This window comes from Myotis nattereri (genome assembly GCF_964212035.1).
Source record: "Myotis nattereri genome assembly, chromosome: 16".
NCBI lineage: Eukaryota > Metazoa > Chordata > Mammalia > Chiroptera > Vespertilionidae > Myotis > Myotis nattereri.
The window spans coordinates 43,551,520-43,695,698 of NC_138091.1; the positions used below are offsets into that span (position 1 = coordinate 43,551,520).

A 144,179-nucleotide genomic window follows, 5' to 3' on the forward strand; every position below is an offset into this window, starting at 1 on the left:
TTTTACACACACACACACACACACACACACACACACACACAAACACACACACAGTATTAACATAAAATGCAAAATTTGCCTGAACATAAGATTCAGTTGTCATTTTAGTTTGCTGAGGGTCACTTTGAGCTAAGAATGTATATCCAGGGGCCTGTTCACTACCGGTAGGATTAGCATGGTGAGAGTTTTTCTTTAAAATGTTTTTTTTTTAAAAAAATTGATTTGAGAAAGGAAGGAGGATAGAGAGATAGAAACATTGATTGGCTGCCTCCTGCACATCCCCTACTGGGGATCGAGCCTACAACTCGGGCATGTGCCCTGAGAGGGAATCGGGAATCGACCTAGTGACCTCTTGGTTCAAGGGTCGACACTCAACTATAGCACATCTGCCAGGCCTGGTGAGAGCTTGAGAGGCACTGTCCTGACGTTAAGCCTCATGTGGCTCTGGTTCAGCTGAGGACACCAGACAGCTGAGGTGCAAGCTCAGGCTCTAAGGGGGCAGGTGTGTGTGTCCACCCACAGCATCTGAGGCCCAGACACTGAGTGGGACCGAAAAGGCAAAGACCCAAACCTGCCTACTCTGCCTTGTCCATCACAGCCGAGGACCCTACACTAGCTTCCAGAGGCTCTTCAGCCATATACCCTGGAACCTCTGACCATAAGTGGAGAGTGAATGAAACAAGGGAGGGAAAGCCAGAGGCTAGACTTGAACATCATCCCCCATCACCTGCGTCGTGGGGGTGAGGGTGAGTGGAGTTGTCTCAGTCCTAGGGCGTTGGGACCCACGTCTGCCTGGGTCTCGTGAGCCTCTGAATCAGCTTTGCCCTTGCTGGCAGCATTAAGGATGGTGGGGCAAAAGCTAATTGAGAAGCTGAGATGGCAAGTTTGGAGTGAACTTGGAAACTTCAAGAAACATCCTGGTTACTAACAACATATCTGGGGGCTGGTTGGGTTTCTAGGATTAGTGTTCAGGAGGTAGAAATGGGTAACAACGGGGGAGGTGTGATCTTCCCCAAGTGCCACACCAGGTATTAAAATAAACAGGCTCTTGGTCCTGGAGCTGAGGGTGGCAGAGAATAGAAATCTGGGTTCCAGCACCATCAGAAAAAGCATCAATGCATGAGGTGGGAGTAGGACGGCTCAAACCTGGGAGTCCTCAGCTGTCTCTGGCCTCAGAAACAGCGTCCCTGAGCTCCCAGTATTTTGTAGTTGCCACTTAGTGGGCAGAGAAGGATCGTAACATATCAGTATCTTGGGGGCTTAGCAAGATTGGCCGTTGGCCTGGTGGCTCAGTGCAGAGGGAGGAGGGGGCCTATAAGGAGGACGCTGTGGTGCAGTGGTAAGGACACGGAGCTGGAAGACGTGACTCTACTGCATCTCATGAAAAATGAACATAATGCTCAATTCAGGGGATGGTCAGGTATCATGAGCATAGAAGTGCTTTTACCGTTTTCAACTGCCACAAACACTGAGCATCACCAGAAGAGGAAGCAGACCAACAGCGTGAGTCTCTCTGGCCCCGAGAGCATGGGGACTTCCGTAAAATGCAGTTTCCCCCGGCCCCCACCCCAGCCTGGCAGACCTATGAAAGCTCTCAGGTGATGTAGAAATGTGCACCCAAGAGTTTAGAGCCTCTGCCCTAAGGATTCTCTGGGCCCCCGCTGACATGCTTAGCTGGTGCACCCAATTAGATCTCAGTAAGGCCCATCCATTTCATCTTTGACCTGAACCTCAACAAAGACCACCCTGACCCCACTCCTCCCTTATTACATTTCTGTAATAAGAAATGTTATTCTTATTACCATCGGGGCTAACTGCCGCCCAGCAATACAGTCAGCCAAAAAGCTCCCAGCTGCCAAAGGAAGTTCGCTCATGGTGCTTGGATCCAAGTAATAAAAGCAGTTTATTCTGAGCACCTAAGTGCCGAGCACTGACTGTGCTCACCTACAGGAACTGGATTGGTGGGGAGGTTCAGGAACTAGTCCAAGGGCATCTCAGTGTTGGATCCCTCTGCCTCTTTCCTCCACTCCAGACTGTGGGAGATTTCAGAACCTGGGGTGGGTCCTCTATCTGGGTACCACCTGGGTCACATGTCCCCAGGAACACATGCAGGTGACCTGAACTCCGTGGGAAGTTTGCTTTCCAGCAGCATTAATTCTATTCCCTCGGGGACACGCAGTCCGATCCAGGTCTGAAAGCCTTTTATAAATGGAGGGATTAGGAAATGTCCTGAGTAATAGGAAACTGATGAGCTGTGCTGTGCTCCTTCTGCCCATGGGACCGTCTGCCCACAGCCCAGCAAGGGAGCTGCCAGGGAAGACAGATTGGCTCCTTCTGATCACTCCCTGCTTGAGGCGAGATGCCCGTGGCGGTGATAGTGGTCTGGGCTTGGTACAGGAGCCCCTGGGATTTCTCCTCAGGCCAATCTTGATTTGTCTAGCTAAATCCCCGGAGGCAGCCAAAGAAAAGTTCTAATAGTGTGGTTATCGGCACCCATCCCTCCCCTGGCCAGCTGTGTTTTGTCCTGAATATCAGTTCTGAGAACAAAGTACATACACCAAATACTTCATTTTGTGTAAATGAAGAGTTTATTGAGGAAGACACAAGGTCAAGCTTCCCCCAACCCCCACCCTCCCCGAGAACAGATCCCAACAACAAGAGAATGATAAGCATTCTTAGGGTGACACCCCTCCCCCCTCCCCATTTCTCTCCAGAGTCCCAAGCTTCACAACACAGACACACTGAACAGGCTCGGGCAGGACAGACACTCAGGGAATCTCTGACCAGCAAGAGTTCTGGCTGTGTGTGTGCTTCCCTTGCCCTTTGTATGACACCAGCTGACGTGACAAAGACATACTGAGGCAGAGGAGAGGGAACGCAGGGCAATCTCCATTCCATTTCCCTAATTGGGCCGAGCTTGAAAAAGGCCAAAAGGGAAGCTGCGGTGGAGGCAATAGGTTCTGTCTCTTGGGGAGAGAGTCCTTTTCTGTGGAGCAGAACCCTCCCTAGGTGCTGGGGGAGCTCAGAAGGCAGCCTCCCCAAGGAGCTGAGTTCAGATTGGCTCAGTGACGTCAGCTGAGAACAGCAGTTGTTCCGGTCACTGCTGGGGAGGCTGCGAGAAGCCTAGTTTCAGGGGCGGAGGAACATAGCCTGATACAAAATTGTTTTGTCTGCTTACCCTGGCACACTCCTCCTTTGGAACTACAATTTGCTTTGAGAAGAGAATACAGTATTTGTAGTGTGAACTTTTACTGCTTGTATCCAACAAACTCTATGAATGATTTCCCAACCAGGGAACTTGATCAACCTGTTTTTCCCACCCACACACCACCAACCCATCCACCTCCCACACACAACCCTGTGTTACTTCTCTGTGCCCGAGGGGTGGTAGGCGCAGGAAATAATTCCTTTCCCCACCCCAGCAAGTTTTCTCTTGGAGATCCTCAAGGTTTAAGAAACTGCTTTGGGAGACCTACTCCCCCAAGCTTTGTAAATGGTCTAAATCGGGGTCATTTCAGACATGGCAGGACGGGGGCTGGGGGACAGTTTCTGCTCTTGTTTTTGTGTTGTTGTTTTTTTTAAAATATATTTTTATTGATTTCAGAGAGGAAGGGAGTGGGAGAGATAGAAACATCCATGATGATAGAGAATCATTGATTGGCTGCCTCCTGCACACCCCTCTACTGGGGATCCTGCAGCCGCCACCCTGACCGCAACCCTGACCAGGAATCGAACCATGACCTCCTGGTTCATAGGTCAATGCTCAACCACTGAGCCACACCAGCTGGGCTTTGCTCTTGTTTTCTCTACGTTTCCTCCACTGGGACTCACTCGTAGGTCTGAGTCCAATATCATGTCTCTGATTTAAGTAGGGGCAGCTGAGAAACAGTCTTGGTCGTGGACTCTGAATACTGAGTGCCAGGCAACACAAGTGCCCACAGATGAAACGGTGTGAACACTGCTAAACAGGCTGGTGTTTTGGGTTGCCTCTTGCATGCACCCCAACCAGGGTCAGAGAACCTGCAACTAAGGCATTCACTGACAAATCACACCCGGTGTGTTAATAAGTACGGGGATGTCACATCTCCCTATCTTTTGGGAGATGACAAGAACTGCTTAACCCTCTGAGATGATCTCAATTGCCTGGGAGCCTAAAGAACACGACTCAAGAGCAAATCAGAGAGCTGCAGGGACCAAGGGAATCTGTGACATCTTTAAGCTTACCCCATCTCTGCACCCACGCTGGGGGCCTCAAGAATTTCGGCTTCAGGAGCCTATGGGAAACATTAGCTACTCCTTCATTCTGGTATCTGGATTTACCTTCAAGTGACTGAAAAGATACTTTGCTGCCACCTGATGCCAATGAATGAAGTGCCAAAACCAGTGTGGAATATGAAAAAAGCCATAAAGAAGCAGGCACAGAGAAGGCAAGAAAAAGGCATTGAGGAGAAAAACACTGAGACACCAATGCAGTGAAAACAACACTGATGGGGATTTAGGAGACCCAGTCCCCCAGCTCTGCTACTGAACAGCTCAAAGGCCTCAGGCAATAATACCCCCTTTGCCTTTTACTGTTTCCTTTTTTAGAAAAACAGCATTGGCTAAGTTATTAATTAAAGTCTGTTTCAACTCTAAAACTATGACTTTCGGTTCTGAAATGGACCTGAGAATTAAACCAAATACAGGACAGGGGGTGGGGGAAAGGCATTTTGGTTCCTGTTTCCCATCTCTACTCAGATTCCTTATTAGTGTCATTAATGGGTCAGAGCAGGGAAAGGAATGTAGTAAGTTCTAATTTCTATCAGCCTTGGTACCGACAGGCCCTATTCCTGCACCTAAAACAGCACTCATGGAAGACCACTATTCCCAACTGCAGAGCAATCAAATGAGAGGATAATACAGGGCAGGGGGAATCACAAAGAAAAGGAGCTTGGAAAGGAAAAAAACGTGAAAATCCAAATGACTAGGGGCAAGGCTGCCATAGATGAGAAAACCCCTCACAGGGTGGGCAAGTAGCTGTGTCTTCCTCCAGGACTGCGGGAATGACGGCCAGCTGTTTTTACACTTTGTAGCAATGATTACACTGCTCCCTCCATTTCTCTTATGTACAAAAATATAAAACAATAAAGTGCAGCTTACGTTTCAGTGACACTTTTCCTTGCTTTAATATTTTTTGTCTTTTTCTGCTTTTGAAATGAACTCTCAATTACAAAATATCAAACTACGCTAAAAAAAGCCAGCCATTGGCCCAGTATGGAGAAGCCCACAAGTAAGGACAGACAGAGCAGCAGGAGGCAAAGGTGGGAAGGGATTGAAGCAGTGGTTACAGAGTTCACAGAAAGCTAACACTATCCGACAGGTTGCGGCCTAATTTAGCACAGGTTAGACTAGTCACTACCTGGTGGGTGGCCTCAGTGTATTTAGGTTCAGCTTCTACACGGCAAAACAATTTCTTCTAGTTAAGAGTTCTTGGATTGCACCGATCACAGGGTGGCCGGAGGGCACCAGAGCAGTCTATTAGTTTTTCAAAATGCTGTCGTAGACCTGATAGATGTACTGAGAGACTTCAGGAGCTCTACACTTCAGCGACAGCTGTTGGGAGGGAAAGGAGAAGAAAGATTAGCATGGAGATCGGCATTGACTCGAAAGGCAGCCAACTAGTCAGGTTAAGAAACTCTTTCTGATACAGTGGGAGAGGAGATCTATCACTGAGTAGTCAGAGAGATCCTGTTTGAGGTACTGCCCTATGGGTTTCAGAATTTTAATTTAATCAATGTCAGGTTATGCTGTGTTTCCACCTACATTTTATGTGGGTCTATGAGGTTAGGAAATATTCCATACTAAAAACATCCAAGTCTCTGACTATAGAGGCACAGCTGCTCCAATGCTTTGCTAAGCATCATCGAGATTATTCCCAAATGAAAAGGGAAGGGCTAAAGCCTTAACTTGCTGGTGGTCATTTCAGCTGTCTGCCTCTGTTTCTCAGTCCAACAGGGATGCTTATCTCAGTACAGGAGGATGTACAATCAAGTAAAATAAAAGTATAAGCTAGCTAAGTCCAAGGTACTAGTGCTTTCTGTATTATATTGAGGAGAGCACACACTGTCATGAAGAGAAAATTAATTATCACAAAACAGACATTTACTCAGTAACCAGACAGCAATTCACGCCAACAACTTAATCTTATTTTCTGCCTTTTTTAGAAGGCAAATCAGACACTTCTGATACTATTCTACTTCTCTAGCACCACCTCTTCTAGCCTAACAATTACCAAATAAAAATGAAAATATTAAAAGATTTCAATGTTGAACACTGAAATTTTCACTTCATTGGTCAGCAAGTCCAAAATTTAAATCCAGACTGAGACTCAATTGTATTAGATTAGGCAAAATATTAGCACTACAACAGTGGAAGCATGCAAATTGCATTTAGAACCAGAAAATTTCATATTTGCTTTTTGAACTGCTAATACCATTGCTCTTATTATGTCTTTAATGATATGTCATTTTGCCTCTTTTTTTTTGTTTTGTTAATCCTCACCCGAGGATATTTTTCTACTGATTTTTAGAGAGTGGAAGAGAGAGGGAAAGACAGAAACATTGATGTGAGAGAAACACATTGATTGGTTGCCTCTTGCATGCACCCCGAACAGGGCCAGAGAACCTACAACCAAGGTACATGCCCTTGACCAGAATTGAACCCGGGACCCTTTGGTCTGCAGGCCAATGCTCTATCCACTGAGCCAAACTGGCTAGGGCCATTTTGCCTCTTTATTAATAAGACTAGAGGCCTGATGCACAAAATCTGTGCAAGAGTAGGCCTTCGCAGTCCCGGCCCTTACAACCCCTCGCAGCCCGGAAGGTTGTCTGGAAGGTTGTTGCAGTGTTCAGCCGTTCGGTTGATTTGCACAATATGTTTTTATTATTATAGATATTTTTGATTTCAGATAGGATGGGAGAGGGGAAGAGAGACAAGGAGAGAGGGGGAAGGAGAGAGGGGGAAGGAGAGAGCGAGAGAAACATGAATATGAAATAGAAACATCATGCCCTGGCTGGTTTGGCTCAGTAGATAGAACATCAGCCTGCAGATTGAAAGGTCCCAGGTTCGATTCCGGTCAAGGGCATGTACCTTGGTTGCGGGCACATCCCCAGTGGGAGGTGTGTAGGAGGCAGCTGATCGATGTTTCTCTCTCATCATGTTTCTAACTCTCTATCTCTCTCCCTTCCTCTCTGTAAAAAATCAATAAAATATATTAAAAAAGAAAAGAAAAGAAATAGAAACATCAAAAGGCTGCCTCCCATACATATTCCAACTGGGGATCGAATCTGCAACCTAGGTATGTGTCCTGACCAGGAATTGAACGTGCAAACTTTTGGTTTATGGAATGATGCTCCAACCAACTGAGCCACCTGGCCAGGACATTAAAAAAACAAGAAAAAAAACCTTTGTAATGAAATACAGTAAGGATTGGGGTGGGGGAATAATTTATCATTCTCTCAGAAGAGTAAGGGACTATCAGTTCTCACGCATTGGTACTGGGCTCAACCAGACAGATTTTTTTCCTCCTAAATTGGTAGCTGAGATCAGATCAATAGTACAATGGGTGTTTAGGGTGATGAGGGGAAGGAAATGGATCCGAAAGATTTTGAAGTCTGGAACACATTTAGGGGAATGGATTAGTCCCGTGTCAGACTGTAAAGAAAAATTTAGATGGTTTTGTGGGCAGTAGGAACCTAGTCACCAGATGGATAGAAAATAGGAAAGGGGACAAGGAAACATTAACAAACTTATTATATACAAATACAGGGGAGGCAGAGAGGTGGTAGTGGGTATAAATGGGCACACCTTGGGGATAGGGTCTCACGGGACTCTTTCTTACTACTACATGTGAATCAACAATAATCTCAAAATGAAAAATTTAAAAATATATAGGGTAGGAAATGTCCTTCAACAGGTGAACAGATAAACTGTTGTATATCTATATAGTGGATTACGACTTCGTCTAAAAAAGAACAACCTATTGATACATGCAACAATTTAGGTGGATATCATGGGTATTGTGCTAAGTGAAAAAAAAAATAGTCTCAAAATGTTACATGTTATATGAATTTAATGGAGGACTACATATCAGTGGTTTCCAGGGGTTAGGGCAGGCATGAGAGTCTAAATATAACGAGGCAGCAAGAGGGAGTCTTTGTTACGATGGAACAGTTCTGGGTTCTGACTGTAGTGGTAGTTATACAAATCTATACATGTGATAAGATTTCATAGTATTGTACACTACACAACAGAGTACTAGAAAGACTCATCTGTGGTCTTGTTAGTATTATTTTATCAATATCATTTCCATTTGAAAATGCACAATGGAAATGTAAGATGTTATCAATGGGGAAGCTGGGTGAAAGACACATGGGAACTCTATGTACCATTTAAAAAACTTTTTGCAATTCAAATTATTTCAAATGAAGAAGTTAAACTTAAAAAAATTTTTTTTATTGATTTCAGAAAGGAAGGGAGGGGGAGAAATAGAAACATCAATGATGAGAGAGAATCATCAACAGGCTGCCCGCTGTATGCGCCCCCACTGGGGATTGAGCCCGAAACCTGGGCATGTGCCCTTGACTGGAATCAAACCCTGGACCCTTCAGTCCACAGGCCAATGCTCTATCCAATGAGCCAAATCAGCTAGGGCGTTACTAATCATTCTTAACTTTCGTTTCCTGAGATAACCATGCTTCTTTGACCCAGCTGAGATGAAAAATAAAAGGATGGACAAAAACACATGAACTGCTGGTGGAGAAGGTAGGTGGGAAGAGAGTACACTTTATGAGGAAACCCCAAAGTTTCCCAGCTCACAAATGCTTGGGCAATAATATGACTTGATAGGACTCAGCAGCTCACACACATGCTCACCAAGGGAGGGAACTAGGGGGAAAAACACCAAGAATTTTCAGTTCTGGATGGTACTATGACCTTGATGCATACTAGTGAAAACAGAGTTGACTATTAAAAATTAAGGAATGCGATCACAGACTTTTATCAGCTAAATGGCTAAAAGGCTCCCTTAATCTACTAATTAGCTTCTTCAGAGTTATTCGATATTGAGTCTTATTCTCTTCTATCGCTTTCCCGTCCCCTCCTTTAAAACAGCCTACAGAAACCTCAAACCAACAAAAGAATAAAACATGTTTCCCATCCCAAGTTGTTTTTACCTTTACTTTGCAAAATGCAGATGACAAACAACATCCTATTGGGAGATCACATTTGAGAATAGCAAACAAATGCCCAGTGTCTAGGGTATAAATCTTTGTTGTTTAACAAAGGAATGTGCTCCTGTCCTAAAAGCACTGTCAGAATTTAAATTTTAATCCATTGTAGCACTGAAGGAAGTTTTCTAAACTAACGTTCCCTTTAGGCTGCCAAAAATGTGTTCCATTTTGCCTTACCTTTCATAAAAGTATTTCAGGATGAATAACGCTAAAAAAAAAAAAAGTCTCAGGTGTTCACGACTCCGATATTATTAGGTTGTGAACTCCAAAAGCAGGAAAGAAGGCCTCCTTGAAATGAGCTATGTTAACAATCCTCCTGGCGGCTTGTTATGGGGCCACATACACAGACAGGCTAGGTATATATTAATTGAGACTGAAAAAGTTGCCCTGTTTTGTAAGCAACTCTATATATTTTAGGGAAAGTGAGGCACTCTTGCTGCAGAGCCACCATGCCTGTGCCGATAGGGCAGCCACTGTAAAGAGGTCTTCCAACGAGGCAGCGGAGGACTTCTTTATTGACTACTTGTTCTGACATACGGGGTCTGAAGCACCTCTTCCAGGTCTTTCCAGGGTGCTAAGAAAAAATGAAAGGGCTCTTACCTCCCTCCTTGAACCCATCTCACCCATTCCGAGAAGGGCCTTACCGTATAATTGGGGTTTCCAGGCTGGATACGTAGCTCAGCCAAGATCCAAATGCCATTAGTGAGCTTCAGAGATTGGTACAGCATGTCCTGCCCTTCCACATTCCTCTTGGCAATAGTATAAACGTTGTTGTTTTGCAACTTGCTGGAAACAGTGTCTAGAAACACAGATTCAAAATATCAAGCAAATGCTTACTAACTCTCTTCTGACATCCTAATGGCCACATGTGCTGAAATCCCAACAAGTACCATTTCATGCGCACATTTCAGAAAGCCCTTCTCCCATAATAGCAAAGGGTGAGGAAGAGGCTCTTGAAGTGCCTATCACATTCCAGGACAGAAAACAGGACAAGGGGCAACTAAGTATTAGTATAAGAAATACCTGAGGAGATACGGTAGGCCAAAGAGGTTGGTATTAACTGGTGCTAGACAGGTAAAAATGGTCTGAAGAGGACAAAGACAGAAATGGGTGTATGAGTGTGCCAGGGCGACTCCTGTGTTGGTATTCATGTTTGGAACGCTGGGCCCAGAGTCACAGGAGACGCAGACTGACGATCAAATCCACAACACTACTTCCTAGTCACTACTACTTCACTGTGAGCCCCTCTGGCCTCAATGGCCAGAATCAGAAAACAGCAGAGTTGCAGAAATCCTGCAAGTCAAATTTGTTAACATGGACGTTTACATTTTGTTTTGTTTTTTAAAGCAGGCAAATGATTCCTAAAGCTTGTAGGGAATACCATGACTTCAAATTAATAATGAAACAAACTATCTCAATAAAAGACTTTGAGAAATACTGAAATTGTACAAAGATGATTATTACAAGGCCCCGTAACCTCAGCTGCTGTTGCTCGTTACAGATTGGAGGCCCTTAGTCACCAATCCAGGTAACAACAGAATGGGGCCTTCCTTGTGACCACAGCATCAAAGAGACATGACATTTTAGAATTAAAGGTCATTTCTCTCTTCTTGTTTTCTTACTGCTAATATGGAAGATGTTGCAGCATCAAAGAGAAACTTTAATAGAGATTATGAACACTGCTTCTTGGTTGACAGTTGATTATGTTCATTTCTGATGAGAATTTAATTTACTCATGCCAATTTCAGGAACTAACTTCTTTCCATATAAAAATCTGTCATATTCTATTGTGCTCTCTAGGAAAAGGTTGCCAGGACAGACAGTCTTTATGCTCTCCTAGACAGGAAGCTCTCTGAGCACAGGGATCCTGAAGTTTTTCATCACTGTGCTTCCCACAGTACCTGGGACGCAATGGATACCTGCCATCCATACCTGTGAATAGGCCTCTGACTCAGGTGTTGGTGATGCCGATATGTATATAGCATCATAATCATTAAAAAACCATCTTGCCCTGACATCTTTCTCCCACGGTCAAACCAGTGAAAGCTCAGGGGAGGAGGCACTAAAGTCCATTCATTAAACATTTTCACTACACCCAGTTATTACTTAACTTTTCCCCTTTTAATTCCAAAGGTTTTCACTAGCACCAAGCAGAGTGGTTAAGAACTGGCTCTCTTTGAGGAGCTAGAATGTGTATCTTAGGTTAGTTATTAGTTATATGTAATACTGTTGGAGAAGGGGGCCTCAATATGCTTTTTAACTCACCTCTGAGGGACCAGGCAGTTCTGACTGTCACCTTGGTTCTCACATTGAAGGATTCCTGCAGCCTAGACTGGGTTACTAGGCAATGTCACAAGTTGGAGTGTGGCTTATACCTTTTGACAGGGCTGTCTTTAAAACATGGGGGCTTGCTTTAAGTTGTAAAGCCATTCCTAACTTTCAAGCTCTTGACCATTTCCAAGGAAGTGGAAACACACTCGGTAGAATCCTTTATTGAAGAGCCACCTTGTTGCGTAGGTACAAATATGTTCTAGACCAGCCGTGGGCAAACTATGGCCTGCGGGCCGGATCCGGCCCGTTTGAAATGAATAAAACTAAAAAAAAAAAAAAAAAGACCGTACCCTTTTATGTAATGGTGTTTACTTTGAATTTATATTAGTTCACACAAACACTCCATCCATGCTTTTGTTCTGGCCCTCCGGTCCAGTTTAAGAAACCATTGTGGCCCTCGAGTCAAAAAGTTTGCCCACCCCTGTTCTAGACAATGTATACAACAGGGCCCAGATTCCTAAAGACATTTCATGATTTACCACCTCTGTAAGAGATGATAGGCTAAGAAGCAGAAGCATACAAATACACATACACACTCACCCCTTCTAGAATTAGAAAACATGGCCATCAGCCAGGCAGAGTAAGCAAGTTGAATGGATGTAACTATAATACATTTGGAAGCATTCTGGCCAGGAACCTGGCTCTGCTCCTCCTGAATGGCTGTGGCATTATTTCTATCGAAATACTGAATGGAGGGCGTGTTCAATAACTTAAGACTATGTGTGAGTCAATTTTTTTTTTAAATATTTTTTATTGATTAAGATATTACATATGTGTACCCTCTACCCCCCCTCTCCCCGCTCACCCCCTCACCCCCCCGTTGTCCGTGTCCATTGGTTAGGCCTATATGCTTGCATATAAGTCCTTTGGTTGATCTTTCCCCCTTGCCCCCACCCTCCCCTACCTTCCCTCCAAGGCCCGACAGTCCAATCAATGCCTCTCCGTCTCTGGATCAGTCCTTGTTCATCAGTTTATGTTGTTCATTATATTCCACAAATAAGTGAGATCTTGTGGTATTTATCCGCTCTCCAGTTCCATCCATGCTGTGGCAAATGGTAAGAGTTCCTTTTTCTTCTTCCTCTTCTTAAAGAATACCTTTCAGCTTTTCATATAATGCTGGTTTGGTGGTGATGAACTCCTTTAGCTTATTCTTATCCGTGAAGCTCTTTATCTGACCTTCCATTCTGAATGATAGCTTTGCTGGATAAAGTAATCTTGGTTGCAGGTTCTTGCTATTCATCTCTTTGAATATTTCTTGCCACTCTCTTCTGGCCTGCATGGTTTCTGTTGAGAAATCAGCTGACAGTCGGATGGGTACTCCCTTGTAGGTAACTGACTGTCTTTCTCTTGCTGTTTTTAAGATTCTCTCTTTATCTTTTGCTCTTGGCATTTTAATTATGTTGTGTCTTGGTGTGGTCCTCTTTGGATTCCTTTTGTTTGGGGTTCTCTGCGCTTCCTGGACTTGTAAGTCCATTTCTTTCACCAGGTGGGGGAAGTTTTCTGTCATTATTTCTTCAAAAAGGTTTTCAATATCTTGGTCTCTCTCATCTTCTGGCACCCCTATAATTCTGATGTTGGTACGCTTGAAGTTGTCCCAGAGGTTCCTTACACTATCTTCATATTTTTTGAATCTCTTTTCTTTTTTCTTTTTCGGTTGGGTATTTTTTGTTTCTTTGCATTTCAAATCTTTGACTTGATTCTTGGGATCCTCTTGTCTGCTGTTGGAGCTCTGTAAAGTATTCTTTATTTCAGTCAGTGTATGCATAATTTCTAATTGGTCCTTTTTCATGACCTCCATGGTCTCACCATACTCCTTGAGGGATTCATTAAATTTATCGGCGGTTTCCATAAAATTCTTGACAAACCTTATAAACGTGGCCTTGAACTCTATATCCAGTCGTCTGGCCTCCTCCGTTTCTGCCAATTGTGACCTGTTTCTTTGTCTCCGCATTTTGGCTGCTTCCCTGTGTTGATAGAGTGGCCTGCGCGCCAGGTGTCCTGTAGGGCCCAGTAGCTCAGCCTCCCCAGTTACCTGGGGTGGACACTCTTGGTGCACTCTTGGTGCCTCGCTTGTTGTAGGATCACTGGGAGGAATTGACCTCCAGGCCAATTGGCTGTGGGAAGCAGCTGTGTCTGAAGTGGGAGAATGGACCCCCTCTGACCACTGGGTACAGTGGCTCCTGGATCTAAGGAGGTGCTAATTCAGCCCCTGCCTGAGGCCACACAGCCGGCCACGAAGAGGCTCAGCTGTGAAGCAATGCAAGCCGCTGCAGGGCCTTGGGCCTTCTCTTGGAAGTTCCGGGTCTGGCTGGCCCGGCTGCAGTTAGGTAATTATCAGGTTGCAAAGTTCTGGGGCATTCACATGCAAAAGCCTCTGCGCAGCCCGGGTGGGGCGGGGTCTCAGGGAGTCAAAGGGCATAGAAAGAAGCAATGGCTGATTCTCTGCGCCCGGAGTCGCGCGTCTCAGTGTCCCGGCAATGGCTGCAAGCACCTCCAAGGGAAATCTGCCCCCAAGTTCGCCCGCTGCCGCCTGAGAGAGCAGCCTCTCCCCGTATGAGACCTGGGTCCCCAGAGACTTCCCGGAACCGGAGATCAGAGCAGCCGGGAGCTTGTGATTCAAAAAGACAGCCGCGTCCTCAGGTGCCACCCCCTTTACGTGCGCGCGAGCCACCGCGTACCTCTGCACTCAGCCTCCGCAGCTCCTCTGGCTCTCAGCGTGCTTTTCTTTTCTTCTAGTTGTAGAAATTACACTCAGCCAGACTTCCTGTTGTTTTGGACGATGTTTGCTCCGTCCTTTGGGCTAATTTTCAATTGTTGTGGGAGGTGACTATTTCCCGGTGTTTATCTATGCCGCCATCTTAGTTTCTCCGTGAGTCAATTTTTATGAATCTTAGATACTAGGTTTGAGCTTGAGGATGTATAGATGGCAGGATAATCAGACTCTACTAAATATACCTATTAAAAATGGCAACGAAAGCCAGTATGATAAGGCTTCCCAGCCAGACTGGGATAGACTTCCTGAGAAGGTATCAGGTATTTTTCACACACCCGAACTCTTGGGAAACAAGATGGAATCTTACAGTTCTGAAACTTTGAGAATAAGAAATAATGTTAAGACACTGAGTTGTGCCCCAAAGAGTAAAAAAAAGATGGTCAAATATAATTACACAGCTGACCCCTGAACAACATAGGCTTGAAATGCCTGGTCCACTTAGAAGTGGGTTTTTCAATTGACCCAAGCAGTTCAAATCCGAGTGTTCACGGGTCAAGTGGTGGTTGGAAATTGTGTATGTGGAGGGCTGACTTAAGTTATCTGCAAACTTTTGACTGCATGGTGGTCAGCGTCCCTAACTCTTGCACTGTTCAAGGGTCAACTGTACTTTCTTCAAAATGTGATTTCTTCTGGTTCATTTGGCTCTTTGGGTCTGGGGCCTAAAATCTTAGAAGGAATAGATGTGGACTCCCTTCCTTCATCTTCCTACTTTAGCTAAGTCACCTCTTCCAGCAGCAGTAAGAGTAAAAAGACAGTGCTTAGAGAGTGGGAAGAGGGGAATTTGCATTTGGCACTCACCTGTGGTATTCATTAGCAAGTTCAAAACCACTATTATTGCTGAAAATAACATTTTTTACCATTTGAGCAACCAAACTATATTTAAGTACTGGCTGGCAAAACATTCCCATTTATGAGATGTTACAGAGGATGGGGAGAACCACACCAAAATAAAGAAACAGAGCTCACCCTGGCCTAGCTCTCCTGCCAAAAAAATATGTCCCTCATGACAGTGCCTAACTAGTGACAAAATGGGTTTACAGTTGTGAGCACATGTAACACAGTTTATTCTTGTATTATTTATTAACTCAAGGCCTGGTGCACAAGTTCGTGCATGGGAGGGGTCCCTTGGCCTGGCCAATCTAAGCTTATCGGGGGGATGGTTGGCCAGGGGGAAGGACCCCGGGAGGTTGGCCAGCTGGCCTCCCCCCAGCTGGCAGGGGGTAGGGGCCGCGGGAGGCCAGCCAGTGTGTGTGTGTGGGGGGGAGGGGCCGTGGGAGGTTGGCTGTGGGAGCGCACTGACCACCAGGGTGCAGCTATTGTGTTGAGCATCTGCCCCCTGGTGGTCAGTGTGTGTCACAGCGACTGGTTGACAGGTCGTCCCAGTCATAACAGTCGCTTAAGGCTTTTTTATATATAGATTATTGTATTATTTTCCATATGAACAATTTTAAAACTACCTTTGCCTACCCCTGTATATACAACATGCCTCTGAGCTTTTCAGAGCATAATAAACATAAGAAAAAAAGGTTTGTAGACTGCTTGCCAGAAAGATTCCTTTCTAGATATGGCTAGAGATGCAACTACTTATTTACTTAAGACAGTGGTCCCAGACATATACTAACCCTGAATGCGGCTATAATGGTAAGCTACAAAACAGATTCATACAGATCTCTTGACACCAGTAGAGATGACTAGTACTAGAAAGCAGGAAGACCCATAAGTTAGTGCCTTTCTGATCTAGTATTTTCTAGTATTTATATAACTAGTGGCACCACAAGCATCCCTATCACATATGCCTTTCTATTAAGATCTGATTAATTATTAAGGCTTGGGAAGAGAGTTTCTTCTTTAGAAAGAAACGGAGGAACAAAAGTAAAAGCTCAATGCTAGGTTGGTAAGTCCTTTAAGCTTGTAACTTCCCCATAGCCCTCAGACTGTTACTGCCATCTGTCAAATGTCTACTCTGGCACAGAAAGCTATTTAAAGTGTTGGTGCTATTGTGATTAGGGCAGATCAGCTGGAAAGGATGGTATTTTTAGCTCTCAGCTAGACCCAGGGTGTTGAATCAGAAGGCACTAAACCTGGAAACATTCATGTTAATAGAGCTTCAAGAATGGAAGGAAGTGCAAAGGCCAGGGCACTCCAGACCTTGGGGTGGAAGCAGATGGAAAGTGAGAAAGGATTAGCTTCTTGAAAGACTAGCAGTGGTTTAGTGTGGGAAAATGATGGCTCGGGCTCCTGGAGAACACAGGCTGTTCTCCTTCTACTCCATGTGCTGTGCCACCATAGAGCTGTGTAACGCCGGAAAACCCATTCGCTTGCATTTGGAGCACCCAAGGCCAGGAGAAACTGGCATGGAGCCATGGCAGAACTGATCAGAACGGAATTGCTCCGAGAAACAGGTCCAGGCTACATCAGAGGACACAGCCCCACTGGGAGAAAGGCCAGATACCTCTTTGGCAAGATCACGAATGTACATCAAGGTACAAGAGTGCTCACGATTCCAATCTGGAAGCAGGGAGATCTTTTCTATTATTTTGGCAGGCCAGACTAAGTTATCCAAACTTCCTCCCCTCCCGTTTAAAGCATATTCCTTTCATACTGGATGTCAGAAACCAAATCTTTCCAATTAGTCTGGCCTTTCTCTGTGTCTATAGGCCAATGTTTCCCGGATCGTGTTCAAGGAACTCTTGTGTTCCAAAAAATGTTAACATTCTGTAATTTTAAATGCCAGTCAACAATGATCTAAATAGGTGTTCTCAGTGTAGGACTCCTCAGCTTTTAGTGTGCTAATGTGCAATAGCAACTTCTAAGACAGGAACATGGTGCACTGCATTTTTCAACTTTAATTGACCATAGGACCCGCCCCGCCCCCGCCCCCCCCACACCCCTTTAAAAGAACAAATGTTTTCAGGAGCATAATATACGAAATGTTGCCAAAGGACCAACTACCACAAGGGTAACTATAACGAAGGGCTTGGTCTTTTCCAAGCTGGGTACAGAGGCTGCTTCTCTTAACAGGATCCATGCTGGCTCTTAGCATTAGCAGCCAGCATGGACCTGACAAGCTTCCTGAAGCACCTGACGTCCTCCTGAAGAACAGCTTGTTGTACTGTGGAAAGTTGCCCAACCTCCTACACTCATCAAATGAGTTTTGTGGTGAACCTCACAGAGAGTGACAGGAAACACTGTCATCTACCTAGAACATGGTACAAAAAGCAGCTCAATTTGAGTATGGTTGTGTGTGTGTGCACGCGCGTGTGCACATGTGTGTACTAGTAACAACAAAAACTCTGGTTTTGTTGCATAAAGACATAACCAGTCATGGTGAGAAACCTAGACCAAGAATATATTAGAAAGAAGGCAAATATATGGTATACCTGAAGAAAATAAATTAACTAGTTATTACAATAAAAATTATAGAAGACTTATTTCCTCAAACACCTCTCCAAGGGCTCTGGAGAAACCTTGTCAGAAAAGATCTGTCTGAACAGAGCATGAATACATCATAGAGCCCAAAAAAAACTAAAATTAAAAAGAAAAATTTGGAGCGAGAAGACAGTTTTTTCCTCTCTGTACCTGCCATACTGCCTCTTTCAGTACTATGCTCTAGCTATAAGGGGATGGCAGCATAAGAAAAACACTTATGAGAACCGGCAACATATGGGGAATGAAATGAGGGGTAAATGAAGAAAAAGGAGGTATGGACCAAGCACCAAGGATAACTTTTATTTAAACTTAACCTTGTATTAACATAAAAAAGAGACTGGACAAAGGCAGGACTCTGAAGAGCTTAGTGCTCCTTCCACTCTTGAGGAACACTTCAGTGAATCAAAGCCCTAGGGACTGACAGCTGCTATTGTTTCTCCTCTTGTGTTACCTCTATTATGCTAATAAAAATAACTACAAAAGGGTCTGGGGTTTTTTAATGGCGATTAAAGAGGTTAGTATCATGATAAATGCTGATACAAGGCAAGAAAGAAAAAGGTTACCAACTAGTCTTTAATCACCTATGATGTATTCTTATTTAATAACAAACACAAGATTCTAAGTAAGGATATCAGAGTCACTTTTCCTTCCATAGTGAAGGTAGATAATAAAGGAAAAATAGTCCTTTTAATTCTAGGAAGAGTATACATCCTTAAATGCCATTTCAATTATTCGATGGCTTAAAGGATGTTCAAATAATATGACTAACACATGTTCAACTACTGAACTGCGAAGATGGAACCATCCTAGCTTGTTTCTTAAATCTGTTGGCTTATAGTAATCTAGTATCTACATCAAAACATCCCAGGTTTTTAAAGAGAAGTTTGCAAAGTAATATATATCTACCATATAACCACTAGAAACAAGGTAGGTATAAAAAGAAGAGGTAAATAAAGACAAAAAATTAAATGTAGTCATTACTCACCAGCATTTAAATGACATTCCTTAATCTGAAACTGAAGTTCATTTTCATTGGGAATATCCTTCCATGTTGCAAGAAAGACCTGGCGCTCTGCATGGGGAAGCAGAGGGAAAGGAAGGATGTGCACAATCTGTCAATATTCTGATTTCTGATGACTTGCACCATTTCTCCTTTGGAGTGCTGGCTCTTGCAATAGCAATACAGCCAGGGGTAGCCTGGGCCTGGAGCCAATTTTTGGCCAATCAGAGATGCTATACTCCAAGTCAATTAATTCCGCATCAGTAGTACTAAGATACATTGGAAGAGCTTACATGTAGGGTTTAGTTTTGGCTCTACTGTTTTTCCTATTTGGTAACTTTGGGTAAATTTGTAATCTTTCTGATCCTTAATTTCACCATATGTCTGTCTTGCTTACCCAAAGAGGACTGTAAGAACCAAGTCAATTAAGTGCCAATACAATTTAATATGTACCAATATATACTAGTTTTATTAGATGGTGCTTTTATAAGTAAGGGAAGAGAGAAATGTCAAGAACCACATGAGTAATATTAGTGGTTTATTACAAATTACTATAATTATAATGAAAAAGTGTGAAATAGTGAGAGAATTACCAAAACGTGACAGAGAAACCAGTGAGCAAATGCTGGAAAAATGGCACCAACAAACTTGCTCAATGCAGGATTGCCACAAACTTCCAAATGCAGTATCTGTGAAGTGAGGTAAAATGAGGTATGCCTGTACTCTGTATGCTGGGGTGACGGGGTTACTCAGAAAAATGGCATTGTAATTTAGAGACCAACAGCAAAACAAGACCACCGTGACTCAGGCGAATACATAATTAGCAATTATTAGAGCTTTAGAATAGCCTTACCCACCCCATTTTTTCAAACTTCAAAATAACTTGTACTGCCCTAACCGGTTTGGCTCAGTGGATAGAGTGTCGGCCTGCGGACTGAAAGGTCCCAGGTTCGATTCCGGTCAAGGGCATGTATCTTGATTGCGGGCACATCCCCAGTAGGGAGGTGTGCAGGAAGCAGCTGATCGATGTTTCTCTCTCATGGATATTTCTAACTCTATTCTTCTCCCTTCCTCTCTGTAAAAAATCAATAAAATATATTAAAAAAAAATAACTTGTACTTTTGGGCTATGCTCTGCCTAACATTCAGAGGAAGGGCAAAGGTATAGTTGCCAGGACAGGAGGACATACTCACCCATTTTGCCATCTTCTACAAAAAGCACATTGAGTGGGATGAGGCAGCTGAAGTAGAAGACATCAATATTGTTTTTCACAGCTACCTGCCAGGAAAGAACAAGGGAAAATTAGAACACAGAAAAGAACATTTATGTGTCTTGAAATATATCACCCTATTTCTTTTCTCCTTTAGATAGAGCAGGACCCCTCAAATCAAGACACACCAGCCCATACATTGCAAAGCATATCCTTACTCATTGCACTGTCAGAGTGAGTACTGGGACAACCTGCAACACCACTTCTCTCTAGGAGGAGCTCCAGGGGGAATGAATTCAAGGCACAAGTTCCATACCCAGAATTCTATTCAATTATTCCTTTGTTTCTATGGTTATTAACAGTAGTTGCTGTTACCACCTACCTATTAATGATATAATTTCTAATACTCATTGTACCATCCCAAAGTAGTTGTCACTCCCTTTTCATTTTACAGATGAGGAACTGAGGTTCAGAAAGATCCAGGGTCACACTGCTAGTACACAGAAGGACCAGCCTCAAATGCAATTTGTATGACCCTAAAACCTGATCCCCCCCCCGCCAAAATAAGTGGTCATACTGCCCCTTATCTTTTTTTAGATGTTGGTTTTAAAGTTGTTTCTTTTATAAAATCTTATTTCCTAAGTATTATGGTTGGAAAAGCTTGTGGGTCAAATACTGGTACAACAGATGACTATAAGAAGAAAAGCCTTTGGCCCTGGCCCAGTGGCTTAGTTGATTGGAGCATCGTCCTATACACCAAAAGGTTGCGGGTTCCATCTCTGGTTGGGGCACATATGGTAGGCAACTGATTGGTGTGTTTTTTCTTTCCCCTCCCTCCCTCCCTCTCTCCTTCCCCTCAAATTAATAAATATATCCTCAGGTGAGGATTTAAAAAAAAGAAAAAGCCTTTGAGCAAGCAAAGAAATGAGTTTTCTTTTCACAATACAAGCTTCCATGGCCCTTTCAATTCAGAGCATGCTGTTTATATTTTTTAAAAAGTTAGTATTTTTATTCAGGGGCAACACTGGTTGGCGTAAACATTCAGAAACAGGCAGCTTCCAGTGAGGCAGATTATAAGAACCATACACTGTAAGAAGGGAGAAGAGGAGGAGAATTGCTTTAAACCACCACTTTCCACTGGTTTCTGTCATTAGTGACTTTCCTAGTTATGCTCTTGGCACTGCAGGAAAACATTTCTCTGGGCAAGTTTTATAATCAGTAACCATGCCCATTTCTCTTTAATTTTGCTCTAAGAAAATAAAGAGTGGGGGGAGTGCCTATCTAGCACCACTATATCCCCACCCCCAGCACTTCTTTGTGGGGACAAATGCCCACACTTCAACAGCATATCTACTCTTCATCAAACTTTGGCTATGAGCTCCAAATACCCTCTTTCCAAAGACTTACTATCTTCCCAACCTTAAATAGTACCTTTATTTTCTCCTCCATAGTTTGGTTATGTCTACTTGACAGTCTTTCTGTTCTCTCTCCCAGAAGAATTCATCAATTACTTTTCTTGTAACTTGTGTGTGTCTTTTTTCCAAGAAAAACGATTTTAAATATGATAATGCTACATGCAATAAACACCAATTATTCAAGAAAAATGATCTTACATACATATAATATTATAAGCAATAAACATTAATATTTCAAGAATAAAAGGATTTTAAGTATAATATTACCAAAACTGTACTAACATAGCATATCACAAAAGTTGTAGGAAATATTAAAAGTCTGCAAATAGGGGGAGAACCAAGATGGCGGCATAGGTTAACGCCGGAGTTTGCTGCTTTGAACAACTACTTCAAAAGTAAAACCAAAAAACGGAAGGGACATCACCCAGAACCACAGGAATGCTGGCTGAGTGGAAGTCCTACAACTAGGAGGAAAGAGAAACGCATACGGACACTCAGAGGAGGCGCAGTGCTGAAGTCAAATTCTGAGGTGCGGAGTGCGCGGAGCGGGCTGGCGGCGGAGGGCACGGTTGGCGTTTTCAATCGGGAGGGAGTCGCAGACTCTGAGCTCCAGATCCGGGCGAGTCTTTAGGGACCCAGACTCAAACGGGAGAAGCGGGACTGTCTGGCTTCGGTCAGAGCGAGTGCAGCTTTCTCTCCGAGCTTTGCAGCGGGTGCTGGGACTCAGAGAGGCAGAGCCCCTGGGGACAGGACTGAGAGCCGCCATAACTGTTCTCTCCGGCCCACCCTATTGATCCTGTGCGACCCGCCCCGCCCAAGCCCTGCACAGAGGCATTTGCCGGACAGCCTCAGGCAAACGCCAGATTAGCACCTCCCTAGAGGACAGAAGTTCTCTCACTGCTGACACAGCTGATTCTCATAGCCACTTGGCCTGGAGGTCAAACCCTCCCTGGTATTAGCTACAATCAAGATTTAACTATAAAACCACAAACAAAGACCACTAGGGGGTGCACCAAGGAAGCATAACAAAATGCGGAGACAAAGAAACAGGACAAAATTGTCAATGGAAGATATAGAGTTCAGAACCACACTTTTAAGGTCTCTCAAGAACTGTTTAGAAGCCGCCGATAAACTTAATGAGATCTACAAGAAAACTAATGAGACCCTCGATCTTATATTGGGGAACCACCTAGAAATTAAGCATACACGGACTGAAATAACGAATATTATACAGACTCCCGACAGCAGACCAGAGGAGCGCAAGAATCAAGTCAATGATTTGGAATGCGAGGAAGCAAAAAACACCCAACCGGAAAAGCAAAATGAAAAAAGAATCCAAAAATGCGAGGATAGTGGAAGGAGCCTCTGGGACAGCTTCAAGCGTACCAACATCAGAATTATAGGGGTGCCAGAAGATGAGAGAGACCAAGATATTGAAAACCTATTTGAAGAAATAATGACAGAAAACTTCCCCCACCTGGTGAAAGAAATGGACTTACAGGTCCAAGAAGCGCGGAGAACCCCAAACAAAAGGAATCCAAAGAGGACCACACCAAGACACATCATCATTAAAATGCCAAGAGCAAAAGATAAAGAGAGAATCTTAAAAACAGCAAGAGAAAGAAACTCAGTTACCTACAAGGGAATACCCATACGACTGTCAGCTGATTTCTCAACAGAAACTTTGCAGGCCAGAAGGGAGTGGCAAGAAATATTCAAAGTGATGAATACCAACAACCTACAACCAAGATTACTTTATCCAGCAAAGCTATCATTCAGAACTGAAGGTCAGATAAAGAGCTTCACAGATAAGGAAAAGCTAAAGGAGTTCATCACCACCAAACCAGGATTATATGAAATGCTGAAAGGTATCCTTTAAGAAGAGGAAGAGGAAGAAAAAGGTAAAGATACAAATTATTAACAACAAATATGCATCTATCAACAAGTGAATCTAAGAATCAAGTGAATAAATAATCTGATGAACAGAATGAACTGGTGATTATAATAGAATCAGGGACATAGAAAGGGAATGGGCTGACTATTCTTGGGGGGGAAAGGGGTGTGGGAGATGCGGGAAGAGACTGGACAAAAGTCGTGCACCTATGGATGAGGACAGTGGGTGGGGAGTGAGGGCGGAGGGTGGGGCGGGAACTGGGAGGAGGGGAGTTGGGGGGGGGAAAGAGGAACAAATGTAATAATCTGAACAATAAAGATTTAATTAAAAGAAAAAAAAATAAAAGTCTGCAAATAACAGGAGTAACTGTGTTTTTAACCTTTCAATTACCAACCTCCTAGGAGTGATCTATATCACATAATCTGATGCCCAAAATGCTGGAACAGCAGGATTCTCAAAAAGTTAGAGAATGGTGAATATAAGTGGGGAAACTAACCTTAGGAAAAGAGGGACTTTTGACATTTTAGAGGTGCTAGAGTACCACTTCAAAAGATTTATACCAGCATGGGCCTCTGGGACAGAGGCATTGTCTAATTAATATTTAGTTAGTACTGAGAGAAGGAGAACTCATTTCAAATAAGGGCACCAAGAGGATAGGGGAGTGCCAGCTCTATAAAGGACATTTAGAGGTGAAAACTGGGGTGGTGTAATGTGGTTACATGAAGGTCTTATGTGAAATGCAAAGTGATTATCTACTATTATCTTTGAATATAAAGCAGTCATATTTCACAATGTGCCATTCATTCATTTATTAATGTTTACTATGTCCTAACCATTTGATATATAAAGAATACAGAAAAGATAATCCTTGTCCTCCAAGGAATAATACTGGTGATACTTAACCAAAAACTTAAATATCTTGTTGTGAGGGAATCCATATTCCAATTGGAGCTCTTTAGCAATGAAACGGACATGAAAAGCTCCTCTAGGTTAGGTTAGCAGTGCTAAACCATTATGCTTGCGGACGCTTTTAATACATAGACGTAGGCCATGGACCCTTTTCTGAAAAATGTGCGTGCAACATTTGACATACAATTTCAGGGTTCCTGGACTTCTGTTCTACATAATTCTGAGAAGCTGGGAAAAGCAGAAACAATGGAAACAGTGGTTCAGAACATGAACTTGGGAACCAGATCAGACGTGATTTCAAATTCTGACTCGTTACTGGTTGTGTGATTTTGGGCTAGTAGTACCCACTCAGTTTCCTGTCTGTAGAATGGAGATAACAACAGTACTGAATGCATGGGTTATTATAAGATAATGAGTTAATATTTGCAAAGCACTTAGAATGGTGCCTTAAAATAAGTATTATAACAAGTGTTTGTTAAGGAAAAATTCCCGGTCTTCCGTTTTACCGTTTTTACTCGGAATTTTTCATAATTAAGGACGATCATATTAGACTTACTGGAAATCTTACACATGCTCAAATGTAGCACTACTATTATGCAAAGAGGTCGGAAGAAATAAAAAGGCTTATTAGCAAACCGTTAGCTTAATGCCTCTTCTTGCTACTGTGCCCTTGGTAAAATATCATCTTTTGACAAGATCAACTGCACACAGATCCCTCTTTGGGAGGAAGTGTTTCAGCTCTTTTCCATTGGTTTTTCAAAATCTGCACTTTGCAGCTCTCAAACTTTTACTCTTGGCTAGAGACGCATTTCAAACTCACAGCTCTGTGCCTCTTTACCTGTTGTTCTTTCTACTTAATAAAGTCTTCTGAAGTTTTAGCTGTCTGGAAAATATGTAATCTTTTTTTTTAAATTTTTATTTATTGATTTAAGAGAGAAAGAGAGAGAGAGAGAGAGAGAGAGAGAGAGAGAGAGAGAGATTTGTTGTATCACTTACTTATGCATTCATTGGTTGATTATTGTATATGCCCTGACCAGGGATTGAACCCATAACCTGGGACTGTGGTCGGCAAACCGCGGCTCGCGAGCCACATGCGGCTCTTTGGCCCCTTGAGTGCGACTCTTCCACAACATACCACGTGCAGGTGCGCACGTACAGTGCAATTGAAAATTTGTGGCCCATGCGCAGAAGTCGGTATTTTGTGGAAGAGCCACAGTCAAGGGGCCAAAGAGCCACATGTGGCTCATGAGCCACAGTTTGCCGAGCCGCAGTTTGCCAACCACTGATCTGGGATGATGCTTTGAAACAACTGAGCTACCTGGCCAGGGCTCTGTGTAATCTTAAGAGTCAGTTCAAGCTGAGATTTCTCAGGCTAGCTCTTACCCTTCCCCGTATAGTTCCAGTGCATGCACTTCCACTGCAGCATACAGCTGGTTTAGTACTAACTTTACACCCGCCTCACCCTGAACACAATGAGCTCCTCGAGTGCAGGGGCTCTCATTTTTCACTAGCACACTAGTGGCTCAATGAATATCTGTCGCCTGAAATTAAGGTGAAGATGTTGAGCAAATGGAATTAAATACTCATTTCTCATCCTTTTTTTCTACCTCTACATCATTTATGTGCATAACATAATCCCAACATCTCTCGCATTACATAAATTGATACTGAATGAAGCAGGGATGGGGTGATATGTGGGCTCTTTTAGTTTCAAACCACTCAGCTAAAATAACATCTATATGCTTAGGAAGAATAACATATGTATTCACGAAGAATACTAGATTCTCCAAGGATATGCCAATCACTCCTCAGGAGTTAAGGCATAAAAGACTCAAGGGAACACAGAATGAAGCCAGTTTGATTCCAATCCAGATGGCAGTTACTTTTAAAGAGAACTAAGTCAACCTTAAAGAGTATGATATTGATTGCTTTGGAAGTAGGAGGGAGATCCTTTTTTTTTTTTTTTTTAAATTAACTATCCTAACAGGTATAACCCAGACAAGTTGGGGAACTATTTTCCAAGAGCTTTAATACATCAGTACCTACTTTGTCTATTAGATATCAATTATCACGTATATATCCAACTGCCTACTTGGTATGTTTACTTAGATAGTATTTCAAATGAACATGTCCAAAATAAATTCCTGCTCTCTCCTCCTCGTCCTTAAAATAACCTGCTGTCCTTCCAAACTCAGGAAATGGAATACTGCAAAGCCTTTTAATGGTCTCCCAGCTTGTGTACTTGCCTTCCCCACTCCGTACACCTACCTTCCTCAGTCTATTCTTGACACAGCAGCCAGAGTAAACTTAAAATGTAGGTCAGCTCACAAATACTTCTCTGCTCAAACCTCCAATGACTTCCAATCTCACTCAGAATAAAAATTAAAGTTACAATTGCTTATAACCTAATGCCTATTACGTCTGGTTGTATGTGCTACGACTCTTCTCATGCTCGCTCCATGTCAGCCACAGGAGCCTGTTGTTGAGCTCCTTGCACATGCCAGGCACACTCCTCTCTCATGGCTTTTTGCATTTGCTGTTCCTTTGTCTGGCATTCTCTTCCTTCAGTAATATGCACGGCTCATTCCTAGCCTCCTTTAGGTTTTTACTTTTATCAAATACTAGAGGCCTGGTGCATGAATTCGTGCACCAGTGGGGTCCTTTGGCCTGGCCTGCGGGATTGGGCCGAAACCGGCTCTCCGACATCCCCCGAGGGGTCCCAGATTGTGAGAGGGCACAGGCCAGGCTGAGGGACCCCACCAGTGCATGATCGGGGCCAGGGAGGGATGTAGGAAGTTGGCCAGCCAGGGAGGGACTGCGGGAGGGCTCCACCCCAGCAGCAAGCTAGCCTACTGGTTGGATCATCTGCCCCCACTGGTGGTCAGTGCACATCATAGCGAGTGGTTGAGCGGCCTTAGCATATCATTAGCATATTACACTTTGGTTGAATGGCCGACTGGATGACCAGACACTTAACATATTAGGCTTTTATTATACTAGTATAGGATTATCTTTTCAGGTAGCTCTTGCATGACCAAATACTTATAAAATTACACCACTCAATCTCCAATTCTAGGACTCCCCACTTCAATTTGCTTTATTTTTCTCCATTGCTCTCATCTGACATACTATTTTACTAATTTGTTGGTTTACTGCCTGTCCCCATGCCTCGTGTCCCACCTCCAGTAGAATATGAGTTCCATAAGGAAGAGATTTCTGCCTCTTGTTCACTCTGTATTCTCAGTTTCTAGAACAGGAACTGGCACTCATATTGAGTAGAAGTACACAATATAAATAATGATTGTAAAATATACTATTCAAAGTTCTGAACAAACATTTAGGTTTAGTCAAGATATAAACTTGTTCTAAAGTTTCCAAAAGAACAGCACTTCTCAAGTTTTTTCTAGTCTCTGTCCCTTAACAGAAGAGGGAAGCATGGACATTCATACTGGGGTGGAGGTAGGAAGAAGGGTCAGGATTAGAAGTATACTACTAAGTAGCCCATCATAAAAACAAAATTTCTTTGCAGTTGCATGCTATTCCATAATGCATCTATATATGTTAATATAAAAATGTATTTCTCCTTTACTTTTTAGTAAAACTGATGCTCCAGAAAAATCTGTCACGTGTATTCTTCAGTTTCAAGTACCTCCTTAGCAGTGCATTTTTAAAAACTATGGGTCATGCCCCAGCTTGGGCTGGAGCATCCTCCCGTACACCAAAAAGCTTCAGGTTCGATCCCAAGTTGGGGCATATACGTAGGTTGTAGGTTTGATCCCCGGTCAGGGTGCATATGGGAGGCAACCAATTGATGTTTCTCTCTCTCTTTCTCCCTGTTCCCTTCGCTCTAAAAGCAATTAAGCATTGATCTATGAACCAGGAGGTCATGGTTTGATTCCTGGTCAGGGCACATGCCGGGATTGTAGGCTTGATCCCATGTGGGGCATTGCAGGAAGCAGCTGATGAATGATTCTCTCTCATCATTGATGTTCTATCTCCCCCTGCCTCTCCCTTCCTCTTTGAAATTAATAAGAAATACTTTAAAAATAAAAGCAATAAACACATCTTTGGGTGAGGATTAAAAATCAATAACAACTGTGGGTCACAACCAAATGGTGGTTCTTAAAATTAATTTAGTGGTCTGGAACTGGCATCAAAAAGAGAATAGAAAATATCATAGTGTATTTCATGAAGAGTAAGTAATGTTTCCTGAAAGTGTTTCAGTTTTATGTATGTATTGTGTGTGTATATATATTATGTAAAATGTATTTTTTACTGTTAAGTTGTAGTCAGTAAGTATAAAACCCATTAATACTCATACACCAAATTAAAAGCAAGTAGTGAAGAAATGGGTTCAATGAGCTAAGGGACAGAATGCACACCTGAGCTTCTACTTTGAGGATGCCTACAGCAGATCACACAGATGGTACCAAGGAGCAGATTACCTAATACTCTGTTCCTTGTTGGTCACGTGCAACATGTGGCCATAACAATATTAACTTGCCTCACATGGACATCAATAGGAAGAGCAAAGAGAAATGATTCTGAGGCACTCGGAAAACACAAAAGGAAGCTATAAATGCTTAAGGATAATAATGATTTTTAAAAGTTACTTTCAGTGGCTGCTGTGGAAAGAGCAGCCTGTCAGCTTCAACCTGTAACCAGCAATTAGTTTCTTTCCATAGTATAGGAAGCCTGCTGCAGTAGCTGCAGCCTCTTTATGGTGGCACAGCTGGAGACGAACAGGCTAAATTAATATTCTAACCTTGTTCCAGTGTACTCAAAAGTACTATAAAAAGGTACTAGATGAACTCAGTCTGAACTCTGGCAAATGCAGCCTCTCACCACAGATAACCACAGGAAGCACAGCCCCAAGAAAAACCAAGGCAAGTGGCACACAGCTCACCTTTGAGAGTATATCATCTACCCTTCCATGATGTCACTTGTGACCTTTCCAAGTCTCTGAAGAATATTTTTTCTTTTATTCCTGCTCTCTACTTAGCTTTTGGAAGGATTATTTACAGGCTGGTCCAACCTAAAACCAGGCAGTGACGCTGACCATCTCCATTTCTCTGAGAAATGATGATTCTAATGGGTTTCCAGCTCCACGCCAACTAGTCAATAGATCCTAGGGGCATGGCTCTGAGGGACAGGTTTTTAATGACACTGACTCCCAACTGTGTGATAAATGTCATCTGAGACTCAAGCAGACGTGGCTCTTTCTGCTAGCGGCTGGAGTTAAATCTACCTGTTCTATGTTTCTAGTCAATGCCAAAAAGACCTACCATCTTTAGGTTAAATATGGTCTCCCATTTCAAACCCATCTGAAGACCAGTGAGAAAGCCAGTGTGGTCAGAGTGGAGTAAGGGAGGGAGTAGCATGGCTAGATCTCACAGGGCTCTGTGGACCATTGTCAGGATTTTGGTTCTGCTTAGAAAAATATAAACACGAGCTCTTCCAGATTGGCGATGTAAATCTCAGTATAACACAGCGGTGGTGTGGCCTATGAGTACACAGCTGTCACAAACTCTGATAGGATATACCTATGTGGAGAGGGTCACTGGGAGCTGCGTGCCTCACAAGGAACCCAGGTCAAGGGAAGATAATGCTAAGATATATTGCATCTGTTCCTGCTCCAGGTAGTTTTCTTGTTTTTTAAAAAGTTTTCTATGTTAGGCAAAATATATCAGAAAGTTGCAGCAAATGTACATGTACTCTCTTTCTGCCTGTACAGAACCCACTTGCCATACTATACTGACCAATCTGGTTATAAACACCAAATTATCTCTTCCTCCAGAAGTCTACACAAAATTACTCTATAGTTTCAGTTGCTAGAAATAAACAGCAATATTTTCACAGGCCTTTCATTCTGCCTGACAAATTCCCCAAAACGTAAGGTCTTACCTTAAATAGGTTCTGCCAGACCTTAAGGTATCAATCTCTATTTTTTTCCCTTTAATGACAGCTTTGTGTACCTTGATAGGACTGGCTGATGTGCCCTTAGTTGCAGTTTTTGCACTTTAGAATACTATTTACATTAACAATATGAACTGTTTGCTGTGTAGGGCTTATTGGTAAACTTAAAATACACTCAATATATACTGTACTGAATCATAAAATGGTGAAGACAGAATTAGTAAACTACCAGTTAAAGTGATTAGCTATTCCACACCCCAATCTGGTATGTCTTGGGACAAAAGACCCAAGGAAACTCAATAGAAAAAACAGACCTCTGTAATAAGAATGAATGAACATCATTCATTTTAAAATCCTCGAGTAAAACTGATTTAGAACCTAATCTAGGTTCTAGACAATAAGGATACAGTCTTAGATTAGTTAACAGCAAGTCAGAAATCAAGTAGGTTCACAGGTGTGCCTACTGGACAGAAAAAGGGCATGTGGCAACCAAAATGATTAGGTACATGGCAGGACAATGTGCAGAGATGCGACAGAAATTACTGTTAGGAACCCAGCGCGAGCTATGGAACTAAGAAGTTCTATGCTTTCATATTTGGAGTACCTGACTTCCAAACTCCTTCAATGGTTCCTGAAAAGAAATGTTGCCACGAAACCAAGGAGCACCATCCATTTTCACACTTAAAAAAAAAAATTAATTAAATAATATGTTCCTTAGTTTCCAAACTGTAATTGATACTAAATACATTTACCAGTTTTACTTCTAATTGGTTTTTATTAAAATTAGAACAATAGACGGACATTTATTTGCAGTACATACAAATAAATGTCCTTCCATAAATTTAGGCTTTCCTGAAGTGGAATAAAAATGAAAAAAAATATTCAGATTGAGTATATTTTCATTATAGGCCCACTTGACTAATTTTCAGGCCCCATAAACCTTGATTCAGAAAGAAACTTGTCTATAAAACTCCAGCTGTAAAACGAGGATCTACAGATAGAATTTAAAGAATTTAAAGATATATTTCAGTTCAATATAAATGAATTCCTAACAGTTTTAGGAATATTAAATGGGCCATTTTAGGGTAATAAATCATTAGTATTCTTATAGATGTTGAGACTTAAATCACTGCTCATATACGGTAAATTCCATCAGAAATAGGGTTTGAAACAGACATTAAACCAGTGCATCCCAGTGGATAGAGCAGCGCCTTGTGCACCGAAGGGCCTCAGGTTCCATTCCTGGTCATGGGCACGTACTTCAGTTGCTGGTTTGCTTCCTCCCTGCCCTGTCGGGGCGCGTGCAGAAGGCAACCAGTTGATGTGTCCTCAGATTAACAACAAAAAAGTTATCTCTTCCAACCATGAGATTTAATATTCTTTTTTTTTTTTAAATATATTTTATTGATTTTTTACCGAGAAGAAGGGAGAGGGATAGAGAGTTAGAAACATCGATGAGAGAGAAACATCGATCAGCTGCCTCCTGCACACTCCCCACTGGGGATGTGCCCGCAACCCAGGTACATGTCCCTGACCGGAATCGAACCTGGGACCCTTGAGTTCGCAGGCTGATGCTCTATCCACTGAGCCAAACCGGTTAGGGTTAATATTCATTATGTTTGCATAAAGGCTCAAAGGTTTTCTCAAGTTTTACTTTCAAGATGTATGAGCCTCAATAACATAAAGCCTATGCATAATCCCTACATAAAAGTTTTGAATAAAGCAAAATTTTCCCTATCTCACTGAATATAATGCTACAGCAAAATATAAAAGTATACATATGTATGAGGGAAGGACATGGCTCTCAAGTGGGCTTCAATCCAGCTCTGGAAAATCCCAGTGAGTTCCCTTTAATTCCGACCTATAATGTATATTAAGGTTTTGGGAAGTCCCCTACTACATAAAGATCATATGGTTGAATCTACTTTCCAATTATTTATCAAGCCAGAAACACAAAACTGATGCCATTTTTCATCATCAACTCTCAACTTACTATCATAATATTAAGTTGGCTGGGATTTTTTATAGATGAAAACCCACAAATCACTTTTATTGCTATTAAAAGACACATTCGTAAAGAGTTTAAGAAGCAAGTTGAGTGCTAGTTATCCTATATAATAAATAGCTAATATGCTAATTAGGCCGAACAGCCGAACAACTGTCAGGATGAAGCTGGGGCTGCAAGGGCCAACCCCCTTGCACGAATGTCGTGCACCAGGCCTCTAGCATTAAGATAAAAGATATTGCCTAGTAGAATCTTGATATCTTGACAAGGATAAGGAGTGTTCTCAAAAACAACAACCAAGTAAGAAATGAAATATTCGTATATAAGATACTCTGTTTCTCAGGTGAGATTTAAAGGATATGTTTAAATGACACAAATAAACTGATAAAATTTGAAGTAGAAATCACAGAAAGTAATTTTCTCTTTTGCTTTCTTGGGTAAAAAAATGTTTTCATCTTTTATAACCAAAACTCCATCGCCTCCATTTGCTAATGGAATATTTCATGTTCTGTTCTGTCTTTAGGGGTTATTTTCAGCATTGGATCTACCTGTCTAATCTGGGGATCTCTTATAGTTCCCATAAGATCCACCACGTCAAGGACTCAACCACTAAGTGGCATGTGCTCCCATAAAAGCAATCTGAGTGCACAGTCCTCAACTGTGAATCTTGAAAGACCAAAGGAGGCTTTAATACTGAACTTGTTTGCCCTGCACAACAGTCAAGAAAAGTCAGCAGATGCCAAGCTGGTTTGCTTCATTTGATGGAAGCTCCTGAAAAAGTTTTCCATTTGGAAGCATTTACCAGTTTTTTCTGGTACAATAGCTAGCGCTGTGGGCTTTCTGAGTGTGAATGGACATATGTAAGACATGAAATATCAGGGACAGGCACCATCTGCAACTCATTTTCTCACAGGTTGGGACTGCAATGTAGGAGTAGCAAGGGACAGAATTTTCTCAGGACCATACACTGGCAAAAAACAAAAACACACACACACACAACACCCAACACCTTTTGGCTGACAAAGATCATAAGGATATGAATAAATAGGACTGTAAGATTGTGTCTTTTGTAGCTAGCATCTTCAGCACTTTCTGCCCTAGTCATTCAAAGGTTAAATAAATACAACTGATGAAATACTGCTTTGTTTTAGAAGAGATATTCAAAGAAAAAAGCCGAGACATTATTTCTTTTCCCTAATATTATCCCCTTATTTACAACACTAATGTGGGGTTTAAAGATGATAGGTAGATAGACAGAAAGATAACAAAAACTATATGTAGGGAAGGACCAATACTTTTTCTTTTTTTAAATATACTGGCTTCAGGTGTACAGCTTAGTGATTAGGCAATCATATGCTTTACATAGTGTCCCCCTCCATATTTCCAACATTTCAAGTGGCACCAATACATAGTTATCACAACTGATTGTATTCCCCATTCTTCACTAATCTCCCCGTGACTATTTTGTAGCTACAAATTTGTGCTTGCTAGTCCCTTCATTTCTTTCACCCAGTGTCCCAACACCGCCTCCCCTCTGACAACCACCAGTTCTCTCTCTGAATCTGAGCCTGTTTCAAATTTTTTCATTTATTTTGTTCTTTAGATTTCATAAATAAGTGAAATCATTTGTCAGTCTCATAATACCCTATAAGTGAAAAATACCAATTCTTAATCCACAGATTCACCACTAACTAAAGCTCCTAATTGAAAATAATATAGATGGAAGAAAAGAATACATTTTTATGAAGGTGCTATCAGACTTTCAGATAAAAATAGTAGACTGAAAATCACATTAAAATTTTTTCTCCTGGAAAAAATTCTGGCATAATTAAAGGAAAAAAAATTAAAGACATCTATAATAATAAAAGCGTAATATGCAAATCGATCAAACGGCTGAACAGCGGAACAACCATCTGGACAACCATGCTATGACACCCACTGGCGCCAGGCCAGCCAAGGCAGGTGTGATGCGATTGGTCAGGGCCCATCCATTGCCCCATGATCGCCCTGCAGAGGGAGGCCCAGGCCACCGACTGGCGGGCTGCCCCAGGTTGGTGGGGCCTCCCTCCGCTGGGGCGATCCATCACGGAGCCCTGGTTGGGTGGGCAGGGCCTACCTCTTTGGGACGATCCATCACAGGGCTCCCAGACTGTGAGAGGGCACAGGCCGGGATGAGGGACCACCCCTCCCGCCCACCCGAGTGCACGAATTTCATGCACAGGGCCTCTAGTAAATTAATAAAGATAGGGAAGAAAAAAATTACAACAGTAATAAAATGTTGTAACTGTAAAATAAATTAACAGTAACACCACAGAATTCTCAAAGGGTTAAGACTGATAGCACCTCTGAATCTGTATGAGGAAAGGGGATGTTAAAGGAAAGAGGATTAAGATGCTGTGAGAGTACTAGATCCCTACCACCATTCTAAGGTACCTTAGCCCTTCAGCCCCTACATAAAACTAAAGATTGATAATTTTTAAAAAAATTATATTTTTATTGATTTCAGAGAGGAAGGGAGGCAGAGAGAGAGATAGAAACATCAATGATGAGAGAGAATCATTGATTGGCTGCCTCCTGCACACCCCCTACTAGGGTTTGAGCCCACAACATGGGCATATGCCCTTAACTGGAATTGAACCCATGACCCTTCAGTCCGCAGGCCAACATTCTATCCACTGAGCAAAACCAGCTAGGTGTAAAGATTAATTCTTTTACAGATGATTCAATAGATGATACTTTGAAGGGGATGCCAGGTATGAATGAGGGGTGGTTGATTAAGTGAATTTATGCATGCTGAATGCTACTCTTCAGCCCTCTTTCCCAACTTAGCCCCTAGAAGACTGACAGAAAGCTTTTAGTAGACAAGAGAATCAAATTGGAAGAAATAAGCTAACCTAAAAATAAAGTACTGCATAGAGGATTCCAACTGCCCTCAGTGATGAGCTGGGGATCCTGTCCTGGGTCTTATGGTTTAGAAGGCCACACACTAATCCTCCTCTGGCCTCCCTGTAACCCATGGATAAAGGAATGCACAAGGCCAAAGAGACTTTCCAGCTAGAACACAAGAATTTTCTAGATAGACAGCAATAATACTGTTTCCAAGGCCTTCTTCAGATACTTCTACTGGTCATTTTTCTTATGGGTCTATAAGCATACCCTTAGGCCCAAGGGATGGCCAAAGAGAGTAAGAGGGATAAAGGAGGAGTAGGCTCCAGGTTCTCCAGTTGTCATCTGGAGTGAACAAATGAGGAACTCTAGCAAAGACCCAGATGGAAATCCTAGAACTGAAAAGTATAATATCGGAAATAAAAATTATACTGAATGGATCTAATAGAAGGTTGTAGTCTATAGAACAAAGCCAGTATACTTGAAGATACATCAACAGGAATTACCCAAACTGAAGAACAAAAAGAATAGCCTCAGTGACCCGACAAACAATATCAAGTGATCTAACATATGTGTAATTGGAATTATGGAAGGAGTAGAGAGATACTGGGCAGGAAAAAAATTGAAGAAATAATGAGAAGGAGGATAGTCAAGATGGCAGTGTAGGTAACCACGGTACTCGCAGCCTTCCACAACTACATCAAAATTACAACTAAACCACAGAACAATTATCATTTAGAACTGCCTGAAATCTGGCTGAATGGAAGTCCTACAACTAGAGAAGTAAAGAAAGCACATTTGAGACTGGTAGGAGGGGTGGAGGTATGGAATGGGTTGGCCTGACATCCACCTGTGGTATTTTTTTAATTGGAAGGTATATCTTGGCTGCAAAGGTTCCCCATGAGGAGAAAGGGGTCCCAGCCCCACACCAGATGCCTCAGCCCAGGGTTCCAATGTTAGGAAGAGAAGTCCCCATAACTTACTTAGGCCTGTAAACATCAGTAGGGTTTGCGGATGAATGACATGGAAGCTGCTGGAGACCCAGGCAGTTCCTCTTAAAGGGCTGGTGCATAGACTTACTTGGATTCACTTTCTCTGAACTCCAGTGCTGGAGCAACAACTTGAAAGGATCTAGGGACCTATGGAGAGGATCTAAATTGTGTGGCATCAGGGCAAGAGCTGGGGGGCAGCTTTCTCCCAGAAAAAAGTGCTGGCAGTGGCCACTATTCCTTTGCTGAGACCTCCCTGCCACAGTGCTGACAGGCAGTGACCATATCTGAGTCTCCATCAACCTGGCTTACACTATTTGCCCTGCTCTGGTGACTATCTGAGACCCTGCCCCACCCAATTTGCAGCCCCATTCAAGCTGTTTGCAGTGGCTTTTCCATATGAATGGCCTGTTCTGGCTCAGGCTTCAGACTTTTTGTGTAATAATTATAACTTGGATTCACAAGGCTTTTTTTTTTTAAACAACCAACATCAGTACAGTAGAAAAAACTTCATAGATTCCAATCTCTATTAAGTATTTGTGTCTCTAAGTATAATCTATTTTACATTTTAAGAGGAAACAGTGTCTTTTTAACCTTTCAATAGTGTTTCAAACAGATTATAAGCCAACAAGTAGTCTGATGAACATTTTAAAGAAAAGTGTTTTTACTGTCATATTAAAGTTCTGGAAGCTGGGTTTGATTTGCTTGTCCTATATAAAGATATCAAATTAGGCTAAATAGCTAAATCACACACTGCATTCAAAATATCATTTCCTCAACCTCCAGATATCCCTCCTCTTTCTCCACGATTTTATAGTCTGTAGTACTAAAAAAGTACTAACTTTTCCTACACGAGCTCTTCAATTTAAATATTATGCAAATATAATGTTTAAATGTCAATCAATCTTGATTTGGCTTTATCTGGATCTAGGATTTGATTTTTTTTGTTCATACTGGAATAAGGGGAGAATGGAAGTGAAATCTAAAGTTACCCACCTACCTTAAGCTAACCATTAGTTGCAACTTCCATCAGCAGACAGTAAATAGAGCTGCTAATAGTGGGAAAAAGTTTCTCTTTTTTCAAGTTTTTTGGTTATTTTCTCCACTGGGAAATCCCAATTAAAGAGAAAATAGCCATAATTATGACATTCCCTGAAAGAGGAGAATCCATGAGAAAAAGATGATCAGCAGTTGACTACAGATGGAATTATATTTCTTAGAGAAGTTGAGATGTTTTATTACATTCTACTTAGGTTGAACATGTTTAAGTTTGCTCGTTATAAAGACAGGTTTGTAAAAATGAAAACTTTTGAGGGAGGGGTTTGGACTAAGATTCAAAGTCTATTATGAAGGCTGCTACTTGGGAAGTTCATTTCATTGAATCTTAAATGAAAATGCAAATAGGAAAATAAACTGACATTCATTTATTTACTGTTTCTTTTTTAAGAGCAGAAAATTTGCCCTGGTTTCTGTGACCCAGATTCCATTTCTTATTTCTAAAGTAAAGCATTTTGCACTCATGCTGACTGTCCTCAAATATTAGGCTAGAGGCTCTCTGGGCCAACAGGAGGTTAGATCTCAATAAAAAGAAAGCAGATGTAGATTTGGGTTAGTTACTTTGGGATTCTATGTTGGAAAAGCCCCTTAACACTTTACTTTCATCATAGTAATATCCAATTCCATCTGTACAGTAATCCTTGTTTTATTCTTCTAGTGTGAGCAACCTTATATTGTGACTCACCCACCTTCATTCTAAATCATTATACCCTTTGCTGAAGAAGAGGCAGTCAACGATTGCAGCAACAAGGTAGTTAATGAACTGGCAAACAAGCTTGTTTTGTCGCTATTTAAACTACTGAGAAACATTAGTTTTTAACTTCAAGTAATTTTACTGTTGATGTCTCACCACCAGTAGTAGTATCTCACATTGGTATTTCCAGAAGAGTAAGCAATGGAATCCTACCTGTCTTGACTGGAAAGTGGAAGGTTGGTATTTTTCTTTAGTAATTTTAAACATATTGTATAGCCCTAACCGGTTTGGCTCAGTGGATAGAGCGTCAGCCTGCGGACCAAGAGGTCCCAGGCTCGATTCCGGTCAAGGGCATGTACCTTGGTTGCGGGCACATCCCCAGTAGGAGGTGTGCAGGAGGCAGCTGATTTTACCCCAACATATTTTATAGTCTCAGACTATTCTATCATTTCAAGTTCTTGGTAGGATGGGAATACCAATCCTCTTTGCTGTGTCTTCAGATTATCCTTCACAAGGCATCTTTTTAGGCTGGCCTTTGAATGATAGTGGCGCAAGATGACAGCCACCATGGGCTGAGACAAATTTTTTTTTGTTAATCCTCACGCGAGGACATTTTTCATTGATTTTTTTTCAGAGAGACTGAAAGGGAAGGGGAGAGACAGAGAGAAACATCTATGTGAGAGGAACACATCGATTAGTTGCCTCACACACACACACCCCAACTGGAGCCGGGACTGAGCCTGCAACCCTTCAGTCTATGGGTTGACTCTCTAACCACTGAGCAAAACTGGCTAGGGCAGCTCATATAATTTATAAAAACCAAATATATAGCCTTAAAATAGAATATGGACCTAAATATCAAGAAGCACCCCCTCCCTTTGTAAGTTTGTAACAAAAATTAACATGGATGGAGTTAATAGTTCTAATGGGTAGTGGACCCAAGAGCCATTTGAGCGCTAGCAAAACGGCAGAGTTCAGATAGCATAAAAGTTGCCCTGTAGTAGCTTTGGTGTCTAATGATGTCTAAAGAAAATATGATATTCCCTCAGCCACCTGAAGGAAAGTGTTATAACAATTAATCAAAAAGAAAAACCAGATGTCCTTCCCCAACCCATTCAGTTTCCATAGTAGTAAGTTTTCTAGATACATCTTGTACATCTCAAAGTACTGGAAAGGAAGCTCCCATTCAAAGGCAATTTATCTTAAGATACAGTAAATGACACTAATGTTTTGTCCATTTGAAATAAGTTGTGCTATAACAACACAACAATAACAACAGAAAACAACCCCAACTTCCAGGGCTTTTATCTCTATTAATACCCATTCAGGGCTGCTATAGTTTCAGGTCATAAGCTTACTACTCTGCCTTCACATTGTTTGAGCCCCAGAAAGCTTATATTTCAAAAAGAAATTCAAAGTAGATGAAAATGGAATAAAACTCTAAATAAGGACTTAAACATTCTAAAAACTACAATGTTTTCAAGATTAAGAGGCTCTTGTAGACTTGATAAAGTTCTGAACTCCTCTAAGATTCTACTACACTTACCATAGATATGTGTTAACAACAGATATTTAAATCCAGATAACTAACTATACATGGTTGTGTGTTTAATAACCTCCACACGATTCTCTATTGAAATCTTTTTTTAAAATATATTTACTGATTTCAGAGAGGAAGGGAGAGAGAGATAGCAACATCAATGATGAGAGAGAATCATTGATTGGCTGCCTCTGGCACGCCCCCTACTGGAGAGCAAGCCTGCAACCCGGGCATGTGCCCTTGATAGGTATCAAACACAGGACTTTTGAGTCTGCAGGCCGATGCTCTATCCACTGAGCCAAACTAGCTAGGGTGAAATCTGTGTGTGTGTGTGTGTGTGTGTGTGTGTGTGTATAAACAAAAGCCTAAGCGACTGTTATGACTGAACGACCGACCAGTCGCTATGAGGCGCACTGACCACCAGGGCACAGATGCTCAATGCAGGAGCTGTCCCCTGGCCGTCAGTGCACTCCCACAGCCAACCTCCCACAGCCAGCCAACCTCCCGGGGTCCTTCCCCGTGGCCAGCCAACTTCCCCCATCCCTCCTCCTGGCCAACCTCCCGCGGTCCCTGCCCCCTGGCCAGCAGGCCCCAATTGGCCTGGCCCCGATTGGGACTGGGCGAGATGGCCCCAATCAGCCCCGATTGCCGGCCAGACCTAGGAACCCTATCCGTGCAGTAATTTCATGCACCAGGCCTCTAGTTTTTATATAAATGACACTCAAATTTGCTATGTAAGTTTTAAAAACAAAAGGTTTGTAAAAACGATCTTTAAAAGTTTCTAAATGTCTGAGTAAAAGAATAATTTTCCATGTCAATGCATGACTTTTTTTTTTAATGCATGACTTTTAAAAAATAAATAAAACTCTTCACCACAGAGTTATTACAAATCTGATTCCATGACCAAATCTAATGTAAATTATATACATACACACATAATAAAATAAAATTGTCAAGGTATCAACTTGTACCCTGAGTGAAGTAAAACTCGAACCTGTAGGTTATTCAGAGGTTCCATCTTCATGACTGGACCCAAGGTGTTGAGAGGCAGGGAGACATCAATGCTCTGATTTGGCATCAGTGGTGTATGGATGGCCAGGGGAGTGCTGGGGATGACGCCAAAGCTAGGAGAGAGGATGAAGAAATTCTAGAAGTTACTCAGGAGGCAGGATTTAGCTGCATCATTGGGTTTCAATGGCTTTTTACTCCATTTGAAGGAACATAATTTTTTACAATATTAAATGAAGGCATAGTAAGACCCAAGATGGTCAAATCTAATTTACTATAACACTGGTTACAATATAACTTCTGTTTTCTATTAAATGATTTTGAGTAAGGATAAACAGTCATAAGGACAGAATTACTTTGCTAGTGCTCTGACTCTGAAAGTTTCTTATGTCAGTAAGTTGTTACTGACAAATTAAATTTATTTTAGGGGTCCAATTACTACTTCGCTAGACACAAGTTTGAATATCTTGTATTTATGAATAAACAGACCTGCCATCAAAGTCTAACAGCCAGTTTTCTGAGTCACAATGAATAAAAATCCGTGATGTCTCAGAACTGTAGGACATCAACATTTTATGTCTTCATGTTCTCCTTATTAAAGCAGAGAATTCATGCTAAAAGCAGACTGTCAGCTTATATTTAATTATTCAACTAACCGGGTACACTGACTGTCTTCTATATTTTTTTACATCAACCAAAGTCCATTTATCCCCACTGAAATGTGAGCTTTGGACACACATTGGCTTGGTTTACTACTCTAATCTCAGTACCTTGAAATGTCTGGCACACAGATGCTAAACAATTATTTGTTGAATGAGTAAATGGATTTAAATTAAAAATATTTTTTAAAATAAAATGTTTTGGTAAAAACATTCTAGTCCTAGAATCCTTTAAGAAGGCATTAAGGTCTGGTGTCCTTGTTCTACAGGGATGAGTTTCCCAGCAAAATTCCCTAGGGCCTTCAGAGTTGAAGCCGACAACCAATAGATGCACAACAGCCAGCATTCCCTCTACATCTAGCATTTGCCAACATGAGAATTTCCCCCCATCGTTAATGGAACACTCTCTTGTTGGACACAAGGTACACATGAATCTAGCTGGGGACTCTTATTTCTTACCTATTCTTGTTAAACTGGATTGCAAAGTCTGTCATATGCTGCAGAGCTTTGTTGGTGAAGTTCATTTCCATATAGATGTGCCCCTGACGATGAGTAAATGTTCCAGAAATCTCCAAGCCTTTGGCCTTTACTGCAGGCAGCCAGACCTGAAACACAGTATAGAGTTCAATGGAATGAGGTAAGATTTATCTCAATGCTATTTTTTTAAAATATATTTTATTGATTTTTTACAGAGAGGAAGGGAGAGAGATAGAGAGTTAGAAACATCGATGAGAGAGAAACATCAATCAGCTATCTCCTGCACATCTCCTACTGGGAACGTGCCCGCAACCCAGGTACATGCCCTTGACCGGAATCAAACCTGGGACCCTTCAGTCCGCAAGCCAACGCTCTATCCACTGAGCCAAACCGGTTTCGGCATCAATGCTATTTTTTTAAAATAAAGATGAAATTTCACTTCCTTAGATAATTACGGTGATTTTGTTAGTAGCTTTGTGAAAGGCTTGAAAGGGAAGACATTGAATCTACTAATGAAAATGCATGTTTATAATCTTTGAAGGCTTTTTTATCATTACCAAAACTTTCAAGGGCAAGGACTATGTCTTATATATACTTTTAATTCTTGCTATAGTTTCCAGTAAACAGTAAGAACTCAGATGTTGCTTAAATAATCTGAATACCTATTTTCTTTATATAATTCATTCATTACCTACCTCTGGCCCCCAAACTACTGTAAAGGTAGTTTCCCTTTTTGAATTTCTATGTGAGCATGACATAAGTAAAGCTGAGACTAAAAGAACACCAATGACAAAAACCTAAATCAGAACTCTATAAAGGTACACCAAATTTGAACAAGCACTCCAGAATCCATATGTAGTATCAATGGAAAGGAGGAATGTAAGGAATGATAAATAAAAATATTATTTCTCTATACAGTATTTTCCCCCTGTGGTATATCAAATTTATACCAGATTGACTTCAGTGTCGACAAACTAGACAATATTTAACAAAACTCACTTAGTAATGCCAATTTTAACTCTGATTATAAAAATGGTTATAGTACTTCCTATTGCTAAGTTTAAGGACATCTTTCATCTTTTTCTTAAACTGTACAAAACAAGGGCCCAAACCTTGAATTTATTATCAGTGGAAGTAACACAAATGATAGAAACTAAGTAATTTGGGTCACGTCCTTAAGAGTGTTGCTTTGCCTTGCTGGTGTGGCTCAGTGGTTGAGCGCCAACATATGAACCAGGAGAAGGTCACGGTTCGATTCTCGGTCAGGGCACATGCCTGGTTTGTGGGCTTATTACCCAGTAAAGGGTGTGCAGGAGGCAGCTGATCAATGATTCTCCCATCATTGATGTTTCTATCTTTCCTTCTCCCTTCTTCTCTGAAATCAATAAGAAGAAAACTATATATATATATATATATATATATATATATATATATATATATATATATGTAAATAAAAAGAAAGTGTTGTTTTACTTACAGCCTTAGGAGCCACATATCCACCATGTACCATGCCTATCCCCGTAGAGAGTTCAAATAGATCATTCAGACCACTGCTGACCACAGCAGGAGTAGGTGAAGGAGCAAAGGTTGCAGGCACTGATGATGGAATGAAGGATTGTCCCACCTGCAAAGAAAAAAAGGGGAGGGGAGCGGATCAAGAAGAACAGATTAATAGCCCTTACAATGTTTCTACATATTTTCTACATACTGATAAATCAATAAGAATACACCATAATCAAAATATTATTAGGAGTTGAATTAGTATATTCTTTGTCCTTTTAATCATCGTTGATAAGATAAACACTAGGTTCTATCAAGAGAAAGTAATCAGTAGGATTAGAAACACAGTGACCAAGATTTTTTATTTGTTTCCAATTTTAGCTTCCATGATTCTGTGCAAAAGGCCTCTAAGTACCCTATAGGAGAAAAGTTTGTTTCTACAGAAAGAAGGAGAAGCATCCAACTTAGACAGCAGATCCATTCCCACTGGGTCCAGCAAGTCTTATTCTCCCTTTTAGGCATAAATATCTAGTAGGAAACTCTCCTGTGGGAGGAGGATATTCCCATCCCCAGAACTAACTTACAAGGAGAGTCTCACTCTCAGCCCAACTGACTCTGTTAAGTATTTTAAGATGACACCAGAGAATAAAGGTATTAGCCAGTCGAGATGGGAGGTTCCATTTAGCTCTCTAACGTCAGGAAAACAAAGACTGTGTAAATACTAGAGCACCAATCCCTAAAGATGCCCCTCGACCACGTGACGTATGACCCCAAAGATTCCAGGTCTCCCTCTGCTCCTCGCTATTCTGCATACACTGCTATACAAGTTTTGGTGCAGTGCTAGTAGTGGTGGCTGGTCTGAGAATGTGTGCATAGGAAAGGCATCAAACAGGGCAGCGCATCCCATGGTAAAAAAAAAAAAATGGATGGCACTTACTGCCGGACTTCCTCCAATGCCCCCGCCAAGGTCACTGCCAAGCTGAAAGAGAGAAAGGAGAGAGAGAAGAGAGAGGTAGAGTTCATTTAACTAAGTACTAGATGCCCATACAGAATCTGTAAATTGCTCTACCAAGTTTCTGGAATACGTGCTCTTCAGTTGTGTCCCAAAGCTGAAAGAATTTCTAGACTGCAGAGAAATATGTCCTAGCAGTGGTCGGCAAACCGCGGCGCATGAGCCACACGCGGCTCTTTGGTCCCTTGAGTGTGGTTCTTCCACAAAATACCGGCTCTTCCACAAAATACCGACTTCTGTGCATGGGCCACGAAGTTTCAATCGCACTGTACGTGCGCGCCCGCACGTGGTATTTTGTGGAAGAGCCACACTCAAGGGGCCAAAGAGCCGCATGTGGCTCGTGAGCCGCGGTTTGCCGACCACGGTCCTAGGGGAACCAAGTAATGACAGTGATGGTGTGTAGGAGTTTTGAGAAAACTTGGAAAGAAGATGGAGCTGGGACATCTCTGAGATGTTTCAGATCCAATCTTTCCACAGGGGTACATAGGCACAAACCCAAACAGAAATTTTAAAATCTGCTTATTTTAAAAAGCTCTACCTTCAAGCAGTAATATTTTTTAAAAATATATTTTAATTGATTTCAGAGAGGAAGGGAGAGGGAGAGAGAGATAGAAACATCAATGATGAGAGATTATCATTGATCGGCTGCCTCCGGCACGCCCCCTACTGGGGATCAAGCACGCAACCCGGGCATTTGTCCTTGATCGGAATTGAACCTGGTACCCTTTAGTCCGCAGGCTGACAGTCTTTCCACTGAGCCAAACCAGCCAGGGCCAAGCAGCAATATTTTGAAAAATACTTTATTTTTTCTTTGAAAGGAAATGTAAAGAAGGGAAAAAGAAAAGAAAAACTAAAATGAGCTTTGATCTACAAAACCTACTCCCCCTCCGAGAAGGTGGGAACCAAACCAGTACTGAGTTGCAATTTTAAGCTGCAAAAATTACAGGGGGAACAAGAGTGGTTTTTAGAGTTTAGAACTTTTCTAAAAAAAGAAAACAGCTGGGATAGGAAGATATCCTATTTCAGTGGTTCTCAACCTTGGCTGCACATTAGAATCACCTGGGAATCTTTTTAAAATCCTGATTTCTGGGCCTCATCCTCCGGAAATTCTGTTTCTTTGTTACTAATGTTGTGGCCCCACCCCATCACAAGGAAACAGAATTTCCGGAGGATGAGGCCCAGAAATCAGGATTTTAAAATGATTCCCAGGTGATTCTAATGTGCAGCCAAGGTTGAGAACCACTGTTCTATTTGGTGAGGAAGTGGGAAGGCAAATCTCTCTCACAGTCAATACTACTGAGAAATACTGTGATTTATTTGGCGATCATGTAAAATGCCGCTGACTATTGGAGAATTAGCTTAATTAAATTAGGCAGGTGGCAGGAAGATCATTCCGCATGGTCTCTGTCTCCGCCCTCCCTGCCCCTGCAGGGCTCTTACATAATTCACCCTGAGTCAGTCTTCCACAACAAAAGCATTAAAGAAGAACTGAAGCTGAGAATAGCTGTCATGAAAAAAAACAGAACACACATATATACACAATTAATGATGCTGTTTAAAAAGCAAAAAAAAACACACCCTTTTTTGCTATAGTTCCACATTTGCTTCCTCCTTAGTTCTCACTGTGCATCTAAAATTCCTCTTTCAATCACCAAAGGCTTGTGTCTGCTTTACAAAACAATATTCCCTTTATTGTCTATCATTCAGTGTAGAAACTTGGAAATCTTGGTACTGGGATTGTGCTAAAGAACAAAATTGCAGCCCTGGTTAGTTGCTCAGCGGTTAGAGCATCAGCCCACAGACTCAAGGGTCGTGGGTTCGATTACCAGTCAAGGGCAGTACCTTGGTTGCAGGTTGGATCCCTGACCCTGACTGGGGCTCCTGCAGAAGGCAACCAGCTGATGTCTGTCTGTCTGTTGATCTCTCTCTCCTCCCCTCTCCTCTCTCCCTTTCATTCTCTCTAAAAATCAATAGAAAAAAAAATCCTCAAATGAAAATTAAAAAAAAATTTTTTTTTCATTGGTCTTCAGGATTTGGGAAAGATTTATCTTCTCAATGTACAGATAAACAGAGTGGCCAAACTCTAAAACATAACCTATATTGAAAAATAGCAAGACCTCTGACAAAGTCTTATTTCCAACATGACAGAAAATAACCCCGGGCAAATGCTTCTAACTGGCATTAATAAGCATGTTCTGCTCTAAGCTACAGAGTACTCCAAACCTCTCCAGAATCTGATTAGACATGGAACAAAAATCACATGCATAAATAAGTAAAAATGTCATCATAAGTAACAGTTTGAATAACTGTAAAAGTATGAAAGAAAAAAAAGATACATCTGCTTTCTCCCTAGTTCTAGAATACACACACCTGCAGCATGACATCACAAAAGTATGAAATTACTTTTATTTAAGCAAATACTGATGTAATGTTTACTGGGATACAGGCACTACTAGAAATGTAAAGATATCAGGCAATGAAGGGAATACACAGAAGCATAAAACCCAGACTTTGCCCACTGGCAGGAGAAATAAAACACAAATGCAGAATATTAAGAGTAAAAAAGAGAAGTTCTGAAGGGAGAGCCTCCTTCTGGCTGAAGACAATAAAAAGAAGCTTCAAAAAGGTGGTAGTGTGGGATTACAAACAAAAATGGGAGGGTTATTTCTTGAATGGAATGAACAAAGTCTGAAAAACACATACACGAATAAAAGCAAGATCAAGGAGGAGTATGGTTCAATTAAACCGGAGCACAGGATAGCTATGGGGGGGAGTAGTGGGGGAAGGAAAATTGTAGAAAATAAGTCTGCAAAGGTAGGCTGATTATAAGATGTTTTTAGTTTTTAATTTTTCTTCATAAAAACCTGGAATTTCTTAGACTAAAATTCAAGCATTCTAAGAGTACTAATAACTACTTTGTGTTTCATTACTATGGCTTTTAGCTTTAGCTACACAATGGAACAACCCCATGTTGTTGTTTTTTGTTGTTGTTGTTTTGTGGGGGACAGAAATTTAAAAAATAGTGATGTCATGCCTGAGTCTCACCCCAGAGATGGTTTAATTGTTCTGGGTGTAGCCTGGGCATCAAATTTTGAAAAGCTTCCCTAGTGATTCTTATGTACAGACAAGGTTGAAAAACATTGCCTTAGAGAATTAACTATTATTTGAACTCAATTCATCTGTTCAGAGATGACTTTGAAGCTAACTAACTCTTAAATAAAAAGGAAGTTAGAACTTGAGTAGAAAGAAAAACCCTTCCTATGGACAGGGAGAATGTAAAATGTCTCAGTTGTCCTCATACTTTGATCTGGTTTTGTGACTTTCTGATATGGGTCAACTCCTTCCTTCTCCCTCCCACCACTGTCCTCCCTTCTGGTCAGGTTTACCATCCGAGCTTGAAAGAAATGGAATTCTTTAGAAGGACTTGGTTGGCATTCATTGGCAAGGAGAAAAAAAAAAAAAACACTGAAAGGAAAGAGCAGTTTTATCAAATATGCTGAATTCAAGAAAAGGCCTTGAGAAAAAGACCCTCACCAACAATGTTTAGGCCAAAAGAAATAAAGCCCAATTATAGCCCTTATTTTCTTAGCGATCAATCTTATTATCTCTGAGTATATGAACATTATCTTAGCTGGAAAAGATCTGAATATACTCTCCCCCTCCTCAGGCCGCTCGTCAATTTAATTTAAAACCAAGGAAGAAACTAAAAAGAAATCCCGATATTCATTTCTTTATGTTCAGTATAGCAGATACAATTCAGGTATAATCAAGAACTCTGATCTTACAAGAAAAGATCCAAGGACTATTAAAGACATGAGGCCGGAAATATAAAGGCTCACCTAACTATGCTATATGTCCAGAGAGCAAAGGGAAAGGAAAATTTCAGTATGTTTTCTAACTAGCAAAACTAAAGCTTTTTCAGCACTGTTCTTCTTGACTGAAAAAGATTCTAAAGAACGTTATTATCCTCCTCTCTGAAAATATGACAACGGTAATAGCATAGTGATGGCATGAGTGACTAATAGGGAGATGTCAGCAAGATGGGAGCCAATTATCCAGTGAGTGGCTTCTCTTATCTACTATGACAAGCTGAATGATGCAGATATTAATCAAGAAAGAAAATGAAAACTAGAAAGCTGAACAAAAGTGTTGTCATGTAGCCTGAACTAGCTATTAACCATTTCAGTGAGTTGCTACTTATCAGGTAGGGTACAAAATCAGGAAAACTAGGATTTGTAAAAATCCAGTGGTATCTGTTATCCAGTGAGCTGGTGAAAGCCAGGAATGAAAAGTGGTAGGTATGTAAGACATGGCTGTAATCTCAACCTGAGGTGTCCAGATTCTGTCTGTGTTTTAAGTGTCTCTCTGGAGCTGTCCACTTCCCATCATCCCCATATTGCCTTACTCAGACTATTTTCTCTACAAAGAAAATAATGTCGAGAACCAAGATGGCGGCATAGGTTAACGCCGGAGATTGCTGCCTTGAACAACCAAATCAAAACACACCTAAAAGACGGAACGGACATCATCCAGAACCACAGGAAGGCTGGCTGAGTGGAAATTCTACAACTAGGAGGAAAGAATATCATACCCAGACTCAGAGGAGGCACAGTGCTGAAGTGAAATACTCAGGTACGGAGTGCGCGCGGAGTGGGCTGGCGGCGGAGGGCGCGGTTGGTGCTTTCAATCGGGAGGGAGTCTCAGATTCTGAGCTCCAGATCCGGGCGAGTCTCTAGGGACCCAGACTCAAACAGGAGAAGCGGGACTGTCTGGCTTCAGTTGGAACTCGAAGGCAGCTTTCTCTCCGAGGTTTGCAGCGGTTGCTGGGACTCTGTGAGGCAGAGCCCCTAGGGACGGAACTGAGAGCAGCCATAACTGCTCTCTCCGGCCCACCCTGTTGATCCCGAGCCCGAGCGACCCACCAGCCCTGCCCAAGTCCTGCGCAGAGCCATTTGCCAGATAGCCTCAGGCAAAGGCTAGATTAGCACCTCCCTAGAGGACAGAAGTTTTCCCACTGCAGACACAGCTGATTCTCACAGCCAGCTGGCCTGAGGTCAAATCCCCCTAGTATTAACTACAACAATCAAGGCTTAACTACAGGAGGACTGCACACAAAGACCACTAGGGGGTGCACCAAGAAAGCATAAAAAATGCGGAGACAAAGAAACAGGACAAAACTGTCAGTGGAGGATATTCAGTTCAGAACCACACTTTTAAGGTCTCTCAAGAACTGTCTAGAAGTCACTGATAAACTTAATGAGATCCTCAAGAAATCTAATGAGACCCTCGATGTTATGATAAAGAACCAACTAGAAATTAAACATACACGGACTGAAATAACGAATATTATACAGACTCCCAACAGCAGACCAGAGGACCGCAAGAATCAAGGCAAAGATTTGAAATGCGAAGAAGCTAAAAACACCCAACCGGAAAAGCAAAATGAAAAAAGAATCCGAAAATACGAAGATAGTGTAAGGAGCCTCTGGGACAGCTTCAAGCTTACCAACATCAGAATTATAGGGGTGCCAGAAGATGAGAGAGAGCAAGATATTGAAAACCTATTTGAAGAAATAATGACAGAAAACTTCCCCTACCTGGGGAAAGAAATAGACTTACAAGTCCAGGAAGCGCAGAGAACCCCAAACAAAAGGAATCCAAAGAGGACCACACCAAGACACATCATAATTAAAATGCCAAGAGCAAAAGACAAAGAGAGAATCTTAAGAGCAGCAAGAGAAAGAAACTCAGTTACCTACAAGGGAGTACCCATACGACTGTCAGCTGATTTCTCAACAGAAACTTTGCAGGCCAGAAGGGAGTGGCAAGAAATATTCAAAGTGATGAATACCAAGAACCTACAACCAAGATTACTTTATCCAGCAAAGCTATCATTCAGAACTGAAGGTCAGATAAAGAGCTTCACAGATAAGGAAAAGCTAAAGGAGTTCATCACCACCAAACCAGTATTATATGAAATGCTGAAACGTATCCTTTAAGAAGAGGAAGAAGAAGAAAAAGGTAAAGATACAAATTATGAACAACAAACATGCATCTATCAACAAGTGAATCTAAGAATCAAGTGAATAAATAATCTGGTGATCATAATAGAATCAGGGACATAGAAAGCGAATGGACTGACTATTCTTGGGGGGGAAAGGGGTGTGGGAGATGCGGGAAGAGACTGGACAAAAATCGTGCACCTATGGATGAGGACAGTGGGTGGGGAGTGAGGGCGGATGGTGGGGCGGGAACTGGGAGGAGGGGAGTTATGGGGGGAAAAAAGAGGAACAAATGTAATAATCTGAACAATAAAGATTTAATTAAGAATTTAAAAAAAAAAAAAAGAAAGAAAGAAAATAATGTCACCTATAGGCCAAATAAATCAGAATGCAGGAAAATGAAGGACGGTGAGGTGCCAACTTCAGGAAAAGAGTATCTCAGCCCTGGCTGGTGTGGCTCAGTTGGTTGAGTGTTATCCCGAGCACCAAAAGGTCACTGGTTGGATTCCTGTGGTCAGGGCCCAGGCCCAGGTAACAGGTTTCATTCGTGCAGGAGGCAGCCAATTGATGTTTCTCTCTCAAAAACCAATAAAAAACAAAAAACATACTTACTTTAAAAAAAAAAAAAGAGTATTTCAAATGCTAAAAATTGAGAATTTTCCTAAAGTTCTGTAGCTGATAACCAAGTCCAAATGTTCTACCAGAGGTGTAGTTCCCTCAATCCCCAATCTAAATCATAGTAGTTGCAGTCATTAAACAGCATTTAGAATAGTACTGATATTCGGCCACTTTATTATGCCAGAAATAGTGCTGAACAGGGCTCAGTTTATGCTGAACGACACAACAACGTGTCCTTGCAATGCTAGTTTAGTAAGGGATGGAAACCTGTGACTTCATGGTGACCATAACAACTACGAGCTAACGGGATTCAGCATGAGGACATGCACACTGCAGCACAGCCAGGATGAGCCAAGAGTCGGAGCTGAGTTTGCACAGAGCTCTAGCTCATCCAGATCAAAAGGAAACCTTAGACCAATGGCAATATGTTACAATAGCAGAGCTACACGGACCTTCTAAAAGGGAACAAGTCTGCCCGACTCCAAGAAAAGAGAAAGAAATCTTTTATGAAAGTTTATCAACTGAACCTTGGCGGGTGTGGCTTAGTTGGTTGGAGCATCGTCCATAAACCAAAAGGTGGGGGGTTTGATCTCCCGTAAAGGCCTGGACTGGAAGCAACCGATCGATGTTTCTCTCTCAAATCTCTCTCATTGATGTTTCTTCCTTCCTTCCTTCCTTCCTTCCTTCCTTCCTTCCTTCCTTCCTTCCTTCCTTTCTCTCTCTCTCTCTCTCTTTCTCTCTCTCTCTCTCTCTTTTCATTCCTCTCTCTAAAATTCAATGAAAAAACAAAACACATATATCCTCAGCTGAGGATTAAAAAAAAATAAGTTTATCAACTGAGATGACCACTGAGCAGACACACACACACAAATTCCAAACTATATCACAACAAGCTGGATTAGCCCCTTTGAGATCATCTGACCAGTCCAAAGTACCTTCCTGCTTCTAAAACTGTGGAGCTGTCCAAGTATCTAAAGGCATTCTCTTAAGTAGAGGTGTAGATCTTAAGCTCAGATATTTCTTTGCTCCCATCTACAGTAATTTGCTACTTTCCAGAACTGATTTAACTGAAGGGAGTCTAAGGAATGCTTCAGGTTAGACAGCTTACTGACAGCTATGTTATTCAAACTCAGAATAGAATGATGTACAAACAGTATACAAAGAATCCAGCACAAACAATAAAACTTATACCAAAACCCTACTGGTGTCAAAAATATCAATTTGTATTTTTTCCTATTAGGGTTTTAGAGTTTAGAAGGCACAATTCATCTCCTAGGTGAAAGTATAATTTTCAGCTTTTGGGCTGCAAATTTTAATTTGATCTTCAAAAGGCTGTTCAAAAAAAGCATCATAAACTATAATCAAATTGTTGAAAGAATCTGTAACCATGCAAAAGCTATTCAACTAATGGCTGAGAACAGCCTTAATGTGAAATGGCATAACTGAATTTATATCATACAAAACTATCAGGATACTCAACTTTAAAGAAAAGAGGCTTATACAAGCAGAAAAGTAAGAGGGATGTAACAGATTACTTCTTGAGATGGAACAGAGAACAGAATGTGACAAAAAGTCCTTAGAATGGCCACTACCCGTTTCTTAAGTCAGACAATTTCACGTTGAATATGGTAAAAATCCCCAAGAGAAGCTCTACATCTCATTTTCCTTTGTAGTACTCACTACCTGACCATACAGGGTGAGGCAAAAGTACGTGAAATACAATTTATTCTTATGTTTTTTTTATTAGTTATCGTATTATTTTCCATATGAACAACTGTAAATCTACTTTTGCCGCACCCTGTATATTTGTCATCTGCCTGCCTCCCACTAGAATATAAGCTTGTAAGGACTCATCACAACTATAGTTGCAGTACATAGAATAGAGCCTGTCATAGGATATTTATTGAGTGAGTGAGTGAGTGTCCTACTAACCGTGTAAACAGGGCTATTGCAATACTATTTCTTAGGGAGAAATTTTTGAAATGAATCATTTTACTGGAGAAAATTATCACAAAATCAACAGAAGGCTGACAAATTGTTTCATCAACCGGTCTAAAGCATCATGTATGCATCAATCTTGCCAACACACATGAACAGAACCAATTGGGGAGGGGGATGACACCCCCAAACAAGGCCAAAGCCCCTTCTAGAGAGGAAACATATTGTCTGAGTAGTTTTGACAGCCAGTTTTCAGCAGAAGAATGTCCTGCACATCATTTATTTGCCCTGAAAGTACTAGTGCTTTATATCACAACTCATCGATGTGATTTTGTGGCTCTACTTAACAGAGAGTAAGATGAACAATCTTGTTCTTTTTGCTGCAAGACAGATATATAAACTTATCCAGTCCCTCTTTCTATGAATAAATATACTTCTACAGTCCTTCTTTAACTTTCATGTGCCTCCTAGTGGCATACTAACCCAAACTCATACACCCAGGGCACAGAGAGGCCTAGGGCAAACAAACCTTGTGTTTTATCTTAAACATTCACACTGCCTTAACACATCAGTATTTAGTCTATGTTTACATTACTTACCATCAAGTAAAACTGACATTGCAAGACAATGAGCCAAGTTTATTCTGCAGCTTCAGATGCACCCTACACTATTCTGTGTACTCCAGAGATTGTGTACCCCAGTTTGAGAAGGACCAAAGGTAAGTAAGATAGAGTCTATTCCAGAAGATGACAATAACAAATAAACTGGAACAATCACAGGATAGTAGAAAGGATATACTGATAAACTCTGATGTTTTGAAAAAGTTAAGTGTTCAAATCCCAACACTTAACACTTAACATTGCAGACCAGTAGTTTTATTGCTAGCTTTACCCAGTGGCCAGATAAGTTTCTATTAAACAAGTACAAAAAACCTTTTACATAAATGTTAAAGGCACGCTTTAAAATGAAATACCCATTGCATTTGAAGTTATTTATTTATTTATTTATTTATTATTTTTTTAAATATATTTTATTGATTTTTCACAGAGAGGAAGGGAGAGAGATAGAAAGTTAGAAACATCGATGAGAGAGAAACATCGATCAGCTGCCTCCTGCACATCTCCCACTGGGGATGTGCCCGCAACCCAGGTACATGCCCTTGACCGGAATCGAACCTGGGACCTGTCAGTCCGCAGGCCGACGCTCTATCCACTGAGCCAAACCGGTTTCGGCTGAAGTTATTTATTACATGTTCTTACAAGCTAATAATATCTTTTTAAAGTACGATACTTTGCAAAACACTGTGTAATACGAAGCAAGAATTCTCGTGACCCGTCCATAATGTGTTAAGACTTATTTGCATGCAAAATAGTATGGAATCTCCTCAAAAAAATAAAGATGGAACTGCCATTTGACCCAATAATCCCACTTCCAGTAATATAGCCTAAGACAGGGGTTGCCAACCGGTGGTCCGTGAGGTCCGAAAGGTTGGCGACTGCTGGCCCAAGACTCCTAAAATACCAATCAGAAAGAATGTATGCACCCTATGTTCATAGCAGCAAAATTTACTATAGCTAAGATCTGGAAACAGCACAAGTGCCCATCAGTAGATGAGTGGATACAAAAGCTGTGGTACATTTATACAATGGAATACTATGCAGCAGTAAAAAAGAAGAATCTCTTACCCTTTGAGATAGCATGGAGGGACCTGGAGAGTATATGCTAAGTGAGATAGGTCAATCAGAGAAAGACAAGTATCACATGATTGAACACACATGTGGAATCTAAGTAACAAAATAAACTGAAGAACAGAATGAACCCAGAGACATGGAAGCATGGAACAGAGTGCGGAATCTCGGAGAGAAGGCGGGGGAGGGGAGAACCAACCAAGGACCTTTTGCATGCATAAATGCATGGCCCACGGATACAGACAATGGGTCAGTGAGGGCCTGGGCGGGGGTGGGGGTGTGTGCTGGGCGGGGGGAGGGATCAATGGGGAAAAAAGGGGACATATGTAATACTTTCAACAATAAAGAATTATTAAAAAGAAAGAAAAATAAAAGACTTATTTGCTATGTTACCTCCAGTTTTCTATAAAATGAAGTTCAATACTAATTACTTTGCAGGGTTATTTTGAGGATAAGAAATGATAAAAGTTCTAACACAGGGACTGGCACAGACATAGACACTCAATAATTGGTAATTATTCTCTTGACTGCCAGAGACCAACCTTGACTAAATCCATGCACTAATAAAAAAAAATAAAAATTAGTGGTTATAGAAGTCACACTGAAGAATTTACCAGGCAAAAGTGGGCCACAATTTACAAACATCTCTCCACAACACTACCAACTCTAAAATAAGCTCTGAAATCGCTACAAATCTATTCCAGAGGAAGAAATATAAAAATGCAAAACTGGACCTGGCTGGTATTCTCAGTGGTTAGAGCATTGTCCTGTGCACCAGAGGGTCACAGGTTCAATTCCTGGTCATGGGCACATACCTGGGTTGCAGGTCCGATACCCACTCCCCCCTGGTTGGTGCATGTGAGAGGCAACCAATCTATGTGTCTTTGTCACATGGATGTTTCTCTCTCTCCCCCTCTCTTCCACTCTCTCTAAAAACCAATGGAAAAAATATCTTCATGTGAGAATTAACAAAAAAAGAAAAATAAGAAACAGAGGAGGTTTTGAAAAACATGCAGTGAAGTCAGGAAAAGGCAGTTTCTCCTCTATTCCACGCCATTCCAGCTAGGCACACTGAGAACACATTCCCCTGGCAGGAAACCCTTTGTCAGCATAAAGGGCTCTCTGGATAATGCTTCCTTTCCATTTTTGATGTACAATAGCACCATTTTTCTAAGTAGAATAATACACAGCACCTTGGATGAACAAAAGGTTATAATTTAGCCAAGGCCTCTGCTGACGTCTGAAAGTGAAGGCAGCAAATAATTGAGATGAAATGACTACTTTAGTGATCCTCCGAGATATCAGACTTATTCCACATGGTGATCTTTATTACATGTATGCAAGAATTATATACATGGGCATCGGGTCACCTCCCACACTACAAACCAGAAAGATATGCCCTGTGAAAAAATAACCTAGATGAGCAGTTTCTTATATTCAGTATCAGAGGCCTCAAAAGATACATACACAGCTTTTAAGTCACAGAACAAAAAAAACCCAAGTAACTACTTTTGCAAGCCTACATCTAAATAGTACACCATCATGCTCTACATACAGAACAGAGTAAGTTCCATTACCTGAATTCATTCTACATCAAGGCAACAGTTAAGTTTATACTAAAAGGAGGAGGAAATTATCTGTAGACTTCAAGCAAAAGAGAATATTGTAGTGCGCCCATTATCTGCAGGGGAATCCATTCCAAAATCCCCAACGGATGCCTGAAACAGCAGATAGTGCCAAACCCTATATATGCAATATTTTTTCCTATAATACATCTATGATAAAGTTTAATTTATAAATTAGGCACATTAAGACATTCACAATAACAATAAAGTAGAATAATTATAACAATATACTGTAATAAAAGTTACGTGAATGTAGTCTCTCTCCGATAACCAACCTGATCATTGAGATGGCTACTAAGAGACTAACACGTAGGTAGTATGGCTACACTGGACAAAGGAACAATTTGTATCTAGGTGGGATAGCATGAGATTTCATCACCTCTCAATATATAAAAAGCCAGCGACTGGAAGGCTGGAACGACCGGTCGCTATGACACCCACTGTGGCCAGCAAACCAACCCCATCAAGGGTAGGGCTGGCCAGCCACGGCCCCAACCCAGATCAGCCCCATGGGGGCGGGGCTGGTCGGCCAAATGCCTGTGGCCCCGTTCCCTGGCCCAGATTGGGCCCCAATTGGGGCCAGGTCGATCAGACCCCACCCATGCACAAATTTGTGCACTAGACCTCTAGTTATTCATAATAGTGCACAATTTAAAACTTAGGAATTGTTTATTAACAAAATTTTCTATTTAATATATTTGGACTACAGTTGACCACATGTAACTGCAACCATGAAAAATAAAAAAAACATTGATAAGGGGGACTAATGCATTTCCTGAATGACGATTCCAGAAAGTCAAACTCACTAAATCTCAAAATTTCACAAATGCAATAATGAAAGAGGGTGAACAGATCTAAAGGAAGGATCCCCAGGAAAGGAAAAGAGAAGAATAACATTATCTTCCAGTGAATATCAAGCTTTAAAACAAGAATAGAAAATGGGTAGCTAATCACCGCCCACCAACCCTAAAAAAAAAATACAAAAAAACCAACTCTTTTCAGTTTCTAATTATGGAAAGTAAACAAGGGTAAGAAAAGACCTTAGGACTGAGCAACTAAACCTAAATTGGTCAAATTCAACTTTTGGTCAACTTCTGATAGGTTGTATCACCTAAAGGCAAATCACAATGGAAAACTGTCCTGGGAGAAAGAACAAAGGTAAAGCCAGAGAGGTTTATTTTTATAGGAGGTGCCGAAGAGGATTACCAGAATATAATTCTGTGGAAATTACTGTCTTGGCTAAGAGATCAACTTTTAGTATTTTTACCTAACTCCATTTGAAATTTCATATGGCTCAATTTTCTCAACTTAGGCTGCAAAGTTAAAATAGCCTGGGTATCTTTTAAAAACATCAATGTTTAGGTCCTCCCAGAACTTTTGTTTAATTTGCTCTAGGGTTGGGCCCAAACACTGACAGTATTTTTCTTTTAAATATGGTACAAATTATGTAGCTAAAGTTGAGAACCACATGCTTGAAATCAAAGGTTAGTAGCTGCCATACTTCATCTGCAGCACACCACTGACCTCTATGGGTAAGGCTCTGTTATAGAACTAATGATAAAAACAGCAGCCACAGTCTAGAGCAGCGTTTGCCAATTGGTGGTCCGTGAGGTCCAAAAGGTTGGCAACCACTGGTCTAGAGGCCTTGTTAATAGCCTTTCTGAAATGAACACTGAGCTTATTATAACCCAGTGCCAGGCAACCACATAACTCTAATCCTGGCCATATTTTAAGTGGGGTCTGGGTCAAATTTTATCACTCCTAGCAACACTATTCTTCCTAGAGAATAAAAGACAGACCTTTAACAAAATAATTGCAAGGGTTTCTTGTCTTCCCTCAATTAATGTGGGGCATTACAAGAGCCAGAAATGTGTTTACTACTGAAGTTAAGAGAAAAAGGCACCTGGGTTTACCAACGGGTATAGCTCAAACAGCAAAATGAAGTGGTTCATAGTGGTTACAGATATTCTATGTCTTTACTACCCAACATGTGGTCCACAAACCTGGGAGCTTGTTAGAAACGCAGACTCGTAGGCCTCACCCAAGACCAACTAAATTAGAATTTGTCTTGGAGATCTCCAAGAGACTTATGTGCTCATTATAGTTTGAGAAGCACTGCTATGAGGCAACAATTCACTCAAGAAATGGTACTATGTATATAGATTAAGTGAAAAATGTTAAGGATTATTTTTCTCCTTAAATTAGGTCATTTGTTGCCGAAACCGGTTTGGCTCAGTGGATAGAGCGTCGGCCTGCGGACTGAAAGGTCCCAGGTTCGATTCCGGTCAAGGGCATGTACCTGGGTTGCGGGCACATCCCCAGCGGGAGATGTGCAGGAGGCAGCTGATCGATGTTTCTCTCTCATCGATGTTTCTAACTCTCTATCTCTCTCCCTTTCTCTCTGTAAAAAATCAATAAAATATATTAAAAAAAAAAAATTAGGTCATTTGCACAGGAACATTTTAAAAGTGGCAGTCTGGCCAAAACCGGTTTGGCTCAGTGGATAGAGCGTCGGCTTGCGGACTGAAGGGTCCCAGGTTCGATTCCGGTCAAGGGCATGTACCTGGGTTGCGGGCACATCCCCGGTGGGAGATGTGCGGGAGGCAGCTGATTCATGTTTCTCTCATCGATGTTTCTGACTATCTCTCTCCCTTCCTCTCTGTAAAAAATCAATAAAATAAAATAAAAATAAAAAAAATTGGCAGTCTGCCTGACCAGCGTGGCTCAGTGGTTGAGCGTCGACCTATGGTCACAGTTTGATTCCAGGTCAGGGCACATGCCTGGGTTGTGGGCTCGATCCCGTGTGGGGCGTGCAGGAGGCAGCCGATCAGTTTCTCCAATTTACTCCTCACCCTCTAATAGGATATTCTTTACAAAAAAAGAAAAAAGGCCCTAATCGGTTTGGCTCAGTGGATAGAGCGTCGGCCCGTGGACTGAAGGGTCCCAGGTTCGATTCCGGCCAAGGACATGTACCTTGGTTGCGGGCACATCCCCAGTAGGGGGTGTGCAGGAGGCAGCTGATCAATGTTTCTCTCTCATTGATGTTTCTAACTCTCTATCCCTCTCCCTTCCTCTCTTTAAAACATCAATAAAATATATTTAAAAAAAAAAAAAAAGAAGAAAAAGAAAAGAAAAAAGGCCCATATGTGATGCTGGCTACTATAATCTAAGGAAGTTCTAACAGTTTTTCTATCTAATGTAATACTTGTGAGAATTCTAACAGATGACTGAATAGCTATGTAAAAATAAGGAGAAACCTCATTGGTTTTAGGGGTTCATAAGAGCTAATACAAAGCCAGAAGATGTAACACATCTAGCCCGCCCCATGTGGATCAGTGGATTGAGCATCATCCCATGCACCAAGAGGCCAGCAGTTTGATTCCCAGTCAGGGCATATGCCCAGATTGCAGGCTGGATCCCCAATAAGGAGCATGCAGGAGGCTGCCAATCAATGTTTCTCTCTCTAAAAAAATCAATAAAAACATACTAAAAAAAAAAAAAAAAAAAGATGTAACATGTCTCTCCCCTTCCATGCTAAAATGGGTCAAGAAACAAGAGCATAGAATTCTGGGCCAGGCAACATCAAAACATAGTACTTCTTTCTCCCCTCCATCTTTCAAACTTAATTTGTCATTCTTAGGTAAAATAAGCAACCAGAACAATTAATAATTAGGGTTGTTAACACATTAACTTGAGAAGGATGTATGTAACATTCAACTTGTTGTTGATGCATCAACAGAATAGGAAAAGCTATTTCAATGTTTATAAGGGATTTCTGGAAGTCACCATGAATATTTCAATATTCATTTTTCAGTCTCCTGAGTCTCTAAGGAGGCTATACAGCACTGCAGAATAATCATCTGAGGAAACTACTGTTCTTACATCATCGGCCAACTACAGCCACTAAAGACATGAATACGAAAAGCAAACACTTATATCACACTTATATCCCCCCAAAACGCTACAGGAGTGCTCATTTATGTCACTATAGCTGGAGTCCAGAGCTTGGTCAGTGTAGACTCTGAAAGCAGGACTTCCCACTAGTAAAATGCACAACCCACAGAGATATGACTATAACCCTATTTCCTTAGATTCTCTGCCTGCCAAAAAGTAAATGTACCTGTAGTGGAGGACATGAATGCAGGATAGAATACTGCTCATGAAGTAGAAGAGAAAATGGTGGTATATGTAGTAAAAAATAAGGTTGTTTTGTTTATGTAATCTCTGAGAACATACATTTTCAATCATGGCATCTGCCTTCTAATTTCTGATGTTAAATAAATCAGTTTGTTGAGTACCTTTCTAGTCATTAGGTTGACAAACATCTTATTTGCAATTATCTAGCTAAAAGAGCCCATCTAATCCCATCACAGTTAAGTATCTAGTTTGCAGGGAGCCATGCGATGAGACCTGGTTTTTTTCTGGCCTTCTACACAAATGGAAGGTCATCTTTAATATTTCTCATTTATCTTCTACAGCAACAAAAACTAATTTTGGTTCCCATTGGTGGCACATATTCAGATACTCTAGACTTTGGAGCCTTTTAGTTTTAGAATCCTGGAAGCTAATTAAATTGGAGGTATGACGGGGTGGGAGCAGGGGGAGAGGAAGAATAATTAAGCAGTACTTCCCAACTGTAATAAAGGTATGTTTTTAATACAAATGGCTGCCTCAAAATCTTTTAGAGTTAGATAGGCCATAAGCCAGTAAAATATTAAAAAGGCCAAGGTTAGAAAGCCTCAAAAGAGGATGATCTCTATGAGGTCATTTAAATGCTGTTCAGGTGAAAAGGGGAATTACAGAGGCTATCCACAGTTAAGCAGCAGGAGCACTAATGAGCTCTGGAAAGAACACTAAACATTAAGATTGCTGAATAGGCTGGTTAACATCAAAAGTTCTATTTAGAGGCAGGACAACAAAGTAATCCTGTACACTTGTAGACATACCCCATACCACTGATGGACAGAGTCATTAATTCACTAAAGATAAATAATTCTGTCCTTTATCAGAGGGCAGTGCTCTGCTTATCAAGGAAATATCTAGTTCTAAAAAGCCAAATAATTTAAAGTTCTTTAGCATATCAAGAATGAAAAACAACCAAGAGAAAGAAGGAAGAAAGATGCTTACCAGACTATCTAGTCCTCCTCCCAAGAGATCCACTGCTCCCACCTGCATGGAGGATACCTGTGGCACATTGACTGGTGGACCGAGATCAAGGTTTAAAAGGTCCCCTAGAAGGTCACCTTGAGAGGGAATAACCTGAGTCTGTTCCAGGTTGGTGGCAGTGGCGGTGCCAACAGGGCTGTCACCTGCATCAGTACTGTAGACACACATACAAAGAAGGGAAAAGAGAAAAGTCAGTTTCACCTGGGACGTAATAACATTGGGGGGGGAGGGGGGTGCCAGAACCGGTTTGGCTCAGTGGATAGAGCATCGGCCTGCAGACTCAGGGGTCCGGGATTCGATTCCAGTCAGGAGCATGTGCCTTGGTTGCGGGCACATCCCCAGTGGGGGGCGTGCAGGAGGCAGCTGATCGATGTTTCTGGCTCTCTATCCCTCTCTCTTCCTCTCTGTGAAAAATCAATAAAATGTATTAAAAAAAAATTGGGGGGGGGGTGGGGTGGGATGGATGTACATGAAGAGATAACAGCAATTCTTATTTTCATCAAAATACAGTTACTAAAATGAAAAGAAATATATACTATATAACCTGATTAGTTGGTCAATTTTAATACTGAATACCTACTCTATGAGGGAGCACCATAATGAGAACTCTGGGAAGAAAAAAAATATATATTTTCTGTTCTCACATAACTTACACTCTAACAACAACAACAACAAAGCATTCACAAAATAATGGAAAAGCACGCTCACTGTGTAACAGCAGAAATGAACATTGTGTAACAGCAGAAATGAGCACCATTTGAGCGGCTGCATGCGACAGGACACAGATGAGAAACAAAACAAAACTAGGTGGGGCTGACTCTAAAGGCTCCTGAGAATGGTTTCATGGCTAGATTTTGAAGAACAGCATAGTTTGAAAAACTACCAGGGAGAGATCTTCCAAAAAAGAAGGGATGAGCTGTAAACGGTTTGGCTCAGTGGATAGAGCGTCAGCCTGCGGACTGAAAGGTCCCAGGTTCGGTTCCAGTCAAGGGCATGTACCTTGGTTGCGGGCACATCCCCAGTGGGGGCTGTGCAGGAGGCAGCTGATCGATGTTTCTAACTCTCTATCCCTCTCCCTTCCTCTCTGTAAAAAAGTCAAAAAAATATATTTAAAAAAAGAAAAGAAGGGATGATTTGTGCAAAGGCACAGAAATGAACAATTGGACTTTAGGATGGTGAAAAAATTATATTGGCAGGAGCAGAGATTGGGATTAGTGAGATTTGGGGGAAGAGAAGATGAGGAAAATGTAACTTTGAAACTAGTCTGGAGAACTAATTTTTTTATATGATAGACAATGCAGAATCACTTTTATTTGTTGAACAAAAAACTAAAAATAACATTAGAGGAACATTATTCTAGCAGCTGTGTGTATAATGAACTGAAGTTGGGAGAATGGACATGCAGATCAGTTAAGAGTAATCTAAACTGCTACTGTCACTACACTGTATAAAGAAAAAGGAATAGGTGAGTTCCAATAGGTAATTAAAAGGACTGGACAGAGGGAAATGACCTTTTCAATAAAATGGTGCTGAGTCAACTGGATAGCTGTGTGGAAAAAAATGAGCCTTGACTCTAACAGCTCACAACATAAATAAAAATTAAAGCAATAAATCACACAAATGTGAATGGGAAGAGCTAGGAGAGTGTCTTGATGACCCTGGAGTAGACAAAAGTTTCATAAAAAGTACTAACCATCAAAGAAAAAATTTGATGGACTGGACTTCATTAAAATTAAGAATATCTCTTCTTCAAATGACACCATTAAGAGAATGAGAGAGGTATTTCCACAGACTAGGAGAAAATGTTTGTCAATAATACATTTACCTGACAAATTACTTATATCCGAATTATACAATGAGTCCCTACAAATCATTGTCATTCTATAAAGAATGCCTACAAAGTAAAAGACAACACATTATTCTGTCTCTTCTAGAGGTTTAAAAAAGAGTAAGGTTTTCTAGAGTTACTGTAGTGCATGTCAAAGGCATATTACTTATCCTTATGCTGCAGAAGACTGCCAGGTAATGTCAGCACTATCACAGACATGCCATTTGCAGCAACATATCATCCCTATTTATTTCAAAGGAAAAATTACTTCTGCATCTGTGTTTCCTTTAAAAACACAAAACAACAAAAAACACACAAAAATAAAAACACACACAAAACAAGTACAAATGGCCAAAAAGAAGTTATCCAAAAAAGATTCACATAAAGAATTGTGAAGGTAACAATTAAAGGCTATTAATCAGATAAGACTTTATGTAAGAGACTGTTTCTTTTTGCATAGTTTAAATATTGGTTCTTTCTTTGTATTCTAGAAAGGGCTGTTTTTGTTTCTTGACTCCTTTCACTTTTCTCCATCCATCTGAGGGTCAAAAGTTATCAAAAGAAAGGTAATTTAGCCCTAACCGGTTTGGCTCAGTGGATAGAGCATCGGCCTGCGGACTGAAAGGTCCCAGGTTCAATTCCAGTCAAGGGCATGTACCTTGGTTGCAGGCACATCCACAGTGGGGGGTGTGCAAGAGGCAGCTGATTGATGTTTCTAACTCTCTATCCTTTTCCCTTCCTCTCTGTAAAAAATCAATAAAATATATTTTTTTAAAAAAGGTAATTTAAATGGCATATAAATATTGTTATAGAGGCAACTTACAACAGAAAATCCTTATCTATTATCAAAACTTGAAGCACAGACTGGGAGATGTACTTAGATGTCAAATGGTCATATCTAGAGAATGTTAAATATTACAAAGCTTAATCCTTATGAAGCCACAGTTTCCTATGGGTGAAAATCACAGCACCTTCTAAACCGAAGATTGAACTCAATTAAAGGCTAATGAAAGATTAATATTTTCTTGGGCATTGCCCTTTTCTTGTTTTCTGTATCCATTTTGTTTAAATGGAGCCCAAAATGTTTTCTACACTAATTGGTAAAGCAATGAATCCTACATTCTGGCTATTCACAGACTTAAACAGCAATATATATCTGCTAAGTGTACATGTAGGCTTTTCCCCCCCAAATTTTCAACTCTGGCAAGATTTCTAGTCTCAGTTTACTGAGACTTAAGCAACTTTCAAACTTTATTAGTTTAGAAGATCTTCATAATTTTCTAAACCATACTATTATCAACTCCCAGATTAGAAGAAAGGGGTCTTTCATCGCTTCTGTGGTCTTTCACCCACTGTGTGCATGTGTGGTCACTGCTATTCAGACAGAGCCCCCAGGGCAGTATAGCAGAGGTTTGCTGTCCAATTTGCAAACCTACTAGGTATAAAAGCATGAGGAAGACCAACTCTGTCTAAGCAAAGGGACATTTCACACTCAAATCCATTTCACCTGCTCACCTCCCATGATGTATTGGCAAGTGTTTGCGATGGATTCCGTGACTTCCTTCCACAAAAGCATTGGGAGGCTTGTGGTACACAGAGGCCAAAGAACCAATGTGGCAGATTAGCTCATCCAGAAGAGTTGGCTCAATAAGATCTGTCTCCTCAGAGATCAGTGGCTTCTCAGACAAGACTACTTCTTTGGCTGTGACAGGGTCGGTTGAGAGAAGCCGCCAATAAATATAGCCCCTATCTCGAAGGTCAGGATTATCAGAATCCTAATGAAAAGAGAAAGGCAAGGAGGTTTAAATGAAGCTGTTCAGAAACCCAAACTGCTGGATTTATTATCAAGGCAATGCTGTAGCGACTTATACACTGTGGCTCTTAAGACTCAACTTAGACTCAATATAGTTTTAATAGTCATCATTCTATTAACTCTATGTTTCAACGAATCTAAACATAAATTGAGATGGGTTACTCTTAAAATTCAAAGCCAAGTTGGGAAAAGCAAAATAAAGTTTAATCTAGTAAAAATTAATTGATGTAATGGCTTTAGGAGATAAAAATGTTTTTCAACTACTATAAATATTAGGATTATTCATGAAATACATCTTATATATTGTACCCACACCTTCTTTCTTCACTCAAATATTTAAGTATCTCCTATGGAGACACTGTCTAGACCAGGGGTGGGCAAACTTTTTGACTCGAGGGCCACAATGGGTTCTTAAACTGGACCGGAGGGCCAGAACAAAAGCATGGATGGAGTGTTTGTGTGAACTAATATAAATTCAAAGTAAACATCATTACATAAAAGGGTACGGTCTTTTTTTTTTTAGTTTTATTCATTTCAAACGGACCGGATCCGGCCCGCGGGCCGTAGTTTGCCCAAGGCTGGTCTAGACCCTGGAAATAGAGATAACAAACAACAGTGTCTGACTTTAATGAGCTCACAGGGTACTAATTATTACAATTTAGTATGAGATGTGACTATTTTCTAAATAACAAAAAAATAACTGTTAAAGAGAGCACATGGTGACACTTGAAACTTAATGGTCTTGTTTTTCTGTGGTAGTTTTAAAACAATTTCTACATGCTCATCACTAAAAAAACGTTTTATCAATGCCACATCATGATTTAGAAGTGTATAATATAAAAATAAGTCTCTCCAATCATCTGGCCCTTCCCCACCATTAACTCCCCATCCCCAAAATAGCCATGTTAACAGTGTGTTATTTATCTTTCCAGACAGCTCCCACACATTCGCATATGTATTTTATACAAAACCAGTTTCATACTATATATACTATTCTGCAAGCTGCTTTCCACATTGGCACATACAGTTGTAGTCTGCCACTGTATATGCAGCACTCATTATTACTTACTGGTGCCCTTCTAATGGACATTTAGATTGTTGCCTATCTATCTATCTATCTATCTATCTATCTATCTATCTATCTATCTATCATCTATGTTTGTGATCATTAAAAAGTGGCAATAAATATCCTGGTATGTACCTCTGAGAATTAAGTCTATATGGTAGCATTTATTTATACACAAGTTGTTCCAGTGGCATCATGTTATTAAAATGCAACAATAAGTCCTTGTTTCAATTTTTGTATTTAAAACTCACATACAAAAATAGTTTCTTTATACTAGGCCAATTTGAGGGCTTCCACATGAGTTTATAAGATGAACAGGTTCATTATTTAGCCATCTAAAGCACATGTAATTTACCTCAACACCAGCAATGATCCAGGTGGTTTTGACTACATAGTTTTAAGTGGTTTTTCTTAGTCATATATTGTTGGTACTTACCAGCCATAAATATTGGGTTCTTATTTCACAAACTTGAGAAAAATATACCAACTTCCAGTAGAAAAGAGTTATATAAATGTGGCTGTCCTTTTATGCTAACTACTCAGATACCATTAATTGGACAGAAAAGGCAAGTTCAGAGAAACTGCTTAATAATTATTTATAGCCAAATATGAAATAATTATCCACAATGATCTGAAAATTATTAAGGTCACTTACACATGTTGGCTTATACACAATAGTGTTTCTGGCCGGGAAAGCAGGGAATGGGTATTCTCAAAGTCATTCTTAACTTTCAGACCAGAAAAGCAGCATAACACAGTGGATAAGGTCAAAGACTCTGGAACCAGGCTACCTTGATTTGAGTCCTAGCTCCACCCCATACTAACTAGGCCTATCTGTCTCAGTTTCCTCATGTATAAAATAGAGTAGTAGCAGTATTGAGATTGAGCTAGCATGTGAAGTGCTTACTAGAATGCCTGGTACATAGTAGTAATCACTATATAAATGATTGTTGTTATGGTTTATTTATACCCTGCCCTGTTCTACAAAGAAATTTAATGAAGTTTACGAAAATGCATTTAAGGCTAGAGAACATAAATTAGGAAGATAAATGTATGCCACAATGACCTACACATTTTCTACAGGAGATCCTTACATTTGATTCTAAGGTTTTGAACAACTGATATAAAAAAGAAATCTAGTCAGGTAAGTAATTTAGAGGGTCAGGGAACTACACACCAATGCATAGGAAAATCTAAAACTGGTTAGGAATTTGTTTGATGGAGCCTCATAAAGAAGAAAACATAATGAAATGAACAATGACTTTGACAACAATAGATCCACATAGGATAGCTTCCATGACAACACTTACTACAGGATGACGGTATCAGTATGGGGTGGGCAACAGTAGATTTACAGTTGTGGGTATATGAAACAGAGTTAATAAAGCTATTGTAATAATCATAACCTGCATGTCTTTTTCCATGCAAACAACTGTACTAGTATTACTGTAAACCTATTTTTGCCCAACCCTGTACATAAGAGTCACTATTTTTATATTTTACAGATCTAAAGACTGGTGAACCTTTCCAATTAAAACCTCCACAAATGGGGAGTTTCATACAATTTAAAATCAACCCCACGCCTTTTCCAGTTTTCTTACCTGTGTTGCCAAACTCAAGACCTGCTGTACCAGCTCCTGTGTTTCTGATGGTTTCTTGAGAAACAGCTTCACTATGGCAGTAAGCAGAGTGAGCTGCACCTAAGCAGACATAATTTAATAGATAAAGTGAAAGACATTAGCATTATTCATAGCATCACTTCCAAAATAGTATTTCCAAAATGAATTACTATGGGGTCTTTCTGATTTTGATTAAGAGACAAAGATTAAAACTGAGCCAATATCAACAATAGCAGTCAAAGGTATCCATCAACTGAAAACTCAATAGACTACTATTTCCAAATGGCATTTTTTGGCATCAAAATTGCTTATCTGGCCCTAACCGGTGTGGCTCAGTGGATAGAGCGTCGACCTGCGGACTGAAGGGTTCCAGGTTCGATTCTGGTCAAGGGCATGTACCTCAGTTGCGGGCACATCCCCAGTAGGGGGCGTGCAGGAGGCAGATGATTGATGTTTCTCTCTCATCGATGTTTCTAACTCTATCCCTCTCCCTTCCTCTCTGTAAAAAATCAATAAAATATATATTTTTAAAAATTACTTATCTGTTTCTGACCCAGATAATTACCTATATTTCTGAAAGCACATGCTAACATTGTGATGATAATAAAACTGGTTCCTGACCCAGTCCTTTATTATTTACTTCCACCAAGAGCTACAATATTGATGCATATATGCATAAGCCATGGACACAGACAATAGGGTGGTGAAGGGGCGGGGGCTGGGGAAGGCTATGGGGGTCAAATGGGGGGAAAGAGAGGACATACGTAATACTTTCAACGATAAAGATTAAAAATAATAATAATAATAATAATAATAATAAATAAAATAAAAATGGGAGAAAGAAAAAGCTGCAACTTTGGGAGAACTAGGGAATCATCTGTCATACTGGGGCAAGAGCAGAGACAGTAGAATTATGCCAGATCACAGCCAATTAAGAGTGGGATGCTGAACCACAAAGCTACTGGCTTATATGTGTTCCTTGTAAAGGCCTATTGCAAACACTGGTAGCCCTGGCCAGTTCTGATTAGAGTGTCAGCCTGCACACCAAAGGGTTCCCAGTCATGTGCACATACCTCGGTTACAGGCTTAGACCCCAGCCCAGGTTGGGGCATGTGCAGGAGGCAACCAATTGATGTGTCTCTCTCACATTAATGTTTCTCTCTTTCCTCTCCCTCCCTGCCTCTCTCTCTTAAAAAATAAAATTAAATTAAAATTAAAAATAAAAATACTGGTGGATTACTTACATAAACTTTAAATTGCAGTGAGTGCAAATGCTAGGGGGGAAGGATTTAATAATTTATCTGCTTCTCTGGGCTTCGGCCCTAAGTTCAGGTCTCTCACTTTTGGTACAGGAGAGATAAAGTGGAAAGGAATCCAACCATACACAGAAAATCTTTTCAAACTGCACATGCCAGCCCTTATGGAAGTCCCAGGTGAAAACACCCACTATAATAAGCTGTTAACAACTACTGACAGGAATGGGTAATCATCTTTGGGTGGCAGAAAATGAAAAAGTGGTAACTACTGCTCTAAGCCAGTAGTTGTCAAAGTGTGGTTCTAGAGCAGCAGCAGCAGCACTACCACCACCTCCACCACCTCCATCATCACCGCCACACTGAGCCTTGTAAGAAAGGAAAACGCTTATTAGGCCCATCTCAGACCTACTGAGTCAGAAATTCTAGGGATAGAGGCCCATCAACCTATGCTTTAACAAGTTTTCCAGGTATTTCTGAGGCTCATGGAAGTTTGAGGACCACTGGTCTAAGTTAAGTTGTTTTGGTTCCACCAGAAATCAGCACAACTAAAATAACTCGACCCTTTGGGAGAAAAGTATATATATAAACCTCTCTCACATGAAACTACTGAACATTTACTTTCCCTAAAATCTTCCCCAGAAGATCTATGACATAGGAAACAGATGGAGACTTACCTGGGTGCTCTCATCATGAAAACCCTCCAGGAAGCTCTCTAGTAATTCATCTGCATTGTCAATTCGTTCAGCATATTCGCCCACAATCCAAATCATAGCTGCTCGCGCATCTGGCTCATCCAGCGAGTCTAAGTTCTCACACAGAGTGGCAATGATGCTTTCATACCTGATACAACAATGAAGGCAAAACTGAGAACTCTACTTAACAACAAAGGTTACAGGTAAACCCACAGACAAGGTCAGACAAGGTACTCTAAACCTAACCACCAAAATATAGAGGCTTTTTAGTACACATGTATTAAATTTTCTTTCAATTATATTTAATTATATTTAATAAATAGACCATAAATGCTTATAAAAGCTCATCAAATATTCCTTTCACAAGGAAAAATTAACCTGTGGTATTAGGTAATACCACTACGATATATTTCTAAAAATCTTTCCTACATGATCAGACAATTTTCCTATCTATTATTCCATTTTGCCTTCATGGCAGATGAACAAATTCCACTCCACTATTAGGAAAATGGAGTAAGATAACAGCATCCAGACTAGAAACAGTAATTTTGTCCCTTAATCCACATCTCTCTTTAAAAAAATGTTTTTATTGATTTTTAGAGAGAGAGGAAGGAGAGGGATATAGAGATAGAAACATGGATCGGCTGCCCCCTACTGGGGATCAAGCCTGCAACCCAGGTATGTGCCCTGACTTTTTTGTTCATGGGTCAATGCTCAACCACTGAGCAACACTGGCCAGGCAATCCACATCTCTTTTTTTATAGAGATTTTTATGTTCTTTTTTCCCATAGTACCTGCACTAATGATGTTTTTCTCCAAAGAAACAATTCAAATATTTATTTTTAATTTTATAGGTCTATAGCTCTCTCACTTTTACCATGCCGAATCTATCTCCTTGGCTAATGTAGTTTTAAACATCAAAATGACATTATATAATATATTAGAAGTAGACAAATAAATAATACACTTCATTGTTTGCTCTACTTCCACTGAATAAATCAGGTTTTTGATAATTCTTTCTTAAAATTAAACTGTCATAGCCCCTTACTAACACAAATCAGAAATGGACACATTTCTCCACCAATCATATTGTGATTATACATCTTCACCCTTAATCAAGAAGTTTAGAAACTCAACATTCCTCTTTTCTGGAGAGTGGCAAAAGTATATGGTTCTTTTTCCAAAATACCATTTTCAAAATTTAAAAAAATATACATAAAACCATAGGCCCGGTTCACAAAATTCATGCACTTTGTGGGGGTCCCTCAGCCTGGCGTAGACCCTCTCACAGTCCAGGAGCCCTTGGGGGGATGTCCGACTGCCATGGAGGTGGGAGAGGCTCCTGCCATCCTGCTGTGTTCGCCACCCGTGAGCCTGGCTTCTGGCTGAGCGGTGCTCCCTCTATGGGAGCACACTAACCACCAGGGAGCAGCTCCTGCATTGAGCGTCTGCCCCCTGGTGGTCAGTGTGTGTCACAGCAACCAGTCATTCCACCGTTCAGTGGATTTGCGTATTACCCTTTTATTACGTAGGATGCTTAATAAACCACTACTTTGCTAAAATATTTCTCCTAATTTTGAGTTCACCAGCAAGCTAACTTACTGCAAGTTGCTTCATTTAACACTATGTTTAGTAACCAACCAGAAGTTTCAGCACAAGGTATCTCTATAACTTTAAAGCAAAATGTAATTTAGGATGCTTACAAGACCTGGTCTTACTAGTATTTCACTCTTTCAGATTCCTTAATTGCTTGCTTTCAAAATCAATTCTAAAAAAAGTATTTTTGCTTCATAAACTAAGAGGCCTCAATGTGAAAAGTATGTGGGGTAAAAATGTAGATTTTATAGCTACATACATGGGAGCAACAAGAATACTTCAGAAAAGACCTGAGACCCTGGTAATTTACTGTTATCCGTTCTATAATTTTCCACAAAGTACTACGTTACATGCAAAGTGAACAGCCCAGCTGTCACCTTCCTGGTTTTTATAGTAGGGCAGTCAGACAATTTAATCATCCAAACTGAGACATTTCTGAGAGTGAAAGGGGGCACAATCATTAATTATGCCAGGTAACAGGTGTAAACTGGGATTATACATGGACAACCTGAAATATATGGGTATCCTATTTAATAGTAACTTTGCCACCAAAGAATCTGATTAACTTCAATATATGCCAATCAACAGTGCATATTTAGAACTTCAATTCTTCTAAAAGTAATAAAGCAGGGTGAAAAATTAGGTTTTAATCCCTGTGCTAACTACCTTATTATGTTTCTGATTTTTAATAAAGTATCCCACTATGACCAGTTACATTACAAAAAATAATTCTTACCTAGCCAATTTCAAAGTGCCTCACTTAAACATTTCCTAAATGATTTTAGGAAGAGGGGTAGAAGTATTTGGACGTACTTGTTGGGATACTTGCGGAAGATGTCCCTGATGACAACTATCGCCTCTTGGACCACATAATTTACTTTGGTTTGGATGAGATCAAGCAGTGTGCTCACACAACGTTCTGCAGATTGCTGTGAAGAGGAACATAATAAATGAGAAGTTAGATGATCTATCCAATAATACAACCTCAATATTAAAAAAATTCTGAAGCATACAGGCATATCAACTAAACTAGACTAAAAGATCAGGCACTTAAATTGACCAAGCAATCCTAGAGGCTGGGCTATCTGATGGAGATATATAGAGTTATAGATATATACAGACATATACTGACAGGTGAGTCCATTCAAATGAAAAGAATCATCTTATATATCCAGGAGAATAAAATGGGAAGAATAAGGCAAAGTAGAAGGTCTTTATCTGGAGTTCATGGGTAAGTGGAGACCAGAAAGGCAACTTTAAAACTCTTAAAATGTAATTGCCAAATTTTATATATGCATACAAGCATATTTTCCAGGGAGAGTACCCACAGCTTTCATGGTAGTTTCAAAGTTATCCGTGATTCAAAAAACTCAAGAAAAACTTGCCATCTTTTGGGTTATATACCTAAAAATCTATGGCCTTAGATAAACTGCAATTTCTCAGTTTATAATTCATCTATAAAATAGAATTTAATATAGTAAACTTTTCATTGATAAAGGGAGTATGAAAAAATACACAACAAAATTAATATATTGAAATTGTAAGTCATAGTTTTTAAAAGGAGATGGGCTCCAGATGAGAAATTCTAAAAATCAAGAACTGGTGTGGTTCAGTGGTTGAGCATCAACCCATGAACCAAGAGGTCATGGTTCCAGTCCCAGAAACTAAAACCAGAAACATGATTAAAATGATTCCCTCTCTAGATAAAAAGAACCAGGGATAGCTACTTTTCATTAAAAATTCTTTAATATTTTAACTATGAGGTTTATTATTTTGATAAACTTTAAAAATGCATTTTAAAGAAAGAAGTAAAGAGAACACTCAGAATCCCATAACATGACCACAACTACCACCAGACACTTGCCTCCACCTTGATGGCACACCGACCAATGGCCCGCACAGCTTTGCGAACAAAGTCAACATCCACCTCCGTGGCATATTCCTTCAGCTCTGCCAGAACCTGTTAAAAATCCAGGAAGTGAACAAACACCAAGGATTCTCAAACAGCAATTTAACAGCCTAGCTTTTTCTGAAGGCCAGACCTTAAGATCTAAGTCATTATAAACTTGAGTCTACAAAAAGTCTGACCTGAGCAATATTGGCTTGAGATGCCAAACGAATCATGATGTCCAGCTTCTCTAGTTTAACATAGATGGGATCATTATACTTCACAAAGAAGACTTTGATTTCCTGCTTTAAGATTTCAGGCCTGTAATACATAGAAACACAAGATAAGGAAGGTAAAGCATTTATAGATATTTCCTGAATCTGTATTAGTATCTAATCTATGCCTCCCTGCTCTCCTCCCACCCTACTCCCCCTCAGGAAAAGAACTCAAAAACTTCCCTTTCACCCATCTACTCAGTTCCATTTAGCAGACTAGCTTTATCCCTTAAAGAGTCAGGGGTACATGCAGTGAAAAACTGCTAGAACAACAATCTGGTTCTAAACAATGGCCTGAACCATATTAAGCAGGCACTAGCTAGTATGCTATTAAGAGACCCCCTCAGAAAACAAACTGCATTGTAGAGAAACAACAGGCATTTATTATAGGAATACTCCAAAATCAATTGTGAGTTAGCCTCCTGACCCAGAGCAAGTTGTTAAGCCATACAACATTCTCATTTATATGCATTAAAAAGAGATTAATACTGGCCTCTTTAATATTGGTATTATTAAACTTAATTCAAAATTACAAACACTTTAATCACCAATTCACTTTTTCCCAACCTTTTCTGAACAATTAGGTTGATGTTCCTCAGGGCGACATACTGCACCTCTGGCTCCCCAGACAGCAAAGTGACAAGTGGAGGGGCCAACTTCTTCAGCAGCATATTGTAGTAGTCAGAGTCCTTGGGTAACAACTCTAGAAATTTCATTAGGACTTTTACTGCTGAAAGCACCACTGCTGAGTTGGCATGAGAGAGCCGGGGAGTTACCCGCTCACAGATGCTGAGGGATAAAAAAGGAAAGTTATCACCTTAAATTAAAATTTCTTTGCTCAATACAGTCTATAAGGCAGTATGTCAGAGCCCCATGGGTCAAGAAATTACAGAATCAGTTAGAAAAGTCAAAGCTCCATGCGTAGGTAAAATTGTAATCCAACATTGCAGAAGCCTCATTCCCAGCAAACTACAGGCAGAGCAGGGACATCAGAAAACTTTAGGAAACCAGCAATAAGGGGTTTTCAAACTAGAAAGAAACTAGCCAATACCCCAAACACTTGAAGTTCACACCATTTACCTTCTAGTTTTATAGTCCTCTCTGTCTCCCCATATTATGCAAGGACTCCCTGCCTCAACCTACAGGAAGTCAAATTAAGCATTCTGAGAGTGATTTCATACTGACAGGTATCAACCAACTGTGGTTGAAGATTTCACTGTTAAAATGCAGTAGGAGGTGGATTGACAAGGAAAACTACCCAACCCTTTGCCTTCAGAATAATAAGCGAATCTCTGAAAGGTTTTTTTAACAATAGTACACCATTGCAATATTCTCCCAATCTATTCCCATTCTTCTAGCCCCTACCACCCACTTCAATGCCTCATGAAATCTTGAATATTTAATTATCTGTGGATGGGTCTTCAGAAATTAACCTAATTTTAATAGCTGTCAGGCAATGTAAATGGCTACTGATTATATCCAGTTAAAGATACAAGATAAATATACTGTGTTTCTTTCCCTCCCTGCTGCATCTGCTTGGCTAACTCCCTGACCTCCTTCAGGTCTTTATACAAATGCCACCTTCTCAGTTAGGCCTTCCCTGACCACCCTTTTATAAAATATGGCTCATCCCAATGCCCAGCATATCTTAAGATCTCTTCCCTACTTTATCTTTTTCATCAACACTTATCATCTGACATATGATATTTATCTTTATTTCTGCGCCATCCCTCAGAATGAGTGTTCTACGAGGGCTATGATTTATCTGTCCACTGTTGTACCTTTAGGGCCTGTAACAGTGCCTAGTACATAACTTGGGCTATATTTCCTGAGTTGAATGAATGAATAAGTGTGAAATGTCAATGACCAACAGAAAATAAATTCTATGTAAAGTTCTTTCCAGAAGATATCTGTTCTTCTAATGATTGAAATAAACTATTAGGGTGAACTTTAGCTACTAAATTCAGAGGGAACAATTTCCCAGACAAGCAAAGAGCACTTATGTTATAGAAACTTGAGCTTCAGCCAGGCAAGGAAGGTTCTTATCTACCATATTAAAATATGTCAACTTGCCGAAACCGGTTTGGCTCAGTGGATAGAGCGTCGGCCTGCGGACAGAAAGGTCCCAGGTTCGATTCCGGTCAAGGGCATGTACCTGGGTTGCGGGCACATCCCCAGTAGGAGATGTGCAGGAGGCAGCTGATCGATGTTTCTCTTTCATCGATGTTTCTAACTCTCTATCTCTCTCCCTTCCTCTCTGTAAAAAATCAATAAAATATATTTAAAAAAAAAAATATGTCAACTTAATAAAGAGCCAACATTTCTTCAAAAGATTGCGAGTTTAGCCCTGGCTGGTTTGGCTCAGTGGATAGAACTGAAGGGTACCAGGTTCAATTCTGGTCAAGGGCAAGTGCCTGAGTTGCGGGCTTGATCCCAATGGGAGGTGTGCAGGATGCAGCCGATCAGTGGTTCTCTCTCATCATTGATGTTTCTATTTCTCTCTCCCTCTCCCTTCCTCTCTGAAATTAATAAAAATATATATACATTAAATAAATTAAAAAAAAGATTGCGAGGTAAATTCCCAGTCAGGGCACATGCATGGGTTAAGGGTTCAATTCCCAGTTGGGGTGTGTATCGGAGGCAAGCAATTGATCCCCCTCTCTCTCCCTTTCTCCTCTCCCTCCCTCCCCCTTCCCCTATTTCTAAAATCAATGTACAATTTCTGATAGTCAAAGAAAATTTGAAACACTACAGTGGCCAAGGGCTGAGCAGAATAATCCAGGTGTGCCTCCCAAAATTTCCAAATTCAGACTGACATGATTTCTACAGTAATGGAAGACATCATATATTTTGCTGGCTCCAACACACTTTCTCTAGTACTGAATTATAGACACAGCTCAACTCAATAACTAGTATAAAGCCAATTACTATGTATCTGACCGAATAAAAAATTTGTCACTACAGTGAGAGATACTCACAAACCTTTCTCTGTCATATGGCCTTAGAACTGTTGTATGAGAGATGTAAGGCGATGATGATATAGCACAGCATAACTATACTGTTCAAACAAGAAATGAAAAACACACATCTCTTAGAAAGAACTATTTTTGCATGGTTTACTCCACTACCTAAAATGTTCCTAAAAATCTGGTAAGAAAATACCATGGGGATAGCAGTACCTATCCCATAAGCCACTGATCTTCAACATATTAGTCTTTTATTCTTTTTTTTTAAAAATATATTTTATTGATTTTTTACAGAGAGGAAGGGAGAGAGATAGAGAGTTAGAAACATCGATGAGAGAGAAACATCGATCAGCTGCCTCCTGCACATCTCCTACTGGGGATATGCCCGCAACCCAGGTACATGCCCTTGACCGGAATCGAACCCGGGACCCTTCAGTCCGCAGGCCGACGCTCTATCCACTGAGCCAAACCGGTTTCGGCTAGTCTTTTATTCTAATATAAACACTAGAACTTATTAAATCAGTCAAGACTCCCAGATACTATCCAGAACACCAGACTGACCTCTGAGCCTCCCGGTCATCTTTAGGGTTGTAATTGGACAGGCAGTCCAGGATGAAAATCTGGCCCCATTCAGTACACTCATTCAGGGCTGTCAGCAGCTTATTAATGTTCTGTGGGTTCAGATCGAGTAAGTTGCTGTTTGGGTGAGATTCACTGATTTCAGATAATGCTGCTACAGCATTAGCCACCACCTGGGAAAGAAGAAGACATTACCTTTATTTACCAAGAACAGTACAACCATAGACAACTATAATCTCTCAATCACAAACCTCAAGTCATTCCTGAATATTTTACCTAGTCTATTAGAAATAGATAAACTACTTTTAAAACATATATTAAACCGCCAATGAAGGCATATACAGCTTCCTAGTGGTCAGACAACCCAGAATTAAAACAATTCATATATTAGCAGAAAGTCATACATAACTTACTATTAAAACATTAACAGTATTAGTAGTACTCAAAACTATCAATAGAATCAAGACATGAACAGATAAAAAAAAAAAAGCAGTGAAGTTTCAATATAAAACACATAATTTTATAGATGAATGGGTATGCATGTATTGGGGGGAGGGGAAAGTGGTGGGGAGATGACACCATCAATCATATCACAAGTCTTAGAGCAAGAAAGTTTGAACTTGAAACCGTAGATCCCTATCTATATATATAAAAGGCTAATATGCAAATTGTCCCCGTGGGAGTTTGATCAGCAGACGGGGAGTTCTATCGCTCGCTATGACGTGCACTGACCACCAGGGGGGCAGTGTGGAACAAAGGAGGGCCCCGGCCAGCAGCTGGGGAAGGGAGGCCCAGGCCAGCAGCCGGAAGACCCTGATTGGCCCTGATCGCTGACCAGGCCTAGGGACCCTACCCATGCACGAATTTCATGCACCAGACCTCTAGTTATATGATACTGGGAGGCACATAATCTCTGTGAAATCTAGTTTCCCCATCTGAAAACTAGGGAAAATTTAATCTACGTCCCAGCTGAGCTTTAGTTCGAGGATAAAATCAGATGACATACATATAAATTCTTTCTACAAAGCCTTATGCAAAATAAAGGTGATAAAATTACCATAATTTATCAGTTGCAGAGTTTTCACATATATATCTCTGAAATTGGGATGCATTTTATAATCAACGGTACATCAAATTAATGTAAAGTATTTTTCTCTCTTGGTAATGCAGAAAATAATAAAGCATCTCAGAATCAATGAAATATGATATCTCAAATTTATCCTTCTTTCAGGCAGTATGATAAATAAAAAATTGCTACTGAGTAAAAGAAAGTACACTTGTATCCTGGTTACAGATATGGGGTTTCATATTAGTTGAAATAAAAAAGGTAAAACACTTTACCAAACTTATAGATATCTCACATATAAAAAATAACTAACAAAAAGAATAACTAACAAATCTACAACCAATGAATGTAATTTAAAACTTGCAAACACACCCACCCAAATCAAAGACTATATTATGGCCCCAGGCAAGTAAATTTAAAACCACATTTTACAGTGAGGATCCCAGTTGTGATAAAAAATGAGTAAGATAAGGCTCCATATAAATATTCTGTAAGTATAGGGGAGATATTATAGGAGATAGCACCTTCAGTAATTATATATATTGAAAAGATTGCCGAAACCAGTTTGGCTCAGTGGATAGAGCGTCGGCCTGCAGACTGAAAGGTCCCAGGTTTGATTCCGGTCAAGGGCATGTACCTGGGTTGCGGGCACATCCCCAGTAGGAGATGTGCAGGAGGCAGCTGATCGATGTTTCTCTTTCATCGATGTTTCTAACTCTCTATCTCTCTCCCTTCCTCTCTGTAAAAAATCAATAAAATATATTTGGAGAAAAAAAAAAAATAGATTATCTAGAACAATGGTTCTCAACCTGTGGGTCGCAACCCCTTTGGCGGTCAAACGACCCTTTCACAGGGGTCGCCTAAGACCATCCTGCATATCAGATATTTACATTACGATTCATAACAGTAGCAACATTACAGTTATGAAGTAGCAACGAAAATAATTTTATGGTTGGGTCACAACATGAGGAACTGTATTTAAAGGGCCAGAAGGCTGAGAACCACTGCTCTAGATGTCAACTCATTACTAATTTAGTTAATTCTTACTAAAGTCCCTTGGTAAAAATTTGAGAAACTAAGAGTTGTACATTATCCTTTTACTAGCAAGAGAAGAAACCTAGTAGGCATGATTTAGCTATTGATTTTAATATCCACATTATCTGGATAGTCTGTAGATTATTCCAGAATATGATTTTACCTAGAAGATAAAATCTAGAGAGTATGATTTTTTAATCAAGTAATAATACCCTTGTGATAATATCCACTATTATGTTAAGGATAATGACACCACAAAGGGAATCATCTTCATCTATAATTTAGTGATCAGAATAAAATTCAAAGATGAAAAATCAAAGGCTCATTTGATAAGTATGATTAAGGATATAATATTTTACTGGTAGTAAAACCAATCAGGAAGAATTATCTAGTCCACCTACTGCTGCATGGTGGCATGTATAAGGCTCTTTTCTGACTTAATTTTTGTTTGCTACCTCCACCATCAAACAGGGGATTTAGTGAAAAATAAAAGGCATAAAGAGTGAAATAATAATCCCCTCCATCATCTCAGTGCTTTACATACAGGGAAAAGATATTTTACTTCCCATGTACAATACACTTGATAGACCCGGTTATAGTTAAAAGGATCAAAATATCACCGGAAGCCCTGGCTGGTTTGGCTCAGTGGATAGAGTGTCGGCCTGCGGACTGAGGGGTCCCAGGTTCAATTTCGGTCAGGGGCATGTGCCTTGGTTGCGGGCGCATCCCCGGCTGAGGTGTGCAGGGGGCAGCTGATCGATGTTTCTGGCTCTCTATCCCTCTCCCTTCCTCTCTGTAAAAAAACCAATAAAATATATTTAAAAAAATATCACCGGAAGACCAAATGCCTGTTTTTGTCTACTGCTGCCAACAAATGTCTAGCCTTAGTTTCCAGTTGTCCAAAATAAACATCCTACTACAACTTACTATTTCTGCTAGTCAAATCCTTCTAAAGTTAAAAACAAAAAAAGTTAAATATGAGGTCTGTTAATAGGAAATGTAGAGGAAAGGGTGAGAATTGGGGGAATTAAAAACATTGGGGAGACCAAAAAAAAAGAAAAAAGAAGAAGAAAAAACATTGGGGAGAGCCCTGGCTGTGTGGCTCAGCTGGCTGGAACATTGTCCTGTACACCAAAAGACGGCAGGTTTGATTTCCCAACAGGGCATATGGCTGGGCTGCAGGTTCAACCCCGGAATGAGGCACATGTGGGAGGCAACTATCGATGTTTCGATGTTCTTTTTCCTCTCTTTTTCTCTCTCTCTCTCTCTCAAAAACACACACACACTCTATCTCAAACACAAACTTAAAAAAACAAACACATTGGAGAGGAAAGAGAACAGAAGGATGCTGAACAGAATGAACAATTAGAATTCCTTTGTTATTGTCACAGGCTATTATTATAAACTAAACCAAGTGTACACTGCAGCTAATGAAGTATATATTCTGGTGGTTAAATAGGCAATTTTCACTTATTATCACATTAAAACAAAAGAAGGAAATAGGAAATAGTCACTCTAATTAAAGATCCAGCAAGATCAGATTATCTATAATAATAAAAGCATAATATGCAAATCGACCAAACAACCGAACAGCAGAACGACCATCCAGACGACCATGCTATGACATGCACTGGCGCCAGGCCAGCCAAGGTGGGTATGATACGATTGGTCGGGGGGCCTACGTGATCACCCCAAAGAGGGAGGCCCAGGCCATCCTCTGAGTGGTGACTGATCACGGAACCCCATCAGGGCACATGCCCGGGTTGCAGGCTTGATCCCTGGTGTGGGGCATACAGGAGGCAGCCTGTATTCTCTCTCATCATTGATGTTTCTAACTCTCTCTCCTTCTCCCTTCCTCTCTGAAATCAATTGAAAATAAAATAAAATAAATTTAAAAGAAAGTTGTATCTCTCTCACTTGAACCATCACATATTACATTTTTCATGAATTTGAACTAACACATGTAACATTTTTCACTCTAGAAATTTGGTATTTCTTAAAAAACACTACCATGAAGAGAACTATAAACTCATAAAAATTAGAGTTCCCAAGAAAGAAAGGGTTTCTAAATAAAGTTTTGTATTAAAAAATGAATTTATAAGGTTTCTTGAGTTTTATCAATATGTTAGCTGCTTTGGAAAAAGTTGACATCTAGCTTTAGCTGGTTTGGCTCAGTGGATGGAGCGTTGGCCTGCGGACTGGAGGGTCCCAGGTTTGATTCCGGTCGAGGGCACATGCCTGGGTTGCAGGCTCGACCCCCAGTAGGGGGTGTGCAGGAGGCAGCTGATCAATGATTCTCATCATTGATGTTTCTATCTCTCTCCCTGTCCCTTCCTCTCTGCAATCAAGAAAAGAAAAAGTTGACATTTAGGCTACAGAAGAACACATCCATATGATCAAAAATATGTATTTTTAAAATTCATCTAACTTGTCAATTATGGTAAGTTCTGTTCTTTGGGGGACTGCAACTAAACATTCCTCCTCCCCATTATATCCCACTCCACCTAGACCTACTATAATATGTCTACTTTATAGATTCAGATGTTAAAAACATGTCTTTCTCTGCCTTAACTAAGAGAATTTGATAATTCCATTCAATTTGTTAGTTCCTTATAGACCCTTGGAATCTGAATTTTTTAAGGTAAGCAATTTGTGTTTTTATGTACTCGATACTATACTTACTAGAGTTAAACAAAGAGATAAAATATAATAGGCAAAATGTATTGAACACTTACTATGTCCCATTAATCCTCACAGCAACTCTGAGGTAGTTACTATCAAAATCCACCTATTACAGATAAGAAAACAGCCTTTTAAAATGAATTTAAAAGTATAGGATTAGAAAAATTCAGTGATTTGCTTAGTCGACACAGCCAGAAAAGGATAGTGCTTGAATATGAACTCAAGTTCTGTATCTGATTCCAGTGTCTGAGTTCCGCATTCAGCATTTAAGAAGTTCTGAGAGCTGTGCACTTAAACTGAGGGAAAGGAAAAATCAGAGTTGGGAGAGGACCCTATAATCACATTATTTCCAGGCAAAGGCAACATACAGATTTATACAAGCAGGAAAATTTATTCTTCTACTTCATGTATTTCAGAAATAATCAAATCCTGATAGCACTCAGAAGCAAGATTTACTATCTCTCTATATAAAACCCTAATATGCAAACAGACCGAACAGTGGAACAACCAGCCAGTCGCTATCATGTGCACTGACCACCAGGGGGCATGCGTGGAACATGGCGGGCATCAGCTGCGGCGAGATAGTGGAGCAGGTGAGCGGGGCGCCAGACCAAGGTGGGGCGCCAGTCACTATCACTGGGACAAGCCTCTGGTGGTTACTGAAAATTCCTTGCTCCTGCGACCTGCAGTCCTGCCCAGCGCTTGCCCCTGCTGCTGGTGCCGGCCCCTCTCTCACCCACTACCAGCGCTGGAGCCCCCACTCGCACCCTCTGCTGGTGCCTGGTGCCAGTTGCTGGCCCTGAGTGCACTCCTCAGGGCTTCTTCACCTCTCCATGCTCCTGAGAGGCCATCGGGGCCAGCAGCCACCTCTTGCTCCCGCTGCCAGCGATGGCCCTGCTCACGCCCACCATCAGTGGGTGCCAAGGGGGCTGATGCCATTAGCGAATGGGAGTGGCGGCGGTAGGAGCGGGGCTGATGACAGACAGGGGACCAGGGGCCGTGGTAGGAGGGGCTGAGTGGGGCGCGGAAGAGGGGCCAAGACCCGCCCCTGTGCCCACCTCAGCCTCACGGTCCACAGTTCCTTTCAAGGTGCATTAATTCATACACTAGGCCCCTAGTCTAGCTATAAAATCTTATTTATAAGCTATCTCTATCTTAAAGCAGAAATTCTGAGGACATAAATTTGGCCTCATATTTTCAAAAACAAGCAAGCTGAAGTGGTAGATATGGTTAGAATAAAAATGATCCTGCATAAAAGAACTCTAGAGGAAATCTAGATATACACACTAGGAGTGGAGTATCACAGATAGAAGCTCCTTTATGAGAAATCGCTCACATTCCATTGTCTCTGATTTTCATCCTGCATTCTAGTTTCACTCTTTTTATAGTCCCAGAACCCAGGAAAGACATCACCTTCCAGTACAGTGACTTTCTCCTATTAACTAAATTACTGCTTAGACTCTAAGAGGATTTTCATTTCTGGCAGTGACATTCAAGTGTACACACTCTGAACAGATTAATACTTCAGTTTTCCCGTTCAATGTATACTCCTTTTGGTTGGTGTCCCTGAAGACCTGAATATAATGAAAGCAGAAGAATTGACCAAAACTATTAGAATGAAATATACAGTTGCATCCTATGGTTTACATATTTTTATCCTCCTAAAAAATCAGCAACAGTTTGGAACCTCACTTTCTCCTTTAGGGAATTATCCCAAGTGACATGTTAAAGAACAGAGCGAGATGTTACTTGTTCAACAAGTGAAAATATGTATTTTTTTACTAATTCAGTTTGTGGGCAGCTCTCAGAGTGATGGAAGCAGAACTGAGAAGGTTTAGAAGACAAAAGGGGAGAAGTCCCGAAGCCACAGGGACTCAGGAGAACTGAACTCACAAACAAAAAGCAAAGCACCTGTGGTGGAGCTGTCAAGCCTCTGGACTGGCAGAGTCTAGCACAAATACGTTAAGTTAAAATACTTCAAAATGCCTCTCCGAGAGAAATGAGGAACCATAGTAAAGAGAGAAAACCCTAATGTATGGGCAAACAACTAGAGAAATATCACCATCACTCCAGAGTACATTTTTCTTGCAAATATAAACTTAGTGAGAGAAAATATTTTAAATTCTGACATCATGTGAGTTATCTTCCTGTGCTACAAAGTGTTTCTTCATTCTGGGTTTACTTTCAAAATATTGAACTAATAAAATCTGCACCTGAAACTAGTTTGTTGTTTTTAATCCTCACCCAAGTATATGTTTTTACTGATTTGAGAGAGAGAGGAAGGGAGAAAGAGAAAAATATCGATGTAAAAGAAAAACTTCAATCAGTTGTCTCCTGTATGCACTCCGACCAGGGACTGAACCCGTAACCAGGTATGTGCCCTAATCAAAACTCGAACCCACAATCTTTTGGTGTTCTGGACAACCTTTCAACGAACTGAGCCACCCAGCCAGGACTCCAAATAGTTTAGGTCTAATTTCCCCAGAAAAGATTTTACTATGTGAATGTATACAAATATCAAAGGAATCAGAACCTTTTAAATTAATACTGTAGCAATAATTTTAACCTTTGCCATTAGGTAACAGTAGCAGCAGTGCTCCTCTCTTGTGCTCCCATAAGCCAGGTCCTTTAGTAGGCGCTTTTTATGCAACAGCTCAATTAATACATCCCAAAACTATCTAAGATGGTAGCCCTCAACTGTACAGAAAGAAAATGAGGCTTAAGGAAGTTAAGCCAGGACTTAACAGAGTGGAAATTTTTACTTCAAAGTCTGTCTTTTTTCTTTCAAATTGCACCTCACTAAAAATCAGCTTTAAAGTATAAATAATAAAACAGCTGCAGGAAAATAAGGTATATGTGATCATCCAAAACAGAATGAAAAAATAATAAAATTCTATTACTTGTAACAAGGTACACTATACCCTTAGGAACCAGCCTGGCGATTGGCATAACCCCAAGAGTAGTCACATCTTGATTAACATTTTATTCTTAAGATTTCAAAGTCATTTCTGCAGATGTTCTAATGCTATGGCATCTAGGATACCCTTCTGAAGTGAGCTACAAGAAAACTACCAAGGCAGAACACCCTAGAACAGTGGTTCTCAACCTGTGGGTCGCGACCCCTTTGGGGGTCGAACGACCCTTTCACAGGGGTCGCCTAAAACCATCCGAAAACACATACATAATTACATATTGTTTTTGTGATTAATCACTATGCTTTAATTATGTTCAATTTGTAACAATGAAAATACATCCTGCATATCAGATATTTACATTACGATTCATAACAGTAGCAAAATTACAGTTATGAAGTAGCAACGAAAATAATTTTATGGTTGGGGGTCACCACAACATGAGGAACTGTATTAAAGGGTTGCGGCATTAGGAAGGTTGAGAACCACTGCCCGAGAAGCATTCATTTCTTTTGTAGAAGATTCTAATATTTGCTGGTACAGTGCTGCCCCCATGTGGAGCAACTTATGAAAAAAAGGTGGAACAAAACTACTTTTTTAAAAAATTAATCCTCACCTAAGGATATTTTTCCATTGATTTTTAGGGACAGTAGAAGGTAGGTAGGGGAAGAGAGACAGAAACATCAATGTGAGAGTCACGTCGACTGGTTGCCTCTTTCAAGCACCCCAACCCACCAGGACCTGGGATTAAACCTGAAACCCAGGAACGTGCCCTTGACCAGGAATTGACCCAAGACCTTTTGGTGCGCAGGCCAGTGCTCTAACCAATGAGAAACACCAGCCAGGGCCTGCTCCACATTCTTAGCCCCATTGGATATTTAACAACTTTCCACAGGGTACATAATATCATGCTCATCTAGATGCCCAAATCTTCTCATTTGTCCTAAGGTAGAAAATTTCAAAAATAGTTGCTCAGGGTGAATCAAAAGCAGTGTCAAAACCACAACTTGGTACCAGCTAAACATTTTATAAAACAGATAATATTGCCTTATAAATTTATTTCTTTGTGGAATTTTAAAAAAAGTAACACATGGTATTGCTTGAGGGGAAAAAAGGCAGGGCTGAATCAGAATTCTAATACTGGTGGTGATACCCTAGCAGAAGTCATAATTTAAGCACATACACACCCACTTTCATGCCTAGGTGGTGGTTGAAGATTCCTGATCGCAGTACCACAGTACTTTTAAAAAATGTGATTGCTTCACCCTTTGACTTTGATACTAAATTTAATGGATAATGAGCAGAAGCCAAGGCTACTCAAAGAATAAGATAAATCATATGAAATGTCAAAACAAAAATCTGAGCAGGTAATTTGCAAATGAGAGACAATGTCTATTTCAAGGCGAATTCCAACTCTCTATTTCAAAAAGTTAAAAAAATATATTCGGAGGTTATCTATTGATTAACTCATAATGTTACTCACCTCCTAGTAAATACTGCATTAGGCAAAAAGGGAAGAGAAAATGGCTATATTCCTTCATCATCTTGTACTGATATTTAGAAATAATACAAATGAGCTTCAGTCACTAGCAGAGTCAATGCACTACTTGAGACTTGGCTCCCCATTATATAGGCAAAGTTTAAAATGTCAATAAGAAAAATAAAAGGTCCACAAACTTTTAAGGTGTTAAGTTACATTCTGGCTGCCAAACATTTAAAACATAATCATGGCTTATATATGCACAGACAATAGGGTGGTGAAGGCCTGGGGCAGGGGGCGGACTAGAAGGACTCGATGGGGAAGGGGGGTGGGGGGACAGAAGGAGGACATATGTAATACTTTCAACAATAAAGATTAAAAAAAAAAAAAAGAACATAATCAAGTTGGCTAAAAAGAATCTTGTCGCCCAGCCAGCGTGGCTCAGTGGTTCAGTGCCAACCTATAAACCAAGAGGTCACGGTTCAATTCTCGGTCAGGACACATGCCTGGGTTGCAGGCTTGATCCCCAGTGTGGCATGCAGGAGGCAGCCGATCAATGATTCTCTCTCATCATTGATGTTCCTATCTCTCCCTCTCCCTCTCCCTTCCTCAGTTCAATTAAAAAAAAACAAAAACCTATTTTAAAGAATCTTGTCCTGGATTTCTCCTATAGAAGAATGCATTATAATAATTAGGCAATAAAGAGAACTTTGATTGTTTCTATTCCCACACCACCACAAAATACCACAAACATCTATCTGAAGAAATAATCTTTAAATATATGATATAAATTTAATGTAAAACCTCAAAAAAATGATGAAAGGACTGGTTTGTTTCTAGGCCAGCAATTTTCAACCCTTTTCATGTCATGACACACATAAACTAATCACCTAAATTCTGTGGCACACCAAAAAATATATTTTTTGCCAATCTGATAAAAAAAATAAAGGTATAATTGTGGATTCATTCACAATGGATAGCTACTGTTGTGTTAGCTATTATCATTTATTTTTATTTGACAATCTAAAGGAAAAGAGGTCAGTGCTCTGACAAAACACTCAGCTACTGCATGTTGTAAAAATTCTTGTAGCATACCAGTTGAAAATCACTGTTCTAAACATATACAGGGGTAAGTATGATACAAAGGTTTGCTTTAAGACCCTTGTATTTTAAGTACTTGGTTTTCACCTCAAAAACACCAAGTGTGTGAGATAGACAAATCTGTAGGACACACAGAAGTTATGCTCCCCACAGCTAACCTATGGTTCAATGTCCCAAAGGTAAGATTTGTTTTAAACATACTTTTTAAAGTAACTCATTTTAAATACTGCTCTTTTATAAAAGCAGAAGTTTATTACCATTGGATTTGAATCTGCTATGAGATCCCGCAGAGAATCCAGAAATCCCTGATCTTCCACCATTTGGGCATTGATATCATGGAGTTTTGCCACGCAGACTGCTGCTGTTTTCCGAACATAGGGATCTTCATCCTTCAAGCACTTTCGGAGGGGCTCACAGAGATATTCTGTGATCTTGTCCACTCGGATGCATCCCATGGTTCTAACTGCCAAGGCCCGAATCAGAGGATTGGGATCTTCACAGTCCTATAACAGACAATCCTTAACAACTACAGGTATATATGGTGACTGAAAGTAAACAGTCTAGTTTGTCTAAGCCATAAAAGAATATTCATTAATGCAAGCTTCCAGTTACTCTATATCAGAATTGAAATCTCCCATGCTATTCCTTTCCTTTCCTAAGTACAAATCTTAGTTGCCTATAAGAATCTAGGCCAGCAATTCATTTAACTGTTTTATATACACAATGAAGAAATGCCCAGGAGTAGTGGAGGGCTAAGCAAAAGCCTAGTGAGCTGGAGTTATTTGTGAACTAGCCCCTCCCATGCTATTCCTTTCCTTTCCTAAGTACAAATCTTAGTTGCCTATAAGAATCTAGGCCAGCAATTCATTTAACTGTTTTATATACACAATGAAGAAATGCCCAGGAGTAGTGGAGGGCTAAGCAAAAGCCTAGTGAGCTGGAGTTATTTGTGAACTAGCCCTAAAAATAAGAGGCCTTTTGGCTTGTATTCTGGTGGGGGGAGGGAGGAGAAAATGAGGAATTGGAAAGATGAGTCCCATTGCACAGTCAGTTTGCAAACAGCAAGTAGGGAGAAAAAGGAGCTTGGCCTACCACCAAGAAAGCGGAGTACAGAAGCTGGCGTGGGCCATGCTAAAGTAAGTTCCTGGGTTAAGCTGCAGAAAGCCCTCTGACATATAACATACATTCTCCTTTATTAGCAAGTGCTCTTCCAAATACAGTACAAATAAAACACTCAGTAAGGAACATTCCTTAAATTGCCCTACTTTAAAAAATTTCTTTAAACATTATAAACCTGAATGTGTGCTAATTTCAAAAATGTAAACTAGCCCTAGCTGGTTTGGCTCAGTGGATAGAGCATCGGCCTGCAGACTGAAAGGTCCCAGGTTCGATTTCGGTCAAGGGCACATGCCCAGGTTGCAGGCTTGATCCCCAGTAGGGGGTGTGCAGGAGGCAGCTGATCAATGATTCTCTCTCATCACTGATGTTTCTTTCTCTCTCCCACTCCTCTCTCCCTTCCTCTCTGAAATCAATAAAAAATATATTTTAGAAAAATAAACAAAACAGTAGTAGTACCTCCTGTGGTTTCCACTACTTATGACCTGTAAGCGTAATTTCTACAAAGATAAAACAGGTTACTGATACTACAATAATATGCCCACCCTATGTCAGCCTTGAAAGCCTTTGTCAGTTCACAAAACACTGAGGTCCCACCTGGTTTCCTTCTCCCATCTAACAAGGATGTACCAAGCCCAGCTAACAGAAGGCTCACCATATGGTCTGAATTGGATGACAAACGTTGGCATACAGAATGCCTAAAACATGAACATTCCTAGTCACTGCCAGTACTTCTGTAGAGGCTCTCTTCTGGAACAGAAGTTGCTTATTTGCAATGCAGACACTATCTATCTGCAGACACTAAATATCAAGAGATCCCTCTGAAGAGGTTACTTAACGTAGAAGAGACTGCTCTTGAGTCCTTTAAGTTACCTTCACAAAGCTGTTGACAGCCATAATGGCCATGTCTGGCTGACTCTTGGCATAGTTCATCAAGTAGAGATACACCAGCTTCTTTAGTTCCAGGTTGTCAGTCTGCATACAGTTCACTACATCTGGAAAGAGAGAGCTAAAAAGAGAGTAGAATAGAGAAAGGAAAGGTGAGCAGACGGAGCCAATCTGTTAAATAAAACATGAAAAAAATTAGCCTCATTTTACAAGTAATTTGATGTAAGGACAAATGTTCCCACAGTGATAATTATTATTATAGAAATGAATTATTAAACAAATTATAGTATTGGTCAATTCAACTATCACTCTGCTATACAGAAGTGCTTTATGCATAATTCCTATTTCATCATACAGAATATTAAAAAGATTTAAAGGTTTAATAAAATTTGAATGCTTCACAAAAAATCCTAAGTAAAACTGCATTTATTCCCTGCAAGTACATGGTGGTGAAGAATACAATGACTACTGTTACAGTTTGGCACCACTGCCTTGATTCATGCTACCACACCAGCAGTGCAAACATTAACACAATGAAAAAGACTAATAACACCTAAGTATTATTGTAAGAATAGCTTTGACCTTATGGACCCCCTGATAGGCTCTTGGGAATCCTCAGGAGCCTGCAGACCATCCTTACTTATCTCCGAATGGTATTGTTAAATTACAGAAAGTAAAACAAAATAATTTTTAAAAACTGATTTTGTTAACACTGATTTTTATCTTGAATTCAGGAACTGAATGTAAAGTTGTAAAGTTGAGGGCACTGGCTTGAGCCAGTTAAAGAGCATATGTGTTCTGCTTCTCAGTATATTTTTATCAACTTCTCAAGCTACCTCAGCAACAGATTTGTAACTGTGCCAGCTCTCAGGAGGGTTTATGCTAGATCTGCATGCAACAAAAATCAAACTGATTTCCCTCTTCCAAAAACACAAGACAAATAAAACAAACCAACTTAAGTCACAGAATTAATATAAAAGCAACTGTATTTTCTGATGATGTTTTCAGGGACAAACCCATTCTTATGGGGTCTATCATTATAATAATTTTAAATGAAAAGCAGTGAAAGCCATAAAATAGGGTCTGGGTCTAAAGTAGGCCAATGGTAGGAGCGCCTACCCTTACCTGACATCCTTCCCCACAGTCATAGCAGCAATCACTTTCTTCACAGCCTCCTTCCGCTTTTCTTTCTTTTCATTGTTGAGTTCAGCCTTTAATTCAAAGATTTCTCCTAGAAAAGAAGAGAGCAAAATGGATGAATTCCCAGGACCAGAGATCTAAAGCAGAATACTGTGTTATGTAATTAAGTAACACCATGAAAGTTGCCCAGAGGTTTAAAAATTATAGGACAGGTACAATTCAAATCCTTAGAATATTAACTAACCTATTCACAAGGACACCATCTTTCAGGTTATGGCCAGAAAGGAAGATGCAATCCAGAACTTAGGAGGCATAGGAGTGGGAAGAAGTAAATCTCATGCTATCTTACTACAAGGGGGTGAAAATGGAATCTGAGGAATGTTCTTCCATCAGAATTTCAATGTTCTGGAGGAAAAATAAATGTAGGCAGGAAAAAGGTTCACAAATCAGTGTTTTCAAACCCAAAAGACTCGAGATATCATTTCATTCCCCTATTCTTAACTTCACAGGTAAAGAACTGAGGCTCAAAGATCTCAGAGTGAGTGACAGAGTGTCTCCTGAATCCAGAGGTTCTCAACAATGGCCACACACTATTATCTGGGAAATATTTAAAAATAATAATGCTCAGGCTCTACTTTGGACCAAATAAATCAGAATGTCAAGGAGAATTCTTACGTTCATATTTTCAAAGTTCCCCTAAGTGATTCTAATGCACAAACACAGTTGAAAAGCACTGCTCTCCTCTAATTAGTACTTTAAGAAGTTAATGGGAGCCCTGGCTGGTTTGGCTCAGTGGGTAGAGCGTCAGCCTGCGGACTGAAGGGTCCCAGGTTCGATTCCAGTCAAGTACACATGCCCAGGTTGCAGGCTAGATCCCCAGTGAGGGGGCATGCAGAAGGCAGCCAAGCAATGATTCTCTCTCATCATTGACATTTCTCTCTCTCCCTCTCTGAAAGCAATAAAAATATATTTAAAAAAGAAGTTAATGGGAGGGGAGGAGGATTGAGCAAAAAAGAGAAAGAGCTCATGAACACAGACAACTGTGGTGATTGTAGGTGGGAGGGGATGGAGGTGGAAGAGGGTAAAGGGGAGATAAATGGTGATGGAAAAGTAAAATAAGAGAAGCGAATGGGGGAATAAAAAAAGTTAATGGTCTTTTATTCACTCTAACAACAGAAATAATAATCTTGAAACTTCAAGAATGGTACAAACCAGAGCCATTTCTAAAGGAACAATCTCGAATAACGGACTGCTCTGTGAAGTGGCAGGGCTGTCACCACTACTGTAAGGCCAGGCTCACCTATCTTCAGAAAGCTAGAGCTGAAATAAGCAAAGGTAACAACCCTCAACTGGTTTTAAAAGAAAATATACCACCAATTCAAATTTCCATCTATACTCTTAAACCCTTCTAAAATATTGCCTCACTTTTTTTCCACCTTTATATTGGTTCTTGATGTTCATTTAACCAGACTGCACTGGCCAGTACAGAAATAGTGGGGACAGCAACTACGATCTGCTGAAGCCTCTAAATGTGATGGATGAAACAAAGAAACACAGCCATTGAACAATAAAAAAAGTGTGTTACATCAATATCCATTGCCAACAAGGCAAACACATTCATGTTACAAAAACTGCGGTCTGATTTGATCAACAGCTGCAAAAATAGTACAGCCAGAAAAGCTGGATCTTCAAAAGAGTCATTCTTCTCTTCATCAAGTCCTCTGCTGCCAAATCCAGCTCTTAGGGGTCCTTCCCATCATTTACTTCTGGGGACAATAAAAGACAAGCAGCAGGACTTCAGAAAGTCTGAATTATGAATAGCTGTAGGAGTTGAAGAATCAAAACAGGATGTAACTGAAATTACTCCAACAGTCATATACTTAAAGAATATGTTCCAGTGGCAACTCTGGTGGGTGTTGCAGGAAGTAAAAGGAACATAGTCTATTCATTTTTAAAATATAGTCTTTACCCAGCCATGACTCATCTATAAATCTCAAAGTTTTACAAGTCCCTAAATAAAAAGCTACCAGGACAGATTACAAGAGAATGTTTGAAGAGGTAAGTGAGTTTTTAAATTATAATTTTTTATGTCATTAAAGACAATATATTGGTCCTCAAAACCCATGTAATGTTAACAGAAGAAATCCATACATTTCAGAATAAGAAAATCAGATAAAAGCTGAAAAATGAATGGCGAGGAGGCTAGAGGCTTTTGTGAGGTGTAAGCAATAAAGACAGAAAGAAAGAAGCTGTGAAGAGCCAAGGAGGGGCTCTAAGTGAAGCAAGGTTATCTCATACATACAACCTTATTAAATTCTTACCTTTCTTCCCCTCCTCCTCCCCTTAAATCTACCAAGCACTGCTAGTAGCTAGCAATAGTTCTCAATCTTGGCTACACTACACATTAGAAAAATCTGGGAAGATTTTTAAAATCCCCTCCTCCCCCCGGCCATATCCCAGACCAATGAAATCAGGATATCTGGGTATGAAACCTGTACATCAGTATTGTTTTAAATTCACAAGGTAACTCCAATGTGTAGGTAAGGTTGAAAGCCATTGACTAGTAAGTAGTTGATATAATTAGTCAACTAACTATAGAGCTTCCTGTATTATGATAGAAGAGCTTGTTTACTATAAACTCCAAATGACAGAACAGGACAGATATGCTTGTGCTTTCTAGAAAATCTCCTGGTGTTCCTTGCTCACTATAGGTCACTACATTGTGCCCTCCTACTTTTTTTTTTTTCTTTTCTGGATCATTGCAATATTAACATTACAAGATTCCCCAATTGTTAACATTATGCCATAGTTGTTTTATCATGCTTTCGATAAATTTACAAGTTTTTTTCTGAATCATTTTAATAGGAAGCTGCAGACATCACATCTCTTTAGCTTTAAATATGTCAGTGCATAATCTCTAAGAACAAAGAGTTATCTTACATAACCATAATACAATGATCAGAATCAGGAAATTTAACCCTGATGCATTATCATCACACAGACCTTACTCACAGATTTTGATAATGTTCTTTATAGCAATTTTATACCCATTCCCCTTAGGCCAAGATCCAATTCAGGGGATCCCCTCATTTATTGTCATGTCTATTTAGTCTCCTTTAACCTGAAACGGTTCTTCAGCCTTTGTCTTTCATGATAATGACTTCTGTTTTAAAGCCAGTCATTTTAAAGCATGTTCTCAGCTTGGGTTTCTCATTGGTGTTCCTTCATGATTACACTGATGTTAGGGATTTTGGCAGGCATAATTCATAAATGACGGTATGTTCTACTCAGTGCATCACATCAAGAGGAAAATGATGTTAATTTGTTCCATTATTGGTATGTTAACACCGAATACTTGGTTAAAGTGGCAATTGCCAGGTCCTGACACTGTAAAGGACACTTTGGAGACTATTTAAATATCCTATTCCTCATCAAACTTTCACCTGCCAATAATTTAGGATTCACTGATGACTCTTGCCTGAATCAACTACAACTACAATTTATGTGTACATATATATTCAATGGTTTACAATTCACTTCTTTGATCACTTTTTAAAATTCTCAAATTATCTCAAAGTTAGCCAGTGGAAGCCCCTTCAAAGTATACTGCTCCTTGACATGCGCCATCATTTTTTGAGTACACCCTTCCTTTTGCTTTCTGGCATAAGATGTTCATGTTCCTGTACTTTCCCTTGACCCAGCCTTGGAATCAGTCATTTCTCCAAGGAGTCCTCATTCCTTTTAGTGAGAAATAATATTTAGAAACTGAATATTAAGTGTCCTTTTGCATCTACTCTGACTTAGAGAGGAAATTAGGATATTTAATTAAAAAAAAAACAACTCCACCACTGTTAGGGTAGAGAATGGGACTCATACATAGTAGGCACCCAATAAATATTTACTAAATAAATGAATAAATCAAGGTAGAGGGACACCGCAGCATGTTTTTTAAGACCACTTAGTTAAATCTAGAGACAGTCAGGAGGCTAAGGCCAGTAAACATCACAAGGGAAACCAGAAAGAGAAATTCCAGGCAGAAAGGCTGTCTTATTTTAGCTACTGGAGGAGAGGAGAAAAGGTACATTTGAGAAGGCAAGTTGTTAGAGAATAAGAGGAATGGTAGTTGGTGTCATGCCCAGAATACTGCAGTAAATGTAAGGACTGCTGAATACAAAAGCACAGCATGCTGATCCCCAGGGGCACAACAGGCTTAAAAGACCTAAACCAGTCTGCCGTGGATGGGAGGGCCACCTATAGCACTAGAAAAGAGCCATTTTACTTAGGAACAACTTAACAAAAGATAAGGAGGTTGAATTTTCCCAAGATTCCTTCGTTTCTAGGCTAACACTCTGATGTATAAAACCAGTATTATATTTAATAAGAAAGATGATGAGGCTAATAAATTCAAAGCTACTCAAGCAATCTATGACCAAAAAATCATAATACTGACTTTAGAGGTTCCCTGTTTTAAGTTAAAAAAATGTATCTAGACCAGTGATGGCAAACTTATGACACGCGTGTCAGAGGTGACACGCGAACTCATTTTTTTGGTTGATTTTTTCTTTGTTAAATGGCATTTAAATGTATAAAATAAATATCAAAAATATAAGTCTTTGTTTTACTATGGTTGCAAATATCAAAAAATTTCTAGCCCTGACTGGTTTGGCTCAGTGGACAGAGCGTCAGCCTGCAGACTGAAGGGTCTCGGGTTACGTTCTGATCAAGGGCATATACCTTGGTTGCAGGCACATCCCCAGTAGGGGGTGTGCAGGAGGCAGCTGATCGATGTTTCTCTCGTATCGATGTTTCTAACTCTCTATCCCTCTCCCTTCCTCTCTGTAAAAAAATCAGTAAGATATATATTTAAAAAAAATTTCTATATGTGACACGGCACCAGAGTTAAGTTAGGGTTTTTCAAAATGCTGACACGCCGAGCTCAAAAGGTTCACCATCACTGATCTAGACAAAGCCTAGCCACAAAGTATGAGGTAAGATCTATATGGGATGTGAAATACCAAGTTTCTTGCTTTGTTTTGTATGACCCCATTTTTTTTCAAAGATAAACTATAAAAAATCATATGTAGCCCTAGCCAGTTTCATTCAGTGGATAGAGCATTGGCCTGCAGACTGAAGGGTCCGGGTTTAATTCTAGTCAAGGGCACATGCCCAGGTTGTGGGCTCAATCCCCAGTAGGGGGCATGCAGGAGGCAGCTGATCAATGATTCTCTCTCATCATTGATGTTTCTCTCTCTCTCTCTCCCTCACCCTTCCACTCTGAAATCAATAAAAACATTTTTAAAAATCATATGTATTAATATATGCATGTATATGCATAGAAAAAGATTGAGAATACACATCGAATTCCCCTCAAGAACAGGAATAAGGAGGGAGAGAACTTTCATTTTTACTTTTTATATACACATATTTAATAGTATTCCTTATTATAAAAATGTATATTTCCAAGTAAAAAATTGAAAAAGAACAATAATGCTCAGAATCTATCAATCTTCAATGGATAAATGTTGTATCCCTTCTTTTTACTAAGACAAAACCTTCAAATCAAATTAAAACCCTATACTTTAGCCTACCTGGAGTGGCTCAGTTGGTTGAGTGTTGTCCTGTGCACTGAAAGGTTACTGCTTCGATTCCCAGTGAGGGAACATACCTGGATTGCTGGTATGTTCCCAGTTGGGGCAGGTATGGAAGGCAACTGATCAATATTTCTCTTTCAGATCGATGTTTTTCTCCCCTTGCCCTCTTCCTCAATGAGGATTTAAATAAATAAACAAATAAATACCTATACTTAAATTTCCTCAATACACTTTTCTGTAGGAGTAGTAGATCTCCAATGAGACTGTCCGTAACATGCATGTCTGAAGAGGTCAGGAACACCACAATCTTACACCATAACTTTTGAAGGATCTCAAAGCTTTTTGATCAGGTTCGCATACTTACCTTTTTTATTGGTTGTGAAGTACTTGGAGTCAGTCATGGTGTTGGCTCTTTAATGTGCACCTACAGCAAAAGAAAAGAATTCCTTTCTTAAAATAATGTATGCCTTGTTGGACATAAATAACTTGGATAAAGAACATTTACAGAGAGAACCAAGATGGCGGCATAGGTAAACGCCGGAGTTTGCTGCTTTGAACAACTACTTCAAAAGTGAAACTAAAAGACGGAACGGACATCACCCAGAACCACTGGAACGCTGGCTGAGTGGAAGTCCTACAACTAGGAGGAAAGAGAAACGCATACGGACACTCAGAGGAGGCGCAGTGCTGAAGTCAAATTCTGAGGTGCGGAGTGCGCGGTTGGCGTTTTCAATCGGGAGGGAGTCGCAGACTCTGAGCTCCAGATCCGGGCGAGTCTTTAGGGACCCAGACTCAAACGGGAGAAGTGGGACTGCCTAGCTTCGGTCAGAGCGAGTGCAGCTTTCTCTCCGAGCTTTGCAGCGGGTGCTGGGACTCAGAGAGGCAGAGCCCCTGGGGACAGGACTGAGAGTCGCCATAACTGCTCTCTCGGGCCCACCCTGTTGATCCTGTGCGACCCGCCCCGCCCAAGCCCTGCACAGAGGCATTTGCCGGATAGCCTCAGGCAAACACCAGATTAGCACCTCCCTAGAGGACAGAAGTTCTCTCACTGCTGACACAGCAGATTCTCATAGCCACTTGGCCTGGAGGTCAAACCCTCCCTGGAATTAGCTACAACAATCAAGATTTAACTATAAGACCACGAACAAAGACCACTAGGGGGTGCATCAAGGAAGCATAACAAAATGCGGAGACAAAGAAACAGGACAAAATTGTCAATGGAAGATATAGAGTTCAGAACCACACTTTTAAGGTCTCTCAAGAACTGTTTAGAAGCCGCCGATAAACTTAATGAGATCTACAAGAAAACTAATGAGACCCTTGATGTTATATTGGGGAACCAACTAGAAATTAAGCATACACTGACGGAAATAAAGAATATTATACAGACTCCCGACAGCAGACCAGAGGAGCGCAAGAATCAAGTCAATGATTTGAAATGCGAGGAAGCAAAAAACACCCAACCGGAAAAGCAAAATGAAAAAAGAATCCAAAAATGCGAGGATAGTGGAAGGAGCCTCTGGGACAGCTTCAAGCTTACCAACATCAGAATTATAGGGGTGCCAGAAGATGAGAGAGACCAAGATATTGAAAACCTATTTGAAGAAATAATGACAGAAAACTTCCCTCACCTGGTGAAAGAAATGGACTTACAGGTCCAAGAAGCGCGGAGAACCCCAAACAAAAGGAATCCAAAGAGGACCACACCAAGACACATCATAATTAAAATGCCAAGAGCAAAAGATAAAGAGAGAATCTTAAAAACAGCAAGAGAAAGAAACTCAGTTACCTACAAGGGAATACCCATACGACTGTCAGCTGATTTCTCAACAGAAACTTTGCAGGCCAGAAGGGAGTGGCAAGAAATATTCCAAGTGATGAATACCAACAACCTACAACCAAGATTACTTTATCCAGCAAAGCTATCATTCAGAATTGAAGGTCAGATAAAGAGCTTCACAGATAAGGAAAAGCTAAAGGAGTTCATCACCACCAAACCAGGATTATATGAAATGCTGAAAGGTATCCTTTAAGAAGAGGAAGAGGAAGAAAAAGGTAAAGATACAAATTATGAACAACAAATATGCATCTATCAACAAGTGAATCTAAGAATCAAGTGAATAAATAATCCGATGAACAGAATGAACTGGTGATTATAATAGAATCAGGGACATAGAAAGGGAATGGGCTGACTATTCTTGGGGGGGAAAGGGGTGTGGGAGATGCGGGAAGAGACTGGACAAAAATCGTGCACCTATGGATGAGGACAGTGGGTGGGGAGTGAGGGCGGAGGGTGGGGCGGGAACTGGGAGGAGGGGAGTTATGGGGGGAAAAAAGAGGAACAAATGTAATAATCTGAACAATAAAGATTTAATTAAAAAAAAAAAAGAACATTTACATATTAGAACTCCTGTATTCAAAAGCGAGTGCCTTCTTCCTTACCACTATCATTGGTGATTCAAGGGATGCGAAGATAATTAAGAATGTAACTCTTGCCTTAGGGAGCTAATTGGGACAAAAGCCAAATGAAATGGATTAATAATCTGAACCTATCATTACTTTGTGATTTTATCCACAATTATCTTCTGAAAGCCTCCAAGACCTACAACTACACCTTTTTATAAATACATCTTCAGTTAGTCACTAAAATATTTAAGATAAGGCAAAGTTTGTTTTGAGAGATTCCCCCCATTACTTTCCATTCAGGAAAAATCTTATTTACTTCCCTGCCTCAAGATGAAGTCAGGGTCAGTTGGTTGGGTGTCATCCCATGCATCAAAAGGTTGCCGGTTCAATTCTCGTTCAGGGCACCGGCCCAGGTTGTGGGCCCGATCCCTGATAGGGGGTGTGACAGGAGGAAGCCTAAAGATGTATCACTCTCACATCCACGTTTCTCTCTCTCTCCTTCCCCTTTCTCACTTTCTAAAAAGCAATAAAAAATCTTAAAAAACAAACAAACATATATTCTGAATCAGTGTAAGGGCAAAGAAGAAAACAATTCTGCCAATCTATTTACCACTGCATGCAACTTTCAATAAAAGGAATATTAAAAAAAAAAAAGCCTAAATTAATAGACTACTCTGACAACAGACATCTAGAGAGGCAACTAGGCTTTACCCACGGGTTTTTTTAAACTACAATTTCCAACAATATACACTTAGCCCAACAGTATTACCAAACACTTTACAGTTAAAAACAAGGCAAAAAACTTGAGCTATTTGTTTAGTCACATTGAATACAAAAGAGAATCGGAACTGGCATTAAAATTTAAAAGAACACAAATCCCACCCTCAACTTTAACTCTTCTGTTTCAATTTCCAGAAATTATCCAGCTGACACATGGCTCTACCAATAAAACAAAAAGAGTACTAGCCACATTTCTCCCCACGTGAGGAAAAGTTTTCTGATTTCAGAAACTCATAATAAGACTTTAGTCCATTGATGGTGAACCTATGACACGGGTGTCAGAGGTGACACGCGAACTCATTTTTTGGGTTGATTTTTCTTTGTTAAATGGCATTTAAATATATAAAATAAATATCAAAAATATAAGTCTTTGTTTTACTATGGTTGCAAATATCAAAAAATTTCTATAGGTGACACGGCACCAGAGTTAAGTTAGGGTTTTTCAAAATGCTGACACACTGAGCTCAAAAGGTTCACCATCACTGCTTTAGTCTAACATACCTGACATCTTCGAATACATTAAAAATTTCTTTTAATAATATTCTTTCTGCACTCAAAACTGAGTATCTTCTTCTTTACCACCATAATTAACAATACTAATTACCAAATTTAGGACAGATGCCCTGGTACCTGTTCATTACTGTCAGATCAAAACAACACAGGTGATAATATATTTGGCAAGCCTGAATGATTAACACCTTGGACTAACAATAGTAAATATGGATGAGAGAAAAGACCTACACACTAAACAAATCAATGTAATAAGGAAAAGGAGAAAGAGCCAGAAAATATAAAATATTGAAAAAAAGCTAAGCTCAAATCATCTCTAAAATGTGCTGCTTGGACAACCTAAGAGAAATTAGATTTATTTGCTATCTTTCCAAACAGCAACCTTACTATTTAATCCTCATAACAATAGATTTTATCAGAATTTCACTGAATTACCTCGTTAAAAGAAGTGAGCTAGAACTCACAACAAATATAGAATACAGAAATTTCTTTTGATTGCATTTGTTATAATTAATTAGTCTGTAGCAGAGGCTTGCCTTACACAATATTTTCATAACGCCTTTCTAGCAAAAATTCAAAGAATGTATAATCATTTAATCCATTCACAATGTAAACTAAATGTGGAGTGGGCAAATTGAAGAAAGGAGTCCTTCACATAGACTTGGAATAAATCTGAAGTTATCAGCTAAGGACTTACATGTACAAAGAGAGAAAAACCAATCTACAGAAATGATTACTAGAGCCTAACAGAAGAGCCATAGCTCAAGGCTGTTGTGGTCTGTCTATTATTATGCCATTCTAAATCCTATAGGATCATCAAAACTTAAAACTTGCTTAAGATTTAACAACAAAATCTGCTTGGAATTTTTCACCAAGTTTCTTTGAAAAATGGTACAAAAATCCTTGTTTGCTTAATGCTCTCAGACACACACATTAAATTCTTTTTTTTAATTTTTTTTTTTTTTTACCCACATGGGCTTCTTTTTTTTATTATTGCTTAAAGTATTACAAAGAGTATTACATCTGTCTCCGCCCCACCCCCCCACTTGACATTCCCCTGGCCTCCCCTACCCCCCAGTGGCTTGTGTCCATTGGTTACGCTTATATGCATGCATACAAGTCCTTCGGTTGATCTCTTACCCACCCCCTCCAGCCCTCAAACCCTCCCCGGCCTTCCTGATGTAGTGTGACAGTCTGTTCGATGCTGCTCTGCCTCTGTATCTATTTCTGTTCATCAGTTTATAATGGTCTTTATTATCCATAAATGAGTGAGATCATCTGGTATTTTTCTTTCATTGACTGGCTTATTTCACTTAGCATAATGCTCTCCAGTTCCATCCATGCCGTTGCAAATGGTAAGAACTCCTTCTTTTTTATAGCAGCGTAGTATTCCATTGTGTAGATGCACCACAGTTTTCTAATCCCTTCATCTGCTGATGGGCACTTAGGCTGTTTCCAGATCTTCGCTATGGTAAATTGTGCTGCTATGAACATAGGGATGCATATATCCTTTCTGATTGGTGTTTCTGGTTTCTTGGGATATATTCCTAGAAGTGGGATCACTGGGTCAAATGGGAGTTCCATTTTTAGTTTTTTTGAGGACACTCCATACTGTTCTCCATAGTGGCTGCACCAGTCTGCATTCCCACCAGCAGTGCACGAGTGTTCCCTTTTCTCCATATCCTCTCCAGCACTTGTTTACTGATTTGTTGATAGCCATTCTGACAGGTGTGGTATGATACCTCACTGTTGTTTTGACTTGCATCTCTCGGGTGATTAATGACTTTGAGCATCTTTTCATATGTCTCTTGGCTTTCTGAATGTCCTCTTTTAAAAAGTGTCTATTTAGGTCCTTTGCCCATTTTTTGAATGGATTGTTTATCTTCCTTTTGTTAAGTTGTATGAGTTCCCTATAAATGTTGGAGATTAAACCCTTATCGGTGATAACATTGGCAAATATGTTCCCCCATGCAGTGGGCCACATGTTAAATTCTTAACAGTTTTCCATACAACCTGTTAAACATTAAATTAACCTAATCTTAAATCCTACCTTTATTAATGACCCACACATTTCATTACTTCCCCTAACAAATTTCACTGTCAAGGAATGTATTTCTGTCCTATTTATTGTGAGCATTAAGTGTTCTTAACAAGAGATTAATATATCAACCCACAAAATTTCAGGGGAGAAAACCAAAAGTAATCTTAGATTCTAAATTAAGAATCCCTGCTCTTCCCTGGCCAGTGTGGATTAGTGGTTAGAGCATCATCCCCCAGACCAAGGGTCTTGAGTTCCATTCCTGGTCAAGGGCAAGTACCTGGGTTGAGGGTTCACTCCCCTTTCCCCCCTTCCCACTCCCCCACCCGGCAGTGGATGTGGGGCGAGTGCAGGAGGCAACCAGTGGATGTTTCTCTCTTTGTCTCTCTTTGTCTCCTCTTCCCTCCCTCCCTCCCTCCCTTCCACTCTCTCAGAAAAGCAATGAAAAAAATATCCTCAGGAGAGGGAGGGATGAAGGAAGGAAGGAAGGAAGGAAGGAAGGAAGGAAGGAAGGAAGGACCGATCTCCAGGCTTAGAAGGGGAAAACATATCACTCTCTTAGCTCACACTGTTGTAAACACCAGTAATGGAGTATCCCTCACACGCACTGACGGGGAAATAATTGTATCAAGTCAATTCCTGCCTTAAATTCCAAGAAAAATGAAAATAGTCTATACAAAAACAAATATGAGGTGGTGGGTGCACAACATTGTGAATATATGAAGTGCCACTGAACTGCTCACTTTTATTTTTTTTTATTGCTTAGTATTACATGTTCCCTCCCCCCCACATCCCCACCCTTGACATTCCCCTGGCCTCCCCTAACCCCCAGTGTTTTTTTTTTTCTTAACTGCTCACTTTTAAATGGTTAATTTTGTTATGTGAATTTCCCTTCAAAAAATACATTTGTATATATATTTTAAAATGAGATGCACTTACTCACATGCCAGAGATGGGCATAACCATATTCTCCAAAATATAGGATGGTGAAAACTATTGTCTGCATTAGAAGCCAAAGAAAAAGCAGCCAAGATAGAACTCAAGAAAAAAAAATCAAGTTATCAGTTTCTCAAAAATCAAGCTCCTGGAGGGAAAAACACTGTTCCTTCAGAAGAGCCCCAGCAAGAAGCAAAGCCATCAGGGTTTAAGCTCACCCTACCCTTCTTCCAGCCTAAGACAAGTCCTGGCTGTTCTGGGGATTGCAACATGGCCTAGCCCTAGGGGCATTGTTAAAAAGCTCAGCTGCCACGGTCAAAGCACATAATAACTTTCACTTGTCCTAGCCCAGGGAGTCATGTCACTGCACTTGAGAGAAGGCCTCCACACACAGGATTATACATCTAGATTTAACATAACCTAGTTTCTACTAAATATAGATTGTGAAAGTCCTTTCTCTCCTTCTACTTCTCCCTCCTTCCAGTCGCCCTAAAGAAAATAAGGCCAGAAAAATATTAATAGAATCTTAATTTCGAATGGCTCTCTGGGAAATGGCAGCTAAATTAAGAGTTGACGAGGCCACTAAATCCCTTCTTTTCACTGAAAGTTGAGCTTTACACAGTTTGGTGTTTATACTGAAAAACTAGCCAAAGAGTTAACCAAGTTATTCCAGCCATCTTTTATTACAAGGGTAAGAAGTGCTAATCAGATATTTCAATAATAACGCAAAGTCAACAGCATCTTCAGGTATCATTCAGCTCATAAGAAATTAAAAAAGGCACCTAATTATAACAGACACACCTGTAATTTCACTTAAATATGGCAGACTACAAGGTGATTTGTTAGTATTATATAGTAAGAAAGAAGCTCAAAGTTTTACATCTAATTTTTAACTGAAATACCAATAAACTCTAGAAAACTTAAACCTAGAAGGAAGCAAAGAAGGAAAAAGGGAGAGCATATTCTATTTTATTCATTCCTTGTTCAGCTTGGTTCAAACCTGAGCCTAAAATATACTGGACTTTCTTGCGTCTCTTAATTCACAGAATGTTAGCTTTTATTAATTTTACCATCCAACTTTCAGTGAGGCGGTTTGCAGAACACACTATCCTTTTGCTTCCTTGGGCGTTTAAACTGTGAAGATACTTGCAAACAGGTCTCACCTTACCACCAGCTTAGTCATCACTGGAATGTGTTTCACTTTTCACCTTACAGCCGCATCTCCTTCCTCTGCTGCTATTATTACTTTGTAAGTGTACCCTGAGGCTAAGCAAGAGAAGTCCAAAGCAAAGGTTATTAATAATTTAAATTGGCCGAAACCGGTTTGGCTCAGTGGATAGAGCGTCGGCCTGCGGACTGAAGAGTCCCAGGTTCGATTCCGGTCAAGGGCATGTACCTGGGTTTCGGGCATATCCCCAGTAGGAGATGTGCAGGAGGCAGCTGATCGGTGTTTCTCTCTCATCGATGTTTCTAACTCTCTATCTCTCTCCCTTCCTCTCTGTAAAAAATCAATAAAATATATTTTAAAAAAATAATAATTTAAATTGTTCCTCATTGAGACCACCTTCTTTGTCATTCTGCCTTTCCTAAACTTGCTGCGTTTTATTTTTAAAAATTACATTGATTATAAGTGTCTGGCATTTAAAAAACACTTCTTTCTAAAAACTCAAAGTTTAATGAAGCATTCATGCTTTATTCACGTTGCTTCATAATGAAGCGGCCAAGTAAGTGTGTTCAGTAAAAGCCCTACAGCATGAATAAATTCTCTGGATTCAAAGAATTAGGAAGTACCAGGAAGTACTGGTTTCTTTGCCTCGGGCTTAATTCATCTACAGCCTTTCTCAAACCAGACCATTCCTGCTAAATCCAAAATGGAAAAATTCCGGGCTAAGATTTATCCCCAATTCGCCCCCCTCTTTCACATCCGGCCAGTTCTGGAGGTTTTTCCTCCCCATCTCTCTCTCTCTCTCTCTCTCTCTCTCTCTCTCTCTCTCTCTCTCTCTCTAATATGTTTTTACTGATTTCAGAGAGGAAGGGGGAGGGGGGAGAGAGAAACATCAATGATGAGAGAGAATCACTGATCAGCGGCCTCCTGCACGCCCCACGCTGGGGATCGAGCCCGCGACCTGGGCGTGTGCCCCGACCGGGGATGGAACCGTGACCTCGGGTCCACAGGTGGATGCTCAACCACCCGGCAACGCCGGCGGGGCTCTCCCCCTCAAGTGCAGGAGTTCCTGCTCTTTACCAGGTGCCAGGGCTCCGGAGACCCGTCCCTCCATGACGGGGTGGGGGAGAATGACTCTCAACCTCACACCGGGGGAGCCGGGCGAGGTGTGCCCGTCACGGGGGGCTCCCTCTCCCCTTCAGCCGCCGGGCCCGTCCCAGGCTCAGAGAACGACGCCCAGCGGCGACAGCTGGCTCGCCCCTCGGCCTCCGGCCCCTCCCGGCCACACCCCTGGCCTGGGGCCTCCCTAACCGGCCGACATCGGCCCCGACCTGCCCGCCCGGGCTCCCCAGCTCCCCGCCGCCACCCCCGAGGACCCCCTCGCCCCGCCACGGCCGTGCCGCCCCTCTCTCCCGCCCTCTTTCTCACAACGGTCACACCCGACGGCTCGGTCCATCCTCAACGGTCACGCTCCCAGGATGTCCCCTCCTCCGCCCGCCTCCCACCCTACCGCGGGCCACCCCCGTCCCGAGCATCCATGGGGGACACACCCCGGAGTTCGCCGCCCTGAACTCACCGGAGGCAAGGGCGGGGGCGGCGGCGGCCGGAGAGCGCGGCCCCAGCGATGTTGTAATGGTTTCCCGCACGTCACGGCTCCTCTTCCAGGTCTCGGCCGCTGCGCCAAGCCCGCTGTGCCAGCGACAAAGATGGCGGCAGGACGCGCCGACGTCAGACGAACGCGCCGGTGACGTCATCCCGGCGCGCCGGAGACCCGAGACAAAGATCTCGTCGCCTTGGAGATGCAAAGATTTTTTTTTTTTAATTTTACTTTTTTTTCTATTTTCTTGGTCGGGAAGAGACCTGCCACCGGCGTCTCAAATGATGTTCAGAGTCTATCCGAAGGGATGTACTAAGCAAGCTGACATTCTCGGGATGTTTCCTCGCGCACAGTTCTCTTAAAAAAAACTCTCTCTCTCTCTCTCTCTCTCTCTCTCTCTCTCTCTCTCTCTCTCTCTCTCTCCCTCTCTCTCTCTCTCTCTCTCTCCCTCTCCCTCTCTCTCTCTCTCTCTCTCTCTCTCCCCCCCCCTCTCTCTCTCTCTCTCTCCTCTCTCTCTCTATAATACTCGGTTCCTTTCCTAAAGAAAAACCAACTCGGCTAACTTCCCGGGCCAGGTGAGGAGCGCGGACAGGGGTGATGCAGCCCAGGCCTGCAGGGGCCTGGCGAGCACTAGAGGGGAGTGGTGCAGAGGGAAAGGGTGAGATGGCAGCAGGTCTGGGTTGAAATCGCCGCCCTGAATGTCACTAGGAAAGTTGCCTCAGTTCTCCTCCATCTTAGTTTCCTTGTCTGCGAAATAACGTCTCAAATGATTTTCACTCTCTCGTGGTTTTGTGGAGCTTAACTGGGATAGAGTACATTCTGCACCTAGCATGTACTAGGTTTGATTACACAAAAGTGAAGTTCTTTTTGTTAACCACAAATTAGACATCTCTGTTTCTTACCCTCGATTTTGCTGTGAGCCTAAAACAACTGCTCTAAAATAAAACCTTTTTAAAAATATGGAGAGCCCTGACCGGTTTCGCTCAGTGGATAGAGCGTCGGCCTGCGGACTGAAGGGTCCGGGGTTCGATTCCGGTCAAGGGCATGTACCTTGGTTGTGGGCACATCCCCAGTGCGGGGTGTGCAGGAGGCGGCTGATCGATGTTTCTCTCTCATTGATGTTTCTATCTCTCTATCTCTCTCCCTTCCTCTCTGTAAAAAATCAATTAAAAATACATATATATTTTATTTTTTACAGAGGAAGAGAGAGGGATAGAGAGATAGAAACATCAATGAGAGAGAAACATCAATCAGCCGCCTCCTGCACATCTCCTACTGGGGATGTGCCCACAACCCAGGTACATGCCCTTGATGGGAATTGAACCTGGGACCCTTCAGTCCGCAAGCCGACGCTCTATCCACTGAGCCAAACCGGTTTAGGCAATAAAATATATTTTTTAAAAATATGGAGAGAGAGAGAGGCTGGGGCAGAAGCTGAAGAAACCAAATTTGGAAAGGGATCAAGAATGAGTAATCAGAGGCAGAAGGAAAGGAGGCAGTTATGTTTCAGGATGCTTTTATAATTTCATGAAAGTAGGAAGTATATCAATCTGTTCACTCTTCCATTTCTGAGGCCTAGCCCCCCTCCCCAGAATTTGTTGAATGAATGAGTGAGTGGTCAATAATATCAATTGCTACAGACTCCTTCCCGTGGCCCTTAGTGCCTGCATGGATGGTTTGGCCCCTGCCTACCTCTCTAATATCATTTTATGCCTCTGTCACTCCTCATTCCCCATATTCCCCTTTTGCTCGCTATTGCAACACTCAAATATGCCAAGTTCTTTCCCACCTTAGGGCCTCCACAATACTCCTCCTCCTGCCTAATATTCTTTCTCCCCAACTCCTCACATGGCTGGCTCATAATTTGGTCTCAGTTTAAGTGCACTCTCCTCAGAAAGGCACTCCCTGATTACCCTGGGTCCCCTCCTATCCCATCCCTCTTATTCAATTTATAAATTATATATTAGTTTATTTTCCTCCCCAACTAGACTGTAAACTCCATTATAGTGTAGATACTATGTATGTTTTGTTATTGTTTTTTAATCCTCACCCGAGGATATTTTTCCATTGATTTTTTTTTAGAGAGAGTGGAAGAGGGAAAGAGAGAGAGATATTAATGTGAAACACACTGATTGGTTGCCTCCTGCATGTTGTTCACTTGAGGAAAGCTTGTATATAACAGCTACCATTGATCAAGCACCTAACCTGTACCCGGTACTTTATAGATACATGTCTAGTCTTTAAGCTCCGTAAGGTAAAAATCTTTATCAATGTGACTTTTTAGCAGGCATTTTGGTAAAGAACACCTTTTAGAAGTATAATTAAGGTTAACTTGCAAGATATTTCTTTCTATTCAAATAACCAAAGCCAAACCTTGTTTCTGAGGGCTCTCATTATGCAAAGCAGTTACCTATCTATATACCCTAAGGTCCTCTGGGCAGTGAATAATACCTTCTATATTCTACCTATTTAGGCCAGAGGTCACGGAGGAGTTCTGGACAGAGAAGACAGGTCGAACTTGAACCTTTATCCAAATTCAATAAACCTGCATTAGCAATGCAAATGAGGCAAAGTTGCATAACAGAACTTTGCAAACCGTAAGGTAAATTACACCAACTTTGGTACACAATGAAAAGTGCCTTTTCTGTCACGCTTCCCCAGTTCCTGCTGGTGGAACTTACCAGGATTCCTTCGACTTAGCACTCTTATAGCTAATAGGACACACCCTCCCGTGTACAAAGATCGGAATCGTTTTTATCTAGGGTAGAAAGTAATTAGGAATTTCTGCTAGAATACAACCAAACGTAGAAGACTATGGTAAACTACCAGCTTGGACGAAATGTAATAACAAAACTCCCAAATTTGGAGGTCTCACAGGAACCATTCTCATCCTAACCATCTTTATCAAATCTTTCCCAAAAGGCGCATAATATAAATTCACCATCACACCTGCTGCACCCGCACTGAGAGCCTTTCCACCTCCGCATTCCCTTCATCCCTCCGCTCCCAGCTCCACCGCCCGCGGGACCAAGTTCCGGCGGCGCCAGAGGTGGGCGCCCCAAACATCTGGTCAAACACCTCTGCAGAGACTCAGAGCTCTGGTTTCCTACCGAGACGGCCCGCGAACCCAACTACCTAAAGCGAGCAAACACTTCTCTCTAAGGGAATCGCCCAGCGCCCTTTCATTCCCGCGGGGGCGGAAGCGGAAGTGCTCGTGGGTCATAGCGTTTTCTAGTTCCGGTTTCGGGGCCGCGTTCGGGGCTAGAGCGCCTCTCCGCCGCCGCAGCTGCCCACCGCCGGCGGCTTCTATTTCCGGGTGCGGCTCCTGTCCTAAAGCCGAGACCTCCCGTCCAACGTGGCGTCGTGGGTCCTTCGCGCCTCGCTTGGGGTCAGCGCGCAAGGACGGGCGCGGGCGGGGTGCTCACCAGCCGGCGGCTGGAGCCGGGCCTCGGGTGCCGGCCCGCACGAGCACCTCTGATTTCTCAGGACAGGCCGGCTTTTGAGCCCTCGCGATTGGAAGCCCCCGATCCGCAGCTTCCACGACTGCAGCTGGAGAGGACAGACCTCCTGGCCCCTGCCTCTCCCCCATGGTCACGCTCTGCCCTGTGAGGTGCAGCATTTGCAAGTCACCCCTTCCCTACACGGCACTTCCACCCAGGTCCTGCCTTAACGTCCTTCTTCCTTGAGACCCGTCCCCTCTGCCTCCAGAAGTGGTCTTTTCTCTCCCAGTTCCTGTAAAAATTGAGAATTAGGAGTTTCGGATATCCTGCGGAAATATTACTTTTAAGACTGAGTGCCCATTGGATACCCCAAACAAGTTCATGCTTACTAGGGGCAAAGTGAAACCCAGTGCACGCAGGAAACTATGGCCGAGCACGGGGCTCACATCACAGCTGCTTCTGGGGTGGATGACCAGCCATCCATCTTTGAGGTGGTAGCACAGGACAGTTTAATGACAGCAGTGAGACCTGCCCTTCAGCATGTGGTCAAGGTACGGTATTAATTCTTTAAATGGTTTTAGGGATGACTGGGTAAAAACCAAACCAGTAATTTGAGTTTATCTTGGAGCCTAGGTTTGAAATTACCAATTAGCACATAATCCATATCCTATTATTTATATAATTTAACGGTTATTGAACCCCTGTTGTGTAGAGCCCTGTAATGAATGCCCAGCACAGCAGGAAGGATAGGGTAAGCCCCAAAAGTAGTGATCTGTTTAATCTCAAAGTGTAGAATTTAGAGGGTATGGGGTGAGGGGAATGCAAATATAAGGCATAGTAGCTGTGAAATGGAATGCATTTCATTTATTAACATCTACTTCACTTTAGGTTCTTGCAGAATCAAACCCTGCCCGCTATGGCTTCTTTTGGAGGTGGTTTGATGAAATCTTTGCCCTGCTGGATCTTCTGCTCCAGCAGCATTATCTGTCTAAAACCAGTGCCTCATTTTCTGAAAACTTTTACGGCTTAAAGCGGATTGTCATGGGGGACACACACAAGCTTCAGAGACTGGCCAGTGCTGGTCTCCCAAAGAAGCAGCTCTGGAAATCCATTATGTTCCTGGTTCTTCTTCCCTATCTGAAAGTGAAGCTGGAGAAGCTGGTTTCTAGCCTGAGAGAAGAGGATGAATATTCTATCCATCCCCCTTCTTCCCGCTGGAAACAATTTTACAGAGCCTTCCTGGCAGCCTACCCATTTGTTAACATGGCCTGGGAAGGCTGGTTTCTTGTACAACAACTTCGATACATCCTAGGAAAAGCTCAGCATCACTCACCTCTACTTAGTCTGGCCGGAGTTCGGCTGGGTCGACTTACAGTTCAGGATATACAAGCCCTGGAGCACAGAGCAGCTGAAGCCAGCATGATGCAGCAACCAGCCAGGAGGTAATGCCTTAACATTTCCCCCAAATCTTTGATGAACAGATTCTAAAATCTTACTTTAATTTTATGAAATCACCTCCTTCAGTCCACATTGAGGGTTTTTTTATAAAATCGTAGAAAAATTCTGTGTTCATAAAACAAGGATTGCCATCCCGGTAAGCAACCTCATCAAAACTCCTACACTTGCTATGGCCAGGCCCTGAGCTAGGTGTTTGTTTTATATACATTATCCCAATCCCCATCACAACTCAGTCATCAGCCCCATTTAACAACTGAGGAACCTAAGCCCTAGCAGCTAAGTACCTTGTCAAGGCCACACAGCTAGAAGGTGGCAGAACTGAGATTCCAGGCAGATCAACACAATTCTCGACTGCTCTTAACCACAACGCTATCCTGCTTGTAGCTGGTGTTCATGTTCTCCTACAACTTTAAATGTATATTCTTCAATGCTGCTAAGTTAATTTTTTTTAAGTGAGTTGTTTCTTTTTCTGGATATACTATCTTCAACACATACACAAAAAGGTCTATATAATCAATGTCTCACTAATTTCTTCTCAACACACAACAAAACCCTCGTCTTTAAAAACAAAGCTTTGCTCCTGGGCTCCTAAAATACTGTAAGTCAGAAAGAGGGAATCATTTAGAATACAACCTTAAGGAGACAATGCCAGTCATTCCCCAAACTGAATTGGTGATTCTGATGAAAAGTGTGAGAATTCCATTTATATTAGTCACTCTGCAATTGTACCTAAATAAACAGTTTCTCCTTTTGCCTTCTTGTTCTATTTCCTAACAGTATTAGTGAGAAGATCAAGTCAACCCTGAAAAAAGCTGTGGGAGGTGTTGCCTTATCCCTCTCCACTGGCCTGTCTGTCGGTGTATTCTTCCTGCAATTCCTTGAATGGTGGTACTCGTCAGAAAATCAAGAAACCATCAAATCACTGACTGCCCTGCCTACTCCACCACCACCTGTACACCTAGACTACAATTCTGATTCTCCCCTGTTACCCAAAATGAAGACTGTGTGCCCACTGTGTCGTAAAACCCGGGTGAATGATACTGTTCTTGCCACCTCTGGCTATGTGTTTTGCTATCGCTGTGTGTTTAGTTATGTGAGGACTCACCAGGCTTGTCCCATCACAGGTTATCCAACAGAAGTACAACATCTAATTAAACTGTACTCCCCTGACAACTGAAAGGGATTAGCATCTTACCTCGCAGGAAAATCATTGCCCAGAAGGCCACAGGGCTGTTTTTCAGCATGGTACACGGCGTTATTTGGTACTTCTTAGCCTCAATTCATAATTAAATGAATTTTTAAAAATTACATGGATTTCTTTAAAAGGATATACCCATGGATTTAACCTTCTAACCTGCTCTCGAGGCCCCAATTTAAAGTTAACCAAGCTGATTAGAGTAAGAGAATTGAGAGTCAGTATAGAAGTGGATAAAAGAGGATAATCAGTACAGAAGCTTTTCCTTAAAGAACGAAGAGGTATAGAAGCTCTCAGGAAAAACCCATGTTAGACCTCAAAGTGGTGGTGAAGGGGAAGCAGACCTTGTATTTAGAAAGTTTTCACTTGCCTATGAGGAAGAGGTTTTATCAGTTTACAATGTGAAAAGTGGGCTTACTCTTGAAAAACAATCGCTCCTTCTATATACTGTGACCCATTTGTTATGTAATGTCTGCTGTAATTTATCAACTTCTAAAGATTTCTTTATGAGTCTTTCTTGGGAAACTGGTTAAAGGAAAATTAAGGTGAAGTGTATATATAGATTTTGGTGAGAAAGCAAAGCTAATAAGCAATGAAGAGATGAAGTAAAGCCTAGGTGGTATGGCTCAGTGGTTGAGCATCAACACATGCACCAAGAGGTCACCGGTTCAATTCCCAGTCAGGGCACATGCCTGGGTTGTAGGCTCAAGTCCCCAGTGAGGGGCATGCAGCAGGCAGCCAATCTCTTATCAATGTTTCTATCTCTCCCTCTGCCTTCCTCTCTCTAAAATCAATAAATATTAAAAAAAGATGAAGTAAAATACTCATCTATGTGTAAAGAAAGGCTCCTTTAATAAGCCCTTTCTCCTTGCTATTAAGAGTTTGCTAAAGTGGCCCTAACCGGTTTGGCTCAGTGGATAGAGCATCGGTCTGAGGACTGAAGGGTCCCAGGTTCGATTCCAGTCAAGGGCATGTACCTTGGTTGCGGGCACATCCCCAGTGGGGAGTGTGCAGGAGGCAGCTGATCCATATTTCTAACTCTCTATCCCTCTCCCTTCCTCTCTGTAAAAAGTCAATAAAATATATTTTAAAAAGAGTTTGCTAAACTGGCATGAATAATTCTGGCTATTACTAAAGTTTCTATGAAACGCTTAAATACATTTCAAGAATAAATGTTTTTTGGCAAAGAACTGTTCCATGTTGTCATGATTATACAAAAACTGAAAGCTTACTTGAGGTGTTTAAATTTTTCATTCAGACAACCTTTGACTTTTGGGGGTATTTTTGTATTAACATTTTGTGGGGGTTTTTGCTAATCCAATAATTGGGGGGAAAGTCCTCTACTCCTACAGCAAGAATTCAGCATTCAGCCTTGTTTGAAATATCTTGTATTAGAAAGACTACAAAAAACACTTTAAGTTGCCTATGTAGAAAAATTCATGCCTGGATTGGCAAATTGATGAAAAAATATGGGTTAAAAAAATTATAACTAGATGAGGAAGGATGAAAGTAATTTGTAGGTGCCTCTGCTGAGATAGGCGTTTTCCAGTATTTTAACTCATTTTAGCAATTCAAAGGACAAACATTCTCTAATAGCACCAAGGTGATAAAACTAAATTGTGAAATGGAACATCCTATGGATTTTAAAATATTAAAACTTTCATGCTGGGGGACTGTCTAGGGCGGGGGGATAAAATGGACACATATGTAATACCCTTTGTAATACTTTAAGCAATAAAAAAATAAATAAATAAATTAAAAAAAAAAAAAAACTTTCATGTATCACTAGAGGCCCAATGCATGCAATCTGTGCAAGGGGCTCAGCCCTCGAAGCCAAGGTGGCTTGCCTCAGCTTCATCCGGAAGGGCGTCTGAAAGGCCATCCAGTCTAATTAGCATATTATGCTTTTATTATAGATAAAAAGAGTATAGGGGATAGTTGCAAGAATTCTTGTTAAATAGCAAGGTTTTACCAAAGCAAATATCAATTTAAAAAACATTTTTAATATAATAAGTCAATAAGAGAACGGAACCAGATTCAGGACTGAAATAATGTAGTACTCCATGAAGGTATCAAAGGCAGATTTTTCACCTCAACCTAAGAAGAAAAACAAAGTATCAGTAAAATTCAAACAAATACCAAAGAAACACTCATATACACAATAAAACCAGTGTCCAAATATGCTAGAACATACCAATGTGGGAAAACCATAACCAGACTCAGCTCAGAGAGAAGATTAAGTGATCACACCCTGGTCAGAGCCAACAGTGAAGCAATGGCAATACCAGGTCAGACTATACTTCACTCATCATTGCATCATTGCATTTCACCACCTTGTATTATCTAAAAGTATTTTCACTTCTAAAAAAACTTAGGTTTACCCATGAAAAAAATAAAGCCTTCTTTTTAGATAAGTTTAAATTGCAACCATTTTATCTTCCACTGTGCTTTGGTTTAAGTAACTACAAAAATGCAAATTTGAACAAGTTTTGTTTGGAGGAGCTTTTTTGTTTTTGAAATACAGGTGGTGGGTAAGCACTTACAGTTTAAAAAAAAAAAAAAACTTTTTTTTTTTAATGAGCTCAAACACAACGCAAGATAAAATTTCAGATGCCTGCAAAAGGATTTAGAGACAAGTTCTTAAGCAAAAGCGTTAGAAAAGATTTTTATACTAAATTATCTTAAAGTAAACCCCAGTTCATTTAAAATATATTTTGATTTACAATCATGCTGCACATAAAGATAAAAACTAGTCATAAATTTGTTATACCAGGATCTTCTATCTTAAGATTCCAAGACCCAGAGAGGCTATGATTTGCCTAAGGTCCATAGCAAATTAACATCAGCTGGAAGGAGAACTGAGGTCTGATTACCAGATTTATATTTTTCCACTATCAGCTAAATATAAGGTTTAATTTCATTTTCCTCCAGGGCATGAGCAAGATAAAGGAAAAAAGGGAAAGCCTGGATAATTCACGACCTGAACAATTGATTTCTGAATGAAAAGGCTGATTGCATTTCATTTATTCTAAATGGCACCTGGTGATACACAATCATTGACGTGGAAAAGTACTAGGATCACATGTCACCCTTTCCAGCCTTTCAGCATGGTACTGACAGTATCTAAAAATTCTGGAGGCCCCACATGCTTCAGCCATCTATAAGTATCAATAGGTTGATTTTCCATAAAACTGACAATCGGTCTGTGTTTGCCATTTAGCAACTAAACTCCATAAAGAGAAGGAAACTAACAAAGTGTCTGTTTTACAGGGGTTATGCTTGAGCCTTTATCTCATCATCCTCTACACAAAGATACTTTCCTAATTTTTTTCCTTAGTACACTACGCCATCCGGGATGCTTCCCCGCCCCTTCCAATGTGGAGAGCGCCTAATTACAGTATTAAAACCTTACTCAAATGTCACCTTCTCTCTCTGTTAAGTGGTCCCTAACTCCTCAGTCATCCATCACCTCCTCTGAGTCCCCCTCTTCCCCCCAACACACATCAAACGCCATTTAGTCACGATCCCCGCCTCCCCCATCACAGGGTTCCTAAAGAACCAGGGCTGTGTCTTACTGGCCTTTGCATCCATTGCACTCAGAATGGTGCATAGGAGGCGGCTCAATAAATGAGCGTTTAACTCAAGTCAATGCACGACCCTCCCTACTAAATCCTAAACACCTAGATTTTAAAGGCATCAGCCGACTTACCTCCAACGCTTCACGTAGGTAAGGACCACATCGCAAGCATCTCTAAACCCTCCCCCTGCCTCCCCCCCCTCCCCCCTTCTACCTCATGGCGCTCTGCACGGCGCCCGGCGCAGGACAACCAGTGCTTACACACAGCGGACCGTCAAAAATAACGGTCCAAACCCCACCAACTCCAAGGAAGACAGAGAAGCCGTCCTTGTGGGGAAAGGCGAGTAAGGCCGGAGCCAGGAGTCCTAAGCCCCATTTGGAAAATGCCAGAACTCCTACGCGCTAGACTCCCAGGAGGCTGGCCCAGCCGGCGAAGGCTCACGGTGCCGACTGCCGGCCTCCCAGCCCTCCCTCCAGGACAACAGCTCCCGCTTCCCACCTGCCTCCGCCTCCAGGCCCCGCCGGCATCCCACCACCCACTGCGGCCTCTGCCAGATAACCAATCCCGCGGCGGCCAGCGGGTCACGTGCAAGGAGCAACCAATCGGAGGGCGAGGCGAACGTCAGGGGTGGCGCGGGCCGGAGGGCGGAACCCCCTTTTCCGTCACTTAGTTTCCAGGCGGCTCCATCTTCAGGGTTGGGGCAGGCGCTTTACAACTGACTCGGAGCAGTTCTCGCCCGCTCTCGGACCTCAGGACGACAGTTATCCCGGTGGTTTCGTCGGAGGCAGTTGTGCCCTGGGTTTCCGTTTCCGGGAAGAACTATTGATGGAGCGATTCAACGTTGTTTATTGCACTTGCCCGCCTGGCCGCGTGAGGGCTAGGGGTTGGGGTGGGCTTAGATGAATGTGTCCCTCTCTGTGCAGAGGGACCTTCCTGGCTGGTCGGGCTCTTGGATGCTTCCTAAGTAAACAAGAGGTGCCGCAAGAAAAGTGCAGCTAAATATCAAAGAAGTGTGAAGGAGAGCAGGAAAGACTTCCCGGAAGAGATGGCATTACATCTGGGTCTTGAAAGATGGGGCGGGGGGGCGGCGGGGGGGGGGGTGAGAATTAGGAGATTCTGGGAGAAGGAATGATTACCGAATTAAATGAGAATGTATTGGGGGGAGCTGACCAAATCTGAAGTTGAAACGTGTAGTGTTTCTCAAAAATTGGTGAACTAGCAACACCAGGAGGAAACAACAATATAAATGTCCTCCATCAAAAACATATCACACAAAAAATAAAAGTAAAAACGCCTGGGGTAAACCCAGACTTAACTGAATCAGATTTCTGGGGTGGAGCCCAACCATGCATATTTTTAATAAGAGCCCCATGGTGATCTTGAGTCACACCAAAGTTTGAAAACCAGTGATAGTGTTAAAGAAGGAGGATGGTAGGAAAGTTGAAAAACGGGTTAAGACTTTGTTAAGGATGGTGTTTGCTGGCTGTTTAGATTAGACTACTCTGGAGAATAATTTAAAGATTGAGGTCCCAAGAAGACAGGTGATCAGAGCTGTACTTGAGAAAATTCAGCATGCGACTTTGTTTTTCAATTAATTGAAGGAAGCTATTGAAAGGGATTGCAGTGGTTCAGGTGAGAACTAATAAGAGCCCAAATTAGGACTGTAGTAGTGGAAATGGAGAGGAAGCATGTGATAAGCAGCATGAGGGTTGTGATGAGTGTTGGACAGGGGTGGGTAGAAGGACATGAAAAAATGAAAAGGAAGAATGGAGAAAAACGGAGGGTCTTCTGTACCGGACCTACCGAGGAACTCCATTGTACTTTATAGATAGGAGGTTAGACAGTGAAGAAACTGTGCCTTGCCCTGGCTGGGTGGCTCAATTAATTGAAGCATGGTTCCATACACCAAAAGGCTGTAGGTTTGATTCCCAGTTGGGGCACGTATCTAGGTTGTGGGTTTGATCCCTGACCACCTATGGAAGGCAATTGAGCAATATCTCTCTCTTCCTCTCTCCTCCCACTCTCTTCCTCTCTCTAAAAGCGATTAAAAAAGCCGAGACCGGTTTGGCTCAGTGGATAGAGCGCCGGCCTGGGGACTGAGGGGTCCCAGGTTCGATTCCGGTCAAGGGCATGTGCCTGGGTTGCGGGCATATCTCCGGTGGGAGATGTGCGGGGGGTGGCTGATTGATGTTTCTCTCTCATCGATGTTTCTAACTCTCTATCTCTCTCCCTTCCTCTCTGTAAAAAAATCAATAAAATATATTTAAAATATATTTTAAAAAAAAATAAAAGCGATTAAAAAAATGCTTAGAACCCAACATCTAGAAATCTTGTTTAAAAAAAGAGAGAAACGGTGCCTTTGCATGTGCTGTTTTCTCTGCATCTCCATTTCCCTCAGCCTGGTGCATTCTTTTTTTTTTTTTTAACATTTTTATTGATTTCAGAGAGGAAGAGAGGGATAGAGAAATAGAAACATCAATGATGAGAGAGAATCACTGATCGGCTGCCTCCTGCATGCCCCCTACTGGGGATCAAGCCCGAAACCCAGGCATGTGCCCTTGGCCAGAATCGAACCCGGGACCCTTCAGTCCACAGGCCGCGACACTCTATCCATTGAGCCAAACCAGCTAGGGCTTGGTGCATTCTTATCTGCAGGTTCCAGTTCATAAACCATCTCATTTATGAAGTCTTATTCTTGCACACATAGTTATTGTCACTCCTCAGAACACCCAGAGAAAACACATTTCTAGCTCTCCAGAGTGGCACTATTGTGTTGTGGTCATGCATATGGACTGTATTTGTAAGCATCACACTCAGTGCCAGACTTAAGATTTTAACACCCTAGATCAGCCGTGGGCAAACTGCGGCCCTCGGGCCTGGCCCGTTTGAAATGAATAAAACTAAAAAAAAAAAAAAAAGACCGTACCCTTTTATGTAATGATGTTTACTTTGAATTTATATTAGTTCACACAAACACTGCATCCATGCTTTTGTTCCAGCCCTCCGGTCCAGTTTAAGAACCCATTGTGGGCCGAAACCGATTTGGCTCAGTGGATAGAGCGTCGGCCTGCGGACTGAAGGGTCTCAGGTTCGATTCCGGTCAAGGGCATGTACCTGGGTTGCGGGCACATCCCCAGTGGGAGATGTGCAGGAGGTGGCTGATCGATGTTTCTCTCCCATCGATGTTTCTAACTCTCTATCCCTCTCTCTTCCTCTCTGTAAAAAATCAATAAAATATATTTTTTTTTTTAAAAAAAAGAACCCATTGTGGCCCTCGAGTCAAAAAGTTTACCTACCCCTGCCCTAGATACTTAAATGAAGGAATGAGTGAAAGTTAAGAGACCCAGAGTTAGGTAGTGTGGTTTGGTGGAACTGGTAGTTTTGTTCTGGGTCCCTGTTCTCTACAGTCTTTGAATTATCTCTGTGAATGAATTTAGGAGGGAGGTTGGTATTTGTATTAGTTATGGCTGTGCAATAACTATGCTGATAAATTGAAATTTGTAGTGAATAAATATATCTGAAATAAATTGGGACTCTACGGTAGTTCTTAGCCAATTGTGAACAGAATGGCCAGCTCACTTTCCCAAGACCTAGGAAAAGCACTGTGCAAGCTGATGATTTCAGATTATTTTGTAGCATGGACATTTGATGTGAGATCCGCCCTGGAGTGATAATCTGTAACTATTTATAGCCAGGGGACCTGACTAAGGAACTTTGAAGAAGGAAGAGAAACTCTTTTTGCTCATCTTTCACATGTTTCCCTCCTTCTTCTGATTTGGTCCCTTATAGTGCGTTGAAGAAGAATAAGGAAACCACAATCTGGCTCCTGGCTCTCCTGTCCAAATAATGTTCTTCCTGTGGACCGGGAAGAAAAGGGGGAGATACTTAGGTAGAGTTCTGATTTTGAAGACTCCAAAACTTGGAGGCAGAATCCCAAAGATGAAAGGCAGTGGAAGGAGCAGGAACATTTGTATTAGATAAACCTGGCTTTGAACTCCATCTCTTCCATGTAATCTCAATTTCTTCTTAAAAGCTCCCACCTTGTACCAAAATGCACATGTCCAGTAAAGAATGGTCATTTTTATCTTTCTAAAAGGAAAGGGAGATTGCAATGTGAGTGTGAGGCTGGGAATTAAGGTTGGTGGTAGAACTAAAAGACTGAATTTAGAAGTGAAGTTAATGAAAATCAGTTAAAGTTGAGGCTGAGGGCAGGCTTTTAGAGTTTATGGTGCTACTGTGCTGATTATAGCATCCATTCCGCCTCCTATCCTGAAACTATATTCAGCCAACATATAAAAAGGGTAATGCCAGCAAAGCAGAACTTCATAGAAATGTAACCTCAGTTAAAAATAAAAAAATAAGACAACCTAGGGATGTCCAGAAACCTATTTAAGAATGTCATTTCATCATAAACAAATTGGAGTGGAAGCACAGAATTCTTTGATACTTCAATTTAGAAGGAGATGCGTATATTAGTTTTCTGTAGCCGCTATGACACATTACCACAAACTTGGTTGCTTAAAAAGCAGAAATTTATTTTCTCACAGCTATGAGTGTGACACCAGTTTTATTGATCAGAAATCAAGATGTTGGCAGGGCTGTGCTCCCTAGGACAGAGATGGAGAGCTGTAGGGAATCATTCATTTCTGCCTCTTCCAGCTTTCAGTGGCTGCCCCATTTCTTGTGGCCACAGCAATCTCTGTCTATAGGTCAGACACTGCCTCCTCCCCTTTTGTGTGTATCAAATCTCTCTCTGCCTCACTTACAAGAACAATTGTAATTGGATTTAGGGCCCACCTAGTTAATCCAGGATAATCTCCCCATCCCAAAATTCTTATTTAGTCACATCTACAAAGACCATTTTTTCACATAAAGTAACATTTGCAGGTTTATAATAACAACAATAACGATAACAAGAATTGGTGGCTATTACACAACCTAGTTCAAGAAGCTCTATCCAGTTTAACCAGTACCTCCAAGTGAGATAGCTGTCATCTTTGTTTTGTTTTTTTTAACTATAAAACAACTCATTCACCCTAGCTGGTTTGGCTCAGTGGATAGAGTGTTGGCCTGCGGAATGAAGAATCCCAGGTTCAATTCCGATCAAGGCCAGATGTCCGGGTTGCAGGCTTGATCCCCAGTTGGGGGCGTGCAGGAGGCAACCGGTCAATGATTCTCTTTCATCATTGATGTTTCTATCTCTCCCTCTCCTTTCCTCTCTGAAATAAAAAAAAAATATAAAAAAAATAATAATCCTACATAATAAAAGCCCAGCGACTGAACAGCGGAATGACCAGAACGACCAGTTGACCAGTCACTATGACATGCACTGACCACCAAGGGGCAGAGACTCAACACAGGAGGCTGATGAGCATTTGGCAGGCAGGCGAGCGCTTAGGGGCAATCAGGTGGGCAGGTGAATGGTTAGGGGCGATCAGGCAGGCAGGCAAGCAGAGTGGTTAGGGGAGATCAGGCAGGTAGGCCAGTGCTTAGGAGTCAGCAGTCCTGGATTGTGAGAGGGATGTCTGAATTGCGAGAGGGTGCAGGCTGGGCTGAGGGACCCCACCCCCCACCCCCCACCCCCATGCATGAATTTCATGCACCAGGCCTCTAGTTTTAAAATAAAATGAATGTAGAACTTTGAAATGAAATTGACCAGGACAGGAGGTACTTGTATGACGTATGGAAATGACACCCAGTGCCTTAGAGGTGGGCAGTTTAGCTTTGGCTGGCTCTTGAAAAACCCCTGAATCTTCCCATTACTACCTAATTCACTCCCAGAAGTCAAACTGCAGCGTGCTAATCTGCCCTGTCATAGGCTTTTCTTGAGTCCTTATCAGCCTTCCTCAGTGGGTAATGTTATGAAGACTGGGAGAGTCTGGCAGGGTTCCTGCTCCTCCCAGGCTGATATCAAAGAGCCACAGGACTGTGACAAAAAGCAAACATTCAGAGGAAAGCCAGATGTGGAACCGAAACAACAAGAGGAGAAGCAAGAGTATCAGGTAAAAAAATTTTGTTTATTTTTCATTTAAAAAACCTCATCCATCTCATCTTAAATGCAGTTTATGTCTGAGGGTATGAAGGGCTTAGTAAAATAATAGCTACAGGATGATGAGTGAGAAATTTTGGGAAAAGCGGAAAGGCTATTCATATGGAGCTTAAATCTCAGAAAGCATTGTATTTATCAGTTGTTAACAGCAATAGTAACATCAGTGAGACTCGGGAGTCATGATAGTACAGGTCTGCTAGTTCAAAAGCAATTAGATTTGTCCTGTGAATCCAGCAGGTGGAAATTATAGGGAGACAAATTACAGTTGAAAATGAGGGAAACCCTTTCTAACAGAGCTGTCAGAAAATAGAAGGGACTAATTTGGTGGGTATTAAGTTACTCATCACTGGAGGTGTTCAAGCAGTTGCTGGAAAGAAATTTGTTGGGAGTTGGGAATATTATACAGAGGATTTAAGAATCAGATGAATGGTTGGACCAGAAGATATTTAAAGTCCTTTCCAACACTTCTGTGACTCTATGACATGAATAGAATGTTAATTAGAAGTTTCTCTGTAGAGCCAGGCATTTACATTTACCTGCTCACATATGAAAAAAAAAATCACCATGTTGATTCTGGTATACCTGGCAGAAGTGAGAAGGCAACCATAGCAAACTATGGCAGAAGAGGATATATGTCCTGTTCAATGCCTGCTTCTTTCCCTTTTTATGAGCATAAACAACAGCCACATGGCCTCTACTTTGCAAAGATTACATAGGAAAAATGGGTTCTCTTTTTCTACAGGAAGAATTTGGGTTTGGGTTAGTAAACATCTTATTTTGCAGTTAACAAAAGCTAAGGGAGCCACATCTGAAATATTTTCTTCAGAGCCCTGATTTCTATCTAGATGGCTATTCTCTGATCTGAGAAGCAAAAGGAGGCTGGTCACAGTTTAACAACTATGTCCCAAAGGCTCATGTTTTTTCCAAGTCTTAAAGGTCCCCACAGCACAGGGCAGAGCTATTAGGAGGGAAGGAAAATGCCTGTATCACACTATATATGAAGAAATGCACTTTTAGAAGAATGTTTGAAAAGTTAAAAAGAGCCCAGACTGTGTAGCTCAGTGGTTGAGCATGGAGCTATGAAGAAGAGATCGTGGTTTGATTCCTGTGCAGGGCACATGCCCATGTTGTGGGGCATGCAGGAGGCAGCCAATCAATGATTCTCTCATCATTGATGTTGCTAACTCTCTCTCCCTCTCTTTTCTTCTCTGAAATCAACAAAAATATATATATTTTTAAAAGAGAAGACTTAACAAAAAAGATAAAAAGAATTATGCATTTGGTCTCAATTGAAAGTCTTTCAGGGATAGAATAAAGCTTTAAAAATGTACAAAATAGCACGTAAAGAATACCAAGTTTTACGCTTGTTTACATAGCAAGATATCTACATCACATATATTATTAAACTACACTACCTTAGTTCTCTATCGCCCCCTTTCTTTTGCTTTGAATTAATAGGAGCATCTTCTGATTTCAACTTCTAAGTCTGCATATTCTCTAATAAGTTACTTTGGTTCCTGTGCCAATCCATGCCTTTTTTTTTTTTTTTTTAACCCATGACTTTTATAATACCTGGGCTCACTGATGGCACTTCCTGATTTTAAATTTAAAAATGGCTAAAAATTTTAGCACTGTAAGTTTTCCATGATAGCAAAATATTAAGCATTTACCTTTAACTATGCCCGTTCGTGCTGGGAAGGCTAACGATCTTGATGAAGTTGTTAGAAAACAGTGATAACAAATATTATTTCCACCTAGCCATTGTTTCCCAGTGGTTGAGCCATCAACCTGTAAACCAAGAGGCCACAGTTCGAATACCGATCAGGGCACATGCCCAGGTTGCAGACTCAATCCCCAGTAGGGGCCATGCAGGAAGCAGCTGATCAATAATTCTCTCTCATCATTGAGGTTTCTATCTCCCTCTCTCTTCCTCTCTAAAACCAATAAAAATATGTTCAAAACTATTATTTCTGTGTTAAAATGTATGTCCAGTAATTTATAGCTTTGAAGAAAATACTGTAATCTCTGGAATTCTTGTTAATGTAGAAACAACATTCTGTCCTGCTTATTTATTGGGACCCCTTTCTGTTACTGTTTTGAGGACACAGGGGCTGCTGAGATGGAAAGTCTCCAGACCAATACGGAAATGCTCTATCCTGAGATCATTGTAGACGTGGGCCCAGTGACTTTTGGAGAAGAGAACCGGAAGAAGATGACCAATAACCAGTTGAAAAGAAATGAGAATTCTAAAATCATCCAAGCCGCCTGTGCACTGTTGAATTCTGGAGGGGGTGTGATCAAAGCGAAGATTGACGATAAAACCTACAGCTACCGCTGCCACGGGCTGGGACAGGATCTGGAGACTTCTTTTCAGAAGCTCCTTCCTTCAGGCTCACAGAAATACCTTGACTACATGCAACAGGGGCACAGTCTCTTGATTTTTGTAAAGTCATGGAGCCCAGATGTTTTCAGCCTCCCCCTAAGGATCTGTAGCTTGCGTTCCAATTTATATCAGAGAGATGTGACTTCCGCTATAAACCTGAGTGCTAGCAGTGCCCTCGAACTTCTCAGACAGAAGCAGTCCAGAGCCCAAAGAGGAAGACCCAGGGTGAAGGAGCTGCATCCTCAGAAAGTTCTTGACAGACACATTCAGGAAGAGGAAGATATGAGGCTGTCTGCCTCAGAATTTCTTAAAAAGGACAGACTTATGTATAAAGAGAAACTCAACTTTACTGAGTCAACACATGTGGAGTTGAAAAGATTCACCACCAAAAAGATTGTCCCTAGGATTAAAGAAATGTTGCCTCATTACATTTCTGCATTTGCCAACACCCATGGGGGATACCTAATTATCGGGGTAGATGATAAGAGCAAAGAAGTGTTTGGATGTAAGAAAGAAAAAGTGAACCCTGACTTATTAAAAAAAGAAATAGAAAACTGCATAGAAAAACTGCCTACATTCCACTTCTGCCATGAAAAGCCAAAGGTGAATTTCACTACCAAAATCTTGGATGTCTACCAAAAGGATGTCCTATATGGTTATGTCTGTGTTGTTCAAGTGCAGCCCTTCTGCTGTGTGGTATTCACAGAGGCTCCAGATTCGTGGATCATGAGGGGCAGTTTGGTTGCGAGGCTGACGGCAGAGGACTGGGTGGCTATGATGCTGGATGTTACACCAGGTAAATCAGAATAGAAGCCATTATTCAGTCAGCAGGGAGTAACCCCCTTCTCTGCCTTCTGTGGGTAATTGATCAGATATTTAAAAAATTTTTTTAATTGATTTTAGGAAGGGAAAGGGAGAAATAGAAACATTAATGATGAGAGAAAATCATCGATCATCTGCCTCCTGTACACCCCCTACTAGGGGCCAAGCCTGCAACCGGAGCATGTGCCCTGAACCATGACCTCATGGCTCAACCACTGAGCCACGCTGGCTGGGCTGGCCAGATATTTTACTTAAAGAATAGGGCCGAAACCGGTTTGGCTCAGTGGATAGAGCTTCGGCCTGCGGACTGAAAGGTCCCAGGTTCGATTCCGGTCAAGGGCATGTACCTGGGTTGCGGGCACATCCCCACTGGGGGATGTGCAGGAGGCGACTGATCGATGTTTCTCTCTCATCGATGTTTCTGACTATCTCTCTCCCTTCCTCTCTGTAAAAAAAAAAAAAAAAAAAATCAATAATAATAATAAAAAAAGAATAGGAAGCAATTTTGCTTAAAAATATTCTCCCATTTCCCTGGCTAGTGTTTCTCAGTGGTTAGAATGCCAGCCTATGCACCAAAGGGTTTGGCTGGATTCCCAGTCAGGGCACATGCCCAGGTTGCGGGCTTGAACCCCAGTGGGAGGCATGCAGGAGGCAGCCAATCAATGATTCTCTCTCATCATTAATGTTTCTATACCTCGCTCTTCCTTCCTCCCTGAAGTCAATAAAAAGTATATTTGAAAATAACATTCATCAGTAATCTCACTCTAAAGATTATATTTCAAAGGCAAATTTGTTTAAGAAGGACTCTTCATTAATTCTTTCAAGGGAAACTTGTTGAAAATTTTGAACTGTTTCAGTAACATTAGGAACTAATACCTCCAATCACTGGGCTTGGGGCACCATCAAGTGGGGAAAAGCTGATGCAAAAGGAGATGCTGGGGCAGGGGATGGTGGTGAGGGAGGAGGACTCCTAGTGTTTTCACTTCCCTTACAGTTTTGCTCAGAATCAGCCCTGGTGATTTCTAAGCAATCCATAGAGGACTTACAGCCTGACCGAAGCTTATCAATTTGCCTTCGTAGTTAATATGTTCCAAATTTGATAAAAAAAGCTTGGATCAAGACTTGAGTGATTAGATTGGATTATTCCTTCTCTTGTCCTAAATTTGTTTGAGTTTAAACACACACACACACACACACACACACACACACACACACACACCAAACTAGAGATCCTGCCACTTCCTATTCCATCCAAACCTTGGATGGGGACTTAAACAACTATAACAATATAAAAAATATATAGTGTGCTTAACTTTTTCTGACCTCATGCCCTCTAGAAGCTTTTTCCTATTAGAAATGACCTGGAATCAGAATATTAGAGTTGGAAGGAATCTTAGGGATCGCCTCACCCTGACATGAGGGAGGTGAAATGACTTGCCCTGCAGGAGTCCCCAGACTTCCTTTCTTACATATGTGAACGGTGTGAGGTATAGAAAGTGTGAGGGGACTTTTCCTTTTCCTTTTTCGTCTGAAACAACTCTCCATGTATTCATTTGTTTAGCTCCCGCCAGTTTGGCCACAGACCACAGCCTTCCCCCGATTTCACCAGCCTCCTCTGCACTAAGAAACTCATCATATCCTATGAAAGTCCTGGAATTTAAGGAGGTTCTACAACAACGTTTGCTTCCAGGTATTTCCTTCTTGATTTCAGCTGAGGGGACTATTTTCTTTTCTAAAATTATGTTGGAAGGAATTGATAGCAATTAATCCAAATTTTCCTCCTTAGAGAGAAGGTCAAGTGTAGGACTTGGTGGACATAATGGTCCCAAAATAATATACATGGCTAACTCTTGTTTCCCAGTCATCGAATTCACACAATATTTCTCTGTGCTTTGGGGCTTCCAGTCACATACGGCTTTTGTTTCCTAAATTTGAGAGAATTTGGGAATCATCCTAAATCCCTCATGTCTTTATCACAAGAGAATTGCACGCCCCCCCCCCCATCTTTCCAATACAGAAGGAGGTGAGCCATGGGGTTCTATGGCAGAGTTTCTCTGCCTTGGCACTGTTGACATGTGAGTCAGCTAATTGTTCGTTGAGGGGGCTGCCCTGTGCACTGTAGGATGGTTAGCACCATTCGTGGCTTCTACCCTCCAGTAGCAGCCCTCCAGCTGTGACAAAAAGTTTCCAGCCCTGGCCAGTGTGGCTCACTTGCTTGGGCATCGACCCGTGTACTGAGAGAGAGGTTGCTGGTTCCATTCCCGGTGGGGGTACATGCCCTGGGTTGTGGGCTGGATCCCAGGTGGAGGTGTGTGCAGGAGGCAGTCGATCTATGGATGTTTCTCTCTCTCTCAAAATTCAGTAAACGATGCTTTTTAAAAATGTCCAGATATTACTAAATACCCCAGGGTGTGTGTGTGTCAAAATTGACACATTAGAATCATTGTTTTAAAGAAATGTTCTTAGTTCTCCCAAAAGCATCAGGTACACACACACCCTCAACAGGAAGGAGGACTTCCTAGCAGTAGCGGACCATTTGGGGCTGAGGAGACAGTGCCAGGAGGCTGTTCTGTGAAGATCCCTCCTTGACTGCCCTCCCCTGTATGAGAGTTGCCAACAGCAGGAACTTCTTAGCCTTGGCGTGTGAAGAGGGGGTGCTTTCTTTGCAGACAGGGGAGCCTATACTTCCAGAGCTAGACTCATTTCTTCCTATGATGTTGCAGGAATACTTACAGTATGCTTTTGTACATTTTAGTAACTTCTATCCCTTGAATTTTCAGTGACACAGGAAGAGATACAATTTAAACCAGAATCCCTCTGTAAGACGCTGTTCTCAGATCATAAAGAACTGGAGGAATTCATGAAGACACAGATACGTCCTATCTCGCAGGGGATTGTGATATTTTCTCGAAGCTGGGCTAGTGATATTGGCTTAAGGAAAGAGCAGAATGTCTTGTGTGACGCTCTCCTACTAGCGGTGAACAGCCCGCTGGTACTCTATACAATCTGGGTGCACCCGAGTGGGCCCGAAGGGCCTGAGTATGCCCGAACCACTGCTCGTCACTTAAAGCAGAAACTGGGAACTGTTGGTGGTTACACGGGGAAAGTGTGTGTCGTTCCGAGACTCCTGTACCTGCCGGGCACACAGCCTAGACCCTGGGGAATCCCTGTGCACTACCCCCAGTCCTACCAGCTTGCTGATGGGGAGGAAATGGAAGACTTGTTGCAGGCCCTCATCGTGGTGGTCTTGCTGTGCTCTCGATCCCTTCTGAGTGACCGGCTGGGCTGTGAATTTTTCAACTTGCTCATAGAAGAGCAGTGTGAGTTGCTTTCAGAGAGCCTTCAAGAGACGCGAGAATTGTTCATCCACTGCTTCCCAGGAACCAGGAAGACAGCCCTCGCCATAAAGATCATGGAGAAAATCAAGGACCTATTCCACTGCAAACCAAAAGAGATCCTCTATGTTTGCGAACATGACTCCTTAAAGGATTACGTGGCGTGAGTGTTTCACTGACTAAACACAGTAAATGTGTTGAGTCAGTCTTTTCAACAGTATCACCAAAGTAATTTACTTAAGATTTTGCAATGCCTTAACTACGTAAGTGCAAGAGCCCAGACATTTGCAAGTGACCAGGTAGTTGAGCTATAAATGGGTACTTTGCTATTTCCAGTCTTCAGTATTTCATCATAAATCAGCCAAGTCTGCATACATTTAAGTTTATATAACTAGGAACAGTTTCCCACAATCTGTGGTCTTAAATTTTAAGAAAAGTAGAAATGAACCTATCTTGCTTTAAAGAAACATTTTGCTTGCTGCTTAATATTGTAAAGTCACAGTATATTTCAGGTGATGAGACATTCTACCTACTAGAAACTTGAATTTAAATACCATTTGATTTTGCTTATAAAATATTTTCATTTGTTTGACTTGTTCTGAATCAGTAATTTTAGAAGACATACAAATCTGCTTCTGATTTAAATCTTTAGCTTTTTTTTTTTTTAAATATATTTTATTGATTTTTTACAGAGAGGAAGGGAGAGAGATAGAGAGTTAGAAACATCGATGAGAGAGAAACATCGATCAGGTGCCTCCTGCACATCCCCCGCTGGGGATATGCCCGCAACCCAGGTACATGCCCTTGACCGGAATCGAACCTGGGGCCTTTCAGTCCGCAGGCCGACGCTCTATCCACTGAGCCAAACCGGTTTCGGCAAATCTTTAGCTTTTAATTTAGTAAAAGAAATTGGTTGCTTTATAATTCAGCAAATGAGGGCAAACTCATTTTCATTTTTGTCTGGTTTACTTATTTATTCAACAAATCTTTTTGAGCACCGTGTATATGCTAGGTACTGTGTACATTGAGTGTTAGTGGGGATAAAGATATTGAAGACCTGGCCATAAAGCCCAAAAGGGGGACAAAAAATAAAATAAGCAATGTGAATATTGTAAAATTAGTATGATAGTAAAGATATGCTTATCTTAACTTGGGCTGAAGGTTGGTCAGCAAATACTCCCCAGTGAAGGAGATCCCTAAGAAGGGTACACTCTTAAGAAGTCAGTAGGCACCCTACCTGGTTTGGCTCAGTGGATAAAGCGTCTGCCTGCAGGCTAAAGGGTCCCAGGTTTGATTCCGGTCAAGGGCATGTACCTTGGTTGCGGGCACATCCCCAGTAGGGGGTGTGCAGGAGGCAGCTGATCGATGTTTCTAACTCTCTATCTCTCACCCTTCATCTCTGTAAAAAAAAAAGAAGAAGAAGAAGAAGTTAGTAGGCAAAGTGAATAAAATGAGGGCTTTTTAGGCAAAGGGCAGAGTGTGTGCGAAGGCATGGAGATGCTTAGAGAATCAGAAGGGTAAGTCTGACTAGAGCAGTGTGGGGGTGGGGTTATGGTTATGTAGTGGGTGATGAAATTGGAAAGGAGGCAGATGCCATATTGTGAAAGATTTGTAAATTGTGCTATGGGTTAAGTTCTTTATTATGCTTTATAGGTAAGTTTTTTTTTTATTATTATTAGTTAAGGTATTACAAATGTGTCCTCATTCCCACCCCCACCCCCATTATATAGGTAAGTTTAAAAATGCTCCAAAGGCAAATTCAATTCAACAAGTATCTATTGAACCCTAATGTGAGGAGGATACAGAGAGTGGCTAAGAATCAGTGCTTTTCTTCAAGATATCTACACAGTCCAAACTGGAAGAGAAGAACATGAACAGTTTTGATTCAGGGCACAGGGAGTAAAGCCCCAGGGACTGCGTATGTAGCATCAGGAAATCTATAGGCACGAGTGATATTACCTGGATCCAAATTAGAGGAGGTAACAATCCCGCTTGATGGTTTCTTGCCTCCTCTAAGGTGTTCCTCCTCCTCTGATATGCTACAACATACTATACAGGAAAACTGAACACGCAAAACAGGATTACAGCCCTGAAGATTTATTACCCTACTTGACATGTCATGGAACTCAGCAGCCCCTTCATGTTTTCCTTACCAAAATCGAATGAGGCTTCTGGTTTTGCACTACATGTAAAAGGGGTGGTGGGATTTGCTTTAGAGGAATTTGTATTTACCCATACCTCTATTCCACATAAAAAAGTATGATATGCCTCTGGATAACTGTTCTCTAGCTCTAAAAAGGACAAAGTAAAGAGCTTGTCTTCAGGGATTGTCAAGCAGAAGAAATGGACTACTAATAGAAACAATAACGTTCCTACCTGGGTTTATTTCAAAAGTTTCACATTCACATGCATATTTAACTAGATAACCCTGAAGAGTAGGGTTTACAATGAAGTGTTCTATCAGGTAACTTGTAAGTAAAGCAGTTTTGTAGTATTTCGTACACAGCTGGATCAATGAATCGTCCTCCAGGTGAGAACTAGTCTCTAATTTCAATCCCAAGAGTAGTGAGTGCATGGTGTTCCCTGAAACCCAATTCTCTCTTTCATCCTTACAGTCAACAAACCACCTGCCAGGCTGTGACGCGGAAAACCTTCATGCAAGGGGAGTTCCTAAAGATTAAACACATAGTGATGGATGAGACGGAGAATTTCTGCAGTGTGTATGGTGATTGGTACAAGAAGGCTAAGAGTATCACCCATCCAGAGGTGAGAGGAGCTGGAAGGAAAAACCTTCACCATGGGGTTCTCTGGCTTTTCCTGGACCCCTTCCAAGTCCATCATGCTGATGTCAATGGCCTCCCCCCTCCATCTGCTCAGTTTCCTCGGAAAACAATTACCAAAGGGATCCACTGTTCTCTGGAAATAGCAATGGTCATGAAACAAGAAATGAAGAAGATCAAAGAAAGTCCTCCCTCCAACATGTTTCTGGACACACTGGCACTGTTCAGGGAAGCTGCCTACGAGGAAGCAATGCGTGCCCAGGCTCTTCCTGGGGTGTGTGAAACAGAGACCAACCTGACAATAGAACAAATTGCAAAGTACGTGGCAGAAAGATGTCACAACCTGTTCCAATGTGGCTATCTGCCCAAAGATATAGCAATTCTGTGCAGGAGAGGGGAGGACAGAGGACGCTATGAGCTTGCACTGCTAAAAGCAATGGAATTAATTGAGACCCACAGAGCAACAGAAGTTGTGTTCAGGCAGGCCTCTGATGTTTTGGGCAGTCACATCATTTTAGACAGCATTCAGCAGTTTTCAGGCCTAGAGAGGAATATTGTGTTTGGGCTTAGTCCAGAATGCAGTCCTTCAGAGGAAACTCATAAGCTCTCCTTTGCCTCAAGAGCCATTAAACACCTCTACCTGCTTTATGAAAAGAGAACAGCTTTCTGAAAATTATTTCAAACAATACAGAAAGCCATAAGGAGCAGAGTCCCTTCTCCCAGGCAGGTGGCAGGTACTCCTTTTCACATACTACAAATGAGGAGCTCAAGGCACAATCAGTATGGCAGAGAGCCACAGAAACGTCTCTTGGGACTGACCCTGCCACTGCATTTGCAGTGTCACTGTCCTTTTCCCAGTCTACTTCATCTCCTCAATGTACAATTACAACAGACTTATAATTGGTCCCCTGCCTCTGGTTTTACCTTGTCCAATCCAGCTTTCATCCTGTCAACCAGAGATGTTCTCCTCAAACAGAGAACTGATTTTTATGACATTCCCTGCTAATGTATCTTCAGTGAGTCCCTGCAATGTTTAAACCAAGCCATTTTTCAAGGCTTTCCATGATATACCCTGACTTACTCTCTTAAAACAGTCTTTATTATGCCTCCATCTTCCAGTGTTTCTAATGCACTCAGCCTTGCTGACCTATTTTGGGGATGGGAGGTAGGGTGGCCTCCAGGCTACTTACTTTGACTGGGTTTCTCAGGGTAGTACCTTGGTTGGCACCTCATACTGTCTGTGGGTCCCAAGCCTCATAGGGTCAGAACTTGATTTCCTCTTTGCACCAAGTTTGGATCAGTTTCTTGGGGATGGCTTTGTGTTAATCAAGCTCACAAAAGACCAAGGCATAACTGACAATGTGACTCTGTCAATTTACAATGAGGATTATAGTAATAAATGGGCCAGATGCTCTTGCTAATCAGCACATGCAGTAGTAACATAGGAGGCCAAATTACATAAGCATAGCTTTACAGCAAGGGGAGCTGGTAATATGATCAAATGTATGGCTTAAAGCTATGATAGACTATTGCAAACACCTCTAAAATAGGGATATTTTCATCACAAGGTCAGATTTACAAAAAAAAAAAAAGCAAATTTAGAATACTAAGAGTGACTAGTTGTTCCATATTCTTTGCCTTAAACGATTTTTTCTTTCTGAGTTTCTAAGGTAAACCACCAACCTTCTCCTCACTCCTCTCAACACATAACAGTACTTTACTCACATTCATTTTCTACCTGATAATACTTTCATCTAGACTAGAAACTGCTTCTACCCTGCTGTTGGCCTGGGAAGTAGTCTGTCTATCAGGGGTCTTTGCACATTCCTCAACTCTTCCATTATGATTTGGTGTTAATTTTATAATTCAACTCTAAGAGTTCATGGGGAGCCTGGATGGCAATTCTACCACCTATGGTGCCTATACATTCTTGCTCCTGGCTGTGCCAGTGCCATTTTCTCAGCCTTCAAACCCTTTTCTGCTCCCTCTGTTGAAATTCTTACTTGCCAATCAAGTCCTTATTCAATTAAACTTGGTCTTTCTTTCACAGCCTTTCTATGGCTTAAAAAATGTGTTTAAAGGATAACACCCAACTCATTCTAAACTATACCAAAGAAGTAGTTGTTGAAATAGCAGAGTCTGTGTAATACCTTCCTATCACGTCTTCTTGCCAATGTATGTGCAATATATTAGAAATAAAATCAGAGGTCCCTTTGTCTAGTCAGATCCCAAAATAACTAAGCCAATAATTGCTCTTCAATGCAATTTTTTTTCTGTCTGTAAGGTTTTTTAAGTTGCTTTGGAATTATTCCTCTTTCTGGACTATTTTTAACTTCTAGAAAGGTTAGGACAACTTTATTAATGCTGGTGAGGCCTCGATGCAGGAGAAAGTATGGAAATATTCTTTTGGCCATAATTTCAGATAAAGCCCATCCCTTTCCATGAGGTAGGAGGGCAGGCAGGGCTTGCAAAGTGCTTTTAGCTGCCTTTCTGAACTGCTCAGACTACCAGATGGGCCACTGTGAATTGTCCTGTCCAGAGAACCTTTCTCTTACCTTCTTGCTGCACCAATTACTTGATGTTATTCCTTATATCTTTCCTTGGGGGCCTCAGGGTACTTTTAGGTGGGATAAAATGAAGTTCAGCAAGTAATTGGTTTTTGATGGTGCAAAAGATACCAGTGTGTTAACATTTGGATAATGGGAGAAATGTGAATTCTCTAAAAATAATTTAAAGGATCAAAAGTGGAGGGGGATTGCGGGAGTGAAGAGAACAGGGAACTGCTATACAGTATTTTAATCATAAACCTCAGGACCATTTACCTTTTTAAACTATATGCATGCATTATGTAATTTTTGATAAAATAATTTATTTTTAAAATAATTGTTTTAATTTGAGAGTCCTTATTAGTTCTTAGTGCACTCAAACAGCTCAGTCAGGTTTAAAGTAGAGGCCTAACCCAGTGATTCTCAACCCTGGATACTCATTATGATGATCTGAGGAGCTTTAAAAATACCAGTGATCCAGCCAGACACCAGACCAATTAAATCAGAATGCCTGGGCATGGGCTTGGACATTGGTATTTATTAAAAGTTGTCCAGATAATTCTAGTTTGCCACCAGGGTTTAGAACATGGGACCCATCTACTAGTCTGTTCTTTCAATCCTCAGACTTCTCTTCCCATTAGATTGTGAGATCCTTGAGGGTAAGGATGGTCATTTACACATCTTTATTTCCCCAAAAGCAACTAGTGTAGTACCTCAAACTTGGAAGGTGCTCATAATTATTTGTTGAATGGATTTGCTACTTTCAGAGGATCAGAATCTACTAGGGATAATGTTTATATTTAATGAAATGAATATCTAATTTTGGAGACTTCAAAGAGGTCAATGTGGAGAATAATCAGCACTGCAATAATGAAGAATAAGAGGATAATTGAATTTAAGCTGATTTTTTTAGGCAACAGGCAAAGTTAAAGATCCATGTTGATGGGAGTTCATTAGGTTTGAGTTTGAGATTAGAAATTGGTGGGGACTAAGAATAATTGACTACCTTGCTTGTTCTTAGAATTCTAAATTTTTCTATAGACATTTAATAAAATGGATAAAAGTTAGTTTGATGAACTAATTTGCCTGCTATAAGAAGTTCTAAAAGTTGCTTTTAAAAAGAAGGGTATCCCTGGCCTGGTAGCTCAGTTGGTTAGAGTATCATCACAATAAACCAAGGTTGCATGTTCAATCCTTGGTCAGGGCCCATACAAGATGTAATCAATGAATGCATAAATAAGTGGAACAACAAATAGATGTTTCTCCCTTTCTCTTTCTCTCCCTCTCCCTAACATCAGTTATAATATAAATAAATAAAGTTAAAAAAAATAAAAAGAAGAGTAGTATACTTCTATTGTGTTAAATTTGAGAAATGGAGAAAGGCAAAATAAAAAGTTCTTATTATCTTGTTACCCAGACACAGTTTTTTTTTTTCATTTTTGCTTATTTCTATTCTTTGTTGATATGCAAAAATATTTTTACATAGTTATGATCAAATTGTACAATCAACTTTATATCCTGTGCATCTGTTTTTCCATGTAACCTTTTTGTTCTAGTCTGTACTATTGTTCCCAATACTTCTCCCTCTCCCTATACCTCCACCCTTTATAGTTCCCTAACGTTAGAGCTGGAGTATATTTTCCCACCCCCTTGATGTGGGCTTGGCCGTGTCACTTTGTTTGGCCAATGAAATGTTAGTGCAGAGGCTTTACGCATTTCAGTATTACATCTGTTCTCCTGGGCTTCTGCTCCTGTGAAGACTATGCCTTGGGCAGCCCATCAGTCGCTGAGGAATGAGAGATGTGAAGCAGTCTTGAACTCAACTCACGACATGGAGCCAAGTTTGACTGATCCCAACCAGATAGCCAAATCCCAACTGATTTGCAATGTGTAAGTGATAAATAAGTGCTTATTATTGTATGACTGAGATTTCAAGTTTGTTTCTTTTGCAGCAGTAGCTGACTAATGCAGGCATTTCCTCATGTTGTAGCATTGTCTTAAAAATTATCATTTTAAATAGTTGCACAATATCTCAGCTAGACTACACAAAATTTCAATGATCATTCCTCTATTAATTTGGGTCACTAGCAGTTTTACACTATTAAAATTAAACCAGGCCCATACTCAGGCATACAACACAACCTTTTCTTCCTTTGGTATATTTATAAATCCCCAGAGATGATATTGGATCAAAGTGGTGGCCTAGATAAAAGATTCACCTTATTTATATTGGTTCTGATGGGAAGCGCATAGAAGACCCTAATCACTGTGCCTGACAACATACAGAGTTGTTGCCTTAAGAGAACAAAATGCTGACATCAGGACTACAAAGTTCTGAACCCATGTCTGCCTGACTCCAAAGTCCATTTTAGCCTCTATGCTTTTCTGCTTTCCTGGACATCAAAGTTACAGACAGGAGTCTCCATGACCTGCGATCTGATGTTGAAATCAAGATTGAGTATATTTATAATATTTGTGATATTAAGCAACATGGTTATTGTTAGTTTCTAAAATTTTTCTACAAAATCGATATAAGTAAAATGACTTACATAACAAAAATATTTAGAGAAAAGCGTATTCTACACTAAGAAACTTAATATACATTTCACTTCTAAGTCTATATAGGCTTACAGTTGTTCCGACGGAAAATAATACAATAATTAATAAATAATAATACAAGAATAAATTCTGTGCTTCTCATACTCACAACTGTAAACCTGCTTTTGCCCCACCCTGGATAATGACATCATGGAAAGCTTAGAAAATAGAGGACAAAAGAAAACTCATCCCCAGTATTACCACCATATCACACAGTTTGTCATTTTTGCTTATTCATTTCCAGTGTGTTCCATTGACAGATATATTTTAGCAGAGTTGTAATCATTGTGTACATTTCATTTTTCATCCTGTTTGGGTTGATTTTTATGGAAGCCATTCCGATTCTTCTATGTGAGACATTTCCCACACTGCAGCCTAGGATAGGGCAACTCTCGGAGCAAAGGCGCCTCTCACATTCCATTTGCTTTCTTGGCCCAGTCCACCTGAGTTTATACCTACAGAGAGGAATACGGTGACGGGCAGTAAAGGATCCAAAGCTCATCACCAAGCCCCATGAAATACGGGGTTGGGGTGGAATGAAGCTGTTTTAGGGAACTCAGCAACAGAGCTCCACAATTAGGGCAGAAGCATTCTTCTTCCCTGGCTTTGGTGGTTGTGCCATCCCTGCAAAATGGCAGCTGCCAGGAGCACAACTCAGGTCTGTAGAACAAACCTTCACTTGCACAAAGCAACCTAAACAGAGTTTTCCAGCTTTGCCCAATAAAAATCACCTGGAGTGACTGTTAAACTTCCAGATTCCTGGGCCCCTCTCAGCTCTAGGACAGGTGCTTGAGACTAATTGGAGATTCTGTGGGAAATATTGTATTGAATGTTGAAATGGGTGGAAAAACATCCACCCACTACTTAGAATCCTACCCAGAAAAGACCAGCTTCCATTCAACTGAGCCTTGGGGTACCCATGTTCTTGTGTGGGTTTCAAGTCAGATGTGACAAGGTTCAAATATGGACTCAAGCACCCAAATGTGATTTGGGCAAATTAACTGGTCTTTATTTTTTTAAAAATCTATATTTCTATGTGTGTGTATGTATTTTATTGATTTCAGAGAGGAAGGGAGAGGAAGAGAGAGAAACATCAATGATGAGAGTATCATTGATTGGCTGCCTCCTGCACGCCCCCCCACTGGGGATCGAGCCTGGAACCCGGGCATGTGCCCTTGACCAGGATCGAACCTGGGACCCTTCAGTTCATAAGCCAGAGCTCTATCCACTGAGCTAAACCAGCTAGGGCTGATCTTCCTTTTGTAAAATGGAAATAACATACCTCAGATGATTGTTGTGAAGATTAAGTGCTTTATTTCATGTGATTGGCACAAACGAAAGTGTCTACAACCAGTAGTTATTAAACTAAATTCTCAGTGCCTGGCAGATATAGTATACTAGAGGCCCAGTGCATGAAATGTGTGCACTGGAGGTGTGGGGTGGGGGGTCCTTCAGCCAGGCCTGTGCCCTCTTGCAGTCTGGGAGCCCTCAGGGTATGTCCACCTGCCGGCTTTGGCCTGTGGGGAGCGGGCCTAAGCCGGCAGGTGGACATCCCTCTCACAGTCCAGGACCCCTCACTCCTTACCGCCCGCCTGCTTGCTGCTCCCTACCACTCATCTCACTGCTCCTTAGTACTGCCATGGAGGCTGCCTCCGCTGCCATTGTACTCACCAGCCGTGAGTCTGGCTTCTGGCTGAGCGGCGCTCCCCCTGTGGGAGTGCACTGACCACCAGGGGGCAGCTCCTGCATTGAGCGTCTGCTCCCTGGTGGTCAGTTCATAGCAACCAGTCATTCCACTGTTTGGTTGATTTGCATATTAGGGTTTTATCATATAGGATAGGATATTGAATGTGAACTGTAAATGAAAAATGAAATTTAAGAAAGAACCAAATAAAATTTTAGATCTGAAAATTTTTTAATATATATATTTTTAATTCTCACCTGAGGATGTTTTTAAAATGGATTTTTAGAGAGAAAAACATCTATGTTACAGAGAAATACCGATAGGGTGCCTCTGCACCTGCTGACCCACTGGGATCTAACCTAAACCTAAGTATGTGCCCTAACCTAGAATCCAACAGGAAATCCTTTGGTGTACAGGTTGAGACTCCAACCAATTGAGCCACCTGGCCAGGGCAGATCTGAAAAATTTTTTAATGGTACCTCCAGGCCCTAGTCAGTGTAGATCAGTAGTTAGAGTGTCCTCTCACGCACCAAAGAGTCATGGGTTTGATTCCAGGTGAGGGCACATACACGGGTTGTGGGTTCCATCCCTGTCAGATTGCTTGGGCAACTGATTAATGTTTCTCTTTCTCTTTCCCTCTCCCTTCCTCTCTCTCTAGAATCAATGAAAAAAACATATCCTTAGAGGAGGACTTAAAAAGAAAATAAATGCTGGTTTGGTTCAGTGGATAGTGTTTCTGCAGGCGGACTGAAGGGTACCGGGTTGGATTCAGATCAAAGGCACATACCTGGGTTGCAGACTCAATCCGGGGCCCTGGCCAGAAATTCAGCGAGAGGCAACCAATTGATGTCTCTCACATTAATTTCTGTCTTCTGTCCTCCCTTCCACTTTCTGTAAAAAAAACAAAAATAATAATCAATGGAAAAATGTCCTCAGGTGAGGATTAACCAAAACAAACAAACATCCATCCCCAGTGTGATTATTGAAGGAGTATATGAAGTATTTGTTGAATGAACAGGAAGGGATGGGACTTTGCTTTCTAACTGTTTTAGCAACTCTGCAAGCCAGAGGGTGTATTTTTTATTTTAATTTTTATTGATTATTTTAGAGAGAGGAAGGGAGCCAGAGAAACACCAGTGTATTGTTCCACTTATTATGCACTCTTTGGTTGCTTCTTGTCCGTACACTGACCAGGGATCCAACCTGCAACCTTGCTGTATCAGGAGGAGGTCCTAACCCACTGCGCTGCACACTGCCTGTCAGGGCCCCTCAACAAAACCCCTCTGGCTGCCCTGGCCTCTGCTGTGTTTGAGATCCATTCTGTGAGGGCACCTACTTAGGTTTAGGGTTTGATCCCCGGTCGGGGCTGACTGCTGCTCAGGAAGTGACTGAGGACCATTGAGGTCCGTGTGCTGTACATCATTGGGCACAGAGCTGGGGTTCCATTGCTGACAGGGCCGACTCCGATCCCCGCTACCCCCGCTCCTCCATCCAGGACGACTTCAACTATGACAGCTGCGTGGCCTCCACCAGCATACACATCCGCATGGATAGGTCACCCGTTCCGCGCTTCACTCACCCAGCTGCTGCACAGTTGCCCCGGGAGGCAGATTTACGGGGTCCCAGGGAGAGCACCCTTCAGGCCAGACTCCCAGAAAGAGTGGGGTCCGGAGGGAAAGCACTTCGCTCCGCCTCTCCTCGGGAATTCCGGCAGGAGCGCCCATCGTGCACACGGAGGCCTCCTAGCTGGGTACTGAGAAAATGAAACGGGAGCCTTTCCTCCTCGAACCCTGTCTTCTTCAGTGTAGAAAGGGACAGATGAAAACCTCAGCAGCCTTACTGGGGCATCTTTAAATGAAAAGACACCAGAGGTTATTTTTTTCAGTGAAAATAAGTTTATTGTGTAATCAATATTGTGTAATCATTGTGATTTATTGTATAGTCATTGTGATTACACAATAACCTGCACTGAGTTATCTGCTGGGATGTTTGTGCTCTAAGGCATGTGAACACGTTCTATTTTATTTGACGCAGCCTCACATCCCACAGCCTCACGCACACGCAGCCCGGTCGTTAGGCGTGAGGGCATTAGGACCATTTGCATATTAACCTTTTATTAGTAGACGGTCAAAGACTCAGTGATTGGGAGATGTTACTTTATCAGCATTGTTCCTTTACCTTTCTGAAGCATAGTTTCTTCCTAGAGATAATCAGCGTATACGATTTAGCACAACACTAAATCCTCTGTAAACATGGTTAACACATCCTCTGGACCCCGCTGAGTTTTTCTCACTGGACACTTTTCAAGCATGATCTTTTATGTTTTTATAAAATTGATTTTTAGAGAGAAAGGGAGAGGGAGAGAGAGAAACAGCGATTGGTTGACTCCCACATGTACCCTAACCAGGGATCATGTGATGGGCATGCACGCTTAGTGTCATATAGTGAAATGGGTATAGATATGTAACCTTTAACTGACATAAAGAATATTTTGTAACTTCTTTGTACTCTATGTATCTTGATGTTAATCTGTACTTCTTGGAGGCCCGGACACGCTCCAGCCAGGTGTGACACTAATTTCCATTGAGCTTGTAAAGGAATAGGTTGTGGTTAAATGCTCCAGCCAGGTGTGACACCACACCGGTTTCCATTGATGGTTAACACCCTTAAATAGGCTCCGAGAGAAAGGCTCGGGGCTGCAGCAGAGTGGGGCTTCCTACGGGGGCACCTGTTGCAGACACTCGCCAGCTTTCAATAAATCCTCGCTTGCTGCTAAGACCTGATTGGAATCGGTGGTCTTATTCTCACAAACGTTGGTCCATAACAATCAAACCCACAGCCTGGGAATGCCCCAACCAAGTGAGCCACACCAGCTCAAGTTTGATTAAAAAAAAAAAAAAATGCTGTGTCTTCAGGGAGTAATTTGTAGATTGTAATACTTTTCTGCACTCAGATAATTACTGTTTGACACACGTAAGCAACATCATAAAGTGATAATGCTGGCCATATTGGAAACAGATTTGGTACAAACTGAATTTGTGTGGCAGTCTGTGATACTAGTAATTTCTGTGACAATTTCTGTGAACAGTGAGCCTGGAGATTGTAATAACAGGAGGTAGTAAATGGGAGTACAGTAGTTCCTGGCTGACCATAGAATTACCTGGGATCTTAAAATAGATCCACTGTTAGATTCTGTATATCTAGGGAGGAGCCCTAGAATCTGCATTTTTTAAAAAGTGTGCTGAAAGATTGGGAGTTTGGCTGTAATGTACTTTTTCTTTTTGCAATGCAAGTGACTCACTTAAGTTTTGATTGCTAGGCATCCATTTCAAAGAGGATCTACTTCAAAGATGACAATCTTGAATAAACACATTACCTAGCCATGTGACAAGGTAAAGAGCCAAGCCACCTCCTCCTACTAAGACTCCTTTGTTTTAGAGATCTTGGTTGATTTCATAACTGATCATCTGGGCTGCTGTTTCTTTAAATTTTCTCCTGCTTTAACTTCCCATTCTAATGTTTTCAAATCCACCAATGAGGAGTGAGCCCGCAACGGTTATGTGCCATCTTCAACTTCAAATAGAAGCAGAACCCCAGGCCAGTGCCGTCTCTCTCTTTCTCTACCAGCAACCTCGCTGTGTAACCCGAAGTGTTCTGTGCGACTTCCAGGTCCTGTAAGTAAAAAACCTTTATGCTTTTCAGTTACCTGATGATTACTGCTGAAGGGCGTCTTGTAATAATAAGAAGAACCACGTTGTTATTGACAGGATGAGACTGGCATAAAGCACTGGCTCACGACATCTCAAACTAAATTCCTTCTAGGACACAACACCTTTCATCATAGTTAAAAATGATTACTAAAGCCATAGTGTAATAATTCTTGAAATCTGTACGGATGGACACATGAAAGAAACCAAACAAGAGCTTTCTGCTGGATTTCCTATTGTTGATTTAGCGGCTAATGCTGTTGCTATTGTTCTAAGCTTCCTCTGTTGACCACATTGATTTGTAACTTCCCTCCACAGCCTACACAAGTCACTTTTCTCCACGGGGGCTCAGATTTCAGAGCCAGCTCTTCCTTCTGAGGGTTACCATAGCCCTCAGTCCTGACCGGAACAGATCAGGACTCCAGGAGTTTTCTCTCTAACATCCCAACCCCGAGGAATCTTCGAATTCCCAAGGTCAGTACAGACTGTCTGGAAAGACCCACGCCTTGCCAGTTCAACAGAAAGTATGGTCTTAAAAGAGATTAAAAAAGCCCACAACTCTGCCCTGGCCAGTGTGCTCTGTGACTAGAGAATCACTGACCCCACCCCCACACTAAAGGGCTAGGGTTTGACTCCTGGTCAAGGGCACGTACCTGGGTTGCAGGTTTGATCCCCAGGCCCCCGTTGGGGGAAACCAGTGGATGTGTCTCTCTCACATCAATGTTTCTCTCCCTCCTTCCCTCCCTCCCTCCCACTCTCTCTGAAAATCAATGGAAGAAATATCCTCAGGTGAGGATTAACAACAACAAAAAAAACCCCTCTAAGATGAAAATCCACCCTGTGACCCTTCCCGATATATCTTGCCTGTATATTTAGGCAAGACAGGCTGAGTGGACACAAACAGCCACATATTTCATAAATGAATGAAATGGACAGTGAGAACTGGTCTGTAGATAGGACTCACCTTCTTGCTCAGGCCAGCAATGCAGGATTCCAGTCCAGAAAACCTGGCAGAGTTCTGAGACAGACTGTGGTGTAAGGGGGTTATATAGGGTAAGCCAATCAAGCATCTGGGGGAAAAAAACTTTCAAATGGGAAAGGGAGGAGCTAGAGCTTTGGCGGGAGGGGATGACTGTTCAAATTATTTGTCAGGTTTTTTTTTGTTTTCATAGTATATACACTTTAATTTTCAGGAGAAACTTAAGCTACACTGATTGGGAAGCTCTGACCCATTTGGATTTTCCAGGTCATTTTTGAAAGTGTCAAAAGTACATGTGGTTATTTTGTTCGCCAACATTAATCAAAAGCACTGGACAGTGCTTTTAAACAAGTTGCTTCTTCAAATCCTTTTGGTGATGGGGCACGCATGAATATATAACTATGAATACTTCAGGGGGCTGGTTGAGAAATAGTTGGCATTCTAGAATAGGAAAACAATAATCCGTAACAACAGATGTTCATTTTACTAGACACAGCAACACCTACATAGATTCTCTACACATCAATTGGCACAGCCACTATTGTAACAAATGTTTTCATGACTTCAGCCATAAATGTAAGATGATTATTTAGACCCAAATTAAATAAACTATTTCCGTATGTGTGTTAACAAATTACTGGAGACAATAATTAGGCATTGAGGTGGGGGAAATAAATCCAAGGAGCTCATTTAATCCTGGTTTTAATTCTGAGCAGGCCATAACTTATCTGTGTGAAATACTCACAGCATATGCTTGGGCGGACGGAGCCAGGATGTAGGATGCGTCTGTTGTTTCTTTGAGGGTCGTAATCTTCTGAGCCCCGGGGGAGCCTAACCTACTTCCCTATTCCGTTCTTCCCTGTGGGCGCGGGCAGAGGCTCCCCACACGCCAAACCACCTCTTAGGCCGCATTTCCAATGTAGCTCCCACTCAGGCACACACCAGCTCTGGCCCCCGGACCCCAAGCTGTGGTCCCCACGCTGCCCTGCAGGAGCCTCGCTGGACAGGGCTCGCGGTGCATCGCTGACGTTGGACACCGGGGGAAGCTACTCGGTTGGCGCTGGGGGAGCCACAGCGAAGCTCCGGCACTGGGCGCAGGAGGCGCAGGGCGCAGGCGCAGGTGAGGGGCGCGCAAGGGAAGGGGTGGATGGCGGAAGCGGGCGGGAGGCGCAGGGCGCAGGCGCAGGCGCAGGTGAGGAGCGCGCAAGGGAGGGGGTGGAAGGCGGAAGAAGAGTGCGAGGCGGGAGGCGGGAAGGAGGAGGGCGGGAGGAAGTGTGTGTGTGTGTGTGTGTGTGTGTGTGTGTGTGTGTGTGTAACATGTTACTATTTTTTTAACACTATTACAGATGTCCCCCATTCCTGTTACTCTTTTTAAATAATGCTTCTCTAGAATAATTTGTAAATCGTATCAAACACATTTTTAATGCATTGAGATAATTTTGACTATTAATTGGTCATGTCATATTTTATATTAGTTTATGGTTTTTCTTGTATGTAAAAGTATTTATTCTGTGATAAATACAATTTGGGTTGGTGCGGTGTGTGTCTCTGTGTGTTTAATAACAGCAATAATAAGAAACTTAAATAAGTACAAAGATAATATAACAAACACTTCTTTTGTTCCCTTAATTTTTGTTACCCCATTACCTCAAACTGCCAACTGTTAACATTTTGTCAGTTACTTCGTCTTTTTCAAATTCAGTAAATAAAACACTGTAGATAAATTTGAAGTTTTCCTTGCTTTTCATCTCCAGTTCCATTTTTCTTTCCTTTTCTCAGAGACAACCAATATCCTGTTTATTGTATAGCTTTACAGTCATTTTAGCTTACACCCGGTTTTATATACATGTGTCCAGGAACAATATGTACCTTGGGTGTATGTGCATACTTGGCGTATTTATAAAAGATAAAATCTATATGTATACTTCTGCATCTTGAATTTTTTAAAAATATGTTATATTGATTTTTTACAGAGAGGAAGGGAGAGAGACAAAGAGTTAGAAACATCGATGAGAGAGAAACATCGATCAGCTGCCTCCTGCACATCTCCCACTGGAGATGTGCCCACAACCCAGGTACATGCCCTTGACTGGAATTGAACCTGGGACCCTTCAGTCCGCAGGCTGATGCTCTATCCACTGAGCCAAACCGGTTTCAGCTGCATCTTGAATTTTTAATTCTACATTTTGTTTCTGATAGTTGCCACTTGTATGCCTGTTAGTTTATTCCCTTGCAATGGTTTATAATATTCTGTTTAATACATATTACCACATGTTATTTCCTCACTCCTTTCTAGATGGACAGTTAGGCTATTTCCAAAATTTGGTGTTACAAACAGTACTGAAATGACTGTGCTTGTTCTCCTTGTACACATTATTTATCTGTTCATCTGTTAAACAACATCTTGGTTGCTTCCAAGTTTTGGCAATTAGGAGTAAAGCTACTAGAAACATTCATGTGCAGGTTTTTGTGTGAACATAAATATTCAACTAATTTGGGTAAAAACCAAGAGGCACAATTATGGGATCATATGGTAATAATATGTTTAATTTTGTAAGAAACTCTAAATTGTCTTTTAAAGTGGCTGTACCATTT

The 144,179-nt window shown here is 41.2% G+C and overlaps 3 protein-coding genes and 1 long non-coding RNA gene across 4 annotated transcripts; 2 read left to right on the plus strand and 2 right to left on the minus strand.

Moving 5' to 3' along the window:
- Positions 1–5,140: 5,140 nt before the first annotated feature.
- On the minus strand, positions 5,141–105,779 carry AP2B1 (adaptor related protein complex 2 subunit beta 1). The gene is made up of 22 exons (XM_081110863.1): positions 105,010–105,779; positions 95,963–96,022; positions 89,993–90,098; positions 88,853–88,988; positions 87,121–87,366; positions 76,570–76,760; positions 73,610–73,831; positions 72,968–73,088; positions 72,744–72,839; positions 71,693–71,808; positions 69,266–69,431; positions 67,318–67,416; positions 64,353–64,612; positions 60,971–61,163; positions 43,898–43,939; positions 42,938–43,084; positions 41,443–41,588; positions 40,311–40,440; positions 19,996–20,080; positions 18,788–18,874; positions 9,914–10,068; positions 5,141–5,592 (listed from the first exon to the last, which is right to left on the minus strand). Exons 2-22 carry the CDS (start codon positions 95,997–95,999, stop codon positions 5,518–5,520), a joined length of 2,856 nt encoding a protein of 951 aa, XP_080966989.1. The 5' UTR covers positions 96,000–96,022; positions 105,010–105,779; the 3' UTR covers positions 5,141–5,517.
- Positions 105,780–108,267: 2,488 nt separating this feature from the next.
- PEX12 (peroxisomal biogenesis factor 12) lies at positions 108,268–112,307 on the plus strand. The gene is made up of 3 exons (XM_081109460.1): positions 108,268–109,021; positions 109,359–109,912; positions 110,706–112,307. Exons 1-3 carry the CDS (start codon positions 108,896–108,898, stop codon positions 111,103–111,105), a joined length of 1,080 nt encoding a protein of 359 aa, XP_080965586.1. The 5' UTR covers positions 108,268–108,895; the 3' UTR covers positions 111,106–112,307.
- A 799-nt stretch (positions 112,308–113,106) lies between these two features.
- Positions 113,107–115,230, minus strand: LOC308532170. The gene is made up of 2 exons (XR_013996963.1): positions 114,833–115,230; positions 113,107–113,220 (listed from the first exon to the last, which is right to left on the minus strand). It is a non-coding gene; the product is annotated as an uncharacterized lncRNA (long non-coding RNA).
- A 5,424-nt stretch (positions 115,231–120,654) lies between these two features.
- On the plus strand, positions 120,655–135,779 carry LOC308532167 (protein SLFN14-like). The gene is made up of 5 exons (XM_081109458.1): positions 120,655–120,703; positions 122,852–123,929; positions 125,517–125,645; positions 126,736–127,453; positions 129,906–135,779. The coding sequence occupies exons 2-5, from the start codon at positions 122,870–122,872 to the stop codon at positions 130,738–130,740; spliced, it is 2,742 nt and encodes a 913-aa protein (XP_080965584.1). The 5' UTR covers positions 120,655–120,703; positions 122,852–122,869; the 3' UTR covers positions 130,741–135,779.
- The last annotated feature ends 8,400 nt before the right edge of the window (positions 135,780–144,179 follow it).

Excerpts from the sequence above, each read along its gene's own strand:
- AP2B1 (XM_081110863.1), bottom strand. The coding sequence starts at position 95,999 with ATGACTGACTCCAAGTACTTCACAACCAATAAAAAAG. Across the intron at positions 43,085-43,897 it reads GCATTGGAGGAAGTCCGGCA|GTGGGACAATCCTTCATTCC; the intron begins GTAAGTGCCATC and ends TTTTCTTTGCAG. Across the intron at positions 40,441-41,442 it reads ATCCAGTTTAACAAGAATAG|CTTTGGCGTCATCCCCAGCA; the intron begins GTAAGAAATAAG and ends CCTCTCTCCTAG.
- PEX12 (XM_081109460.1), top strand. The coding sequence starts at position 108,896 with ATGGCCGAGCACGGGGCTCACATCACAGCTGCTTCTGGGGTGGATGAC. Across the intron at positions 109,022-109,358 it reads CCCTTCAGCATGTGGTCAAG|GTTCTTGCAGAATCAAACCC; the intron begins GTACGGTATTAA and ends ACTTCACTTTAG. Across the intron at positions 109,913-110,705 it reads ATGCAGCAACCAGCCAGGAG|TATTAGTGAGAAGATCAAGT; the intron begins GTAATGCCTTAA and ends ATTTCCTAACAG.
- LOC308532167 (XM_081109458.1), top strand. The coding sequence starts at position 122,870 with ATGGAAAGTCTCCAGACCAATACGGAAATGCTCTATCCTGAGATCATT. Across the intron at positions 125,646-126,735 it reads ACAACAACGTTTGCTTCCAG|TGACACAGGAAGAGATACAA; the intron begins GTATTTCCTTCT and ends TTGAATTTTCAG. Across the intron at positions 127,454-129,905 it reads TCCTTAAAGGATTACGTGGC|TCAACAAACCACCTGCCAGG; the intron begins GTGAGTGTTTCA and ends TCATCCTTACAG.